This window comes from Symsagittifera roscoffensis, chromosome 4 (genome assembly GCF_963678635.1).
Source record: "Symsagittifera roscoffensis chromosome 4, txSymRosc1.1, whole genome shotgun sequence".
NCBI lineage: Eukaryota > Metazoa > Xenacoelomorpha > Acoela > Convolutidae > Symsagittifera > Symsagittifera roscoffensis.
The window spans coordinates 37,973,378-38,117,556 of NC_087065.1; the positions used below are offsets into that span (position 1 = coordinate 37,973,378).

The following is a 144,179-nucleotide window of genomic DNA, read 5'->3' on the forward strand; positions in this document are numbered from 1 at the left end:
ATGACGGCATTTTACATCGTTTTCAAAATCCTGTTTTTGCAAGCGAAGCCCATCAACTTAGTAAAATCCAAACTCATTCAATCTGTTTTTTGTTTTCAAAGTTTCAAACGTGAATTCTCCTCTTGCTTTTTCTGTTCCTGTTTTACTCAGCCTTAAAATCTCCAAATTTTTCCTCCCAATATTTCATTTTTGGCAGCTAGTTTTTTTTGTTAGAGATAGATTTACTACCAATTTTAGCAACTAAAAAAATGTCATGTAGCTGAAGAAACAATGATAATTTTAACCTCTTCAGCACTATCAGTTGACCAAGGTAACCGGCATCTTTTGTCCTAGTTATCAAAACGGAAACTCTTTTTTGGAATATTTCAGGCACGAAATATGCGATCTTGTGAGCGCAGCATATTGATACCCATAAGTCAAACGGTAGTAGCAAGGATTTGATTAGGCCCAGCTCACACGATGTCTTCTCTTTGTAGAAAACATATTTTTTCGGGATATAGAAAACTTTTTTAGTTTTCTTCAATCTCGTTTCCATGGGAGTTTCGCGGTTTGTTGGGAAGCAACTCTAGGAAAGCATTTTGTTTTTGCTGAGCCAGGCATCAATAAAAATTTAATCGAAATGTACTTAGACTTCAACTTTATTTATTTATTCAAGGTGAGAATCTTAAGGTCATCAGCAAACAAGTAGGGTTTGCTAAAATTTAGTGCAGTCGGCAGGACTTAAGTAAATACAGAAAACCGAAGTGGTTTTAGTAGTTATCCCTATGGGATAACCATGAACCGTTTCAATTAGGCATCCTACTAAGCCTTGTTGACAAAACGTTCTGAGAATTTATCTATGAAACACTTAGCAAACATTTTTGAAAATTTGGTTGAATAGCAATGACATCGTAACATAAACCTTCGTCAAGAGATTTGTGAGTTTTCTTGAAGAAATTTAGCATGTGTAAGACCACTGAGCGTTTCCTGACAAAACCAAGCTGTCTTGAGAATAAATGCTCTGCAAAACGCTTGTACAGCTCACTTTAGATACAATTAAAAAAAAATTTTACTGCCAATATTAAGGGATGATAGAAGTTGGTGGTTCTTTTTTTTACGCTTATCGCCTTTTTTGAACATAAATGGCAGCCCCGCCAGTTTGCACCTGCTTGATAATTTCCTGATGCGTGTTACATTTCTGAAAGTTTTTCAGGGTGACTGCCATTCGCCTACCAATTTTGTGGGAAAAAAAGTTTGGGAGAATTTCAGGACCTCTAAATTTTTTTTTCGAATCCAGTGTTGCGATTAATTTGTGAATATCTCTATGGAGGCACTGGAAATCGACAAGGTTGGGCATTCTATTTTAAAGTTTTCAATGTGAAAATGATTCTTTAGGTGAGAAAACAGAGTGAAAAAAAATCATTCAATGTGTCTGATTTTTCATTTTCATAGCTGCTGATAACTCTGTTCTTAGCTATTACTTTGGGTAAATGATAGAATTTGCTGAAGTTGTTCAGCTAATTTGGTATCAGATTTGTGTCTTTTTGTTCTTTAAAATTTTGCTGATATTTGAGTCTGTCACTTTCGGTAGCTTCAGTTACAGTCGCTCTAAAAGTTTGTTCATGCTCAAAAGGTCTCTTCCTGCAGCTTTTTCGTCTTACGAGAAAAAATTGTTTCGTAGTTTGTAGTCTATTTATTAGGATAGTATTGTATGGAGAAATTCACGAAGGAAACATTTGTTTGATTTCGTTCTTCGTCGAACTTATACGCCGATTAGAACATCAAAATACTGATACAGTTCCTCAATCATTTTATCTATGTTCAGAAACATACAAATTGACACTGACAAAATAGTCCCAAAAAATTGGGTATTTTATTTCGAAACATACATAACCAAAACAAATTAATGCCACAGAAATTTCCTTGGAAAATAATTAAGTTTCTTTTATTTAGGTTTAGAGATTAAAATTACTTTAATCCAATTGCTTATTTTCAGAGGTCAACTGTGATAAGCCATTTTTTTATCAGGATGCTATAGAGACAAAAATATGGTGAAATTTGGTAAATAATATTTGTACATTGGCTTTGAATGGAGTTTATGATGGAGGGTATGCTGATTGTAACCTCGGTTACTATGATACTTCTGACCTTCTATTTATCTATCAAAGAAAACAAAAAAGTTTGATTTTCACCTGAAAAAATTTCTGCTACGGTGTTTTCAGCTTTGTTACTGCAAATTGATTTTTCAACAATGCTCATTTCAGATTCTATTCTCTTGGAGTTGTTGCTTTTAAAACTAGTCATTTTGGTTTTGATAGATCAACTGTTTCGACATTTTCGTTTTTTTTTCCAACTTCTAGATTTTGTAGTGCAAGTGGTGCGAAGCTCAGCTTCGCCTCTGTGTATGACAACTACTTATAAGGAAACTTTTTAGTTTTAGAGATAAGGGAAGCCTAGCTGAAATATTGGATCGACCCGTATCTTCATCACAATATAATAACATTTCTTTTATATCTCGTCTCTTCCGTACCGGTGGTAGGTTCCTCAACCTGGTTGATTTGATTCCAAATCATCTCGCTTTTCCGTCGCTTTAAAATGTTCTTTATATTTCTTTTATTCGAAAAATTCCAAACCTCCAAAAATTGTTATTTCCGGATCGCTATTTTAACAAGTCATTTAATTCGTTTGAAAAAACGTACTCATTGTGCCTAGAGTGAAGCTATTTACCTTTTAACAGAATATCTATCCTTATGTTGCAGGAGGAACACAACAAGGTGACACCGAGGCTTTATCAATTTTTGCTGAAACAAAACAGATGCTGGTAAAAAAAGCTTGAATGTTTAGATGCTAGAAACCTCGCCGACGACCACAAGATAGTGCTTCGAGTGCTTAAAAAGATAATGAAGTTGGAAAAAGGCTTTGGCTCAAGCCTAAACCCAAAAAAAGATAAGGTATGATTTCTAGGTTACGACACAAGTACGCAGTACAATACAATTATGGGCCTATTTCAAAAATCATTTACCTAAAAAATCCAAGAATCAGTTTGTAACCTTGGGCTACGGTATAGACGAACCTTGTCACCAATAACTGCTAAATGAAAAAAATAGTTGAGCTGGAAAAGAATTTGGAAGATATCCATGAGCTGGATGCACATTATGGTTTTTACCTCATTTTTATTTTTCAAAAGTTACTTCAGCCTGAATTTTAAAAGCTTTTTTGGAGGGTAACAAGTGTAAAAAAGATTGATAGCCCGTTTTTGCAAGAAGGTCTCCCGAGAGCCAAAGTTGTTTTGAGTTTTGGCTTCCACTCGCCTTCTAGTTTTACCCGCTATTTTAGCCTCAGCAGTAGGAGCGAAAAAAAACCTTGAGTGGAATTTTGATATGGAGCACGAATATGAAACCTTATCACGATGCATTGAAAATTTGGTTTGACTCAGCAAAGTGTGTTTAGCTCCAGAAAACGAAATCCAGGAAAACTGGACGTAGCTGGACGGCGCCCACTTTTGATAACGAAATTTCTTAAATGACTCTGAAACTAGAACCTATTGATGTGAAGTTCATTGCTCACCAGATTCAGTTCGGATCGCAATGCTCAAATGTCATACCTTGTGAAAGTCTGAGGTTGAAATTGTCAAATCAGCATGACATGGGCTGTAGGTAGGCATCTTAAGCACCTAGTAGAATGAGCGAAGGCTCGGTTTGTAACCCCCGAGCGGCGGCGGTCGAAGCGAAAGATCGAAATCTGACAATTATAGAGATTTAATCAATGATGGATATATTTTCAATTTTCCCTAGCACAGATTTTAATGAATAAGCCCTAAGAATTTGAGCTTTTGTACCGAGGAACCCAGAGCTGGTAGTTTTCTAGAGCAGAGAATCTCCCTCGCAATACAGGGTGCGAACGCTCCCTGTGTACTGGGCACTATTTTTGATAATACTGCTTTCGAAGAAATCTTTTATTTATAAACTTGTTGTTGTGATAAACTTATTAAATAGTTTGCTTTCAGGTTAATGTTTCTCCGGATTAGCCGTGGTTGCTCCGTGTAAATGTATAGACGTTATCATCAATTCAGAACGTCTTCATCTAGAAACCTGCTGATTGCAGACTCTCGAATTTCAACATTTTTTCTCTACCTGGAGCTCGGATTGGCAGTGTGATCGACTTCTTGCCGGAAAAGGGTAAATACGATCTAATTGTACTTTTCATTGGTGGTAACGACGCATACGAACGCAACGTACCATCTTCTGTCTCCGAACAGGACATAGCCAACGAGATTTCAAAATTAGCAGACGAATTATCCCTAGAGCATCCTGAAAAACAAGATTTTGTACACAAAATACTCAGACTCGTGCAATAGAGAAGGTCACCTGGCAACATTTGAGTGTCGATTTCGAAATTGCAACTGCACCTATTAAGTAAGTTTTTCTCGTTGAATAGAAACTGAACTGCTGGTCTCCCCTCTCGGGAACCATAGGTTTACATATCTGTTCCGAGCCTCAGAGTAGAAACAGTAAACCGCAGGACTCCCCTTTCGTGAACCGTAGTTTTACCTATCTATTCTCCCAGTCGTTGTAATGGTCGATAAAGCGAAAGTTGCTTCTCGTTCCCGAGTAACTTCGGCTTCCGATGAAGCCTGCAAAACATGTAAAGGACCAGTGCGTGCACGTGACCCACTTTTCATCTGTATAGCTTGCTCTTGCAAAATTCACCTAACCAAAAAATGTACCAATCTGAGTGCAGCAGCAATAGCTGGAATGACTGAATTGAAAACAAATGTAATGCTATTGTGCAATGACTGTGTGGAGCAAAACAAACGCGATGAAATCATTTCTCTCATTGCAAAAATGGAGGTAAGTGAAACCAATCAAAGGCAAATTACGAATATCGAAAAAGAAATGATTGAACTCAAAAATTCTTTTCTCGAAATCAAAACTGCATTGATCGAAAAATCTGATCAACCTAAAACAACGCAAGTAAATCAACCAGCAGCAACCATTCGCAAAACACCTGAAGTAACAATGGTCCCTGAGGGAATACGAGTGCGAGGAATCAAAGAATCAGACGACAGAGATCCTAGAAAGCGACAGGAACACGACCTTGCAGAAATCCAGCAGGTATTTGCCCACATTGAAGTTAACTGCAACATCAACGATTTACTGAGACTTGGACCACGAAACGATACGAAAACCCGAACAATCCTAGTCAAAGTGTCCAATTCTTGGCAGCGCCGGCTTATTCTTTCCTCGGCAAGCAAACTAAAAACGTACGACAAGTCAGTCTATCTCAGTCGTGAGCTGTCACAAGATAAGGCAGCACAAGAGAATGAGGCGCTACAAAAACGTCGCGAACTTATTAACGAAGAAATTGACAAAAAAGACTTCAGGATCCGCGATGGGAAACTGTTAATACGACAAGACAAAAAATGGGTTGTCTATGAGGACCCAAAGGAGGCTAATGATTGACTAAACCACTACGCAACTGTTCTTTTATTCAATATACGAAGCATCCTAGATTACAACAGAAGAGCTGACCTCTCATATAGTCTACAAGTTAATGATAACTATGATATAGTGTGCTACACGGAAACCTAGCTCACCGAAAATTTAGACAATGCAGCGCTCTTTCTGCCGAAGTTTGATATACATAGAAGTGACCGTCCCAGTAAAAATGGTAATACTAAGCATGGAGGAGTCCTAATTGGAGTGAAAAAGAATATATCCCACACGAGAATCATGTTTGACTCACCAGATTGTGTAATCACTAAACTTCACTTCAAAATTCCCTTGTTTTTCTGCTGCATGTATAGCGCACCGTCAAACAATTCCTACTGGTGCTCAGCAAATAAACTGATGATACTTCTAAACAATATCAGATATGTGCAACAAGAAAACTCAGTTCGAAATGTGATATTATTAGGAGACACTAATTTTGCACTAACTGACTCGTCTACACTGACATCCAGAGCTGAGAATGAACAGGTGGTATTGGATGCTCGCTGCAGCTTGAACTATGAACAAGCGATTAAAATCGACCATAGAAAATACTTACTGGACGTGATCTTATGCAATAATGGGGATATCCTTTCTGACGTTTGCATTAATAACTTTCTGAAAAGCCACTTCGCCAGCGATCACTTGCCTTACAAGGCAAGGATTCAATTTCAGTCTAACGATTCGTTCCGTCGCGACAGACCACATGAAATTGAACTCGACTTTGCAAAGTTTGCTTATACCAAAGCCGACTGGAGAGCCATAAACGATCAAATAGCTGAGGAGCCTTTCATTCCATACTGCTACAGCAATGTCGATGTTATGACTAGACTGTGGTACCAGTGGATTTATAGTATTATAAAAAAGCACATTCCCTTACAAACTAAACATCGGCTGTCCCTGGCGCCTTGGGTAACCCCCTCAACCTCTAATCTTATTAAAATCCGAGCTACATTAACTAATAATTATACTAAAAAGCCGAGCAAAGCTAACCTCAGGAAGTTGGAAAAATCGCAAACAAACTTGGCCTATGCTCTTCTGATGGATCAGCAAAACCATGAGAGAGAACTTTTCAAAGAAGGGCGTTTTGATAAACTTCAAAAACATCTGCGTAACGTTCGGCGTTCTACTACTGTGCCTAGTGAAATGTATCTTGATGGTGAAAACGCTCGCTCCGACCAAGATAAAGCTGAACTTTTCAACCGGTATTTCCATTCCGTCTACAGCAACATTCCATATGATTCAAACCTAGACAGTGATAATGCGACCCTCCTAAATCATTTTCATTTTAATATCATCGAAATAAAGACATTTTAAAAAATCTTAACATAAACAAGTCAAAAGGACCTGATAGATTGGGAAACCTGCTCTTTAAACAGCTCTGGAGCTCCATCTCAAAATCACTAACGTTACTTTTCAATACGATTGCGAACAAGCAGAAATTCCCATCTACTTGGAAAGTAAGTGAAATAGTGCCTATCCACAGGGAAAATAACAAACAGGTAGTCTCCAATTACAGACCAATCAGTCTTCTGAATGCTACATCGAAGGTATTAGAAAAACTGAAGTTTGATAAAATGTACTCGAAGGTGCAAAAACTGCTGCATAACTCACAACATGGTTTCAGAACGAAACGCTCAACCATTACTAACATCATACTCTATCTCCACGAAATCTATCTAATGTACGACAACAAGAGTGTAAATAACCTTTCATCCCTGTATCTTGATTTTGAAAAGGCGTTTGATAAATTCAACCACCTGAAACTAATTGAAAAGCTTTCTCATACCGGCTTCAGTGGCGCGTGCCTTGGTCTACTGAAAAATTTTCTCAGTGATAGATACCAGCAGGTGCGAATCGGGCATTGGATCTCAAAATTACTGCCAATAACAAGTGGGGTTCCGCAGGGATCAATACTTGGCCCACTCATGTTTATTTTGTACATAAATTACCTGCCAACGGTGGCCATGTCCAACTGCTTCGGCTATGCTGACGACTATAAAATTGTCTCAGATAACGCAATAACCCTGAATATCGACTCGAATGAAATTTGGAACTGGTGCTCCAAGAATTTCACGTGTTTGAACCTAAGTAAATGCAAAACCCTTCAGTTTAAAGCGGTATGTCTGTTTGCATGAAAAAAACAGAATATACCAGGAACGGATCTTATGAAAGATCTTGGACTTATAGTCACAAACAACCTGTCTTGGACGGAACACGCTAAAACTAGATCCGCTAAATCGCTAAAAGCTTTCTTCTCTTTAAAAAGAAACCTAGCCAATAGCTCGACCATAAGCACTAAGAAGAATGCATACAGAGGATATGTAGAGCCAATAATCAGCTATGCATCGTCTCTTTGGAAACCATCTAAGTCCGAACTGGCACTCAGTGAGAAGATTCAACATCGAGCAAGTATCTGGATATAAGGCACAAACAAGCTTTCATATAAATCGCTTCTTCAAAGACTTCACTTACTACCACTGTCCTTATATCATGAAATGCATGTAGTTTTACTTTTTGCTAGGATTATCAAATCGAAAACTGACATTGATTGGGAGAAGTATGTACAGATTTTTGATACAGGCATAACAAGATCTCACGCAATACCCTTTTATACCAGCAAATGCTTCCAACTGAAAAAATGCGAATCTGATTTTTGGCAACGAGCATGTTCACGAAACGCTCAACCATTACTAACATCATACTCTATCTCCACGAAATCTATCTAATGTACGACAACAAGAGTGTAAATAACCTTTCATCCCTGTATCGTGATTTTGAAAAGGCGTTTGATAAATTCAACCACCTGAAACTAATTGAAAAGCATTCTCATACCGGCTTCAGTGGCGCGTGCCTTGGTCTGCTGAAAAATTATCTCAGTGATAGATACCAGCAGGTGCGAATCGGGCATTGGATCTCAAAATTACTGCCAATAACAAGTGGGATTCCGCAGGGATCAATACTTGGCCCACTCATGTTTATTTTGTACATAAATTACCTGCCAACGGTGGCCATGTCCAACTGCTTCGGCTATGCTGACGACTATAAAATTGTCTCAGATAACGCAATAACCCTGAATATCGACTCGAATGAAATTTGGAGCTGGTGCTCCAAGAATTTTACGTGTTTGAACCTAAGTAAATGCAAAACCCTTCAGTTTAAAGGCGGTATGTCTGTTTGCATGAAAAAAAAACAGAATATACCAGGAGCGGATCTTATGAAAGATCTTGTACTTATAGTCACAAACAACCTGTCTTGGACGGAACACGCTAAAACTAGATCCGCTAAATCGCTAAAAGCTTTCTTCTCTTTAAAAAGAAACCTAGCCAATAGCTCGACCATAAGCACTAAGAAGAATGCATACAGAGGATATGTAGTGCCAATAATCAGCTATGCATCGTCTCTTTGGAAACCATCTAAGTCTTTGGAAGCCTGGAGATTATGCTGCGACTGCACAAATTGCATCAATACTGAAAAACTGAATTTCTATGAGACTCAATAAACTGAAAGTGACAGGGAAGCAATTCCCCTGGAACTTATCCTAAATCCTTCATTATTATTATGATTATTATTTTGAGAATGCGTTAAAATTGTAAATTCAAACAAACGTTTTCGCACATTTTGTGCATCTTCAGGTTTTAAAAATTCTAAACTATCTGTACAAAATGATCAAAGATCATAAAAAGTGTCACACACATCATTACTTCAAAATTTTAAAAATTCAACCAATCAAAACCTTACAAATATCACTGAAATTATGTAACAACTATTATGTAACATTTTAAAACATTTTGTCACAAATTTCTGAGAGTTTTCTTCATTTTTTTTTCACATTTTCGTTTTGTGGCTAATTTTTATGCTAACATGTAAGTTGTTTCAAAATTTGTTGTTTTAACCAGAATTTTTCGATTCTGGAACTATAGCCTTAGTGTCAGCTCCCTACTTCTAAACTCGTCGCGCGTGTTAATTGCCGGTCTCTCTTTCCTAATGTGCAGCGCCTCTAATGTAAGTAACTTGATGCTGCTGGACGCCTGGTCGATTATTTTCCAATTAAACTCAGACTTACCACGCTCACTACCACACTGCCTTATATGCTGTCCAACTGGGGTATCCTCTTTTCGGTGTTCCTCAATCCTTGTGGTGAGATGTCGAACCGTCTGGCCAACACAGATGGATTTGCACCCACAACATTCAAGTCCGTACACCACTTTTGATTTCAGTTCACTGGAAAAGGAGGATTTTAGAGAGGGCATACAAGTTTTCAATTTCCTCGTCGTGAATATTATCAGCGCATTGGTGATATCGCACACTTTTTTGCTAATGTCTGACTGTGATTCCCCCTATATTGGACCATCAAAATGGGTGGTGAATCACTGCTATAATCACAGGGCTTCTTTTTCTCAGCCATGTTCTTTTTGTTTTTGCCCTCGCTGATGATCTTTTCAAGGGCATGGGATGCAACCCGCGACGACCAACTTTCCGGATATTGGTTATCCAACCACTGCTCACGGTTGATTTTTATGGCTTTATCATATTCTTCCCATGTTGACGTACTGCGGAAAACCCGGTGAACAGTTCCTTCAATCACACTTCTCTTGTACTGAAGGGGGGGCGCAGCTTCTAAAATTGAGTATGGTACCTGTATCTGTTGGTTTTTGATACCACCCACAGCTAATTTTCCGGCTTTTGTCAATACTAATTTGTAAATCCAAAATGCCAAAGTTCCGTTTGTGTTTGGTGTCTCTATTGTGAACTGTAAATTTGGATGTAGTAAGTTTGCAGCCCGTAGCACTTTTTCAGGATCACCCTTCACTGTTCTCACTATATCATCAACGTAACGGAGAAACAATTTAGATTGTTGCCCTGACTTATTTTTCTCCCTTATTGCGATGCTTTTTCTGCAGTACCAGACGGTTTCACTTATATTTCGATACTCATCATCTGATATATCACCGCATTTTACGTGATACCAGTTCAAACAGCATTCACATTCTACACCTTTTGACCTGTACGTGACTTTCTTATTGCACTCGGGACATATTCCGTGAAGATCTTTCTCGGGCAAAAACATTTCGGGAATATCCTTTGATAGTGCAGTTTCGAACTGCTCCAGCCAAAGATTTGCTAAAATAACGGCAAGAGATGCCCCCATTGCCAAACCATCTTTCTGAACGTACCATGTATGTTTCATTGCACTTGAAATGGACTTGACTAATTGCCATGTTCAACAGTCTCTTCATGGTTTTCCTAGCAATTGATGGTGGTTCATCTTGCTCATACAGTTTTCTCAGAGCTATGTCTATCGCTTCTTTCAGTGAAACATTTGTGTACAAACTCTTCACATCTAGAGATATCAAGTTTTCATTGGGCTCAAGATTAGTGCTCTCTAAAATTTCTCTCGCATCTAGTGAGTTGGTTTCGATGTTTGCGCCCTCAATTTTCTCGAAAAATTTAGCAAAAACCTTGTTCAAGTTATAATAAGAGCTAACAGGCAAGGAGAGGACCGGTCTTAATGGGGTATTCACTTTATGCACTTTCGCCAACCCATAAAGCCTGGCGGGCTGCCCCCCAGTAGACCTCATACTTGTGTAGAGACTCTCATTTATTTCATCTTTTTTCCTCATAGCCAACAACTCCTTATTGATGTCTCTTTCTATCTTCAAAGCAATCGCATCACTTGTTCCTTTACTTTTGCTGAATTGATTTGAATCTAATGTTTCCGACAAACTGTTCTCGTAGGTGTCCTTTCTCATTACACAAAAACCCACACCTTTGTCATACGGTACCGCAACTAATCCATTACTCTTCAGATACTTTCGGGCCTTCTCAACGCCTTTGTCAGATGGTGTTTGTTTCACCCTCTTAGCATAGGCTTTTGCCACAGCTTCGATCTCACAAAGGGCCTCCCCGGGGACTTTACAATTTTTGAGATCCGATAGAAAGATGTCAATGTCGGCGAGAAAGTGTGTCTCATTAAATTTATCCTGACGGGATGCTTTGGCCCTAATGCCAACACTTGTTGTACCCAATTTGGTAATTCAACATCATCAAGAGCTCTTACCGAACCCTCACCTTGCTTCCCTAGAGGTCGGTCTTGCCTTTCTGATAGTTTCATTAGCTTCTTCTGATGGGTCTCTTTGACTGTTGTTAATTGTCTTTGTCCCCTAAGACTTAAATATTTAATTACCGAAAGCCAAAACTTCTCATCTACACCCCTCTGTACTTCGCCTCTCGCCCTTTCTAGTTTGACTTCAACGTTTTTCTCATCTGTCCTTGCCTTGTTTATCTCCGTTCTTAGAAGTTTTGTCTGAAAACTGTGTACTGCTTGGTTCGAAAACACCCCATTTTCCGGTACCCTGAACCTCAAAAAATCAGGTATAATGTCGTTTTCTAGACAAACTCTCAAAAATTTAACACGTTGGTGACAGTTGGTAAATTTAACATATATGGACGCATAATCACGGACTAATTTCCAAATGAGTGTGTTTTTCAAAGTCCAAATCAAGAGCGCAACCTTCCGACGAAACACGAATCAGAGAAAAAAGGCCTTAACAGCAAAAAAGTGCTTGAAAGGAGGGTCGAAGTATTCTGAAATTTTCTATTTTTAAAATTTCGATTTTCAAGTTTATATTTCTCAGAAATACGAAAAACGGCCATTTTTACCAAAAAAGCTGAGAAAATAAGAACAACGACAAATATTGTGAAAAACAGTCGTGCAAGAGACGGAGAATACGAAGCTTCTTATCGTGGCAGCAACGCACGATAAGACCCTTATCAGCAGATATTAGTGGAGAAGGAAGCTTCAGTGGGGAAGGAATATTCCACGGAACCCTCCCGGGACGCAAATTAGAAGAGATAAGAGCGTTATCGCAGGAATATTACGGGAGCGGAGGCTTGGGCCCCCAGAGACTGTTTTATGTGAAGGGACTGTATAAAACTGACTGTATAGCTACTTGGATGTCGTGAAACTTTAAATTAACACCGGTGTAACTTGATATTTTAGAATATGAGTAGCTAGAAAGAGGAAAGGGTCAATCCATCTCCAATGGATTTAATATAGAACTGTCACACAAAAACATATTAAAATAGGTTGTTCGAGCCGTGTTTTTAATGACAATCACGTAGTCTGAGGATCCGAGACTCAGCTATGTGGTTGTGTTCGCATGTAAACGAAAGCTGATCAAAAGTCGTTTGACTGATGGCCTAAAAATGGTAACTTTTTACTTTGCCCTAAACAGACCAGAAAATCAACTGGCAAGGTCAAGACGGGGAAAAACGAGTAGGATTAAGGTAACTGACGCCTGCCAGTCGTTAATAGGTACTTTTTCTACGCTCCGTCGCTGTGTAGTATTTGGGCGAATGTTACATAGACGTTTTTATGGCGCTCCTGGGTGGGCCTGTCAAAAGCATAAGACCATCATGATCAGCAAGCGTTTCAGCGACGAACCCTCCGCTCCGGGCGCATGCCCGAGTTAGAGGCCTTAATGACCGTTATTGTACTGGGGGAAAGGTGCGTACCCTCCGTCCAGTACTATTTAGCTTTTTAACTTAGTTAACACCGAAAATTCCGGGGGCCGGAGGGTTAGGTGGGAAGTCATGAACCCGCTTGTCCCGAGGTCCCGGGACCAAAAACAATTAAAGAGAAAGCGTAAAACCAAACAAAAATAGTGTATAACCAAGAAAAAGCCAAAAATAAATTTATTTGAAAACAAAAAAGTACAAAAAACAGTAAAAAATCCAAAAAAGACCAAAAACAGTAAAAAACATAAAGTGACAGTTTATATGTTATTTCCGGACGAGATGTGATCCGACCTTCCTATTTGTTGTTGTTTCAGATTGATTTATATCGTTTCTGATAGAAAGATTGTGTTTTTTGGCGAAGGTTTGGATACCCTCCCTCGAGTGTAATTTGAGTGTTTAAGCACGTTAATGGTGATTTTGCCGGTGACCGGAGGGTAGAGTGGCAAGCTGATCAACGTGTTCCACACTCAACAGGGACATCAGGGACAACATCCGCAACGACTGTTGGGTATCGTTGAAGCAATTTTAGTATCGTTCGGGTACTATTTCATTAAAACTTAAGAGGTGGGGGGCACGATTGGCGCGGTCCGATTGTACCCTCCATCGATTACAAATTTCCGAGTTAAGGGTCTTAATTCGGGTATTTTGGTGCAAAGGAGGGTATAGTACTATTCATTAACGACTACTAATAGGTCATTATCCTTATTACATATTACTTATCTCCTAAATTAGACCCAAAAAACACCCAATTTTGTCGAAAATCATCGATTTTCGATCAAACTGTAGACCCCCAAATTTTTGGATATCCGAGCTTTTCCGAACAACAAAAAGCTTTTATATAGGGAGTAGCTGCGTAGTTCGATCCCCCTAACTAAAGAAACCGCGTGAGAAAAGACTCAGTAGAAGTTGGAAAAAACCAAAATTTTTCGGTCAAAATTTCGATAATTTTCTGAATTTTGTCAATCTGTTTTGGGGATCGAGTTTTTGAGTTTTTAGAGTTAGAGCAATAAAATTTTTTGCGTTAGGAGCGTGCTAGCATAACGTGCTCGGTTACTAGAGAAATTCTTGAGTAACCCTCCGATTGGCTCCTTGGATAAAGCTAACGACTTAAGGATTGGAAAAGGAAGGAACCGGAGGGTCCAAATTTGATAGTTATTGGCCAAATTTTTGTCTCCAAACCAATTTTGATCCGGTTTTTTGCACTATTCCAGTGCCGTACAGGGCTACTACGCTCGTTTCAATTATTTTTAGTCACTTTCGATAGGAATTGCGGAAAAAGTTTCTCAGAACCTATATAGGTACTAAAAAAAGGCCATTTGGACAAACACGTTTTTGGCAATTTCTCAAAGACTAGCCAACCAAACGGGATAATTTTTGTACCATAAGTCGACGTTTTTGACCACTTTTCCGGACAGCAACCGTTTTTGGGTTGATAAATGCGGAAAAGAAAAACTTTTTAGAATTTGTTGGTTCGGAGGGTCCAAAACGTAGGTAACCCTCCGAGCGGCAGAAAATTTTATCAAAACACCTTTTTATCCAACTGGGAAGGTTGACCGTGTCAGCCAACCTAGTTTTAAGTCAGGTGGACCGCTTTTGGAGACTTTATTGCGGTAACATAACCTTTTTTCTTGATTTTTGGGGAACCCTCCGAGGTAACCCTCTGGAGTCAGCTAAGGTCCTTAGCAACCCTCCTTAGTGGAAAATTTCCACGAGGTTATCCAAAGAAGTTGAGACAGCCCTCCCATAGAGAATTAAGCTTGTCTTGACGCTTCCTGAAGTTAATTGAAGGCCTTTCTGAGTGAGGCTCAGAAATTTGAAAATTTTGGAGGTACCCTCCGAAGTAACCCTCCGGAGCATATTAAGCATCTTATTGACCCTCCTTAGTAAATTTAGGGGGACCCTCCGAAGTGACTTGGGTGATTAAGGTACCCTCCGAAGTAGGCTAAGTGTCTTAACAACCCTCCGAAATAACCCTGCGGAGTGTCTTAAACCTTCTAAACAACCTTCCTTGTTAGAAACTTGAGGAAATCTTCCGTGGCGATTTGGGAAACGGAAAATATCCATTTAATCAAAATCAAATTAGGATATTAGGCGCTTATTAGGATCATAAGAGCCCATTTTGACCCGGAAGTTCGTGATCAACTTTGGATTCTAGATCGGGTGTATCAGAAGTACCCGAACAAAAAAATTTTTTTTGATTGTGATTTTGGTTGTGCGGTTGCCTTGAGCTAATTAATAGGAAAGCTCGGGCAATCCGGGAACAAATAACAGAAGACCACGGTGAGTGTTTTAGGCCAATACACACTCACTTGAGAAGAAAAGTTGTTCCCTGCTCTCGTGCACTTGGAGCGTTCCGGGTGTGGGGGAGCTTTTTCATAGACTTTAGAAGTTTTCGATCAGAGGTTGCCTTGAGCCACTTGATAGGACAGCTCGGGCAATCGCGGGGCACCTAAAAGAAGACCTCGGTGGGTGTATTAGGCAAATACACACCCACTTGAGAAGAGTGTGTCCTGGGCTTTGTTCTTTCGGATCGTTCCGATTGGGGGAAGTCTTTTTCTTTAAGACTAAGTTTTATTTATCTATTTCTGAATCATCACTGCTTTTTATCAAAGATTGTTTAATTTTAACAAAGCAGTGACTTGATAAATTGTGTGCCGATAAATTGATACTGACAAAAGGTCGCTGTCACCTGTAGGATATTCTTACCTGATTATCTATTGTGTTTTGTGTGTTGATTATATCTTGTGAAAATCTTGTGATACTGTTATACTATACGACAGGGTTGAGTTAGCATTATATCAATACTGAGCAGGCCCTGTGTGTGTGTGTAACTCTAGCTGAGTCACTAAGATTGTCATTGAGAAACCTAAGAGATTGATACTGACTTTTCGACATACGAATATTGTTTTTTTTGTGTCACAAAGTATGCAGCGCAGGGACTCGTTAGGATCGACTACTAAGATTCCCAGGCTGAGCAAGGGCAGCACGCGAAAATTTAAAACTAGGCGTAGCCAGTCCTCGTTTAGCAGCGCCTCCGACGTGTTTGCTGAAAACGAATCGACTAAAGGTCAACTTGATCTTTCAGTGAGCGGAATGAGATTGAGGAGCGAGAAAAACCTCGATGGCGATCAAAGGCGGAGCGCCGAAGCCGGAACCGCGAGCGAAACGCTTGTGGACCCCTTTGACGAGGGAGAACAGACGCTCATTCGTCCCGACTTTGAGCCGAGCGAGGACCTCGAGCGGGAGGAAGTCGAGAGGACAGAGGAGACCTCGGAGCGTTCCGAGGTCGAGCCGCGAGAGGAGGTATTATTCAAGGGGATGTCCAAATCGGAGACCAAAAGTCACAGGTGGAGGGGAGAATACTCATATTCGGCTAGTACCCACTCATCTCTGGCCAAGCAGAGCAACAGCGCGATGATACAGAGGGGAAAGAAACTTGGCTACGCTTTGCCTCTGAACACAGACTTTCAGAGTGTGGAGAACTTGAAAAAGTTTGATGTAACTAAATGTCCATTGCATGCGAACCAAGAATGTATAATGAGGAGAGTGAATGAATTGAAATCTTCTAGGAAATTGTTTTCAATGAAGTCGGAAACAGTTGATGGGCTGTATAGTTGTTCCAACTTTCCTGAGAGGCCGACGGAAGCAGAGTTAGCAGCGAATAAACCTGTCTTACCTGAGATAGAACATCTGAAGGGTAAAATATCAGACAAGGAACTAGATTCGCTCAGAGCGGAGCTAAATCGGAACGCAGACGTTTTTTCGAAGCATAAGGCCGACATAGGTTGTTGTAATTTTGTAGAACACGAGATTTAGATAGAAGAGAGTTCGGTACCTCATAGGGAAGGGGCGAGAAGAATGACCCCAAACAAGTCAGAAGCGTGTAGGAAGGAGATCGAGATGTTAATGTAGTACGACATGATCGAGCCGTCGAAGTCCCCATGGGCTTGTGGCGTGGTCATGGCGAAAAAGAAAGGGGGACAACTCAGATTTTGTTGTGATTTCCGTTATCTGAACGCAGTGACTATAAAGGACGCATACCCCATTCCCCGCATCGATGAGAGCCTATCCAAGCTGGGAGACGCGAAGTTCTTCACGACGTTGGATTTGGGCTCTGCGTTCTGGCAAGTGCCCCTCAGAAAGCAAGATCGAGAGAAAACAGGCTTCGCGTGTGAGCTGGGATTGTTCCAGTGGAAGAGGATGCCATTCGGGTTGTGCAGCGCGACGGCCACATTCCAGCGACTGATGGCCCAGGCACTCACGAGCGTCACTAAGAAATACGGGAATCTCATCATGTGTTATGTCGATGATGTCGTGATTGCAACACCAACCTTAGAAGACCACATAGAGAGGTTGGAGGAGGTGTTTTCTTGCATGAAGCAGGCGGGTCTGAAATGTAAACCCTCTAAGTGTGAAATCCTCAGGGATTCCATAAAGTATTTGGGCCGCCTGGTTGACAAACATGGAGTGAGACCAGATCCCGAAGCGGTTGAAGCGGTGCTGACCTGGAAGGCACCTAAGACAGATACACAGCTGATGAGTTTTTTGGGATTCGCTAATTTTTATCGAGAGTTCATCAAGGGGTATGCTGACAAAATATACCCCATGCAGAGGTTGATGAGAAACAAGGGCAAAAAGTTCACCTGGACTGATGAGGCGCAAGTTTCATTTGAAAACATCAAACGTGAACTTTGCGAGGCACCGGTCCTCGGCATGCCGACAGAGAAGGGGATGTTCGTGCTGGACACGGATGCATCAGTGGTTGCGACATCGGGCATACTTCACCAGGAGCAGGAGTGGAACGGGAGAACGGTTCTTCGTCCGATAGCCTACGGGAGTAAAGTCCTGAGTGATACTGAAATGAAGTACGCAGCACCAAAAGCGGAGATGTTGGCGGTGATCACTTTCGTGGAAAAATACATGGCCTACTTGGGGAGTGCTCCCTTCAAGTTACGTGTGGGTAATCGTGCCCTTGCCTGGCTGAAAACCTATTCGATGGACCAAAGTTATATTGGTCGTTGGATCGTGCGCCTGGATGGATACCACATGATCATAGAGCACCGTACCCGTGACAAGCATCAGAACGCAGATAGCCTCAGTAAAAAGACAGAATTTTATGAGCGCCTCGAGGATAAACAGGCTAACCAATCAGAGATCAAAGACGGGTTTTCCTTTCTGGACAAAGAAACCTACGACAAACTGCCACTTACTAGGTGGTTGGACATGTCAGGGCATCCTATACCCGGACACCCTGACCTTCCAGTGGAGACAGCCGCGGAGATAAAGCTTTTAGCCAGAGGCGAGCCCGTTCCGTTGGATCTGCTAGTTCGATCCAACTTGGTACAGCAAGAACTTACCAGATTAGGTATAAACAGCATGGCTCTATTGAACAGGACGGTGAACGTGGCGCCGGACGTCATGGGAAAGCTCCGTGACTTGTTGGACAGGGAAGTGGATAGGCATGATCATGAATGGATGGAGACCATGCAGCGGTTGACTGTTACCGAGAGAACAGAGAAGAGGCCAGTGTCCATTCGCAGCCGAGGCGTTGAACGGGATTGCAGGTCAATTGTCAACCAGCTGGTGAGCTCGATGCCGAAGGAGGTCTTGTTGAGAACTTCGTTCACTGAATATGGAACACTGAATCAGAACCAAACTACTGAGGAAGTCAGGATCAGGTCGAAATCTAGCTTCACGAGGAGAGTGCATTTCACGGATGCAAAAGAAGAATACGAGCCGAGCCCAGATTGTTCGTCCGTGGACGAGACAATGTCCGGGGAGTCTGATACCTTCGAGCCAGTCAAGGACGACTCGTCTGAGGAGTCAGACACCTTTGAGCCCGTGCAGGACGACTTGTCCGGGGAGAGGTTGACGAGACCACCTAGGGACAGAGTTTTGTCCGGGGAGTCGAGAAACCTCTCAGACAACTTGGAATATGATGTTGAGGAATCAGTCGACTCAAGTGTTGACTCGAGGCCCCAGTCCTGGGACAACACGTCTGAAACAACTTCTAATTCCGATATGTCAGAGATCGCAATCCACTCCTTATTGGTAGACTGGAAGCAGCGTGGGCTGGACCGAGAAACAGATCAGGACCCAGACAGGGACAGATACACCTCAGATGAAGAGGGCACTGTGGTAGATAATGCCGCAGACGAGCTCGAGCTGATAGCAGTTTCGAAACGCCCAACCAGATTGCTGCCACATGGTACGGTCGTCCGTACCAATCTGGAACCATCTGTGCAGGAAGCGACGCCCTTGAAAAAGATATGGTGTGTCAAGTTGATGGACGATGCTCTTGCTCCGGAGATGATGAGTGGGCAAATGAACGTGGTAAAGACGTATTTGAAAGCCAGGTACAGGCTGTCGGATCTCCTAAGGGCTCAACGAAATGATAGAATGACGAGCAGTCTGAAAAGATGGATCGAGAATGGAGCACCTGACAAGGGAGACTTGGAAGAAGACAGCTACAAGATCTTGAAGCAATTCTACCTGAAGCGAAACGACTTGTTGTACCTGAATAAGGACGGAATCGTTGCCTGCAAGCGAAAAGAGGAGGACAAGGTCCTCTATAAATACAATTCAATAGTGTTACCACAGTTGTACCAGACCGAATTGCTCTTTCGCTCACATGATCAGATGGGCCATCAAGGCGTGGACAAAGTGTATAACAGGATACAGAAACGATTCGAATGGCCGGGATTGAAAAAGGCTTGTGAGAAGTGGATCGCCGCATGCCTGTCATGTCAGCAGGCGAAGGATCCCAGGAAACTAAGGTTCCCCCTACAGTCAATAGAGTCGTCAGGTTTCAACGAAGTGGTGCAAATTGATCATCAGAAAATCTGCATGACAGCAACGGGCTATAATCAGGTGCTGGTAATGATCGACCATTTTACGAAGTATGCGGAAGCAGCACCCTGCATGACAGCATCGGCGGAAGAAACATGTGATCATTTGATAAATGTGTGGATAGCGAGGCATGGCTGCCCCATCACGTTCCAATCGGACAATGGCAAAGCATTCGTGGGTGATCTCACGAAGGAGTTGATGAAAAGGTCACAGGTAGCGCAGGCCCACTCGACCACTTATCACCCGCAAACGAATGGCCTAGTCGAGAGGCAAAACCGCACACTGGTATCCATGCTGAGAGTCTACTGCTCGCGTTACATGGATGACTGGGACAAGCACTTGCCGCAAGTGATGGGTGCTTACAACAGCACGGAACATTCCACCACGGGAATAAGTCCGAACATGATGTTAACGGGTCATGAAAAAGCGCTCCCGTTGACGTTTTTCTACCCTGAATATAAGGGGAAGAGGACAGCACAGCAAAAGTACGTGCGGGATGTTATTAGAAGACAACAGGACCTCAATGACTTATGCAGGAGGAACAGGCGCAAATTAGACAAAAAAAGGAGGTTTGATAAAAGGACAGCCGATGCGAAAGCCTACTCAGTTGGCGACTACGTCTGGGTGTTCCAGGAAGTGGTTCCACCAAAAGGAACCAAGAAATTATTTAAAAAATGGCGTGGTCCATTTCAGATAACAGAAGTGCACCAAGGAGGTCGTTTTTATCGATTGAGCACTGGAAGAGCAGCTCATTATGAAAACATAAAGCCACACAATGCCTCGTCAGAGGATTGGTGCATCCCAGCGGACATGCAAGAGGGAGACTATTTGATAGTGGATCCTGCTTGTGAAGTGAATGAAAGGGGTACTCGCGACAAGAACGACGGGAATGAGGTGGTGGACGAGTGCGATCTACCACTGGATCTCGAGTTGACCGAGCGAGTAGAGGTGGACGATGAAACTCTACCTTATGCCGAAGAAGACTTGGACTGCCCGGAACAAACCGAAATTGACAAAAGAATACAGCCTGACTTTCCTCTCACTATGGAAACACGCCAGAGCAAGAGAGGAAAAAACGAGAAGAAATACAATCCGTACGGCGAGGACTTCGTCGTAGACAGGATAGTTGTAAGTGATGTCATGGACTCGCTAGTGGGACTGGACGAGGTGGCGATGCTAGAAGAAATCGACTTGGTGAATGATATGGATCAAGATTGGATCGACGATCGATCAGAACCGGAAGTAGAGTTCGAACCAGAAGCGGAACAGACTCATGAGCAAGATCTAACGAACTTGCGCGTACTCGAATGGCTCCATGATCTGCCGACAGATCCGAAAGAGACGATCCTGACGATTCAGGACGTCGATAAAGACGGCATCAAATACATCAGTCATGACAATACCGAGTCCAACTGGGTCGCCCCAGATGGTCCTCTACGTGTTCCACAATCCAACCTCGATCTCCTAGACTTTGGGCGATCGACGGGGACGTCGATGGATATTTTTGTCCGGGGAGTGGGGGTAGGACTCACCCACACCGAAAATCTGATAATAAAAAAATTGAAATCGGCAAGAGAAACCGGAGAACTAGAGACAGAGGACGAGAATGCTAAAAAACCACCTTTTGGACGAATCTTTGAATCGTATTTTGATCTACCGAACCATTATTCGAACAATATCGTCATAACGGACAGCGATTTCATACTCACGGAACGCACGTGCGCCATAGCGATAACCGCGGACGTAAGCTTCAACACAGCACTAGCGGCTGACTTCAAAAGAGAGTATAAGAATATCGAGTTTTTATGGAAACAGAGGCCTGGTGTGGGAGGGATGATAGCGCTGCCCCCTGTTGCATCACAGATACCAGGGAAATATTTGTGTTTCCTGGTTACCAAGGCCACTGATGGGCAACACGTAGATCCAAAGAGCTTGGTATTGGCCTTGACTCGACTTAGGGATTTTTTGGTTGAGAGAGGAGTGACCTCTCTCTCGTTGCAGTATACGATCTTAATAGGGGAAAGCTACATCCGAGAGAGTTGTACGCACTTGTACATGTGATATTTTCAGAGACTGACATAGAAGTTTACTTACATAAAAAATACTATCTGAGCATATGCTAAGAATTGCGCTCGGCGATAAGTGGTTTTTATTAAGTTGCTCGATAAGAATTAGAGTCAAGTTTTAGGTTAGGTTTTAGGTACAGTATTAGGGATTAGGTTTTTATATGATAGTATAGGTGTGTGATGTTTATGTGTTTATATTATGTTATTGTTATGATATGTTTTATGTTTGTGTCATCAAGGTGACAGCGCTTATTCGTGCTACTCTGACAAAGATAAAGGTGGACGATCCATCTTGGTGCTGAATTTTAAATCAGAATTGTGAAGAGAATTTCAATGGAGAGTTTTAAAGAATTGATTGATGTTGCATCCAAAAATGATGGTTCTAAGTCGCGACCTGTTTTTTAGATCTTGATTGATCGAAAATTGTTTACTGAACACTGAATCAGAGGAGACAGAAAGAAATTACACGACACGACAACAAGAATCAACACGAAAAGAAATGGGTGACACGAACGAACTCATGGAATTCCTCTCAGCGAGTCTAGGAGCGACTCTAGACGAGATCTATCAGCGGCTGATCGATTGTGATTTTACACGAGAAGACCCGGGGTTGGCGATGTTTGTGGTCGCACTCCTCAATGCACTGGGAAGAGAGGGTCGAGGGAATCGCCCTACAGAAGTCGTGTTGATGTTGGCCTTCGGTGAGTCCGGGACCGCCGAGAGAGGCCGAAACCGATTGATGAGATGGAGGCGCGGAGAGATGTCTGGCCACGACCTGGCTCGTGAGCCAGGACTAGGTGAGCAAAGGGACCACCGGCTAGGTGAGATGCCCTTGCCCGTCCAACCTGCGCAGCCACTCATTGGAGCGAAGAAACAACGTGATGGGCCAGGCCCGTCACACTCTGTCGACTCTCCAACAGCTGCTCCTCCCCTAAAGAGAGTGAGAGTGAGCGAGATAGAGATCCAGACGTCGGAGACGATTGAGACACTGGAGAAGAAGGAGAGAGATCAGAGTGAGCTGTGTGCCAAACTTCAGGAGTACAGGGCCATAGCTCGGGAGAGAGACGAATGGAAAAAGAAATTTGAAGATCTGCAGGTGGCCTACAAGGAGGATGAGATAAAGCACCTGAAGGAGCTGTATATGGCGAAGGTGAGCCAAGTGTCACCGGAAATCCTGGCGAGCATGAGGTCCTCGGAGGGATCTAACGACACACGCCCCAGGACAACAGCGCAGGAGCTGTGCGCATCGAGAGGACCTGAGGTTCTGGATTTGCGTGCATCAAGGGGGCCCGAGGCTCCTCAGCAGACACGACCGTCTGCTTCGAGTCAGAGGTTTACGATACCAGACCCTTCTGACACCTATCTAGCTCCTCAATTTCAGGAATCATTTAACCAAGTGGCCAGAGCCGCGATGGATGAGATCAACAGAGGCACTGAGCGGACACTGGCTAGGATCGTTCCTTCCCAGCGTCGTGATCATTCATCAAATAGCTCGGAGCGAGCAACCCGCACGATAGCGTGTTCTGCGCCTGGTGGAGTCTTTGAGAAGTCTCGCGTGGTAGACATCAGGAAGAATCTGATGGCACGTCATCAGTTCACGCAAGTGCTAGCCGAGCATCCTCGAGCCTGCCTGAATGACATGAGCTGAAACCCCGCCACGAACGACCAAGTAATTCCCCCAGGGAGTCGCCATAAACGTGTGGATAGCAAGGCATGGCTGCCCCATCACGTTCCAATCGGACAATGGCAAAGCATTCGTAGGTGATCTCACAAAAGAGTTAATTAAAAGGTCGCAGGTAGCTCAGGCCCACTCGACCACTTATCACCCGCAAACGAATGGCCTAGTCGAGAGGCAAAACCGCACACTGGTATCCATGCTGAGAGTCTACTGCTCGCGTTACATGGATGACTGGGACAAGCACTTGCCGCAAGTGATGGGTGCTTACAACAGCACGGAGCATTCCACCACGGGAATAAGTCCACATATGATGCTGACGGGTCACGAAAAAGCACTCCCATTAACGTTCTTCTACCCTGAATATGAAGGGAAGAGGACAGCACCGCAAACGTACGTGCGGGACGTTATTAGAAGACAGCAGGACCTTAATGACTTATGCAGGAGGAATACGCAACAGGCGCAAATTAGACAAAAAAGGAGGTTTGATAAAAGAACAGCCGATGCAAAAGCCTACTCAGTTGGCGATTACGTCTGGGTGTTCCAGGAAGTGGTTCCACCAAAAGGAACCAAGAAACTATTAAAGAAATGGCGTGGTCCATTTCAGATAACAGAGGTGCATCAAGGAGGTCGTTTTTATCGGCTGAGCACTGGAAGAGCGGCTCATTACGAGAATATCAAACCGCACAATGCCTCGTCAGAGGATTGGTGCATCCCAGCGGACATGCAAGAGGGAGACTATTTAATTGTGGATCCTGCTTGTGAAGTGAATGAGAGGGGTACTCGCGACAAGAACGACGGGAACGAGGTGGTGGACGATTGCGATCTACCACTGGATCTCGAGTTGACTGAGCGAGTAGAGGTGGACGATGAAACTCTACCCTATGCCGAAGAAGACTGGGATTGCCCGGAACAAACCGAAATTGACAAAGGAATACAGCCTGACTTTCCTCTCACCATGGAAACACGCCAAAGCAAGAAAGGAAAAAACCAGAAGAAATACAATCCGTATGGCGAGGACTTCGTTGTAGACAGGATAGTAGTGAGTGATGTCATAGACTCGCTGGTGGGACTGGACGAAGTGGCGATGATAGGGGAAATCGACCTTGCGAACGATATGGATCAAGATTGGATCGACGATCGATCAGAACCGGAAGTGGAGTTCGAACCAGAAGCGGAACAGACTCATGAGCAAGAACTAACAAACTTGCGCGTGCTCGAATGGCTCCACGATCTGCCGACAGATCCAAAAGAGACGATTCTGACGATTCAGGACGTCGATAGAGACGGCGTCAAATACATCAGTCATGACAATACCGAGTCCAACTGGGTCGCCCCAGATGGTCCTCTACGTGTTCCACAATCCAACCTCGGTCTCCTAGACTTTGGGCGATCGACGGGGACGTCGATGGATATTTTTGTCCGGGGAGTGGGGGTAGGACTCACCCACACCGAAAATCTCATAATAAAAAAATTGAAATCGGCAAGGGAAACCGGAGAACTAGAGACAGAGGGCGAGAATGCTAAGAAACCACCTTTTGGACGAATCTTTGAATCGTATTTTGATCTCCCGAACCACTATTCGAACAATATCGTTATAACGGACAGCGATTTCATACTCACGGAACGCACGTGCGCCATAGCGATAACTGCGGACGTAAGCTTCAAAACAGCACTAGCGGCCGACTTTAAAAGAGAGTACAAGAATATCGAGTTTTTGTGGAAACAGAGGCCGGGTGTAGGAGGAATGATAGCGTTGCCCCCTGTTGCATCACAGATGCCAGGGAAATATTTGTGTTTTTTGGTTACGAAAGCTACTGATAGGCAACACGTGAATCCGGAGAGCTTGGTATTGGCCTTGACTCGACTTAGGGATTTCCTGGTTGAGAGAGGTGTGACCTCTCTCTCGTTGCAGTATACGATCTTAATAGGGGAAAGCTACATCCGAGAGAGTTGTACGCACTTGTACATGTGATATTTTCAGAGACTGACATAGAAGTTTACTTACATAAAAAATACTATCTGAGCATATGCTAAGAATTGCGCTCGGCGATAAGTGGTTTTTATTAAGTTACTCGATAAGAATTAGAGTCAAGTTTTAGATTAGGTTAGGTTTTAGGTACAGTATTAGGGATTATGTTTTTATGTGATAATATAGGCGTGTGATGTTTTTGTGTTTATGTGTTAGGTTTCTGTTATGATATGTTTTATGTTTTGTGTCATAAAAGACCTGGGGTACTCCAGGTCATCAAGGTGACAGCGCTCATTCGTGCTACTCTGACAAAGGTAAAGGTGGACGATCCACCTTGGTGCTAAATTTTTAAATCAAAATTAAGAAGAGAATTTTAATAGAGAGTTTTAAAGAGTTGAATGATGTTGTATCCAAAAATGATGGTTTTAAGTCGCGATTTGTTTTTTAGATCTTGATTGATCAAAAATTGTTTATCGAATCCATTGAATCGAAACGATACAGGAAGACACTACACGACAGCAAGAATCAACACGATAAGAAATGGGTGATACGAACGAACTCATGGAATTCCTCTCAGCGAGTCTAGGAGCGACTCTAGACGAGATCTATCAGCGGCTGATCGGTTGTGATTTCACACGAGAAGACCCGTGGCTGGCGATGTTTGTGGTCGCTCCCTCCTCAATGCATTAGGACGAGAGGGTCGAGGGAATCGCCCTACGGAAGTCGTGTTGATGTTGGCCTTCGGTGAGTCCGTGACCGCCGAGAGAGGCCGAAATCGACTGATGAGATGGAGGCGTGGAGAAATGTCTGGCCACGACCTGGCTCGTGAGCCAGGACTAGGCGAACAGAGGGACCACCGGCTAGGTGAGATGCCCTTACCAGTCCAACCGGCGCAGCCACTCATCGGAGCGAAGAGACAACGTGATGGGCCAGGCCCGTCACATTCGGTCGACTCCCCTACAGCTGCTCCTCCTTCGAAGAAAGTGAGGGTGAGTGAAATAGAGATCCAGACGTCGGAGACGATCGAGACGCTGGAAAAGAAGGAGAAAGATCAGAGCGAGCTGTGTGCCAAACTCCAGGAGTATAGGGCAATAGCTCGAGAAAGAGACGAATGGAAGAAGAAATACGAAGATCTACAGGTGGCTTATAAGGAGGATGAAATAAAGCACCTGAAGGAGCTGTATATTGCGAAGGTGAGCCAAGTGTCACCGGAAGTTCTGGCGAGCATGAGATCCTCGGAGGGATCCAACGACACACGCCCCGGGACAACAGCCCAGGAGCTGTGTGTATCGAGAGGGCCCGAGGTTCTGGATTTACGTGCATCGAGAGAGCCCGAGGCTCCTCAGCAGACACGACTGTCTGCTTCTAGTCAAAGGTTCACGATACCAGACCCTTCTGACACTTACCTCGCTCCTCAGTTCCAAGAATCGTTCAACCAAGTGGCCAGAGCAACGATGGATGAGATCAGCCGAACCACTGGACGGACCTTGGGTAGGATCGTTCCTTCCCAGCGTCGTGATAAGTCATCTAATAGCTCGGAGCGAGCACCCCACACGATAGTGCCCTCGGGGACTGCGCAATGCAGAACCTATCAAAAGTCCCGCGTGGTAGATATTAGGAAGAATCTGATGACACGGCACCAGTTCACGCAAGTAGCTGCGGAGCATCCTCGAGCCTGCCTGAATGACATGAGCTGGAACCCCGCTACGAGCGACCAGGTGATTCCCCCAGGGAGTCGCCACCTGATCATAGGAGACAGTTTGGTGAGGGATCTGAATGAGATCTTCGTCTATGGTCAGACGAACACTTTGTCCTTTGGAGGAGCTTCAGTGGCTCAGGTCATCAAGATGATGGAATTCCAAAGCGAGGATCACCTGGATACGTTGGTGATAATGCTAGGAACTAACGACGTCTCGAGAGCCCCAGTGACTCCCGAGTGCAAGTGGGAGCCTCTGCTGGTATGCCTCCTGATTGAACTGAAGGAGAAGTACAGGCCCAGGTTTGTGGTGCTGTGCACGATACCACAAAACCCGCTGATGGGCACCACAGTGGCAGATTTCATGAACGGCAACGTGACACGGTGGAACGAAATGATCCGTAATCTGGTGAGAAGCAACCCTGGCGAGTTGCGACTTCTGGATCTCGAAAACACGCTGCGCATGATTGATCATATTGCGCTTACCAGAGATGGGATACATTTCAACACCCAACGAGGGAGACACTGGATGAATGATGTATTTCAGACGCAATTGAGGGAAATGGAGCAGGAGTCGAGGGCGACCAGTTCTCTGGCTCGGACCAGCGCAACGACTGGAGGAAGTAGAATAAGGGCAAGCGTGCCCGAATCCCTCGTCGACCGCCTAGGGCCCTTGGCAATGGAGACGGCTGTAGCCGCACCCACCGCTCCGAGCTCAAACGTGAGAGAGAGGCTAGGGACTGCTCCTCCTCCCAGAACACAACCGCTTGAAAGCCGACTCGGCAGATCAGTGGTTCAGAACAGAAATAACTCCCAGACCGTGTCTAGGAGGAACGATCCGCCTACGATCAGCAGCAGGACCGTCTACGAGCGCCGTGCCTGCGGAGGGAGTTGAACCAGGCAGCCTGCTGCTTTGGAACCGATCAGACCCGAGTCATTGGGGACAGTACAAGACAGACATGTCCACGAAATTGAACATGAATACCCTGGCGTGTCGGGAGGACGTGATGAGAATGATTGGCGGAGAAAGTCCCACGGTGTCGCGACTATATCGGATATCAGGCGTGGATGGGCTGCTGGCAGAGCAGGAGCAGTTCAGCTCTACGACTATGCTCCGACATGCAGACTTGAACGGGTTGCCTCAGGACAATACCTTTGGACCCTTGAACACGCAGTCCCTTACGGACGTCCGACAGAGAGCCCGGGAACTGACGCCACCTGCTCGAAGGGGCAAGTTTCAGGTAGAGAACAAGCCCAACAACAAGCATCATAAGATGTACAGGCAGTTCGCTAAACCACCTGGTCAGACGCCTGGTGAGTATTCAAGGGACTACCCCCGAACGACCACGGTAGATGGAGATGACCAGAGATATGGGAAACTGAAGGCCCCAATAGGCGACGGCCTGTTCGCAGCTTACGATCCCTTAGAGATGAAAGCTGCTAAGTATCTGATCGTAGCCAGTTCCGATTATCTCTATACGCCCCGTTCTCTCTTTTGGCCCGACGTGATTTTCTTCACGGCACCTAAATTGGATTGGGGACAGGCAATCGGCATGATGATAAGTGTACGAAGGGTGGTCAGTATGGAGCCGCAGGTGATAGTGGTTGCAGGCTCAAATGATCATCTGCAAAGCAGGGGCTTATTGTCACGTCTGACGGATGGATCGATCCCGAGCAACGAGGTCATAGGGGAGGCGATAATGACATTGCTCTCGGCGATGGCTGAGGTAGAAGCAGCAGCAAAACAACGTTTCACCCATAATGTGGTGAAGGTGGTCTTTGTGTTGTCACCAGGGTACGCTGCATTGCCAGAACCCCTTCAGTTTGTATACACAATGGTCACGACGATAGCAGAGGGGAGGTTGAACGTGATAATTCCGGCCCCGAACAGAGTAGTAGACCCAGACAATTACTACCCGTCCCGATCTGATCTTCCCGCCGTTTGGGCTGATATTTCCAATGCCATACAGGGGCTCAGAGATTGTAGCACAACTCGGTTGGTGCTAGATGAGGTTCTGGGGTTGGAGCTGTCCAACTTTGCCAGATTGCTGAAGTTAAGACCAGGGGTGGATGACGATCATCTGTTAGTACAACAGGTGGCTGATGATCTCTGGTTCAGACAGATGGATCATGCCGAGAATGAGCAGGGCAGGATAGTCAGGAAGAACATGACATCAGCCGAAGAAGATCTCATGGCAATGGCTTTGCGCACGAAGCCGCACAACAACATATGGTTGTACTTGTCACCAAGGCTGTGCACCTTGGGTCAGGACGCGTTCGAGCATGCGCCGGCAGTGATAAAGGAGATACACGTGTATCTGAAAAATTTGTTTGATGCCCGGGAGTTAGCTGGGGGCATGATGTTGAAGCTGATGCAGGACGTAAACACGATGTCACTGGACAAGTTCCAAGCTGACGTGCTAGCCACGAGGGCACAGTACGAACGATCGGATGCTATCTTGGGTGGAATGGGAGTGGGATGGACGCCATCCTTCCTGTCGACGTGCTATCCTAGGGCATCCCGGAACTTGATCGCGAGTTTTGTCAGAGACGTCAGGAAGTTATCTATTGGCCTGGTGTTAGCCTTATATGTGACATTTGGTCACGAAAATTTTGTGAAGGGGCCGGCGAATCTCTTTACCCAAGCGTTGGCAGATTTGAGATTGGATGGACTCCTGACCCTGATTGCCATGACCTACGGTCGACTGGGTGATTTGCTTGTGCTGTTACGTTACCCTGAACAACTACAGGGACCCAGTCGTGAGTTCAATGCACAGTTGGAAACCGCCTCGCTCAAGAAGATGAAAGACTGGAGGACTCTCCTGCTCCAATATCTCTTACAGCAGAACAGAAGCGTCACGGGAGAAGATAGGGTGGCGACGGATGCGAGTGAGTGCAAGCAATACTGTGGCATGCCCTTGCTGACAGATTTGGCAGTCATGATGCGGATCGATCCGTTGGCTGTGATTCACGGACTGCGGGAATTCGTCACGGTGGTGTATGGACCGGTGATGTCTTTCGTGTTCCCGGACGTGCAAGTCAAGGCATACAGGAATTCAGTGTTATACGTCAACCTGGTCTCAGTCGTGGACTGTTCCGTGCTGAACTGGGTAGAACAGAGGGAGTTGAGAGGGCTGGCCAGTGACGATAGGCTGTTCGGAAGAATAGCGGAGCCAGGTTGGTTGTTGATGGGTTTCAACAATCACTTCAAGTGCCGAATGGGCCGTGAGGAACTTTCTCACATCCAGTTCAACCCGAAGCTTTGGAACTTAAGACCAGTAGTGAAGGATACAGGAGCGGCTATGGGAGTGCCACTCTTACCAGAAGCCTATGCACACGCTAAAGAGAACCAGCAAGCGTGGCTTTCCGGGTCCAGGCCGCTGCCGGACCAATGCCCTCGATATCCACCGATAAGGAGGATGTTATTGGGAGTCACATCTCCCATCATAGCCCCTCGCATCGGAGCAGCTCGTGACGCAGAGAAGAGAATGTTGAAGTGGAGTGAAGGGATGGAGCCGCGCTTCATCGGCTGGAATGTTGCAGCCGCGCACACGTTTGACTTCTCATTTCCAGATGCCTGGAGTAGGAAAAAGATCAAGGCGCTACCCTCTAGGAGACCAGAGGTCTCGGCCGAAATGTGGAACGAAGTGTTTTCTCCCACAGATGATTTGTCAAGACTGAAGTGGTCAGGAGAAGTGAAAGTAGTGATGATGGAAGTAGCAAAGGAGAGCAGAGGAGGCTCATATATAACAATAGAGGACCTGGCACCACATGGCGAGGAGTCTGTAGAATTCCTGGTGAATGATGAGTTGTTTTTATCACGCAGGAGACATGACCGTACCGGCTCGGCCGGACTCGGGCATGGACTCACAACAAGGACCTTCCGGACCCAGGCCAAAACCTGATGCAGGTGATGATGAATTGATGGATCAGGACGATGACGACGACGACATCGAGGGAAAGGCGGGAAAACCGGGTGAGACGGATCTGGGAGCGTTACAGAGAGACTTGCTAGAATACCGGTTTAGTGAAGACGACGATGGGGAAGTCGATGGGAGTCTATTGCTAATGACGCCATCGTCTTTCATGTCCCCTACAAAGGAGGCGTCGGCCGACTTATCCCCGATAGACCCAATAAGCCAGGCGAGAGAATGCCGAAGCAGGGATCCGCAGAAATTGCTCCATGAGTCTTCAAAGAGGAGAAAAATCGAAGAATCAATGAGGGTATCCTTCCTGAGTACGCTGCCGGAAGAGGAATTGGAGAGATATCAAAGTGAGTTAGAAGGCAAGACAGGGGCAACCTGGAGCCGAGTGAAATTCATGGAAAGATCATATACGTGATACAACGATATGGGACGCAGTCCATAATGAAGGTGGGATTGAACCAACCCATCATGCGTGAGGTCTTGGAGAAAATAGTGAACTCCATGGAGTCGGATGTTCTGACCGAGTCAGTAACAGAAGACAGTGCCGATGATCAGCAGGTTGCAAAGAAATTACCTGTCAGACGAGCCAGGAAGGGGCTGAAGTGACTAAAAGGGAAAACAGGAAGTCGAGCCATGAACCCGAGAGTGGTGAAGTCGAGAGCCAGCGCAGTGGTGACCTCTCTAACGAGCGCAGGTCGTTCAGGCGAGAGCGGGCAAGGAGATAGTGCAACGCTGACAGGGGGAGAAAAAGAGAATCTGATACCCCCTATGCTCTTGGCAGGTCTGACCACGACTGCCGTAAGATCAAAGAAAACAGCACGAACCCTGGCAGACACTAAATTAGAGATGGAGATCATCAGTCAATGTGGATCTGGAGGACTTGAAGATTACAGGCCCTCGCGGACCAACATAGCCAAGCTGAAGCTGGAAGGACAACTCGACGTGGTCGAGTACAGTCGAGTCACTGTGCCGGAATCAGTCCACATGGGAGATCCAGCAGGAGGTTATGTGGAGATCTTGAAAGCGAGAAACTCAGCGAGAGGGCACCTGATGGCTTGGAGCGAGAAGCGAGCCATGCAGGAATATCTGAAAGAGCTCACGGAGAATTCAAACTTAAATCGACAAGAATACGGCACGGTAATGTCCTCTGAAGCGAACGACATTGGATTGGAAAGGCTACTAGAAATCTCCTGGAGGGCGGCCCTCCAGAGATACTTCGACGAATCGATGCATGCACCTGCTACGGTGGCAGCATACCTGGCTCATCCTTGCATGAGAACTGATCTGCAAGTACGGTTGGCTTGGTGCCTGATGGGCATCAAGAAGGCGGAGTATGAAGCCAGTAATGATTCGAAATCACGGGAACAGGAGCTGGAGTTGATGGAAGCTCTGCGAGCGTTGATTTCAAAAGACGATTCTGCGATAGCATGGGCTAAGCGTAAGGATGTCCTTTGCTATGTCAGGTTCGTGGTGGATCGCATCCCCACTCCTGTTTTGGGAGAATGTATAAAGATCATTCGGCAAAAGGGAGTTGATTGCGAAAGGAACTTCCTTAGGGCACTCCTGGAACTGTATCAGGACATGCCGTTGACTGTACCAAACAAGGAGTCGAATGACATGGAGAGCTATCGCAAGTTGGAAGAAGTGAGAAGATATTCCAACAAAGAATTGAAAGTGAGCCGGGAGTTGATTGAAGCAGTCAAAGGACAAAAAGAGTTTGCAACACTAGGGAAACTGAAGTCGTTCCAATATGTGTCTGGCATACCGGGGATGGCGTATAATCCCTTCGTGAATGAAGAAGCCAGGGAAGCGTACTTCGACTAAACTTCGACTAAGAGCAAGTCATAGTACTCAATTTCTGGGTTGAACGTATTAAAGAAACTGGAATGCTGATGGTGGAACAACCCAAGCTGGGAATTATCTTAGAAGAACGAGTGGTCGAACCCTCGGTTCCCGAGCTAAAGGGGCAAGTGAGTTTTGATTGTGGTTCTTGGGACGGTCCCTTGAAAACCAGTCTAGTGACGATGTGGGAACTCATGAAGCCTTCTTGGTGTCCTCATCCTAACGCCGGTTTAATCTGGGACATGACGGCGGATATCACTTTAGACCTAGATGATGACGCGAGTTTGCATGATCTGGCCATGATGCATCATCTGCTGGCCATGAGGTTGACGAAGCGGAAGAGCAACCCAACCACGGAGCTGTCCGAGGAAGGTCCATCGAGCAATTGGTTGAAGCAAGGCACATGCTTGGCTCAACATAGTGGGATGGAAGGACATGTTTGTAACCTGGGACACTGCCTGGTTACGCTGAGCGAGCAGCATCGGCAACTGGCACGATTGTACGGAAGATTGAGCATGTCGGATAAGAGTGGTACGGAGTTGGTCGCGGACTGTCATGGGGTGACGGATGTGAACTTGATCACAGCCTTTGGATTTTGTAGCATGACGAGTTCAATAGAATCGCTTGAGCACCTGGAGCGTGCCCATGAGCTAGTGACGTCCCTCAGCGTGGAAGTATTCCCTGGAGCATTGCAGACGGAGCAGAAGATCGGAGGCTGGAGAGAAGCTCTGGAGAACGAGATGAATCTGAAAGATAGTGAGGCCTATCATAAACCAACTGGTTCAAAATATCTGGTGGGTTCAAGCTCCGAACCATATTGCAGTAGTAGATATCCTACACACATGGTGGTGATGGATGCAAGGACACAGCAGGTGTTGATTGACCAACTTTTCTTTGTGCCAAAGTGCGTGAGGTTGGCCAGAATGTCGGAGAGGTCACATGATTTATTGGCGAAGATCTTTCGGGCAGTCCCGAAAAGATCTGAAGGCGAGTTGAAAGACGTAGTTGGTGAAGAGTTTCTGAGATTAAACGAAGGCAATGTGAGTGAGTTCCAGAAGCAGAAAGCAAGTGGAGCGTTACCCACTGAATTCCCCACCATAGAAGAGAAAGACGACTTACACAGAATTCTGATGGAGGTGGAACCGTTGCTGGGAGCCTCAGGGTATCGGACCCGAAGGAACATAGTGAGAACCCATGGGGAGTATCCTTGCCACTGCTTGGCGCAGACGTTGTGGTACCCCAAACGCGGGAATCTGATGCTAGTATGGGACATGGAGGAGTTATACTCTACGGGGTTGCCCGATCAGAATCAACGGGTGTCAATCGTGGTGGTTAGTGCCATGCTGGCAGTGAGATGGCTGGAGGCTAACGCGGACACAAGTGAACAGGAGACGGCCGTGCCGACTCCTGAGCAGCTGAGCAACGTGAAGATGAGTCGTGAATTGGATCTTTTCAGAACCACCTGCAAGGTTCTGAGAATACCTAAAGCCATTGAAAGAATATGATCAAGGCAAAGATTGATGCCTTGGTTCCGTGCAGTGATGACCAGCTAGATATAGGACCAGGAGCCTATAAGAGAGCATTCCTGACGCACAGAAACGCGGTCACCACGGCGGTGAAGCGAGTAGCTGGAGCGCCTTGTGTAACTGAAGACGAGAGGAAAGAGGTCTTAAGAGCTGACCTAGAACGAAATGTGAGCCTATGTCTTCACAACAGCTTTTAAGGAACCGGGAGCAAAAGGTTAATGTTGACTTGCTACCTTGTTGCAAACCGAGGCTGTTGGAACAGGAGAGTTGGGGCACGGCCCGCAACTCCATGGACATGCTGGAGAAAGTATTGGAAGACAGCGAAGCTGAAGATCAAGATGGAGAAGTGATAGAATGAAGATGAACAAAGAAGAGAAGAGAAGGAGTGAAAACTTGATTGTCTTTGTGTGCTAAAACTTGAACCAATCAACCAAGTTTTGATTATTGAACTTGTTAAACTTTTTGTTTTGATTTAGTTTGGTCAAACCAAACTTTGAAAGTTGTTACAATTGTTAAATTGTTGAAAAAGAAATTTTAATTATACTATTTATGTATGTATATATAGAACATAGGTGAGTATATTTACCTATTTAGACACGATTGAAGTTTTTAACCTGTGTAAGACACAATTTCACTGTGTGGCGACATGATAAGTTTGAGTAAACTCGCTCGAGAAGGGTGGGTAAGTCAATAACTTTCCTAGCCACTGAGTTTCTTAGTTTTAATATTGAAAGGACCGCATAAATAACTGATTATACTTGGTGAGTGACGATTAAGTTAATTTTAACGGGTGCGTGGCCGTGCCACGTCCCACTTTTTAATCACAAAGAGCGAAAAAAATTTTATGGCAAGACGACGTAAGTAGTCAGAAAAGAAATTTTATCTAGGACACTCCTCATGGTGCAAATTTTGTGAAAATGTTGAAAGGCAGTGAGATGTAGTACAATGCCATTTGTGAACACGTAGTGAGTTGAGGTGGGGTAGATAAATTTCATTTTCTTATGCGATTTGTAAGATTGATTACAGAGAACTGGAACACTACTTGACGATAACCCGGTGTTATGCGATCAATAGGGACATTGATGGGGACTGTCCGGGGAGTATGTGCCATTCTGCCAGATGGCACAGCGCAACCTTCCGACGAAACACGAATCAGAGAGAAAAGGCCTTAACAGCAAAAAAGTGCTTGAAAGGAGGGTCGAAGTATTCTGAAATTTTCTATTTTTAAAATTTCGATTTTCAAGTTGATATTTTTCAGAAATACAAAAAACGGCCATTTTGACCAAAAAAGCTGAGAAAATAAGAACAACGACAAATTTGTGAAAAACAGTCGTGCAAGAGACGGAGAATACGAAGCTTCTTATCGTGGCAGCAACGCACGATAAGACCCTTATCAGCAGATATTAGTGGAGAAGGAAGCTTCAGTGGGGAAGGAATATTCCACGGAACGCTCCCGGGACGCAAATTAGAAGAGATAAGAGCGTTATCGCAGGAATATTACGGGAGCGGAGGCTTGGGCCCCCAGAGACTGTTTTATGTGAAGGGACTGTTTAAAACTGACTGTATAGCTACTTGGATGTCGTGAAACTTTAAATTAACACCGGTGTAACTTGATATTTTAGAATATGAGTAGCTAGAAAGAGGAAAGGGTCAATCCATCTCCAATGGATTTAATATAGAACTGTCACACAAAAACATATTAAAAGAGGTTGTTCGAGCCGTGTTTTTAATGACAATCACGTAGTCTGAGGATCCGAGACTAAGCTATGTGGTTGTGTTCGCATGTAAACGAAAGCTCATCAAAAGTCGTTTGACTGATGGCCTAAAAATGGTAACTTTTCACTTTGCCCTAAACAGACCAGAAAATCAACTGGCAAGGTCGAGACGGTGAAAAACGAGTAGGATTAAGGTAACTGACGCCTGCCAGTCGTTAATAGGTACATTTTCTACGCTCCGTCGCTGTGTAGTATTTGGGCGAATGTTACAAGGCCACGAGGAATAAACCTCACGTGACACAAAGCAACTCAAATAACACAAGTTTACCTCACCCTCTCCGTTGCAGCCTCCTCGTCAGTCCGACCTACAGTTGCTTCGCCTATGTTCACCAGTCTTCTTTTCTCCGCCCTCCTTCTCGATTGAGATATCTTTTTTGTGTTTGAACGAAGCTTGGACAAGACAGCTGGCAGGTTGTCTTGGTGTTCGAACACAATCCTCAAAGACTTTAGCTCCAGCTGGACGTCCTGGTGCAGTGCCTGATATTCGTTGACCAGCTCCGTTCTTCTCTTCCTCTTTGAAATGAGACACTTTGTAATAGGAATGACAAGAATACCCGAGCTGATCAGCTGGTTCCTGATATCCGGTGTACCGTTTCTCTGACAGTATACAATTGCGCTGATATTTGTCAGTGTCTTCAGGAGTTCTGTCAAATCCTCTGCAGTGCAAACTCTGTAATTGTTTGTGCGGTGGCTGTTGATAGAATTATTGATGATGTCGTGCCACACCACCACTTGACGTTTTTCTGCTAGAGGTGCCCTGCAGAGTAGTCTTGCGAGGTTCTTCTGTGGGTTCGTGGTGTTCGGGTTTAAAGAAAGTCCCGGATTAGCCAAAATTTTGGGTAGAAATTGTTCTTTTTCCGGGTTGCTAAGTTGTTCCAGGCTGTGGTAGAGTGAGCTAGCTGCTACAATGTAGACCAGTTCAATTCTAACATGGTAAAATATAAAAAGAATCATAATAATAATAATAATAATAATAATAATAATAATAATTATATTCTAATAATAAAATAAAATTATATAAATATAATTATATAATAATAATAAAATATAAAAAGAATTGTGCCATTCTGCCAGATGACACAGCATAACCTTCCCGCGACAGAAAAAAAAGTGACTAAAGGCCTTATGAACAAAAAAGTGTTGCGACGGAGGGTCAGAATGTTCTAGAATTTTTATTTTTAAAATTTCGATTGGAAGAAGAACATTTCTGAGAAATAGAAAAAAGACGGCCATTTTGAATAAAAAAGACGAAAATCAGAACCACGATATAGATTGTGAAGAACAGTTGTATCAGAGACAGAAAAACACGGAGCTTCTTATCGTGGCAAGAACACACGATAAGGACCTTAGCGACAGATATTTGTGGAGACGGAGGCTTCAGTGGGGGGAAGAGAAATACCACGGAACCCTCCCGGGACACGAAATATAGGAGATAAGAGTGTTATCTCAAGAAAATCACGGGAGCGGAGGCTTGGTCCCCCAGAGACTGTTATATGTGAAGGGACTGTGAAAACTGACTATAACAGCTGCTGTAATGTCCTAGATCTTAATTAACACCGTTATTATTTAATATTTCAGAGCATGAGTAGATAGAAAAAGGAAAGGGTCAATCCATCTCCAATTGATTTAATATAAAACTGTCACACAAAAACATAATAAAATAGGTTGTTCGAGCCGTGTTTTTAATGACAATCACGTAGTCTGAGGATCCGAGACTCAGCTATGTGGTTGTGTTCGCATGCAAACGAAAGCTGATCAAAAGTCGTTTGACTGATGGCCTAAAAATGGTAACTTTTTACTTTGCCCTAAACAGACCAGAAAATCAACTGGCAAGGTCGAGACGGCGAAAAACGAGTAGAATTAAGGTAACTGACGCCTGCCAGTCGTTGATAGGTACTTTTTCTACGCTCCGTCGCTGTGTGATATTTGGGCGAATGTTACATAGACGTTTTTATGGCGCTCCTGGGTGGGCCTGTTAAAGGCATGAAACCATCATGATCAGCAAGCGTTTCAGCGACGTACCCTCCGCTCCGGGCGTATGCCCGAGTTAGAGGCCTTAAGGACCGTTGTTGTACTAGGGGGAAGGTGCGTACCCTCCGTCTAGTACAATTTAGCTTTTTAACTTAGTTAACACCGAAAATTCCGGGGGCCGGAGGGTTAGGTGGGAAGTCATGAACCCGCTTGTCCCGAGGTCCCGGGACCAAAAACAACTAAAGAGAAAGCGTAAAACCAAACAAAAACAGTGTATAACCAAGAAAAAGCCAAAAACATAATTACTTAAAAACAAAAAAGTACAAAAAACAGTAAAAAATCCAAAAAAGACCAAAAACAGTAAAAAACATAAAGTGACAGTTTATATGTTATTTCCGGACGAGATGTGATCTGACCTTCCTATTTGTTGTTGTTTCAGATTGATTTATATCGTTTCTGATAGAAAGATTGTGTGTTTTGGTGAAGGGTTGGATACCCTCCCTCGAGTGTAATTTGAGTGTTTAAGCACGTTAATGGTAATTTTGCCGGTGGCCGGAGGGTAGAGTGGCAAGCTGATCAACGTGTTCCACACTCAACAGGGACATCAAGGACAACATCCGCAACGACTGTTGGGTATCGTTGAAGCAATTTTAGTATCGTTCGGGTACTATTTCATTAAAACTTAAGTGGTGGGGGGCACGATTGGCGCGGTCCGATTGTACCCTCCATCGATTACAAATTTCCGAGTTAAGGGTCTTAATTCGGATATTTTGGTGCAAAGGAGGGTATAGTACTATTCATTAACGACTATTAATAGATTATTATCCTTATTATATATTACTTATCTCCTCAATTAGATCCAAAAAACACCCAATTTTGTCGAAAATCATCGATTTTCGATCAAACTGTAGACCCCCAAATTTTTGGATATCCGAGCTTTTCCGAACAACAAAAAGTTTTTATATAGGGAGTAGCTACGTAGTTCGATCCCCCTAACTGAAGAAACCGCGTGAGAAAAGACTCAGTAGAAGTTGGAAAAAACCAAAATTTTTCGGTCAAAATTTCGATAGTTTTTTGAATTTTTGTCAATCTGTTTTGGGGATCGAGTTTTTGAGTTTTTAGAGTTAGAGCAATAAAATTTTTTGCGTTAGGAGCGTGCTAGCACAACGTGCTCGGTTACTAGAGAAATTTTTGGGTAACCCTCCGAGTAGCTCCGTGGATAGAGCTAACGACTTAAGGTTTGGAAAAGGAAGGAATCGGAGGGTCAAAATTTGATAGTTTTTGGCCAAATTTTTGTTTCTAAACCAATTTTGGTCCAATTTTTTGCATTATTCCAGTGCCGTAAAGGGCTACTACGCTCATTTCAAGTATTTTTAGGCACTTTCGACCGGAATTGCGAAAAAAGTCTTTCAGATCCTATACAGGTGGTGAAAAAGGCCATTTTGACGAACGCGTTTTTGGCGATTTCTCAAAGACTAGTTATCCGATCGGGATAATTTTGGTACCATAAGTCGACGTTTTTGACCACTTTTTCGAATCGCAACCGTTTTTGGGTTGATTATTTCGGAAAAGAAAAATTTTTTAGAATTTGTTGGTTCGGAGGGTCCAAATCACGGGCAACCCTCCGAGCGGCAGAAAATTTTATCAAAACATCTTTTTATTCAACTGGAAAGGTTGACCGTGTCAGCCAACCTAGTTTTAAGTCAGGTAGACCGCTTTCAGAGGCTTTACTGCGGTGATATAACCCTTTTTCTTGATTTTGGGGGAACCCTCCGAGGTGACCCTCCGGAGTCAGCTAAACCCTTTAGCAACCCTCCTTAGTGGAAAATTTCCACGAGATCACCCTAAGAAGTTAAAACAGCTCCCCTTAGAGCTCCTAGCTTGTTTTGACGCTTTTTGAAGCGAGGGGGAGAACCTTCTAAGCGAGATCGAAAAATTTGAAAATTTTGGAGGTACCCTCCGAAGTAACCCTCCGGAGCATATTAAGCATCTTATTGACCCTCCTTAGTAAATTTGGGGGGACCCTCCGAGGTAACTTGGGTGATTAGGGTACCCTCCGAAGTAACTTGGGTGATCAAGCTACCCTCCGAGGTAACCCTCCGGAGCGTCTTAAACCTTCCAACGATCTTCCTTGTTAGAGACTTGAGTAAACTTTCTGTGGCTATTTGGGCAACGGAAAATATCCATTGAATTAGGATCATATTAGGATATTAGGCGTGCTTATCAGGATCATAAGAACCCATTTTGACCCGGAAATTCGTGATCAACTTTGGATTCTACATTGGGTGTATTAGAAGTACCCGAACAAAATTTTTTTGATTGTGATTTTGGTTGTGTGGTTGCCTTGAGCTACTTAATAGGAAAGTTCGGGCAATCCGGGAACAAATAGAGGAAGACCTCGGTGGGTGTATTAGGCAAATACACACCCACTTGAGAAGAAAAATTGTTCCCTACTCTCGTGCACTTGGAGCAGTCCGAGTGTGGGAGAGCTTTTTCATAGACTTTAGAAATTTTCGATCAGAGGTTGCCTTGAGCTACTTAGTAGGACAGCTCGGGCAATCGCAGGACACCTAAAAGAAGACCTCGGTGGGTGTATTAGGCAGACACACACCCACTTGAGAAGACTGTGTCCTGGGCTTCGTTCTTTCGGATCGTTCCGATTGGGGGAAGTCTTTTTCTTTAAGACTAAGTTTTATTTATCTATTTCTGAATCATCACTGCTTTTTATCAAAGATTGTATAATTTTAACAAAGCAGTGACTTGATAAATTGTGTGGCGATAAATTGATACTGACAAAAGGTCGCTGTCACCTGTAGGATATTCTTATCTGATTATCGATTGTGTTTTGTGTGTCGATTATATCTTGTGGAAACTTAGTGATACTGTTATACTATACAACCGGGTTGAGTTAGCATTATATCAATACTGGGTAGACCCTGTGTGTAACTTTAGCTGAGTCACTAATTTAGTCGTGAGAGATCTAAGAGACATTTTGATACTGAAGGAATCGAGTAGGCAGCGTTAAGTGATTTAACTAAATCTTGTTTGTGGTACGTTTGCATTGCCATCAAATTACGAATACTTTCATTTTGATAAAAACTATGCAGCGCAGGGACTCGCTAGGATCGACTACTAAAATTCCCAGGCTAAGCAAGGGAAGCACGCGGAAGTTTAGAACTAGGCGTAGCCAAACCTCGTTTAGCAGCGCTTCCGACGCGTTTGCTGAAGACGAATCGACTAAAGGTCAACCTGATCTTTCAGTGAGCGAAATGAAACTAAGGAGCGAGAAAAACCTCGATGGCAATCAAAGGCGGAGCGCCGAGGCCGAGCCTGCGAGCGAAACGCTGGTGGATCTCTTTGACGAAGGGGAGCGAACGCTCATTCGACCCGACTTTGAGCCAGACGAGGTCCTCGAACGGGAGGAAGCCGAGAGGACAGAGGAGACCTCGGAGCGTCCCGAGGTCGAACCTCGGGAGGAAGAGTTGTACAGGGGAATGTCCAAATCAGAGACTAAGAGCTATAAATGGAGAAAGGAACCTTCACATCTGACAAGTGCACACTCATCTTTGGCCAAACAGAGTAACAACGCGATGATGTCGAGTATGAGTCCGGGTGAAGAGCAGACGTTCTCGAAGGCCAAGAAGAGTTGGAAGTCCTTGTACGACGAACGCATGGCGTCACTACCAACTGTAGGTTTGACTTCCAGTGATGACTACCCGGAGATAACCCATCCGGATGTGAACTTCACACCGTGCCCAAGGAATGATATGAGCAGGAAGGCGTCATCAACCTCGCCGACCAGGCCCATGTCAGATGGGATAACGATGGGAGCGTCGTCAACCTTCGACAGATTAATGACGTCGATGAGCAAGCTAAGAGGCGGTGCGTCATCAAGCACCAGGCTGCAGCCGCCGTTGACCTCATCTTCGCTGGGACTAACCCCGTCATTTGGGGCCACTGGCGACATAAGTGACATGTTCGCTGGCGTAATGAATGGTCTGGATGAACTGAGACGGGACATGACTAAAAGAATAGATCAGGTGGATGAGAGAGCTCACAAGGGTCAAGAGAATCTGAGAGACGAGCTAACGCACGTGAAGTCGCAGGCGAGGTTTGATCAGGCTCAATTGATTCATAACACCGATCAATGCCTGGCTGAGAGCCTGGCACAGGCAAACAAAGAGTCAGAAGAAAGAGAGGCAAGGATGACAAGAGAGATCGAGCGATTATTGAATGATCATGATAATACCTACGCCCAAACGATGACTGGCCTGGAGAAGAGGTTAGACGCCAAATCTGACTTGATGATGCGGAAGCTTGACGCGATCCTGAATGGGAGTAGTTGGCAGGAGCATTCCAACTCAAGGGAGCGCTCAAGCCATGCGAATGTTGGAGATGGTACGGGCAACAGTGCCAGAGCCCAGCAAGGCTCGAGAACGAAATACGAACATAGAAACAAGGAGCGGCCAAGGGCAGCCCCGCAGAGGCCTGGCTGGACGAATCCAGTACCGCCGGAGGCAGATGCCACCCCGGAGACAAGATTGCCAACCGTGCCACAAGTCAGTTCAGTACCAGATATGACTACAGTCTCGCAAGACACAACGATGTATGCCTCGATGTTTGAGCCTCTGAACAGATCTCTTGAAACATTCATCACCAAGCTCTCGAAGTCAACCGAGAGAGGAGAGAGGTCAAGAAGAACACTGAAAAAGCCGAAGTCATATAAAGACGAGTCAGACGGCTGCATTGATACTTGGATAGAGGTGATGAAGTTACACTTTGAGGAAGAGAATCTCTCCAAGAAACAAGAGTGCAGCGCGCTGACGAGCAACCTGGAGGGTACTGCATTAAATTGTGTAATGGCGAAAAGAGCCAATGAGAGAGACAGCGCTCGCAAGATATTCGACATCCTGCTGAATCGTTTCGGCTCTGGAGTACAAGGGCACCAGGCCATGGTGAAGTTCGAGAAGAGGCGTCAGAGAGATGAAGAATCAATAGATAAATTTTTGGACGACCTTGAATTGCTCAGGAGGAGAAGCAACCCGGATGAGAGAATATCCGAGCGAAACTTGGCGATTGCTTCGAAGTTTATGGATGGAGTAAGGAGTGAGGAGCTGAAGACGATGTTGGCCACTCACTTCACCCTGTCGCTTGACCAGGTACCCACGCCCGACGACTTGCGTATGAAGTCACGCGAGTATTTACTCATAAAACCGAGGGCGCAAAACCGTTACAGCAATTATGGCAACTATAGCGGGACAAACACTGGTGCGAATTCCAGTTGGTACAAACCTCGCGATGACATGGACAAGAGGAGGTTGTGCGCGAATTGTGGTTCGATGGACCACCACGTTTCTGCGTGTTCTGCATACAAACAGAACATGAAGGCCATAGGCCACTTTCTTGAGGACGCCGACGCGACCGACGAGGATCATGAGGAGTACGTCAGGGGGCTCATCATGAAATATGGTCCGAGGTGTTTCTTCTGTAATTTGGAGGGACACTTCAAGTCGGATTGTACTCAATTTTGGGACGCAGTAGCGGACGCGAAACATCCCCGCCACGAAGAGGCGCTTTCGGGTGTCAAGGCCAGTCGAGCACGTCTGATGAACGAGGCTGAATCTCGGAGAAAGGAAACGACACCGAGCACCTTTGCGACCAAAAAGGTTAAGACATGGCCTGACGAGGTGGTAGCCTCGAACCTCGAAGCATAGTCGTCTAGTCCACTCAAGGTGGATTACGGCCTGGCGGCAAGGACAGCGCTGCAGAATGTCAAACAGGACCTTGCCACGAAAGAAGTGGAGCAATGGGTAAGGTCGGAGCTGGAAAGCACAGATCTTCGGGAGAGTCTTAATGTCCTCGGTAAAGCGACAAAAGTAGAAGACAAAGAGGAGCCCAAGAAACAGGAACTAAAACTGAACGTTATATCTGGCAAGACTTTCGGCATGACGAAGGCGGGGACCAAAATAATGTCCATCATCTCAGTCGCAGGGCACCAGGTGGTCAAGAACTTGAGTGAACCATCCGAGATTACACTAATCCACCTGGACATCTATGCCGACTACCTGAAGGAGAAGGATCCCAAACTGGACTCCAGGGCAGTGCGAGCGCTGCTCACAACGGGAGGTCCGAGGCTGATGAAAGTGGACGGACATTATATCGATGTCTATGGCCCTTACCCGATTCTGATGAATGTGGATGGCATCAATATCTACACGAAAGCTCACATAACTGATGCGAACGATCAGGTTGGCCGGATATACATTGGTCAAGAGGAGCTGAAGGTCAGACGAATCGGACACAACGCGATGCTCGAACAAGATGCGGTGCATATTGGTTGCGAGCCCGATCTGGCCGCACACGTTCTGGACGTGCAAGGCAGACAACTTTCAGTAAAGGGGCTGCTAGACACGGGAGCAGTGGTTAGTGTCATGCCAGTCAAAACTTGGACCGACATGGGTTTCGAAAGATCGGATCTCATACCGACAAACATCAGGTTGGCAGCTGCCAATCAGGGAGCGATCTCTGTCGCCGGACGAACCCCGATCATCTCACTGCAGCTCGGAGGAAGACATCTTTGGATGAGCTTCCTAGTAGTAGAGAATTTGGATGAATCCGACCAGTTCATCCTAGGAAGGGATTTCGTTCGCAACTTTGACGTCACGATTGATCTCAATGACGGATTGATTAGGATCAAGGATCCTGAAAGAAAGTATGAGAAAAGACCCCTTAATAAGATCTTAATTAATCAGGCCAAGGTGCCGATTTTTCTGGATCGAAAAGTTAGATTAAAACCGAACCAAGCCGTAGTAGCGACGTTTAGGATGAGGAACTTGAATGAACTCAGCAATGACAGACAGGTGTGTCTGGTACCAAATCCAAACAGTAAAAGCTCGGCTATTTTAGGAAGAAGCTTCTCACTCACTCAGAGCGGACTGTGTGTGAGTGTGTTATTGAACACAGAAGCAACAACAGTGACAATACAGAGGGGAAAGAAACTTGGCTACGCTTTGCCTCTGAACACAGACTTTCTGAGTGTGGAGAACTTGAAGAAGTTTGATGTAACTAAATGTCCATTACATGCGAACCAAGAATGTATAATGAAAAGAGTAATTGAATTGAAATCTTCTAGGAAATTGTTTTCAATGAAGTCGGAAACAGATGATGGGCTGTCTAGTTGTTCCAACTTTCCTGAGAGGCCGACGGAAGCAGAGTTAGCAGCGAATAGGCCTGTCCTACCTGAGATAGAACATCTGAAGGGTAAAATATCTGACAAGGAACTAGATTCGCTCAGGGCGGTGCTAGATCGGAACGCAGACGTTTCTTCAAAGCATAAGGCCGATATAGGTTGTTGCAATTTTGTAGAGCACGAGATTGAGATAGAAGAGGGCTCGGTACCTCATAGGGAAGGGGCGAGAAGAATGATCCCAAACAAGTCAGAAGCGTGTAGGAAGGAAATTGAAATGTTAATGGAGTACGACATGATTGAGCCGTCGAAGTCCCCATGGGCTTGTGGCGTGGTCATGGCGAAAAAGAAAGGGGGACAACTCAGATTTTGTTGTGATTTCCGTTATCTGAACGCAGTGACTATAAAGGACGCATACCCGATTCCCCGCATCGATGAGAGCCTATCCAAGCTGGGAGACGCTAAGTTCTTCACGACGTTGGATTTGGGCTCCGCATTCTGGCAAGTGCCACTCAGAAAGCAAGATCGAGAGAAAACAGGTTTCGCGTGTGAGCTGGGACTGTTCCAGTGGAAGAGGATGCCATTCGGATTGTGCAACGCGACGGCCACATTCCAGCGACTGATGGCCCAGGCACTCACGAGCGTCACTAAGAAATACGGGAATCTCATTATGTGTTATGTCGATGATGTCGTGATTGCAACACCAACCTTAGAAGACCACATAGAGAGGTTGGAGGAGGTGTTTTCTTGCATGAAGCAGGCGGGTCTGAAATGCAAACCCTCTAAGTGTGAAATCCTCAGGGATTCCATAAAGTATCTGGGCCGCCTGGTTGACAAACATGGAGTGAGACCAGATCCCGAAGCGGTTGAAGCGGTGCTGACCTGGAAGGCACCTAAAACAGATACACAGCTGATGAGTTTTCTGGGATTCGCAAATTATTATCGAGAGTTCATCAAGGGGTATGCTGACAAGATATACCCCATGCAGAGGCTGATGAGAAACAAGGGCAAAAAGTTCACCTGGACTGAAGAGGCACAAGTCTCATTTGAAAACATCAAACGTGAACTTTGCGAGGCACCGGTCCTCGGCATGCCAACGGAGAAGGGAATGTTCGTGCTGGACACGGATGCATCAGTGGTTGCGATATCGGGCATACTTCACCAGGAGCAGGAGTGGAACGGGAGAACGGTTCTTCGTCCGATAGCCTACGGGAGTAAAGTCCTGAGTGATACTGAAGTGAAGTACGGCGCACCAAAAGCGGAGATGTTGGCGGTGATCACTTTCGTGGAAAAATACAGGGCCTACTTGGGGAGTGCTCCCTTCAAGTTACGTGTGGGTAATCGTGCCCTTGCCTGGCTGAAAACCTATTCGATGGACCAAAGTTATATTGGTCGTTGGATCGTGCGCCTGGATGGATACCACATGATCATAGAGCACCGTACCCGTGACAAGCATCAGAACGCAGATAGCCTCAGTAAAAAGACAGAATTTTATGAGCGCCTCGAGGAGAAGCAGGCTAACCAATCAGAGATCAAAGACGGGTTTTCCTTTCTGGACAAAGAAACCTACGATAAGCTGCCACTTACTAGGTGGTTAGACAAATCAGGACATCCTATACCTGGACACCCTGACCTTCCAGTGGAGACGGCCAGGGAGATAAAGCTTTTAGCCAGAGGCGAACCCGTTCCGTTGGACCTGCTAGTCCGATCCAACTTGGTACAGCAAGAACTGACCAGGCTGGGTATAAACAGCATCGCTTTATTGAATAAGACGGTGAACGTGGCGCCGGACGTCATGGGAAAACTCCGTGACTTGTTGGATAGGGAAGTGAATAGGCATGATCGTGAATGGATGGAGACCATGCAGAGGTTGACTGTCACCGAGAGAACAGAGAAGAGGCCAGTGTCCATTCGCAGCCGAGGCGTTGAACGGGATTGCAGGTCGATCGTCAACCAGCTGGTGACCTCGATGCCGAAAGAAGTATTGTTGAGAACTTCGTTCACTGAATATGGAACATCGAGTCAAAACCAAGCTACTGAGGAAGTCAGGATCAGGTCGAAATCTAGCTTCACGAGGAGAGTGCACTTCACGGATGCAAAAGAGGAATACGAGCCAAGCCCAGATTGTTCGTCCATGGACGAGACAATGTCCGGGGAGTCTGACACCTTCGAGCCAGTCAAGGACGTCTCCTCTGATGAGTCAGACACCTTTGAGCCCGTGCAGGACGACTTGTCCGGGGAGAGGTTGACTAGACCACCTAGGGGCAGAATTTTGTCCGGGGAGTCGGGTTCAAAGCGACCGATGGACAGAGTTTTGTCCGGGGAGTCAAGAAACATCTCAGACAACTTGGAATATGATGTTGAGGAATCAGTCGACTCAAGTGGTGACTCGAGACCCCAGTCCTGGGACAACACGTCTGAAACAACTTCCAATTCCGATGTGTCAGAGATCGCAATCCACTCCTTATTGGTAGACTGGAAGCAGCGTGGGCTGGACCGAGAAACACATCAGGATCCAGACAGGGACAGATACGCCTCAGATGAAGAGGGCACTGTGGTAGATAATGCCGCAGACGAGCTCGAGCTGATAGCAGTTTCAAAACGCCCAACCAGATTGCTGCCACATGGTACGGTCGTCCGTACCAATCTGGAACCATCTGTGCAAGAAGCGACGCCTTTGAAAAGATATGGTGTGTCAAGTTGATGGACGATGCTCATGCTCCGGAGATAATGAGTGGGCAAATGAACGTGGTGAAGACGTATTTGAAAGCCAGGTATAGGCTGTCGGATCTCCTGAGGGCTCAACGAAATGATAGAATGACGAGCAGTCTGAAAAGATGGATCGAGAATGGAGCACCTGACAAGGGAGACTTGGAAGAAGACAGCTACAAAATCCTGAAGCAATTTTACCTGAAGAGGAAAGACTTGTTGTACCTGAATAAGGACGGAATCGTAGCCTGTAAGCGCAAGGAGGAGGACAAGGTCCTTTATAAATACAATTCAATAGTGTTACCACAGTTGTACCAGACCGAATTGCTCTTTCGCTCACATGATCAGATGGGACATCAAGGCGTGGACAAAGTGTATAACAGGATACAAAAACGATTCGAATGGCCGGGATTGAAGAAGGCTTGTGAGAAATGGATAGCCGCATGCCTGTCTTGTCAACAGGCAAAGGATCCCAGGAAACTAAGGTTCCCCCTACAGTCAATAGAATCGTCAGGTTTCAACGAAGTGGTGCAAATTGAACATCAGAAAATCTGCATGACAGCAACGGGCTATAATCAGGTGCTGGTAATGATCGACCATTTTACGAAGTATGCGGAGGCAGCACCCTGCATGACAGCATCGGCAGAAGAAACATGCGATCATTTGATAAACGTGTGGATAGCAAGGCATGGCTGCCCCATCACGTTCCAATCGGACAATGGCAAAGCATTCGTAGGTGATCTCACAAAAGAGTTAATGAAAAGGTCGCAGGTAGCTCAGGCCCACTCGACCACTTATCACCCGCAAACGAATGGGCTAGTCGAGAGGCAGAATCGCACACTGGTATCCATGTTGAGAGTCTACTGCTCACGCTACATGGATGACTGGGACAAGCACTTGCCGCAAGTGATGGGTGCTTACAACAGCACGGAGCATTCCACCACGGGAATAAGTCCACATATGATGCTGACGGGTCACGAAAAAGCACTCCCATTAACGTTCTTCTACCCTGAATATGAAGGGAAGAGGACAGCACCGCAAACGTACGTGCGGGACGTTATTAGAAGACAGCAGGACCTTAATGACTTATGCAGGAGGAATACGCAACAGGCGCAAATTAGACAAAAAAGGAGGTTTGATAAAAGAACAGCCGATGCAAAAGCCTACTCAGTTGGCGATTACGTCTGGGTGTTCCAGGAAGTGGTTCCACCAAAAGGAACCAAGAAACTATTAAAGAAATGGCGTGGTCCATTTCAAATAACAGAGGTGCATCAAGGAGGTCGTTTTTATCGGCTGAGCACTGGAAGAGCGGCTCATTACGAGAATATCAAACCGCACAATGCCTCGTCAGAGGATTGGTGCATCCCAGCGGACATGCAAGAGGGAGACTATTTAATTGTGGATCCTGCTTGTGAAGTGAATGAGAGGGGTACTCGCGACAAGAACGACGGGAACGAGGTGGTGGACGATTGCGATCTACCACTGGATCTCGAGTTGACTGAGCGAGTAGAGGTGGACGATGAAACTCTACCCTATGCCGAAGAAGACTGGGATTGCCCGGAACAAACCGAAATTGACAAAGGAATACAGCCTGACTTTCCTCTCACCATGGAAACACGCCAAAGCAAGAAAGGAAAAAACCAGAAGAAATACAATCCGTATGGCGAGGACTTCGTTGTAGACAGGATAGTAGTGAGTGATGTCATAGACTCGCTGGTGGGACTGGACGAAGTGGCGATGATAGGGGAAATCGACCTTGTGAACGATATGGATCAAGATTGGATCGACGATCGATCAGAACCGGAAGTGGAGTTCGAACCAGAAGCGGAACAGACTTATGAGCAAGAACTAACAAACTTGCGCGTGCTCGAATGGCTCCACGATCTGCCGATAGATCCAAAAGAGACGATTCTGACGATTCAGGACGTCGATAGAGACGGCGTCAAATACATCAGTCATGACAATACCGAGTCCAACTGGGTCGCCCCAGATGGTCCTCTACGTGTTCCACAATCCAACCTCGGTCTCCTAGACTTTGGGCGATCGACGGGGACGTCGATGGATATTTTTGTCCGGGGAGTGGGGGTAGGACTCACCCACACCGAAAATCTCATAATAAAAAAATTGAAATCGGCAAGGGAAACCGGAGAACTAGAGACAGAGGGCGAGAATGCTAAGAAACCACCTTTTGGACGAATCTTTGAATCGTATTTTGATCTCCCGAACCACTATTCGAACAATATCGTTATAACGGACAGCGATTTCATACTCACGGAACGCACGTGCGCCATAGCGATAACTGCGGACGTAAGCTTCAAAACAGCACTAGCGGCCGACTTTAAAAGAGAGTACAAGAATATCGAGTTTTTGTGGAAACAGAGGCCGGGTGTAGGAGGAATGATAGCGTTGCCCCCTGTTGCATCACAGATGCCAGGGAAATATTTGTGTTTTTTGGTTACGAAAGCTACTGATAGGCAACACGTGAATCCGGAGAGCTTGGTATTGGCCTTGACTCGACTTAGGGATTTCCTGGTTGAGAGAGGTGTGACCTCTCTCTCGTTGCCAGTTTATGATCCCAATAGAGGGAAGCTACACCCGAGAGAGTTGTACGCTCTTGTGCATGTGATATTTTCAGAGACTGACATACAGGTTTACTTACATAAAAAATACTATCTGAGCATATGCTAAGAATTGCGCTCGGCGATAAGTGGTTTTTATTAAGTTGCTCGATAAGAATTAGAGTCAAGTTTTAGGTTAGGTTTTAGGTACAGTATTAGGGATTAGGTTTTTATATGATAGTATAGGTGTGTGATGTTTATGTGTTTATGTTATGTTATTGTTATGATATGTTTTATGTTTGTGTCATCAAAGTAACAGCGCTTATTCGTGCTACTCTGACAAAGATAAAGGTGGACGATCCATCTTGGTGCTGAATTTTAAATCAGAATTGTGAAGAGAATTTCAATGGAGAGTTTTAAAGAATTGATTGATGTTGCATCCAAAAATGATGGTTCTAAGTCGCGACCTGTTTTTTAGATCTTGATTGATCGAAAATTGTTTACTGAACACTGAATCAGAGGAGACAGAAAGAAATTACACGACACGACAACAAGAATCAACACGAAAAGAAATGGGTGACACGAACGAACTCATGGAATTCCTCTCAGCGAGTCTAGGAGCGACTCTAGACGAGATCTATCAGCGGCTGATCGATTGTGATTTTACACGAGAAGACCCGGGGTTGGCGATGTTTGTGGTCGCACTCCTCAATGCACTGGGAAGAGAGGGTCGAGGGAATCGCCCTACAGAAGTCGTGTTGATGTTGGCCTTCGGTGAGTCCGGGACCGCCGAGAGAGGCCGAAACCGATTGATGAGATGGAGGCGCGGAGAGATGTCTGGCCACGACCTGGCTCGTGAGCCAGGACTAGGTGAGCAAAGGGACCACCGGCTAGGTGAGATGCCCTTGCCCGTCCAACCTGCGCAGCCACTCATTGGAGCGAAGAGACAACGTGATGGGCCAGGCCCGTCACACTCTGTCGACTCTCCAACAGCTGCTCCTCCCCTAAAGAGAGTGAGAGTGAGCGAGATAGAGATCCAGACGTCAGAGACGATTGAGACACTGGAGAAGAAGGAGAGAGATCAGAGTGAGCTGTGTGCCAAACTTCAGGAGTACAGGGCCATAGCTCGGGAGAGAGACGAATGGAAAAAGAAATTTGAAGATCTGCAGGTGGCCTACAAGGAGGATGAGATAAAGCACCTGAAGGAGCTGTATATGGCGAAGGTGAGCCAAGTGTCACCGGAAATCCTGGCGAGCATGAGGTCCTCGGAGGGATCTAACGACACACGCCCCAGGACAACAGCGCAGGAGCTGTGCGCATCGAGAGGACCTGAGGTTCTGGATTTGCGTGCATCAAGGGGGCCCGAGGCTCCTCAGCAGACACGACCGTCTGCTTCGAGTCAGAGGTTTACGATACCAGACCCTTCTGACACCTATCTAGCTCCTCAATTTCAGGAATCATTTAACCAAGTGGCCAGAGCCGCGATGGATGAGATCAACAGAGGCACTGAGCGGACACTGGCTAGGATCGTTCCTTCCCAGCGTCGTGATCATTCATCAAATAGCTCGGAGCGAGCAACCCGCACGATAGCGTGTTCTGCGCCTGGTGGAGTCTTTGAGAAGTCTCGCGTGGTAGACATCAGGAAGAATCTGATGGCACGTCATCAGTTCACGCAAGTGCCAGCCGAGCATCCTCGAGCCTGCCTGAATGACATGAGCTGGAACCCCGCCACGAACGACCAAGTAATTCCCCCAGGGAGTCGCCATTTGATCATTGGAGACAGTTTGGTGAGAGATCTGAATGAGATCTTCGTCTATGGTCATACTACCATTCTGTCCTTTGGAGGAGCCTCAGTGGCTCAAGTCATTAAAATGATGGAGTTCCAGAGCGAGGATCATTTGGATACATTAATAATAATGCTGGGGACCAATGACGTCTCGAGAGCCCCCGTGACTCCGGAGAACAAGTGGGAACCTCTATTGGTGTCTCTCTTGAACGAATTGAAAGAAAAGTACAGACCCAAACTCGTCATCCTGTGCACGATACCACCAAATCCTTTGGTGGGCACCATAGCTGCAGATTTCATGAATGGCAACGTGACGCGGTGGAATGAAATGACCCGCAGTCTGGTGAGAAACAACCCTGGCGAGTTGCGACTCCTGGATCTCGAAAATATGCTGCGCATGACTGACCACATCGCGCTCACTAAAGATGGAGTGCACTTCAATACCCAACGAGGGAGGCATTGGATTAATGATGTGTTTCAGACGCAATTGAGGGAAGCGGAGCAAGAGTCGAGGGCGACCGGTTCTTTGGCTCGGACCAATTCGACCGGAGGGAGTAGAATAAGGGCAAGCGTGCCCGAATCCCTCGTCGACCGCCTAGGCCCTTGGCAATGGAGACGGCTGTAGCCGCACCCACCGCTCCGAGCTCGAACGTGAGAGACAGGCTAGGGACTGCTCCTCCTCCCAGGCCGCAATCGATTGGAAGCCGACTCGGCAGATCGGTGGAACAGAACAACAGGAATAACTCCCAGACCGCGTCTAGGAGGAACGATTCGCCTGCCACGACAAATCCTGTTTCGACAGCAGGACCGTCTACAAGTACCGTGCCAGCGGAGGGAATCGAATCAGGCAGCAGGCTGCTTTGGAATAGATCAGATCCTAGTCATTGGGGTCAGTATAAGACGGACATGTCGGCGAAGTTGAATATGAATACCTTGACGTGTCGGGAGGATGCGATGAGAATGACTGGCGGTGAAAGTCCCACAGTGTCGCGACTTTGCTGGATACCGGGTGTGGATTGGCTGCTAGCAGAGCAGGAGAAATTCAGCTCCTCGACCTCACTCCGACATGTAGACCTGGATGGAGGACCTCATGGCAATGGCTTTGCGTACGAAGCCACACAACAACATATGGTTGTATCTGTCACCGAGGCTGTGCACCTTGGGTGAGGACGCGTTTGAGCATGCGCCGGCAATAATTAAAGAGATACACGCGTATCTGAAGAATCTACTTAATGCCCGGGAGTTGGCTGGAGGCAAGATGTTGAAACTGATGCAAGACGTAAACACGATGTCGTTGGACAAGTTCCAAGCTGACGTGCTGGCCACGAAGGCACAGTATGAATGATCAGATGCTATCTTGGGTGGAATGGGAGTGGGATGGACGCCATCTTTCCTATCGACGTGCTATCCGAAGGCATCTAGGAACCTGATCGCGAGCTTCGTCAAAGACATCAGGAAGTTGTCGATTGGCCTGGTGCTAGCCTTATACGTGACATTTGGTCATGAAAACTTTGTGAAAGGACCGGCAAACCTCTTTACCCAAGCGTTGGCAGATTTGAGATTGGACGGACTCCTGACTCTGATTGCCATGACCTATGGTCGACTGGGAGATTTGCTTGTGCTATTACGTTACCCTGAACAACTACAGGGACCCAGTCGTGAGTTCAATGCACAGTTGGAAACCGCCTCGCTCAAGAAGATGAAAGACTGGAGGACTCTCCTGCTTCAATACCTCTTGCAACAGAACAGAAGCGTCACAGGAGAGGACAAGGTGGCGACGAACGCAGGCGAATGTAAGCAGTATTGTGGCATGCCCTTACTAACAGACTTAGCTGTCATGATGCGGATTGATCCGTTGGCTCTGGTCCACGGACTGAGGGAATTCGTCACAGTGGTGTATGGACCGGTGATGTCTTTTGCGTTCCCGGATGTGCAAGTTAAAGCGTACAGGAATTCAGTGTTGTACGTCAACCTGGTCTCAGTCGTGGATTGTTCGGTGCTGAATTGGGTAGAACAGAGTGAACTGAGGAAGCTGGCTAGCGACGATAGGCTGTTTGGAAGAATAGCAGAGCCAGGCTGGGTGTTGATGGACTTCAACAACCACTTCAAATGCAGAATGGGCCGTGAGGATCTGTCCCACATCCAGTTTAACCCAAAACTCTGGAATTTGAGACCAGTGGTGAAGGATACAGGAGAAGCTGTGGGTGTACCTCAATTGCCGGGAGCCTATGCCCATGCGAAAGAGAATCAACAAACATGGCTTCCTGGGTCCAGGCCGCTGCCGGACCAATGCCATCGATATCCACCGATAAGGAGGATGTTGTTGGGAGTCACATCTCCCATCACTGCCCCTCGTATTGGAGCAGCTCGTGACGCAGAGAAGAGAATGCTGAAGTGGAGTGGAGGGATGGAGCCGCGCTTCATCAGCTGGAACGTTGCTCCCGCGCATACGTTCGACTTCTCATTCCCCGATGCCTGGAGCAGGAAAAAGATCAAAGCACTACCCTCCAGGAGACCAGAGGTCTCGGCTGAAACGTGGAACGAAGTATATTCTTCCGCGGATGACTTATCGAGACTGAAGTGGTCAGGAGAAGCGAAAGTGGTGATGCTGGAGGTGGCAAGGGAGAGCAGAGGAGGCTCATATATAACGATAGAGGACCTGGCCCCACATGGCGAGGAGTTGGTAGAGTTCCTGGTCGATGATGAATTGTTTTATCATGCAGGAGACATGGCCGTACCGGCTCGGCCGGATTCGGGCACAGACGCGCGACAAGGACTCTCGGGACCTAGGCCGAAACCTGATGCGGACGACGATGATTTGATGGATCAGGACGATAACGATGACGGGACCGGAAGTAAGACGGAGAAACCGGGAGAGACCGATCTAGGAGCGTTGGAAAGGGACTTGCTAGAATACCGGTTCAGTGAAGACGACGATGGGGAAGTCGATGGGAGTTTATTGTTAATGGCACCATCGTCCTTCATGTCTCCTACAAAGGAGGCGTCGGCCGATCTATCTCCGATAGACCCAATAAGCCAGGCTAGAGAGTGCCGAAGCAGGGATCCGCAGAAACTGCTTTATGAATCACCAAGGAGGAGGAAAATCGAAGAGTCAATGAAGATATCGTTCCTCAGCACATTACCAGAAGAAGAATGGGAAAGATATCAAATGGAGTTGGAAGGCAAGACAGGAGCAATCTGGAGCCGAGTAAACTTCATGGAGAAATCTTGGGACGTGATAAGGCGATATGGGACGCATTCCATAATGAAGGTGGGATTGAACCAACCCATCATGCGTGAGGTCCTGGAGAAAATAGTGAGCTCCATGGAGTCGGATGTTCTGACCGAGTCAGTAACAGAAGACAGTGCCGATGATCAGCATGTTGCAAAGAAATTACCTGTCAGACGAGCCAGGAAAGGGCTGAAGCGACTAAAAGGGAAAACAGGAAGTCGAGCCATGAACCCGAGAGTGGTGAAGTCGAGAGCCAGCGCAGTGGTGACCTCTTTAACGAGCGCAGGTCGTTCAGGCGAGAGCGGGCAAGGAGATAGCGCAACGCTGACAGGGGGAGAAAAAGAGAATCTGATACCCCCTATGCTCTTGGCAGTTCTGACCGTAACCGCCACTAGATCGAAGAAGACGGCGCGAACCCTGGCAGACACTAAGTTAGAAATGGAAGTCATCAGTCAATGTGGATCTGGAGGACTTGAAGATTACAGGCCCTCGCGGACCAACATAGCCAAGCTGAAGCTGGAAGGACAACTCGACGTGGTCGAGTACAGTCGAGTCACTGTGCCGGAATCGGTCCACATGGGAGATCCGGCAGGGGGTTATGTGGAGATGTTGAAAGCGAGGAACTCCGCGAGAGGGCACCTGATGGCTTGGAGTGAAAAGCGGGCCATGCAAGAATATCTGAAAGGGCTTACGGAGAACTCTAACTTCAATCGAAGAGAGTATGGCACAGTAATGTCATCAGAAGCGAACGAAATTGGATTGGAAAAACTGCTAGAAATTTCCTGGAGGGCGGCCCTCCAGAAATACTTCGATGAGACGATGAATGCACCTGCTACTGTGGCAGCATACCTGGCTCATCCTTGCGTGAGAACTGATCTGCAAGTACGACTGGCTTGGTGCTTGATGGGCATCAAAAAGGCGGAGTATGAAGCCAGTAATGACTCGAAATCACGAGAACAGGAGCTAGAGTTAATGGAAGCTCTACGAGCATTGATTTCGAAAGACGATTCAGCGATAGCATGGGCTAAGCGTAAGGATGCCCTTTGCTTTGTCAGGTTCGTGGTGGATCGCATCCCCACTCCTGTGTTGGGAGAATGTATAAAGATCATTCGGCAAAAGGGAGTTGATTGCGAAAGGAACTTCCTTAGGGCACTCCTAGAGCTGTATCAGGACATGCCATTGACCGTGCCAAGCAAGGAGTCGAATGATATGGAAAGCTATCGCAAGTTGGAAGAGGTGAGAAGATACTCCAACAAAGAATTGAGAGTGAGCAGAGACTTGATTGAAGCGGCCAGAGGACAAAAGGAGTTTGCAACACTAGGGAAACTGAAGTCGTTCCAATACGTGTCTGGCATACCGGGGATGGCGTATAATCCCTTCGTGAACGAAGAAGCCAGGGAAGCATACTTCGACTACGAGCAAGTCACAGTGCTCAACTTCTGGGTTGAACGGATTAAGGAAATTGGAATGTTGATGGTGGAACAACCCAAGCTTGGAATTATTTTGGAAGAACGAGTAGTCGAGCCCTCGATTCCCGAGCTAAAAGGGCAAGTGAGTTTTGATTGTGGTTCTTGGGACGGTCCGTTGAAAACCAGTCTAGTAGTGATGTGGGAACTCATGAAACCTTCCTGGTGTCCCCATCCTAACGCAGGCTTAATCTGGGACATGACCGCGGATGTCATGTTAGAACGGGATGATGATGCGAGTTTACATGATCTGGCCATGATACATCACCTGCTGGCCATGAGATTGACGAAGAAGAAGAGCAACCCGTCCACGGAGCTGTCCGAGGAAGGTACATCGAGTAATTGGTTGAAGCAAGGCACATGCTTGGCTCAACACAGTGGGATGGAAGGACATGTTTGTAACCTGGGACACTGCCTGATTACGCTAAGCGAGCAGCATCGACAACTGGCACGATTGTACGGAAGATTGAGCATGTCAGATAAGAGTGCCATGGAGTTGGTCGCAGACTGCCATGGGGTGACGGACGTAACCTGATCACAGCCTTGGGATTTTGCAGCAAGACGAGTTCGATAGAATCGCTCGAGCGCTTGGAGCGTACCCATGAGCTAGTGACGTCCCTCAGCGTGGAAATATTCCCTGGAGCATTACAGACAGAGCAAAAGATTGGAGGCTGGCGAGAAGCCCTAGAGAATGAAATGAATCTGAAGGATAGTGAAGCCTATCACAGATCTACTGGTTCAAAATATATGGTGGGTTCAAGCTCAGCGCCGTATTGTAATAGCAAGTATCCTACGCACATGGTGGTGATGGATGCGAGGACGCAACAAGTGTTGGTTGACCAACTTTTCTCTGTGCCAAAGTGCGTGAGGTTGGCCAGAATGTCAGAGAGGTCATATGACTTGTTGGCAAAGATCTTTCGGGCAGTCCCGAAGAGATCCGAAGGCGAGTTGCAAGACGTTGTGGGTGAAGAATTCATGAGACTGAACGAAGGCAACGTGAGTGAGTTCCAGAAACAGAAAGCGAGTGGAGCGTTACCCACTGAATTCCCCACCATAGAAGAGAAAGACGATTTACATAGAATCCTGATGGAAGTGGAACCGTTGCTGGGAGCCTCAGGGTATCGGACCCGAAGGAACATAGTGAGAACCCATGGGGAGTATCCTTGCCACTGCTTGGCGCAGACGTTGTGGTACCCTAAACGCGGGAATCTGATCCTAGTCTGGGACGTGGAGGAGTTGTACTCCACGGGGTTGCCCGATCAGAATCAACAAGTGTCAATCGTGGTGGTTAGCGCCATGCTAGCAGTGAGATGGTTGGAGGCTAACGCGGACACAAGTGAGCAGGAGACGGCCGTGCCGACTCCTGAACAGTTGAGCAACGTTAAAATGAGTCGTGAATTGGATATTTTCAGAACCACCTGCAAGGTTCTGAGAATACCTAAAGCCATTGAAAGAATATGGTCAAGGCAAAGATTGATGCCTTGGTTCCGTGCAGTGATGACATCTTGGATGTATGAACGCGCGAAGCGTCACATGTCAAGGAACACGGAAGCCTATCAATCTTTCCAGCTAGACATAGGACCAGGAGCCTATAAGAGAGCTTTCCTGACGCATAGAAACGCGGTCACCACGGCGGTGAAGCGGGTAGCTGGAGCGCCTTGTGTTACTGAAGATGAGAAGAAAGAGGTCTTAAGAGCTGACCTAGAACGAAACGTGAGCATATGTCTTCACAACAGCTTTTGCAGGAACCGGGAGCAGAAGGTGAATGTGGACTTGCTACCTTGTTGCAAACCGAGGCTGTTGGAACAGGAGGGTTGGGGCACGGCCCGCAACTCTCTGGACATGTTAGAGAAAGTCCTGGAAGACAGTGACGCTGAACATCAGGATGGAGAAATGATGGAGTGAAGATGACCAAAGAAGAGAAGAGAAGGAGAGAAAAACTTGATTGTATTTGTGTGCTAAAACTTGAACAAATCAACCAAGTTTTGATTATTGAACGTGTTAAACTTTTTGTTTTGATCTAGTTTGGTCAGACCAAACTTTGAAAATGTTGCAATTGTTAAAATTGTTGAAATTGTTGATTTTAGTTACTACTATCTATGTATGTATATAAGGAGCATAGGTGAGTATATTTACCTATTTATTCCCGACTGAAGTTTTTAACCTGTGTAAGACACAAATTCACTGTGTGGCGACATGGTAAGTTTGAGTAAACTCGCTCGAGAAGGGTGGGTAACTCAATAACTTTCCTAGCCACAGAGTTTCTTAGTTTTAATATGGAAAGGACCGCATAAATGACTGATTATACTTGGTGAGTGAAGTTAAGTTAATTTTAACGGGTGCGTGGCCGTGCCACGTCCCACTTTTTAATCAGAGGCGAAAAGAAGTTTTATGGCGAGATGACGTAAGTAGTCAGAAAAGAAATTTTATCTAGGACCCTCCTCATGGTGCGAATTTTGTGAAAATGTTGAAAGGCAGTGAGATGTAGTACGATGCCATTTGTGAACACGTAGTGAGTTGAGTTGGAGTAGATAAATTTCAATTTCTTATGCAATTTGTAAGATTGGTTACTGAAAACTGGATAACTACTTGACGATAACCCGGTGTTATGCGATCAATAGGGACATTGATGGAGACTTGTCCGGGGAGTATGTGCCATTCTGCCAGATGACACAGCATAACCTTCCCGCGACAGAAAAAAAAGTGACTAAAGGCCTTATGAACAAAAAAGTGTTGCGACGGAGGGTCAGAATGTTCTAGAATTTTTATTTTTAAAATTTCGATTGGAAGAAGAACATTTCTGAGAAATAGAAAAAAGACGGCCATTTTGAATAAAAAAGACGAAAATCAGAACCACGATATAGATTGTGAGGAACAGTTGTATCAGAGACAGAAAAACACGGAGCCTCTTATCGTGGCAAGAACACACGATAAGGACCTTAGCGACAGAGATTTGTGGAGACAGAGGCTTCAGTGGGGGGAAGAGAAATACCACGCAACCCTCCCGGGACACGAAATATAGGAGATAAGAGTGTTATCTCAAGAAAATCACGGGAGCGGAGGCTTGGTCCCCCAGAGACTGTTATATGTGAAGGGACTGTGAAAACTGACTATAACAGCTGCTGTAATGTCCTAGATCTTAATTAACACCGTTATTATTTAATATTTCAGAGCATGAGTAGATAGAAATGTGACATTCGACCAGAATGGCCAAAATGCAGTCTCTGCAGAATTCAGGATTTTAGCAGTGAACCTTCCGGATTGGCGATTTAGAACGGATAAGGACGTTATTTGAATGATTGGCCAAACGGTGAAGGCTAGAAGATTCTGGAATTCTAAATTTTAAATTTTCGAAGTGATGACGTAACATTTCTGAGAAATGTTAAAACGGCCATTTTGGCTAAAATAGCAGAAAGAAACAGAACAACTTTATCTGCGATTACGAACAGTACGAAAATCGAGACTAAAAAACAACAACGAACTACCAAACAGCAGAGGACGTTCCGAGTTGCAACTATTGTGCTGTTACAATAGTTGCAAGGCCGTTGCGAACAACGGTGAAGGGTAAAAACCAGCCCTCCGAGTTAGCGTGAACCTGAGGTTAAGGAGCTTGATTCGCCGGATTCAAGAATCCGGAAGGGTCTCGGGACGGGAACTTTTATGAACTTGTATTGAATTTTAGCATCCTGTCATGTCCTGACTTGAATTTAACTGATATTTTGATTAGTTTTGACAAGGATGAGGTGCTAGGAGTTGGGGGGAAAGGGTTGATCCATCTTCGATGGAGATGATGATTTTTATCTACTGAACAAAAACAATAGTAATATGATAAGTAGTAGCCCTGTTTTTAGGAGTGACCTCGTGGTCTGGGGATACAGAGACCCAGCCATGAGCTCACTAATTTTGCATGTAATTCAGTTAATTTGAGCGTTCTGGTCGAAGCCGGAGAACAGTAACGTTTTTGTCAGCCTGATGTAAGAAAGACCACCGAAAAGTACTGGCTTGGTAGAGACGGTGAAAAACATGCAAAGCTCTGTTTAGACGCTAGCCAGTCGTCTTAAGACTTAGTTTTGTTATCCGTCGATATGTATCTTCCGGGCGAATGTTACATGTATGTTTTTATGGCGCTCCTGGGTGTTATTCTTTCATAACATCATGACCGGCGGGACCGTTAACGAGCACTCCGCGCCGAGCGGATGCTCACATTAACGCCCTTAATAGGCCTAAACAGCCGGGGCGGAAGGGTAGTTCGGAACGCGGAAGCCTTCCGGATTACCGTGAATAGTTTTTTAACCTAGTTAAGACCGAAAATTCACGAACCAGGAAGGGTGGGGGGAATCATGAATCCCTCATCCCCTGAGTGGTTTGTGACCAAAAACACTTAAAGATATAAGCAAAACCAAACAAAAAGTAGTATAGTACCCAAGAAAAACAAAAAAAACATAAAAAATAACCGGAAAAACCAAAAACAGTAAAAAAGTAAAAAATCAGTAGAAATCATCCCCCCAGACAAGATGTGATTCAACCCCCCCGTTTGTTGTTGATAGATATATTGTTGTTACAGGCATTTATATCAGTCAGGATCGTTACGATCAATTTTGTAGCCCGTTTGTGAGGCTTGTACTGTAAGGTTATTTGAGCATTTAAGCACGTTAATGATAAATTGCGCTCAATCCGGAAGGGTCAGCTGATTTGCGCTCAATTCGGAAGGGTCTTGGGTGAAGACCGATCCGGCAAGCAGTTCAAGGAGCAACAAGAAGGGGCTCAACGACAACAACAATCGACTGTTGGGTATCGTTAACAAGTTTTGTATCCCTTTTGGTACAAAAAGTAAGATAGTAATCTGTGGGGGGCTCGACAGTGCTGCACTGTAGTGACCCTTCACCGAACTGCGAATATCCGAGTTAAGCACCTTAATTTGGATAATAAACAAACCCGGAGGGGTATAGTATTACTAATATTATTATTCATATAGCCTATATTAATAGTCACATATCGTTTTTCAGTGAAAAACAACGAAAACAGACCGGTTTTTAGGGTCAAAATAGCGATATTTTGATCCCCCCACAAGTCGCGATTTTTGAGATATCGATACTTTTTGAAACGGAAAAAAACGCTAAATTAGTGTGTTACATCGTAACTGCACTACTGTAATAAGTAGAACCGGTTAACTTTAGTTCGGAAGTGGTTGGAACTAGTTTGGTACCAAAAACCAAATTTTCCCAATTTTTGATAGTAAGAAACACTAAAAATTTAGAAAATTTTTTGAAATTTTTGAGGTAGGACAGTAAAAATAGTTGTTCGGACAACGTCCACTAGTGAATCTACAAGTCTTAAAATCCGCTACCCGAAAGCCTTCCGGGTTGCAGAGAAATCGAACATAACGTGTTTGATTTGGTGGATTCATCAATCCGGAGGGGTCCAGGTAGCATAGTTTTTCGCAAAATTTTTCTACAATAGCGTTTTGGATCGGGTCTTTTGCATTGAACTAGAAGAGTATAGGCCTTCTGAGCTCGGATCAATAATTTTTAGGTCGAAAGGACCAAATTTGCGGAAAAAGTTAGGCGGAACCTATAAGAGAGAAAATTTTTTGAGTTCGGAAAAAAGACGTTTTGGTTAATAACTTTGGAACTACTGATCATATCGAGTTGATCTTGGTACCAATAGATCAGAAATTAGCTGACCTTACTAATAGGATCAGAAATTTTTCGGAAAAGCGAGCGAGAAAATTTTTTGAGATTGTTTTTAGCAAATTACACAAATCCGGAGGGGTACACCCTTCACGTTTTATAAATTTTTCTGAAAAACCCTTATACCTCTACCAAAAGTTGATAGCGATTGAACTAAGTAACATAGGACAGTTCTAGACAAAAAGGGAAGGCTGAAGGCACAAGACAACCATAATAGAGTCGAAGTTAGGCAAGTGATAAGACCCTTCACCGTTAGTGTGAATTGTCAAATAAGTGCCTTAACTTCAACCCGGAGGGGTCTAGGAAAGGACCCTATACCCTTCCCAGTTAATTCAAACAGCATAATAGCAACGCAGAACGTATCCGGAGGGGTATAAGCTGAAATTAAGAAAACTACAAAAAGCTACTTTGACAGAGCTAAGGGCTCCGAAGTCAGAGGGGTCCGAATCCGGAGGGGTCTTATAGTTGCTAATTCGGAGGGGTCCAAATCCGGAGGGGTCTACTATTAACTAACTCGGAGGGGTCCCAATCCGGAGGGGTCTATATTCTGACAGTCCGGAAGGGTCCTATTTGTGCCAATCCGGAGGGGTATTATTTTATTAAGGACTTAGGTAAACGAAAGAAAGACTAAAAAGCGAGAGTTATTAGGTTATTAATACACAGGCTAGGTATCAGTGACTGCACTGGTAACTTGCCTCTCAAAAAGAACCAGACTAATACAAAACAGGTCCGAACTCGGATATTCGCGACACTAAGTCTAAATTAAAAAGAGCGTGACTCATTGGTGTGGATTGAAACATAATACGTTTTTGGGGAAAGTGACTGCCCTGAGGATTTTAGTAGGTCTAGCTCGGGCAGTCCGAAGGCAGATAGGTAACACAGTACTCGGTGGGTGCAATAGACGCCCACTTGAGAAAATTACTGCCTTCAAAGTTTTGTATGTTTGGTGCAGCACCAAGCAGGGAAAGCTTTTTCTTTAAAAGACAGGTTCGACTATTGTACTGCGACCGACTAAGAGTACAAGACACATACGTTTTTTTTATATATACATTCATATTGTGTCAATATATATATTTTTTTGTTTTTGATTTTAAATCAACCTAAACTGTGCTTGATTGGGTAGTGACTAACTTTTAAATCACTATCTTTTAAATTGACTGATAACATCATATTGTGCTAGTTTCCAGATCTTTGGACCGATAATCGGCTAGTGTGAATAAATTTTATACAAACTGTACTCTGACAACATACAGGGATTCGTGGTCACTATTTAATAGATTCTGGTGAAATTTATTGTGTTGTGTCATTATTTTTGTTAATAAAACTATAAGGTCTCTAGCAATTGAGTCAAGAGTAGGCATAGGAAAGTGACAAATAAAGAATGAGTTTAGACAAGTCGAGGATACCAAAACGAGGTAATAGCTCTAGGAAATTCATACCTGAAAAGCGAAGAAAAACGATGACCGATCCTTTTGTGGATTGGATCAAGCGATCCCGGTCTGACAAAAGGGGGACGGTTTCAGGCAGAATGGTTGAAACGAGAAGTCAGAAGACCTCAGAAGAGCGAAGAGAACTATTAGAAGTGGAGGTCAATACGGACCATACCATGAACGACAACCAGGGAGTAAATGGACTGGAAGGGAGAGGCAGAAGGCTGGCGAGTGAATCTACTCCGGTAGAACAAGGCCATGATTTTGCCACTTCCACCGGGACGTTGGATCGAGAGGAGATGTCGGAACTGTCCGACATCTCAACTGAAGTAACGGCAACTAGAAGATCTCCGACAGACAACACTATGATGGCAAGCGGAACTGGAAAACAAACAACCTCATCATCGTTCTCAGAAAGAATGAAGAACACCTTCGGAAACATCTTTCCATTCAGCATGGGAGGGGGAGCAGGAAACGATGGGGAGTCCCAGGAGGAAGAGGATGAAGAGGAGCAAGGGGACTTTGGATCTCAAGTCAGTCTCAATAGTTCGATCCAGGAGAGTGAGGCACACGTCGGAAGAGAGACTGGAACCATGGACAAATTTGGTGTAGTGACAACGATAAGTAAGGAGGCAAACACACCGGGCCAGTCAAAGGACTTCGCGATTAGGACAAGTTCGGAGCCACAACCTGAAGAGAATAGAACCAGAGGGCTCGGCAATGCGTTAATGGATCCTGAAATAAATAATGAAAAGACGTTGAAGCACAGAGTCAAGGCCCGGATCTCGACAAGCACGAAGTTACCTGGCTCCGACAGGGTTACACCGCCACTAGTGACGCCACTCGTGGATAACGGGGCAGCACTAGAAGAAGCCTTAAACAACATAGTGGGCAGTTTAGGAGAACAAAATGAACAGATGTCGATAAGGATGAGTGAACTAGAAAGAGCAGTTCACATTGAAAGAGAAAGTCTGCGGGAAGAAATAAACCGCAACAGACAAGAAGTTGACAGAAGCGAAAAACGCTTGAAAGAAAGAACGGACGAACATATGACGAGGAACTTGTCGCGAATGACAAGAGAAGCGGAACAGAGGGAGTTACGCTTAAGAGCCGACATGGAGAAGTTAAGAATTCAGCAAGAGCAGTCTCTTGGGTCTCTTGACACAAAGATAGACGCGATGATGGAGAGGCGAACGCAGGCTATCATGGATAGGTTGGACGGGCTACTAAGCAGCAAGAGTGGACCAAAAGAAGGAGAGCCGAACTCGGGAGGTCCCAGCAGGGAACCGAGGGTGAACTTCAATGAACATCAAAGGAGGAAGACAAATGGATCCACTAGAGGCAGGGGCAGTTCATCAGGCTATGCCACAAGGGGTAATACAGCATGGGGCCCGAACAGTAGAGCGAGTTCAACGGGGAACAGACAAACCTCGAACGAACGACCAACGCAAAGCACACATGCGACTGGTAGAAGCGATTCTGGCAACATGGGGCATACAAGCCCGAGGAGGAGTCACATGGGCCAAGCGGGAAACGCTCAAGGTGATTCGGATTGCAGGGATGCACCGCACACAGAGCCTTCGACAAGGTGTGAGGACACTAAAGCGGGACTCTCAAGGGATGCTACGGCAATGGCCACAGCATTTGAACCCCTGAACAGGTCTTTGGAGACATTCCTGACGCGGTTATCTAGAACCAATGAACGCAGTGAAAAGTCCAGAAGAGTCTTTAAGAAACCAAGATGCTACAAAGACGAATCTGATGGCTGTATTGATACCTGGATAGAGGTAATGAAGCTGCATTTCGAGGAAGAAGACTTGTCTGAGAGACAGGAATGCAGCGCGCTCACCAGCAACTTAGAAGGGACAGCCCTGAACTGTGTCATGGCCAAGAAACAGTATCAACGTGACACTGCTGAGAAAATCTTCGAAATCTTATTAAACCGTTTCGGATCAGGGGTGCAGGGGCACCAGGCGATGATGCGCTTCGAGAAACGGAGGCAACGAGAAGATGAAACAATAGACAAGTTTCTCGATGATTTGGAAATGCTGAGAAGACGCAGCCAACCGAATGAGTCAAACCGAAGGATGAACCTGGCCGTAGCCTCAAAATTCATCGATGGTGTGAAAAATGATGAACTTCGAACGATGCTAGCAACGCATTACACACCACTATCAACTAATGCGCCAACACCGGAGGAGTTGAGGCTCAAATCAAAAGAGTATCTTTTGTTGAAACCTCCTTCGAGATCTGGATATTACAAGAACAATTATGGCAATTTTAACAACGGACCAGCTAACCAAGGGAACAATTGGTACAAACCGAGGGATGATATGGACAAGAGACGTTCTTGTGCTAATTGCAGTTCAACAGACCATCATGTGTCAGCATGCCCAGCTTACAAACAAGGCATGAAAGCAATAGGCTTTAGCCTCGAGGACGAAGATGCGTCAGAGTTGGACCATGAGGATTTCATGAGAGGAGTAATTGCGAAATTCGGCCCGAGGTGTTTCTTTTGCAACTTGGAAGGTCATTTTAAATCAGATTGTCCGCAATTCTGGGATGCAGTGGCAGACATCAAGCATCCAAGGCATGAAGAAGCTTTGTCAGGAGTGAAAGCAAGCAAGGCTCGACTCTTGAGCGAAGCAGAGGCACGCAGGAAGGACAAACCTCAAGAGCTGGCGGCAAAGAAAATGCAAGCGGTAACAGAAGAAGCACGTGAACCGGAACCAGCAACTGCGGCCGATGACTTCAAGATCGATTATAAGGCAGCCGCAAAGGATGCTCTAAATAGAGTACAGCAGGAATTGGTGACGAAAGAGATCGAACAAAAAGTGAAACTTGAACTGGAAAATGAAAAGCTTCAGGAGCAACTGAATACCTTCGAGGCAACGGAGTTCGAGGAGACGAAAACACCAAGCAGTTTAGATATGAAACTTAAAGTGATCTCCGGTAAGAGGTTCGGCATGGCGCCGCAAGGAAAGAAGATACAGTCGATAATCTCAGTGGCTGGACACCAGGTAATAAGAAATTTGAGTGAACCATCAGAGTTCACTTTAATGCATTTGGACACATATGCAGATTATCTGAGGCAGGTGGAGCCACGCACTGAGTCGAGAGCTGTGCGAGCACTACTAACGACGGGTGGCCCTCGCATGAAGAAACTTCATGGACGCTACTTGGAGGTCTATGGGCCGTATCAAATAATGCTGAACGTGGATGGAATCAGCATCTACAACAGGACTTACATAACAACAGATGATGACCAAATGGGGCAGATCTATTTGGGTGAAGAGGAACTCAAAGTCCGCAGGATAGGCCATGACGCCATGATGGAACAAGACGCGGTACATATTGGATATGAAGCAGATGTGACAGCACACCTGCTTGACACCAACGGAACAAAAATCGGAGTCACAGGGCTTCTGGACACAGGCGCGGTGGTGAGTGTGATGCCGATAAAAACCTGGGAGAGAATGGGCTTCACGCGGGAAGACTTGATTCCTACGAATCTCCGACTAGCCGCTGCAAATCGAGGAGCTATCTACGTAGCCGGAAGAACACCGGTGACGGTCCTTCACATGGGAGGACGGAACCTTTGGATGAGCTTCTTGGTGGTAGAGAATCTGGACGACGCCGACCAATTCATCTTGGGCAGAGATTTTGTCAGGAACTTTGACGTGATGATTGACTTGAACAACGGTCTAATACGGATTAGAAACCCGGACCGAAAGTATGTTAAGAGACCAATTAATAGGATAATAACAGATGAAAATAAGGTACCAGTTTTTTTGGATAGAAAAGTAAAGTTACAACCAGGACAAGCTGTAGTAGCAATTTTTAGAATGAGAAACTTAAATTCGTTAAGTGATAGCAAACAGGTTTGCTTAGTACCGAATCCAAATAGTCAGAGTTCGGTGATTTTAGGCCGGAGCTTCTCGGTAACGCGAAACGGACTGTGTGTCAGTGTGTTGTTGAACACACTGGACACCACGGTTTCAATCCAGCGTGGAAAGAAGCTTGGTTACGCATTGCCGATGAGGACCGACTATGAAGAGACACAAAACTTGAAGAAATATAGTGTGAAAGACTGTCCTTATCATGCAAATAAAGATAAAATCTTAAAGAGAATTAATGAATTAAAATCTATTCGTAAATTGTTTTCAATGAAATCCGAAACGGACGACGGCTTATCAAGCTGCTCGAATTTTCCGGAACGCCCCTCGTCATATGAACTAGATTCTGACAAACCGGTTTTGCCAGAAATAGAACATTTAAAAGGAAAAATAGGTGAGGGAGATTTTGAAAAATTGCGGGACCTCCTAGATCGGAACGCCGAAGTATTTTCAAAACATAAGGCGGACATCGGTTGCTGTAATTTCGTCGAACACGAAATTGAACTAGAAGAGGGCGCCGTTCCCCATAGGGAAGGCGCAAGGCGAATGACGCCACATAAATCGGAAGCGTGCCGAGCGGAAATAGAAATGTTGCTTGAATACGACATGATAGAACCCTCGAAATCACCATGGGCTTGCGGAGTAGTAATGGCGAAAAAGAAAGGGGGCAGCTTAGATTTTGTTGCGACTTTCGTTACTTGAACGCGGTAACGATTAAAGATGCGTACCCGATACCACGAATAGACGAGAGCCTATCCAAACTTGGTGATGCAAAGTTCTTCACCACATTGGACTTGGGTTCTGCCTTCTGGCAGGTTCCTCTGCGAAAGAAGGACAGGGAGAAAACCGGATTCGCGTGCGAATTGGGGTTGTACCAGTGGAAGAGGATGCCCTTCGGCTTGTGCAATGCAACAGCAACCTTTCAAAGGCTGATGGCTCAGGCTTTGACAGGAGTGACCAAAAAGTACGGGAATCTCTTGATGTGCTACGTGGATGACGTAGTCATAGCGACACCAACCCTGGAGGATCACATTGATCGACTCGATGAGGTCTTCGGATGTATGAAAAGAGCAGGCTTGAAATGCAAACCATCGAAATGTGAAATCCTTAGGGATTCGATCAAGTACCTGGGAAGAATGGTGGACCGGCATGGTGTGAGGCCAGATCCAGAAGCAGTAGAGGCTGTGCTGACATGGAAAGCTCCTAGAACGGACACACAGCTCATGAGCTTCCTAGGGTTTGCCAATTACTACCGAGAATTCATAAAAAGATACGCGGACAAGGTGTACCCGATGCAGAAGCTGATGCGCAACAAAGGGAAAAAGTTCGAATGGAACGATGAGGCACAAGTTGCTTTCGAGAACATAAAGCGGGAACTGTGCGAAGCGCCAGTGCTGGGCATGCCTACAGAAAAGGGCATGTATGTTCTTGACACAGACGCATCGGTGGTGGCCATCTCAGGAATATTGCATCAAGAGCAAGAATGGAACGGAAGAACAGTCCTCCGTCCCATTGCATACGGCAGCAAGGTCTTGAGTGACACAGAGATGAAATATGGCGCACCGAAAGCAGAAATGTTTGCAGTAGTCACCTTCGTGGAAAAGTACCGTGCATACTTGGGGAGCGCTCCCTTCAAGTTACGCGTGGACAACAGAGCGTTATCCTGGTTGAAGACCTACTCGATGGATCAGAGTTATATTGGTAGATGGATAGTCAGATTGGATGGCTACCATATGATAATCGAACATAGGATGCGTGATAAACATCAGAATGCTGACAGTCTCAGCAAGAAAACTGAGTTCTATGAAAGATTGGAGCAGAAGCAGGCCAATCAGGCGGAAGTAAAGGAGGGATTCTCGTTTCTGGACAAAGAAACTTATGAAGCGCTTCCCTTAACGAGATGGTTGGATAAGTCTGGACATCCAATTCCAGGGCATCCTGAGTTACCTGTAGAGAAAGCAGCTGAGATAAAGATCCTGTCCAAGGAGGATCCAGTCCCCTTAGATTTGTTGCTGCGCTCGAACCTGGTCCAGCAAGAACTCTCTCGCATGAATATAAACAGCCTCTCATTATTGGATAAAACGGTGCAAGTCACTCCACAAGTAATGCGGATGCTGGGTGGATTGTTAGAAAGAGAAGTGACCAGAGATGACCCCGAGTGGACAGCAGCAGTGGCATCGCTAACAGTCAGTAAGAAAGTGAAGATCATGCCGTCCAGACAACAGCACGAAGAGAACAAGAGGGATTGTAGGACAATAGTTCAGCAACTAGTATCCTCAATACCCCAAGAGATTTTAACCAGTACTTCTTACGGACGGAAAGAACAGGGGAGCAGCAAGCGAAAGAAAACCGTCACCTTTGTAGACCGGGAAAAAGAGGGTGAAGAGGTAGAACAAAATCTGCTGCAAGACTATTTGTCCGGGGAGAAGGATGAGGAGAAAAACCAGCAATCACAAGATCAACACCCGGGACAAGTGAATTTGTCCGGGGAGTCCGAGATAGACGAGAAAATTCCTGATGAGAAACAGGACCTAGAGAACAAAGTTTTGTCCGGGGAGTTCAGATGGATGCGAAGGAAATACGGACATGATCTGGAGGAGCGTGCAGTCTCCAGCACAACACCTTCGACGGATGATAAGTCAGAAAGCTCGAGAATGAACACCTATTCAGACAGGGATTCGACCTCGGGATCAGAACTGTCAGAACTGGCGATACACACGCTACTAGTGGAAACTCGGGCGAGAAACCTGGACAGAGAGGTGTACCAGGATCCTGACAGTGATCGCTACCTAATACCAAGCGAAAGAGTCTTTGACAACGCAGCGGATGACTTAGAAACGATAGCGGTATCGAAACGTTCGATAAGCCTGTTGCCGCAGAAAGAGGTAGTCAGGACTGATCTTCAGCCGTTTCAACAAGAAACACAACCGTTGGCGAAGATTTGGTGCGTTAAGATGGAAGAAGACACACATCAGCCCAACGAGCTGAACAGTCAGATGAGAGTCATGAAGACGTACTTGAAGGCGAGATACAGACTCTCGGACCTTCTAAGGGCGCAGAGAAATGATCGCATGACAAGCAACCTAAAAAGGTGGATAGAAAACGGTGCACCTGACAAAGGTGACCTGGAAGAAGACAGCTATAGGATCCTGAGACAATACTTCATGCAGAAGGAGGGGAGATTATATCTGAACAAGGACGGGATCGTGGCTTGCAGGAGAAGAGAAGAAGACAAGGTCTTATACAAATATAACGCGATAGTGTTGCCGCAACTCTATCAGACAGAACTATTATTCAGGTCGCATGATCAGATGGGCCATCAAGGGATCGACAAAGTGTATCAGAGGATCCTGAAGCGCTTTGAGTGGCCTGGGATGAAAAAGGCATGCGAGAAATGGGTGACAGCATGTCTGTCATGCCAACAGGTCAAGGATCCTAGGAAGTTGCGATTTCCTTTACAATCAATTGAGTCGTCTGAATTCAACGAGGTGGTGCAGATAGATCACCAGAAGATATGCATGACAGACAGCGGTTACAACCAAGTCTTGGTCATGATAGATCACTTCACGAAGTATGCAGAGGCCGTGCCCTGCATAACTGCCTCGGCGGAAGAGACATGCGACCACCTGATCAATACGTGGATAGCAAGATACGGATGTCCAATGACGTTTCAATCGGACAATGGAACGGCTTTCGTAGGCGAGCTTACGAAAGAGCTTATGAGACGGTCACAAGTCGCTCAGGCTCACTCCACGACATACCACCCTCAGACGAATGGCTTAGTAGAAAGACAGAATAGGACGTTAGTGTCGATGCTGAGGGTATATTGTTCCAGGTACATGACCGATTGGGACAGATACCTTCCACAGGTGATGGGAGCTAATAATAGCACGCAACACTCCACCACTGGAGTCAGTCCACACATGATGCTGACGGGACACGAGAAGTCTTTACCTTTGACATTCTTCTACCCAGAGTATGAGGGAAAGAAAACATCCCCACAGGTCTACGTGAGGGATGTGATCAGACGCCAACAGGAGTTGAACGACTTGTGTAGACGAAACACTCAGCAGGCACAGGCAAGGCAGAGGAAAAGATTCGACAAGAAAGCAGCTGGTGCAAAGGCTTACTCGGTGGGAGACTACGTATGGGTATTTCAGAACGTTATACCACCGAAAGGGACAAAAAAGCTTCTGAAGAAGTGGAGGGGACCCTTCATGATTACAGAGGTGCACCAAGAGGGACGCTTTTATAGACTGAGTACTGGCCGAGCCGCCCACTACGAGAACATCAAGCCACACAATCCATCGACAGAAGACTGGTGTATACCTGCAGACATGGAAGAAGGGGATTATCTAATGATGGATCCTGCTTGTGAGGTCAATGAAAAAGGCACCAGGGAGAAGAACGATGGAAACGAAGTCGTAGAGGAAGGTACGGATACACCATTGGACCTGGATCCAAACGAACAGATCGAAGCGGACGATGAAACCTTGCCCTACGCAGAGGAAGATTGGCAGGATTCCGAACAGACAGAGGTTCCCAAGAACATGGAACCAGATCTTCCGTTCACGATGCAGACTCGTCAGAAAGACGGGACGAGACTAAGAAAGAAATACAATCCTTACGGTGACGACTTTGTAGTGGATAGGATAGATCTAAAGAAAATAGTGGAGGAAGTAGTGGGTTTAGAGGAAATAACAGTGTCACAGGACATTGACATAGTCGATGATCACAACGATGAGTGGGTTGACGACTGGTCGAAACCCGAGGTGGAGTTCGACGATGAGCAACAGCAGTCAAATGAACAAGACCTGACGAACCTGCGTGTCTTAGAGTGGCTGAACGAAATGACATCAGACCCTGAAAAGACCAGCGTTACGATTCAAGACGTAGATCGCGAAAGCGCGAAATACATTAAGACCGAACGAGATGATCCTTCCTGGGCTGCCCAGGAAGGACAACTTCTCATTCCAGCTTCTAATCTTGACTTAATACCCGGTATGCGATCGAAGGGGACGCCGATGGATATTTTTGTCCGGGGAGTGGGGGTAGGACTTACCCACACTGAAAACTTGATAATAAAAAAATTGAGAATAGCAAGAGAAACAGGAAACTTAGAAGCAGAAACAGGTGAAGAACCTAAGAAACCTGACATAGGCAGGGTAGTTGAGTCATATTTTAATTTACCAAATGAATATTCGAGTAACATAGTACTAACAGATAGTGATTTCATACTCACAAACAGAACATGTGCGATAGCAATCACCGCAGACATGAGTTTTAGGACGGCGCTAGCGGCAGATTTTAAGAGGGAATACAAAAACGTGGAATTCCTTTGGAAGCAAAGACCAGGGATAGGGGGCGTAGCAGCCTTACCCCCGGCGGTGTCGCAGATACCGGGAAAGTACTTATGCTTCTTGGTAACGAGGGCGACAGAGAAGCAGCACGTGGACCCAGAAAACCTAGTCTTGTCTTTGACGAGGCTGAGGGACTTCCTTGTGGAAATGGACGTGAAGGAGCTTTCGCTTCCAGTGTACGATCCAAATAGAGGAAGACTGCATCCTCGGGAATTGTACGCGCTTGTACACGTGATATTCTCTGATACGAGCATACAAGTGTATCTACATAAGAAATATTACTTAAGTATAGGCTGAGTGATGTGCGAGAGGGTGTTAGGCCAAAGACCAAGCTGCATGTAATATGTGATATGTGTGTTATGTTACGTTATGTTATGTTATGTGTTAGGTTATTAAGATCATGGGCAAGTAGGGGTTAGTGACCATGAAAAACTAAAAGACGATCTTGGGAATAGATCCAAAGTTTGGACTGTCCAATCTTAGGTCGAATTCCAAAATTTTAGAGACCAATTGATTTTAATAAATTTTAGGATAAATATCTTTTTATCTGAACTGTCTTTAAGCAAATTTTAACGATGTATGTTAAGGTGAAATTGACAAGTGTGACATTCGTGATTTCTTTTCTAGATCCTGATTGATCATTTAATTGCTCACTTGAGTCAAAACTTGAAATCGAAATCAAATCAAACTTGGAAAGAACAGTATGGACAATTTCAACCTGGATGAATTGATGGACCTGGCAGAGGCATATGTAGGACCGATGGTAGATGCGATCTATCGTCGGCTGATCGAACGAGACTTCGCTCTGGAGGACCCAGAGGTGGTCATGTTGCTGACCGCCCTGATTAACATCTTGGGGCACGACAACCGTGGGGACCGCCCCACGGAAGTCCTGTTGATGGCAGCATATGGAGAAAGAGGAGTACTAGACCGCCCGAACATGAGAGTGATGAGGTGGAGAAACGGGGCTCTCTCAGGGAGTGACTTGGCGAATGAGCCTGGGTTGGGAAGTTCTAGGACTTACCAACCAGGTGAGATGCCAATGCCCTCCAAGCCCAAACCTGGGCTGACGAGAATGCATCGGGAGATGAACAGCGAGGCGACCTCGTCTGGTTCACCACTGAGAGCAGCTGTGCCACCAAAAGGGGCGAAAGTAACACAGAAGGTTCAGACGAACCAAACCATACAAGATCTGGACGAGATGAACGATCAGTTGAGAAGTACGAAGAAGGAGTTAAACGATATGACGAAGACCATGCTGGCGATGGAGGAAGACCGGGACATGTGGAGAAAGTTGTTTGAAGACTGCAACAAAAAGCAGGGTCAAGAGATCGAACGCTTAAGGCAGGAATACAAAGAGCGATCGGAGCAGGTGGCGTTGATGACGTCCATTGAGAAAGTGATACCTGCAAGGGATATTCCTCGTGGGCAGTCCCCGATGGAGCTCTTGACACCTCGAGAAATGAGTCAAACAACGGAGACACGGCTTCCAGCAGAGACGAACCGAGTAACAATCCCGGATCCTAGTGACACCTTGGGTGATCCCGTCGTAGAACAGACAGTGAGAAAACTGATAGAGACCGCTGGACGATTGGTCGCTAACAAGAATGCACCAGGTTCCGGGGTGACTGCACCCTATGGAACGATTGACGATACGGGCAGAGTACAACTCTCCCAGACAATAATCAGACAAGGGATAAGTGACGTGACGCCACTTATGGGGAGTTCGAAGATCACAGAGAGAAAAGTAAGGAAGATGCCAGCGAAGAAAGTGTCTCGTGTAATGGACGTGCAGAAGAATAATCAATTAAAGTATAATTTCACGGGAGTTCCGGAGACAGATCCGAGAGCCTGCTTCAATCGAGCTACCTGGAGCCCGGCTGTGAACCTGCAGCAACCACCACTCGGGACATCTCACCTGATATTGGGAGACAGCTTAGTCAGAGTGCTGTCGAATTTGAGGACCTCGTGGGTCACCACGGTGATGGCCTTTGGAGGCGCGACGATTGCCCAATTATATCGCATGGTGGAGCTGATGAATCCAGGGAAGATACCCAATGTGATGATCTTAGTTGGGACGAATGACATCTCCAGAGGATCAGATGAGCAGGAAGCACTGTGGGAAGCAATGATGGTGTGTTTGTTTACTACTCTCTGGCAGAAGTTCAGTTGCGCGGTACTGACCGTTTGCACTGTGCCAATGAACACAAGAAGCCTGACAGTATCAGGAAGAAGGCACAACGAGGGAGTCATGAGATGGAACAACATCTTGAGAAACCTAGCAAATAGAAATGCCGGAAGAATGATCCTCATGGACATTGAACATGAATTGAGAGCCATGGATCAAGCCAGACTGACCACAGATGGCATCCACTTCGACAGTGTCGAAGGACAAGCTTGGTTGAATCGAGTCTTCCAAGAACGGTTGGATGAGCTGGAAGCAGAACTCTTTGACACAGGAGTGCTGAAGGAAGAGGGAACGGTGAGTGATACGGTGATCACCACCTTTGTGCCTCCTAACCTGGAAACACGCTTGGGTACGGTCCCAGCCGCCATAAATTACCGGCAACAAAGCTCCAGTGAACCAGGTCGAAGAACAGATGTACAGGATCGGTTGGGAGAGGCACCGATGAGGAGAACAATTCATCCTAGGAGAAGGATAGGACCTGTCAACCAACCAATCGAAGAAGTAGCCGGCACATCTAGATCGGACACTAGATCGGAGACGACGAGTACCAGTCGAGAGGAAAGACCGAGCAGAGGCTCATTGATGTGGTCGCGATCCATACCGTCTCCTTGGCATATATACAAAGAAGAACTAATGAAGCTGGACCTACAGAGAGTGAGCTTCATCGAAGATGCAAGGAGGATGCTGAATGGAGCGACGCTATCCGTCAGCAGATTGTACTCGATAACCGGCGTAGACTGGTTGATAGCCGCTAGCATAAATTTCAGCTCCACGACGGCCTTGAGATTTGCCGACTTGGAGGGACTGCCCTCCAACAACACAATAGGACCTGTGAATGCAAGACCGTTGCAAGATGTGAGATTGAACCATGATGAGAGGAATCGTGAAGAAAGGCCAGGAAGATTCCTGACGGCGAGAGCGCCGATTGGACAACACGTGAAGATATTTAGGCAATTGACGACACCACCTGGTCATGTGAAGGAGAGAGTGTATCCAAAACTAGTGAACCAAGATGGTGATGCCCAGAGATATGGCGGATTGACAGCGATAAAGAAAGATGAGACCATCTTCGCCGCCTACGACAAAGCAGAGATGAGAAAGGCCAAAATCGTGGTAGTAGCGAATTCAGAGTTCGTGTACACCTCCAAGTCTTTGTTTTGGCCGGACGTCATAATGCTGGCCGCAGTTGACCTAGACCTATTGCAATCAGTGTCATTGGCTATAGGGGTACAGAGGCAGACAGAGATGAACCCGATAACGATTGTGTTTGCTGGCATCAATGACCATCTACACAGTAGAGGTTTTCTGAGCAGGCTCAGAGATCCTGCAACAGCAGAAAACGCAGTATGGCCCGCGATAAAAGACATCCTGGAGTCAATGGGTGAAGTGGTAGACGCGACAAAGGAGGGATCATTCAACAAAGTGACATTGAGAGTAGTATTTGCGTTGTCTCCGGGATATGCATATCTCCCGGATGGACTGAAATTTGTGTATGCAATGGTAGCCTTACTTTCGGAGGGAAAATATGATGTGATCATATCAGCCCCGAATCGCATGATAGAAATGGAGAACTTGAGGCCACTTAAGGCTGAACTGCCGGCAGTATGGTCAGATATCTCAAACGCGATGAGAGGGTTCAAGGACCACGCGTTACACATGTTGGTGTTGGACGAAGTGCTGGGGTTGGAACTGTCCAACTTCAGTCGGCAACTCAAACTGAAACCAGGAATAGATGACGACCATCGAGTGATCACGGCGATGTCCAACGACTTGTGGTTCCGAGCAATGGAAGTGGCGAGTGAAGACACGAGAAGAAAGAATTCACTGGAGACGAGAGCTCATCTGGAAGCGATGGTGCTGAGAACCAAGCCGGAAGCAAACCAGTGGCTACACCTGAATCCGAGAGTAGCGGCATTGGGTGCAGATGCTTTTCAGCAGGGCCCAGTAATGATCACTAAGATATACGCCTACTTGTTGAAGGAGGTGAACCTGGCGGAAAATGCCGGAGAAAAGACAGCTGAGTTCGTGAACAGAATGTGTCAGATTACTCTGGAAACCTTCTGGACCCAGGAAGTGAAAGGACAGGAGGGATTTGAAAGGACAGACAGCATGCTAGAAGGGTTGGGAGCCGGATGGACCGCGTCCTTCTTGGCAAAAGTCTACCCGAAAGTCTCGCACTACTTGATAAAGGAATTCCTCCAAGTGGTAGTGAAAGTATCGATAGTGGAATTAATAGCCCTGTTCGTGACATTTGGAGCGGAGAATTTCGTGAAAGGACCGGTGGATACATGGAGATGTTGGAATACCGGAACTCGGCTAGAGGGTATGTAATGGCCCTGGAAGAGGAAAAAGCCATGGAGGGTTATCTGGAAACAATGTTGCAAGGCACCACCCTCAAGCAGAAGGCGTACGGAACTTTGGCGTCGTCTGACATACAGGCGGAGACGATCGAGCAGTTGGTGAGCCTTCCATGGAAAGCAGTAGTATTGAGGTATTTCGAAGAGGAAATGAGGACTACGCCAAGAATACATGCTCTCGTGGCAGTACCTTACGTAAGGACGGAATTACAACTCAGGCTCGCCTGGTGCATGATGGGACTGACTCGCGAAGAATATGATTCAGAAGAAAGGAAGAGATCAAAGGAGGAAAAAGTTTTCCTTATGACGAATCTGAGGGATCTGATAGTCCAGGAGGGAGCAGCAGTAGCGTGTGCAAAGCGGAGAGACGCTCTCTGTTTCATTCGATTCCTGATAGAGCAGATTTCAGTACCTGCATTAAGCACTTGTGTTAAAATGTTGAAGGAAGGCGATGAGCGAACGAAAGCCATGTTCTTGCTAGCAATGCTGGATATGCAGCAAAGTAAACCGATGAGGGTGAACATGAAAGAACCTGAAGAATTGGAACCCATGAAAAAGATAGACGAGATCAGGAGATTCTCGAACAAGGAGTTGAGGCTCACTAAAGAGTCTATGGGAGCATTGCCAAAATCCAGTGAATACTGTGGACCGATCAAGAAGAAGTCATATAGCTATGTGTCCGGGATTATAGGGATAGCATACAATCCTTTCCTGAGTGAAGACATACGTGATTGCTTCTTTGATTATGAGCAGGCGGTGTTACTAAGATTCTGGACGTCCAGAATTGTGACGACTAAGAGCGTTAACAATCCACAGGCCAAATTGGGATTGGTCTTGGAAGAAGAGGTGACTGCACCTTCAGTACCAAAATTCGACAAGAGAGTGGAATTTGGGTTGGGATTCTCAGATGAATTACTGAGAACGAGCTTGATGGCAGTGTGGGAATTGATGAAGCCATCGTGGTGTCCTAGTCCCAACGCTGACTCAATATTACGGGCGACACAGGACATACAGAGGGAACTGAATGCGGACTGTAACCTGCGTGACCTCAACATCATATATAATGTGATGATAACAGCCTCTAAGAGCAACGGAGAAGATAGAGTGGAGTTGCCTGGCTGGGGACCAGAAGACTGGGTCAAACCTGGTAGCTGTCTGGCGGAAGTCTGTGGACTAGAGGGTCACGTTTGTGGAAGTCTAGACTGTGTGAAAACCCTGGAGAAACAACACAAGCAGTTGACGGTATTGTTTGGAAATGTAGTGATGAAAGCAAGAACGGAAACGGAACTGATAGCAGATTGCCATGGAGGAACCGATGTGAATCTAGTGACAGCACTAGGATTCTACAGCATGTTTGGTTCTTTAGAGTCACTATTGAATCTAGAACAGAAACATGAGATGGTCACAGCCATCAGCGTAGAAGTATTCCCAGGAGTTCTGCAGACTGAGCAGAAGTATATAGGAAAATGGAGGGAAGCAATCGAAACGGAGATGAACATCAGACACAGCGAAACTTATTGTAGACCATCAGGAGCACGATATTTGATGGGTTCAATGTTGGCTCCAATGTGCAAGAGCAAGTATCCTGTACATTTCGTAGCTGTGGATGTGAAGAGTACAAGAACGATTGTGGATCAAGCCTTTTCAGTGCCGAAGTGCGTGAGGTTGGCAAGAATGTCGGAAAAGTCTTACGAGTTACTGTGTAAGATTTTCTCAGCAGTTCCAGAAAGAACCAAAGAGGAGTTGGAGTCAATACTAGGAAAGAAGTTCATGGGATATGTGAGCGGGAACTTCAGTGACTTTGAAAAACAGAAACAGAGAGGATCAACTGTCACAGATTACAATGCAGTAGATGAGAATGATGAGATCCACCGAGTGATGATGGAAGTGGAGCCATTGCTGGAAGCTTCGGGAAAACGGAATTGGAGGAGCATCATGTTGACACATGACGAGTTTCCTTGCCACTGCTTGCTGCAGACCTGGTGGTATCCCAAGCGTAGTAATCTGGTGTTGATCTGGGACTCTGGAGAGCTGCTCTCCATGGGTTTACCAGATTCATCACAGCCCATAACAATAGTGATAGTGGGAGTTATGATGGCGATACGATGGCTGGAAGCTCATGTGAGAGAAAATAATAGACAGGAGGCACCGACGAGAGAACAATTGCAGAAATTAGATTGTCTAAAAGATTTAGATCTTTTTGAGACAATGTGCAAAGTTCTAAACATTCCGATGGAAGTGAAGAAGATATGGGCAAGAAAACGATTGATGCCATGGTTCAGAGCTAACATGACTGCATGGTTGTACGAGTATGCGAAAAAGCATATGTCGAAGCATGGCAGGGTATACAGTGAATATCAACTGGACATTGGGGCAGGAGCTTTCAAGCGAGCTTTCGTGACCCATCGGAATGCAGTGACCACCGCTGTGAAAAGAATTTCCAGGACGAGCGAGCGTAGTGGAAATGAGAAGGCAGAGATGCTGAAAGAAGATTTGGAGAGAAACGTGACGTTGTGTCTCCACAACAGCTTCTGTAGAAACAGAGAATCAAACGTGGATCCCCTACCTTGCTGTAAACAGAGGGTGGAAGAGCAGAAGTGTTGGAGGACGGCTTCCAACAGCGTCAGGATAGTCAATGACGTGCTACAAGACACGGAAACCGAGAGTGCGGAGTCAGTGTCACAGGAGGAGGAAATGGAGCATTGACGAATGGTCGAGAAAACAAGAGGCAGCAAGAAAGAAAATTAGAAGAATTTAGAAGTTTTAGAACTTCTAAACGACGAAAAAAGAAGAGAACAAAGGGATGATGAAGAAAAGTTAAAACTCAGAATTGTTTTATGTGTGTGAAAAACTCAAGTGAGAAACCAAGCAACCAAGTTGTAATTGAAAACTGAAACATTTAAGTTGAGTTTGGAAATTGTTGCATTTATAAATTTGCATTTTGGTTTTAGTTGAAGTGGCTTTAGAGACACTCACTTATTATTTATTTAGAAAGGCTTGAGGGAAGAGTATATTTAAATATTCCAGCCTGCATGATTGTTTTTAATCACTTAGGAAGACTGATAACTTTGTGGTGACATGAAAAACTTGAGTAACTTCTTGAGGAGGGAGGTTGTTGCATTGTTCTTTCTAACCACAAAGTTTCTTAGTTTTAATACTCAGGACAATAGGCAAGCAAGATTTCCGAAGGGAAGGAGCATAGTAGGATAATTTTAGCTTGTTGGTTGGCAGGACTGTCCTGCAAGCCAACACCTTTTAAATCTAGGAGAAAAAGTTTCAATCGGGATATTGACACTGGAAGTCAGAAAATATGTTTTATCTTAAGTCATATCCTCAATGTGCAGATTAATGAAAGAATTTGAAGGCTATAGTGATGTAGTATGATGCCATTTATATTCTGCAGTGAGTCGATGTGACGTAGGTAAAAGTAATTTCGTGCATTTTGTAAATTCTGTTCGATGACACTGTAACCATTTAGAACATTGCGCGATTCAATGAGGACATTGACCGGACTGTCCGGGGAGTATGTGACATTCGACCAGAATGGCCAAAATGCAGTCTCTGCAGAATTCAGGATTTTAGCAGTGAACCTTCCGGATTGGCGATTTAGAACGGATAAGGACGTTATTTGAATGATTGGCCAAACGGTGAAGGCTAGAAGATTCTGGAATTCTAAATTTTAAATTTTCGAAGTGATGACGTAACATTTCTGAGAAATGTTAAAACGGCCATTTTGGCTAAAATAGCAGAAAGAAACAGAACAACTTTATCTGCGATTACGAACAGTACGAAAATCGAGACTAAAAAACAACAACGAACTACCAAACAGCAGAGGACGTTCCGAGTTGCAACTATTGTGCTGTTACAATAGTTGCAAGGCCGTTGCGAACAACGGTGAAGGGTAAAAACCAGCCCTCCGAGTTAGCGTGAACCTGAGGTTAAGGAGCTTGATTCGCCGGATTCAAGAATCCGGAAGGGTCTCGGGACGGGAACTTTTATGAACTTGTATTGAATTTTAGCATCCTGTCATGTCCTGACTTGAATTTAACTGATATTTTGATTAGTTTTGACAAGGATGAGGTGCTAGGAGTTGGGGGGAAAGGGTTGATCCATCTTCGATGGAGATGATGATTTTTATCTACTGAACAAAAACAATAGTAATATGATAAGTAGTAGCCCTGTTTTTAGGAGTGACCTCGTGGTCTGGGGATACAGAGACCCAGCCATGAGCTCACTAATTTTGCATGTAATTCAGTTAATTTGAGCGTTCTGGTCGAAGCCGGAGAACAGTAACGTTTTTTTCAGCCTGATGTAAGAAAGACCACCGAAAAGTACTGGCTTGGTAGAGACGGTGAAAAACATGCAAAGCTCTGTTTAGACGCTAGCCAGTCGTCTTAAGACTTAGTTTTGTTATCCGTCGATATGTATCTTCCGGGCGAATGTTACAAAAAAGGAAAGGGTCAATCCATCTCCAATGGATTTAATATAAAACTGTCACACAAAAACATAATAAAATAGGTTGTTCGAGCCGTGTTTTTAATGACAATCACGTAGTCTGAGGATCCGAGACTCAGCTATGTGGTTGTGTTCGCATGCAAACGAAAGCTGATCAAAAGTCGTTTGACTGATGGCCTAAAAATGGTAACTTTTTACTTTGCCCTAAACAGACCAGAAAATCAACTGGCAAGGTCGAGACGGTGAAAAACGAGTAGAATTAAGGTAACTGACGCCTGCCAGTCGTTGATAGGTACTTTTTCTACGCTCCGTCGCTGTGTGATATTTGGGCGAATGTTACAAATCTATAATAATAATAATTATATTCTTATATAATTATTATTATTATTATAGAGCCAAGGCTTTGTATTGCGCAGCTTTGTACAATAACATGTACAATTACGCAGCTTTGTACAATAACAAGGTAGACCCGTAGCCTCATATCAGTTCAAAATTTTTCGATTCTCTTTCAACTCCGGTTAATTCTGTGCAGTTGTTAGGTTTCTCAATCTGGTTGGCTTGATTTCCAATCAGCTGACTCTTTACTTTATCCACATTAGGGACTCCTGACTGTAACCTCGGTTACTATGATACTTTCAACCTTCTGATTACCACTACAGAGTTTTTTGTTTGGGTGAAATGGTTAAGGACAAGTGTAATAACAAGTGTGGTACGGCCCTATCCAACTTGTGCACGTACCGTCGCATGACGGAAGGGCCCATTTTAATTGACTTTTTTTTCTATCCACATTATACTTTACTCTTCCGTATCTAGAAAATTCCTAGGAATTTGACTGGAATATGTGATGAAGGGACTCCTGACTGTAACCTCGGTTACTATGATACTTTCAACCTTCTGATTACCACTACAGAGTTTTTTGTTTGGGTTAAATGCTGAAGGACAAGTGTAGAAACTTCACCCTTCTGATTTAACTTTTATAGCCATTTTCAGGATTGAATATGCCTAACAAGACCAAAAAGGGAAAGCATAGGAAAGACAAGTTTTATCATCTCGCCAAAGAAACTGGATATCGGGCAAGATCCGCCTTCAAACTTATTCAGTTGGATCGGAAACTGCGATTACTCGAATCCACACGTGTAGCCATTGATCTATGCGCAGCTCCAGGTGGATGGCTGCAGGTTCTTCAAAATTGCATGCCCGTTTCTAGCGTTATCATTGGAGTAGATCTCGTGCCTATTAAACCGATTCCGAATGTCATAACGATAATGGATGACATCACAACTGACAGTTGTGCCTCGGCTATATCAAGACATTTACAGTCATGGAAAGCGGATATAGTTCTCAACGATGGTGCTCCGAATGTAGGACAATCGTGGGCTCAGGATGCTTTTACGCAATCTCAGCTTACTCTGGCAGCTTTCAAGTTAGCAGCTAAATTTCTGGCTAAAGGCGGATGCTTTGTCACCAAAATTTTCCGCTCGAAAGATTATTTGGCTTTGAATTGGGCTTTCAAGCAATTATTTGTAAAAGTGAAAGCTACAAAGCCGCAAGCCTCACGAAATGAGAGTGCTGAAATCTACGTTATTTGCCAAAATTTCAAAGCACCGGATAAAATAGATCCAAAATTTTTCGACATCAAACATGTTTTCAAAGACATGGCAGATCCTGATTCAGCATCTGCTGCACCCGATAAATTGTTGGTTGGACAGCCTATCACCAAGCAAAATAAACCAAAGGCCATGGGTTACGAAGAGAATACTTTGTCGGTATACAAACCTGTTCCAGTGTCCACATTCCTGAAAGAGGAAAATTTCATCCCAATTTTGAACTCGTGCTCTGAGTTGAGATTGGATATGCCTGAAGTAGCTGAGCATGATTTGACAGTTCCTGAGATACAAGAATTTTGTAAAGACGTGCAGTTACTTGGGAAAAAAGACGTAAAAACTCTGCTCAAATGGCGCGCGAAAATGCGAACAGATTTTGCTGTGAAACTGGAAATAACTGGAGAGATAAATAAGGAACCGGTTCATTCTGATCAAGCCCCTCCATTGACTGAAGAAGAAAAAGAGGCACAATTGGAGGAATATCTGGCAAAAGCAGACAAAAAACGGAAGGCAAAACTGCGTGAACAGAAGATTAAACTGCGACAGAAAATGGCACTTGGTGCGACTGCCTTGATTGAAGAGGATGATACATTGTTTTCTCTCGGTCAAATGAAATCTAAAAAGCAATTCGATGCCTATGAAGGAGGAGTAGATGATGATAATACGCCACAGGTCGACCTGGAAGATTTGGAAGTAGAAAAATCTGCCAAAATGTTTGATAGAGCCAAACAAGACCACAGCAAGCGCAATGAATGGATGAAGGATCTCTATTCAGACGACGAAAGTTCCGGTTCCAGTTCTGACTCAGAAATCGACTTAGAGGACGAGGATCAGACAGGAGCAGCAGTCGAGCTGGCACCCCAGCCCAATCCACTCTTGGCAACTGGCAGTCAAACTTTGACAGCAAATGAACGCGCAAAACAGTGGTACGCGAGTCACGAAGTGTTCTCGGAAATGAATTTGAAAGACAATGCTAACTTGGACTTTTCTGACGACGAAATTGATGTAAAAAGTAAAAAGAAGGACAAGACGAACAACAAACAATTAGCCGAAAAGCAAGTGGATCCCGAAAAATTGAAAGCAGAAACTGCTGCAGCGACCAAAAAGGCACGAAGTATTGCTGAATTGGTTTCTGGAAAATCTAACAAAAGAAAACAGGTGTCATTTGAAAGCGAATTATCAGACGATGAGAATGATGATGATATTGGCGATAAAGATGAAAACGCGAGTTCAGATGATTCTTTAACTGAGTCAGAAACGGAAACAGATGTTGGTTCTTTAACTAAGAATCAAATGTTGAAAAGAAAGCTGACGCCTGAACAACTAGCCTTAGGGCATGAAATTGCATTTTCGGCCAAGCGGAGGCGTGAAATAATAGAGAAGGGGTTTCACAGGTTCACTTATCACGACGAAAATGAGTTGCCCAAGTGGTTCAAACACGAGGAAGATAGACACACAAAACCGATAATACCAGTGAGCAAAGAAATAGTTCAGATGTACAAAGAAAGACTGAAAGAGATTAACTCTAGGCCGATCAAAAAAGTGGCAGAAGCGAAGGCGAGGAAAAAAGCGAAAACAATGAAAAAATTAGAGAACATCAAAGGAAAAGCAGAAAAAATAGCGAATACTCAAGGAGCTTCAGAACGAGAGAAATTGTTACAAATCAAAGGTCTTTACAAAAAAGCGAAGGTCGATAAGAAATACAATAAAGAGAAAACGTATATAGTGACGAAAAAGAAGGGAACGAAGGCAGTTAATCCAAGCAAAAAGAAAAGCAAGAAGGGACCAGTTAAGTTCGTAGACAGAAGATTGAAAGCTGACAAATACAACACAAAACAGAAGGCGAAGAATGAGAAGAAAGGAAAGAAAACTAAAAGTGTTAAGCCACAGAAAGTGAACAAAATGCGACATATGAGGAAGAATAAAAAGCACTGATGTCTGCCTTGAATTTATTTTTTGAGCTTATTGCGAACAAACAGTTTTAGTCTTAGAGCTATCAGAGTTTTTGCATATAACCGATGAACGGGGCTTTATAAAAATATAAGTAATGAGCCGCATTTAAAAAAATCTTTTCAGATTACAATTTGGATGTATTCTTTTGATGGTACGTTCAAGTCTGCGCCACAGGTGTCGCTGGGGAACTACCAATCTGCAACTGCGAAAGACATCGTGAGGGCTTCCCGCCAGGCAAGAGAGACGCGAGAAAAATCAAGAAGTGCCGAAAAGGCTATCGTTAAATTACAGAGTTGGGCCAGGTCGTTTATATGCAGAGCACGTTTAGTAAGTGATTTTAGTTGTTGAAAGGTCATGCAATGAGCTTAATAACGAACTGCAATATCATCAAGTGTTTTTGATTAAGATATTCGAAACAAACCATAAATTGGACCTGAGTTTCAATAAAAAGTTAATTCGGACACCATTGATCGCTATATAAGCTTGTCCTCAACAAAGTTATGGCAAATTTTTTGGACTAAGTGTTTCAAGGATGAAGAACGTATCTTCGAGAGGTCTTAGAAACCACTATTACTTGCAGTCTGCTTGATTCAAACGAAAATCTCTTCAATTATTTTTTTTTCGTTCTTTGAAAAGTGATTTTATTCAGAGGAAGCATCGTCGTTCAATCATTGCAGTGAAATTGAAGAACGAGAATCGTGAAGATGAGTGCCAGATGATTTATTTGATTCAGTTTGTGTTCGACCCACAAATCGACACTCCACTTTGGGTAAGTCAACTATAATTTGAGTTAGTGATTGGAGCGAAAATCCCGATTAGAATACCCAGCTTGCTCGAGCCATATTTATTAATTATGTTCCCGCTTGCGGAAGCAAGCGTCTTGTAATCGGGAACTAGTCTTTTTTGTTCTAACAACTTTTCTCACCAATATTGAACCTGTTTTATTATTGAATCTTAATAACTTCGAATCCAGCCAGACCTTGATTTTTCTTTCAGTATGTATGCACTTAAAAAAATCCGGTAGAATTTGATTTGTCGTACTATCGTTTATCTTATCAAGTTCTCTCGGCTTAGTTGCCACATCAGGGATTTTTCTTAGTTGTCAGCAAGTATCATGGTAGTGTTTTTTCATTGTAGTGTTTGCTTCTCGTTCAATTACTTATTTAAAATTCAAATATCTTGCTGGGCATGTTTGAAAACTTTTCTACCGAACGATTTTCAAAAAGAGATAAATAGAAAAACCGCTTACTTCCTTGTGAGCCTGCATACTACCTAGTCTCCCTCTGTCTACGGCCTTCGAAAAAGTCTGTGGCTTTCGAAATTTGACCCATATTTTCGATTTTTTCATTTTCTCAAAAACTACTTTCCCAAAAGTGAGATTTTGGTTTCAATGAAAAAACGGGCTTTGGATAGCTCCCCTGCATTAGCTGCCACCCAGAAACTTTTTTAGACGAAAGTTATTACCCTTGGAAAATTCAAATTTTTTCTTTTTAAAAAATTTTTTTTTTTTTTTTTCAAAAAATGCCCTCCCATATGTCATCTAAGGTTCAAGCCAAAGAATTGCCCTTCTGAATCTCGAGAATTGCCCTCCTAAATCTGAATTTTTTGTACAATCAAAATCACAGGTTGTGTGAATTTCTTCTGCATAAGCGGCTACGATCAATTGTATTTACACAAAAATCTTCTCGGAAATGTCAAAATGTTGAATTTTGACTTTTTTTTGTTTTGTTTTCTCGATAACTATACTGCCAAATCTGTTCTTATACGTTTAATCGAAACAATAGGTTGCTGAAAGGCTACATTTATAATTGGCTACGCACAATTTTAGAAAAAAATGTTATGGCTTCCAAAAAGTCAGTTTTGAAACTTCGTTCGTTGTTTGGAAACTTTTTGACTCAAACGTGCCAAGTCTCAAATTAAATGTTCAATCGAAAAACCCAGTTTTGAGTGTGTTCTCTGCTTAAGCTGCCCTTGCCTGCTTTTTCAGAAAAAATTACGAATTTCGGTAAGTCAAGTTTTCGAACTTTTGACCGTTTCTTAGAAACTGTTTGAAGTTTCGTAAAAACTGCCTTATCAAAACTGAGATAAAAAGTTTTATTAAAAAACCGGTTGCGTTTGATGGAAGTAACCGGTTACGAGAAGCCGTGACTCTTTAATTTTTGTAATAGATTTTGTCAAAAATAATTACAAAATAATTTTGGGTTTTCAAAAATCGTTCAAATTGGTCCATCTCCGATAAAAAACTTTATTTGGAGCCAGAAAATTTGAGCTGATGCCATCTCCGATAAAAGACCTTATTTGGAGCCAGAAAAATTGAATGTCTAAATGCTGTGTTTTTCAGAAAGTTTTCCCCAAAAATTGCGGTTTTTATTGGCGCCTATATATAACAACTATATATTGCCGCCACATCGTAGAACTGTCTTTTTGTAGTTAAATTGTAACTGCTTTTCGTTTTCAGATTTTTTCTGTTTTCTTTTGCTTAAACACTTAATGCTGCCGAAATGATTTTGGTTCATTATTTTAAGAGTAATGAATATAGTGAGTACTCTTTAATAGCTCTTGGTATTTTCTTTGGTTTTTTTTTTCAGGAAATTCTGAAAGTTTGTTCACGTTCAATTTTGATTTTTCGCGGTTTGTCTTGAGATTTTTAAATTCAGTGCATTTCCATTGTTGAAAGGAAGATAAAACTCCAGTAACGAACAGCCAAATTGTTAAGGTCACGAAAAAGTGATCGACTTCTAATTTTGAAAATGGAAATTTTATGAGATTTCCCAGCGAAACAAAAGTTTTACCTATTGACCGTTTTCTCAAATTGGGTTGGTTTTAACAAAGAGTGTCCATCATAAATTGTTCTAAAAATTCAATGAGCTTTAGGGTCATCTATTTTTTTTCTTCGAAATTCAAAAGTTGAAGATTTTTGAAAAAACAAGTCAGTTTTTTTTTCAATTTTCTTGCGATCATTACTCTTTTCAAACTGTCAGTTGGCTATGGTATCGACTTAGTGACCTATTTTTGAGTCGTTTCAATGGGTACATATTTTTTATGCCCACCTCTGGAGCGCACAAAATAAAAAAAAATTTCGGAAATTAGTTTTTTTCATGACCATTGTTTTTGTTTGATGTTTTTTTTCGGCGACTTTCTTATTATTGATTTTTTCCGGCATAATAGGTTTCGGCCTATATTATATCGGATTAGTGGCCTCATGTTGTTTCACTCGACGAGCAAATGAAGTTTTGTGTCTGGGTGTGTTTTGAGGGTGAGAGGACTTATTACCTTTTATTAGTCATATTGATTTTTTTTTTCGGCTTAAGAGTTTCTGCTAAGGTATTTTTAATTTCGTTGCAGCTGTATAATTGTTTTTCCGATGCTAATTGCATATTTTGTTCTCTTGACATGTTTTTATTTCTAAGCTAGTTTCATTTATTTTGATAGATCTAGTTTTTTCGACATTTCCAACTTCGTGGCTTCGTTGTTTTGTATCGCAAGTGGTGCGTAGCTCAGCATCGCCCTTGTGTCATAATTATTCCGTCTCCTTTTTCGAACGTAGTAACAACACACCACCTGAACAACATTTTGAGCCTAGAATTTTTTGAGTTTAAAATGGTTTGAAACATTTTTTTCAGTCTTTTTTGCAATCCATCTATGTTTCGGTATTGCTCCGACATTTTTTACCAGCACGTTACTTAAGTGACGGGAAAGAACTATGAGTTAATTAATATTTTTTATAGTTTTCGCTCATTTTTGCTATTTAGGTTCCTCAAAAAGGTTAGCCAGTGGTTTTAGTTTTCACTCAATTTTGGCATGTAGGTACACCCAGGAAAGCGCAGGGGTCAAGTGTGGTATCATATTAAAGCCCTATTTTTTGTGATTTTGATTCCAAAAAAATAAAGTTGTCTCAGTGTCTTCAATTTTCTGTTTTTCAGACAAGGTGATACGAAATTTAACAAATATCACGATGAAAGTAATTTGTAAATGAATCGTCAATTTAATTTTCCTGCGATTTACTCATTAGCTTAGCTTTTATTTTGAGACAATAGACTAATTTCATTGCCCTTCACTGGAAAAAGGAAGAAAGTGAAAATAATATAAACAAAATGATTTTTTTCTTGTTTTTTGTAATTTTGGCTGGAGTTCATTGTGAAGATTCTGTGATATAGGTACAGCAAAAGATAGGTACTCATAGGTACTCATTAGCTTAGCTTTTATTTTGACGCAATAGACTAATTTCATTGCCCTTCACTGGAAAAAGGAAAAAAGTGAAAATAATAAAAACAAAATGATTTTTTTCTTGTTTTTTGTAATTTTGGCTGGAGTTCATTGTGAAGATTCTGTGATATAGGTACAGCAATAGACTATGTTGTGTCTATGTTAGGATTTTTGTTTTTTTTAGTCATTTTTCTGTCAGAAATTTTAAGTTAGAGCCTCGAACAACTACCGACATTTCGACTGAGAGACGGAGAAGCGTCTTAGTTACTTAATTTGAGTGTTTACCAAATTTTTTGGGTAGAACGCTGTTTTGTGAGATTGAAAATGGGCTGTTTTAAAGTCAGTTTTTGTAACATTGCTTTTTTGGGAGCTTTGAGAGGTTGAAATTATGATTGAACGCTTTTTCAATGCTATAGGACTGAAATGGACGCATTTGGCGTGATACAGCTTTTTTTTTTGCAGGTTGCTTTTTCTCGGCAGCTGGTAACTATGAAACAGAGCCTGTTACCGACACTGAAGACTAGATCTCCACAAGGATGGACTTTCTTCATCAGAAGTATCTTCGAAATATGCAAGAAGTAATTATTTTATTTTTTAGCTTGTCATTTCCGGTAATAAACGCAGTGAGTACTCCTATATAGGTCTTGCTGATTTTTTAAAGGAAAAAGTCTTAAAATTTGTTCACGCTCAGTTTTAATTTTCGCTGTTTGACTTGTAATTTTTTTTTTAAGTTCAGTGCATTTCTGTTGTTAAAAGGAAGGCAAACTCCACTATCGAACAGCAAAAGTGTAAAGGTCACGAAAAACGTGATTGACTTCTGATTTCGAAAATGGAAATTAATTATCAGATTTCTCAGCGAAATAAAAGTTATACGTATTGATCCAGTTTTCTCAAATTGGGTTAATTTTAACAAAAAGGTGTCCATCATAAATTGTTCTACAAATTCAAAGAGTTTTGAGGCCATTCATTTTTTTTCTTCGAAACCCAAAAAATGAAGGCTCTTGAAAAAAAAACAAGTCATTTTTTTTTCCAGTTTCCTTGTCTATTTTTTGTAATGAAGAAAAACGATGTTTTTGATATGACAGGGATCTTGCGTTAGGATGTCCTGACTGTAGCTTTACATATTGACACTGAAGCTGTTTCAGGCACATTGCCTATTGCTCTGAGAGGAATGAAGTGATGACTGCTTCTCTCAGAATGCTGGAGTTTCTGAGTCAGAACACCAATGCTTTGTCAGCCAACTCTGCCGAGAAGCTCTTCTCTATTGGTAAGTGACGTGACGTACTCATTAATCTAACTTTTTTATGCTCATCAGAAAAGCGATCAACATAAAGCTGTTTATAATTACGGCACGCATTTCTTTCACAGGTTATCATGAACGCTTTTTATTTGACGATTCAACAAATTCGCCCTATACGCGACCCGAAGGCTCTTTGGGGAGGCTCTATGACAAGTGGAAGTATCGAATCAGGATGATTATAATCGTAATGTCTTACATTTTTCAGGTTTCTTCACGACTCTTTTAGTCTCGCTTAAAAGCAAACTACCTGTGGCCATCATCGACGACAGTGAGGCATGCAAACGCACCGAGATGTACAAATTCATGCTGCAGATATTCAAAGCAGTCCTATCCGAAAACCCAACACAATCACACACGCGGGAGACAAGGCTGCTCCGAGAATTGTTTCTGTCTGAAAACGACGCAGAATATGCATTGCTGCTCACCTCTGATGTTGCTGTTATGATGAATAAGACCAATTTAGTTAGCTCATTTGAAGTCATGTTGAAATCCGATGTTGATTTAACTTCAACGCAGATTTGCGTATTGCTTAATTTGCTTCTCTCGGCTATAATGGGAGCCTCGGGGTCTAACAGTGACGTCATTAAGAGCGGCCAACTGGCTCTAGATAGTATTGGAGTTGAAAAATTGTGCTTTGCGCTGGCCTTTTTGACCCAGAAGTACGCAGACCTAGTTACTTGTAAAGCAGATGAAAAGCTGAGGTTAATGGATTTGGATTCAGACAGCGAAGACGATGAACAGACACATGAGCAAGTTAGTTAATCAGTAAAAAAATTGTTATTAAGAGTAAAAGAGCGTAGTGATTTTCTTTTATATAGGTCTTGATGATTTTTCTGTTATATTACCTATTGAATTAAGAAATTACCGATTGATCTAATTTTCTCTAAGTGGGATAGTTCTTAGAAGAAATGTCAAGCCAACAATTCTTGAAGAGTTTGTACGTGGTATATTTCTTAAAAGAGTCAAGGAACGTTGTGAACACTCTAATATAATTAGTGATGATTTTTTTTTGAGAATGTCCTAAAATTTATTCAAGCTCAAATTTGATTTTTCCCGGTTTGACTTTTGATTTCTGTCTGTTGGTTCTATGTTGTTTACACTTGCGATTGTAAGTGTCTTATATTCGGGTACAATATTTTTTTCCTGTAAACAATTTTTCGCCTCCTTTTGTCGTTTCTTAAGCGTATTAGAAAACAAATTTTTTTTTGCAGCTTTGCCTCTTTTATCGATTTTCATCAGATACTTTTATTTGCTCGCTTTAATTTGGAACGAGCATAGCTAAATTGTAGGTATCCATATATGTGGCGTTTTGTTTCTTCTGTCCAGTTTTGACGGTTGATCATAGGAACAGCTACATGACTGTTGATGTCCAGTCAATTATTACAATTAATACTGTGGCACGATGTCTCAATTATTTCAATGGCACGATGTCTTTTCAGTCCATGTTCTCTGCGACTGAGGAGCACCTGGTGCACTTGATCTCCTCCTACCTGGAGTCGCAGCTGTTTGTGTCATTCATATCCAGCTTGGCAGACCTTATGTCACCTTCATCCTTGTCATCTTCTAAACCAATGACGTCAGAGAGATCGACTGTGCATTTCTGCTCCTTTGTCTACAACCTCAACAGACTCAACTCAAAGTCAAGGTTAGATGAGATTCTAAGTTCGATTTTTGAGTTATTTATACCTTCTCTCAGACTATGCTATAAGTAAATGTGAGAGTGAATAAACCAACCGAAACTGCACAGAGTTTATAATGAAACCTACAATACAAGACTTTCGTAACTGTTACATGGTTGTAATAAAACTAATATGTAACAGTTAAGTATTTTCGACTGGGTTATACTTTGGCTGGTTCATATGCCATCACTTAATGTAGTGACTAAGATTTGAAAATCGAGATCTGGCCAAATAATTGTCGAAAATGGCAAAATTCTTGGATGCCAGAGTGATCAAATTTAAAGCATTAGGAAGGAAAACCTTTTACCCTCAAAGCTTTGAATAGAATTAATGTACATAGCAGCAAATTTCGTATTATGGAAAAATAGTCCGCGATATGATGTTTGACATGACATTCTGACAAGTTTACGGAAGGTCTATTGAAGCCCTCGGTCTGTATACTTTAGAGCCTTCTTCGCCTTGCCTTCCAAGAAGGGACTCATGAAGCAGATATGGAGGACTCTATCAAACATACAGGGACAGTCTTTGTCTGGGTGAGTTATCCGTATTCATTTTGTGAAATACGAAACTAATCAGGAAGACGAAAAAATGAGGTAAATTGGAGAGATCAGTTAAATCAAGTGGAAGAGCAAATCAAGTAAAGATGAGCTAAATCGGTTAAATTGTGTTTTGTGACGTGCACAGTAATTTTTCTTGGGGGAGCTGCCGGAATTTTGTTGACCTCTTTTTACTTGATCTTCCGCTGTAGCGGAGCGTGTAGTGCTCTACTCAAATTTGGCGCCAATAATTTTTTTAAGGGTTGTTCAACCAAAATAGACAGTGTTAAGTAGTAGCAAATGGGACGGACCGAGTATTCTCTGCTGGAAAAATCGGTCTGCTTAAAGACATAGCACCAGAAATTGAATAGATTTCGTTTAAGAAAGGGACTCTTTGTTTCAGTCAGAAGATTCCGATGTTGTCGCTATTGAAGAGTGGCCACCTCTCTCTGGGAGACAGTCACACGTGTCTTCCACTTCTCGCCTCCTTCTGTCGTTTCTTCAGTCTCCTCCTCATCACCCTCGACGACAAGGTTCCCATAGTACTTTATAATACGGTACAACTATGACAGACATGTCCCCGAAATAACCAGGTTCCTTATGAATATATCCTTATGTCGATTAATTACAAAGCTACCATTCAACAAAATTTAATAGTTCTGTAATGAATCAACCGTGAAAAAATCCTTAAGAAGGAAAAATTTGAAAGTTCCGGCTTAATCTGAGGCAGGTCTAATTTCTGCTCAAATATCAAATGTGCATCTTAATCGCACTTTTGACATGAATGGATTTTGTTAGTTAAATTTACTCAACTAACACTCTTTGATGCGTATTTTTTCTTCGCGATAAGCAAGACTGTTGCAATCGGGTACTGGACCTTTTTTTCGTAAAGAACTTTGTACACAAGACGTTACACGCGATTCAACTTGCTTCATAATAAATTCAAAGTCTATTAAACATCCAGAGCATCTGAAGAAGAAAGAACACTCCTGCTTGACACGACAAAGGCTTGCAGTTCGAAGCCGGTGGGGACTTGTTTTTTTTGCAAAGGAGAAATTTTCATCCTTTTTGGTCTCTTGTCCGTCTGTTATATTTTGTAGGCCTAGTTTCCGTTTATTGGTTGGTCGCGGTAAATGAGTCACAAATTTTTTGTCGAAATTTTAATGCATCTTCTGGATATTTGATTTTTGTTTTTTTTTGTTTGGATCAATTCAAAAAAAGTTTGAACGTTTTTGTAATTTATGGGTGGCTGCTCAATGTGCTGGGAATTTTTACGCCGCCATTTTTATGCTCGCTATTACAAAGAGTTAACAGTTCGGTGCATAGTGCTCTGCATGTAAACAACTTGTCCAACAAGAGCACAGAATTTTTTTTAAATCAAATCTCCGCTTTCGTCAATTAAGAGACATATGTTGAGCACATCTGTATTTCAAACAATGACTCTAATTGATATTGTTTTTTTAACGTGTTAGAATTTATCAATTCCGGTTTGGTATAGTTTCCGTTTTTTCCTTTTCATTTTTTGTTAACTCGCATATAACGAATCGGCCGAGTTGCCTCATTTTACTTCGTTTGATGGGTGAAAAAAGTTTTTTATGCAGGTGAGTCTTTTGAAATGGTACTTTGAAAAAGTAAAAAATGAGTTTTTTTATGAAAAGATTTGGCTCACGGTTTTTTTGGTGTCTACTCATTAATTGACGGCTTTGTTACCGCTTCGTGAGATCTGATCTCATGCAAATTTAGCGTTCGATTTTCTTGCTTGGTATAATTGTTTTAAAAAAGAAACATTCAAGAAAAATTGAGACAAAGATATGGAATTTTCCACAAAGATATGGAACATTCTAAAAAAATCGACTTTGCGATTTTCGTCTCTGTTTTTGTCTGCTAGTTTGTCATGCTATGTTTGTGTTGTATTGCAAGTTGTGCGGAGCTCTGCTTTGCCTCTGTGTTTTATTTTATGCTTTTTGTATTTTTGTTTGAGTTGCTATGGATCTCCTTGAGCCATCTAGAATAATTTGTTCAATAAATTTAGGAAGAGCCGATAGTATTTTGTTTAGGAGCTCTTCGATGGCCTCTCCTTTCCATTCTCAAAGCAGGAGACACTCAGTGTCATCGTACACCTAAAAGACTGTGCACTTGGCCTAATTGAAATCATTCACCCGGAAACGAAGTTCACGGCTCATAAGGGTCTCACAGAGAATATAAAACGGTGCTCGAATGTTCTAAAGGTAGGGAACATGAAAAAGAAAACTAACAACCATTTTTGGTATTAATAAAGAATAGTTTTTCGTGAGTTAAAAAAAGCTAGACCTGATAAAATTGATATGTCTGAACTGATAAGCCGAGAAAGAACTGTTGATGGGCCACAACTTAATTTTAATCATCATTTTAGCTTTTGTGCCAGCTCCTAAAGCAATTACATGAAAGGGACCAGAGAATAGAGTTCTCTCAGAATGAAAGTTTCTGGATCTCCTCCAAGTGTGCGATACCGAAAGCACCCAGCGACATGGCAAGTCTAAGTCACTACAACATTATTTTTCAAATCCGCAATAACGAAAGTTGACAGTTTGACTGGGCATCAATTCTCACAAAAATTGTGTTTTTACATGTAGCTAAAATAGTTTTATGTATTTATGTCACTCCCTTATTTGGACTGGGAAGTTAGCTGACTCAGTGTTTTCAGAAAGTTTCGTTTTTAGACAATTTGCGAGGCACTGAGACGTGGCGTTGATCTAGAACACATCCTATCATCCACTTATGCATCCCTGGACAACAAGAGTGGAATGGCAACAATGAACAAGAACATACCGATGCCCCTCAATGCCATGCATGACCTGGACCAGAGCAACATGCTCTCTGTGGTGTCCATGCGTGACAGGAGACTCTTAGTGGTGCTAACATGTTTGCCGTTCTTCATCTCGTTTCCAGAACGAATCAAGGTAGGCTTTGGAACGACGGAAAATTAGTTTGATAATAAACAAGATAGCAGGAGACCTGAAATTTAGTAGGTCTGGATGAGTTCTTTTGGAAAACAGAACTTTTAGAGTTTGAAAAAGAATGAACATTTAAAAAAAAAATCCTCAATCGTCAACCAAAATTTACAAAAATGGATACCTGATGGTTATATTTTGGTTTCTGCAGCTTTTCCGGAAGATCATTTCTCTGGACAAGTTGGAAGTGCATGAGAGGAGGCTTCCGATGGGAGCAGGCCCAGGTGACATCTCCATCAACATCAGACGCACTCATGTCTACGAGGACGCATTCGAATATCTCTCGCCCCAGAACGGTGAGAGTCGTCTGTTTCTGTTATCAAGTTCTGAGATATGAAATTTTCCATTTCTGCCTTTTTTAAACTTAACCATTGATGACTGGAAGTGAGTTTGAACATGAACGGTTTGAAAAAAAACAACATAATTTTATTAGAATTTAAGCCTTCTGATAGCATCATTTTCTTTCGTTTGTCATTATTCAGTTCGTATTGATTTTTTTCGGTTTTTTCTCAAAGTCTTGAAGTTTCACGCTCAAATTTCACGCTCAAAATTGCGAAACTCATCGCCCCGCCTGGTTTTATAATTCTAGAAGCGGTGACTATCATTTAAACGCTTCATTTTTTCAGAGCCCGACCTCCGAAAAAGAATACGGGTGACATGGCGCAATGTGACTGGCCTGGATGAAGCCGGCATAGATGGGGGAGGGATCACGAGGGACTTCCTGCAGGAACTGATCAAGGCCGCGTTCGACCCCAAGTTCGGTTTCTTCACTGCCACCCCTCAGGGTGCCTTCTACCCCTTCCCTCAAGTCACACAACTGATGGAAGCGTCAATGGCCAAGCAGCATTTCTACTTCATAGGCAGAATGGTCGGAAAGGTAAATAAATATTAGAATGAGAGAAATTATAAACCATAATATGAATGACATGGGTGTAGTTGGATCCCAAGTTTCCAATACGACTACGAGATCATATGTAGTTCAAATGTTTTTTGTTGAAACTAGTTTAAAATCAGGCAGAGGCATGAACAACTTGTTAATATGCGGTTTCATATTGATTGTCTATCTCTAAATTGTCTCAATCTATCATTCATTTCGTACAGTTTGCTCTTGTTCTTATATGGGTTACGAATCGTTTGATTCAAGCTCACAGTAGTTTCGGTTTTGTTTGAAATGACTGTGTTCTATTTCGAACTCACTTCGTAAATTAGTGGCGAGACTCAGATTTGTGGGCTTGCCCGCATTGACTTCATTTGCTTTATCGCAAATCAGTTGTTTTCACAATTAATCATGGTTATCTTTATCTATCTTCTCAGGATGAATCTGTTATGACTAGTTTCTTTCTTGAATTTGTAGGTGTTGTACGAGAATCTGTTGGTAGAGTTGCCTCTCGCCTCGTTCTTCCTTGCCAAGATCCTCTCCGGCCAAGTGGACATCAACTACTTGGCATCCATGGACGAGGAACTGCACCAGTGAGTTATACTATAAATACCAGAACAGTGTTAATGACTAGGTGCATTGTCACTTATTTAGGTCTTGCTTTTTTCACTTTTTTTTCAGGAGCAAAAATCCACTGAACTTTTGCTTGCGCTTAATTCAATACTTAGGTTGTTTGTTAAGAGTCAAGAACAGTGAATACTTTTATATAGGTCTTGGTGATTTTTTTGTTTGTTAAGAGTCGGTGAGCATAGTTGAGACACTTATATTCACTTTTTAGCTGTTTGACTTTTGACTTTTATTTCCTTTGTTGAAAGTTGATGCATTTTTAATTCATTAAGTGAACCGAAGAAAGCTATTTGTTCCAATTAACATAACAATATCAAAATCTCGATTTTAGAAGTATTCTAATTCAATATATCTCGCATTTTTTGAAATGCATAGTTTATACATAATGTAGTTTTATGATTTGCGATTTTTTACATGAAAAATTGTATCTTTTTGGGTTTGATGCTGCATCAAATTAGCAAGTTATTAGCATATGTAGCTTCATTATTGTTGGCTAGTTTTTGGGGATTTTAAGCATCTGTGGCTGAATGGTTAGTGCGTGAGACTTAAATTTGCTCGGTGGCATATTTTTGCTACTTCGAATTCGAGTTTTTGCAAATTCGAGGCTCATTTCTAGTTTTTCTTGTCAGTTGATAGAGCTGCTGTTTGCTCGTGTTCTCACAAGTGTTTGCGAAGCACAGCTTCGCCTCTGTATGAACAGTTACTTGTAAAGTCGGTGTGAAAGCACGAATGGTCTATCTATCCATTTTCGGCTTGGTCGGGGTTGCTTGATGGTTTGATCTACCGATGTGGAAGTTTAACTATAGCTCGTACAAGAAGGCAACGTGGTCAGCAAAAATTAATAACCGCTGCTTCAATCAAGGATCAGTAAAAAATTCAAAGAAGTTCGACCACTTTCAGGTTCATAAACTCTAATAATTTGGTGGTAATCACGGCTGAAAATTAGTATCGCTCGATATATTGGAATATTCGCTCCGTTTGACCGTTCGTAAGGAGAAAGACCACAGTCTATGTTTAGCCAGACCAATGAGACTCACAGGCAAAGTTTCTGCGGTTTTTTCGAGTCGATGAACTTATTATGGTCGTTTGAATGTTGAGTTCTTTCTAAGTTCACTTTATTTCCTTTGTTAAAAGGAAGGTAAACTCCACGATCGAACAGCAAAGTTGTAAATGTCACGGAAAATGTGATATACTTCTATTTCCGATTTTTTAAAATCAATTGTGTGCATTGACTCTTTTTCAACTGTCTGTTGGCTATGTTTCGCAATGTCATTTTTTTCAAAACTTTTTTTTTCTGCCTGCTGCTTTTTCTTGTCCAGTCTCAGCGTTGGCATTTGGTCAAACGTTCTGTGGTTACAACAGTTTCAACGGAAGTTTGTCTGTTTTGCCTTTCACGATGTCAAGTTTTTAGCTCATTTGCATATTAATCGTTTAGTATTAAACAAGTTGAGTTTTTCCAACGAAAGTTGCACTATTTTCTGCGCATTTAATTTTGCAAATATTCCTTTTATGTAAGCAGTATGAGCCGTAGAATTATCTTACTTTAAACACTTTCGCTGTTGTTTAATATTTGTAAAAGCACGAATGGTCTATCTTCGACTTGGTGGCAGTTGCTTGATGGTTTGATCTACCGATGTGGACGTTTTTCAAGACGTATTTTTTTGATGCCAACCATTTTTTCTCTTCTGTGTCAGTATTTATGGAAGTGTTCATTGATGCGTTTCAATGATTTTGGCAACTTTTTTTGGCCGAAAGTCTGTCGATTCAAGAGCTATATATTTTTCAAAAGGTGGGAAGCTGTTTTTCTAATGGTTTTCAATGTTATAGCTGTTTAACATTAAACATGACTGAGTTTTGCTGGAGCAATTTTTGTAGTCGTCTTATGAAAGTTGAGTTTTAAATGATAATAGCTAAATAATTTTGAGTAGCAAAAAGCTGACTGGTTATTCTCGACACCGACAAAACTGCCACTTGTCCGTTTTTTTTTATAAGAATCAGTGATACAAAATTTTACGCTCACTGACAGCAACATCGCATATAAAAGGCATTTGAATTAACGTTTGTAGACTAGTAAACGCAGTAGACTAGTTGTAAACTTTTCATATGTTAATTCTTGATTTGATAGTTGTTTTCAAAATACCATTCCGCAAACATAAGAGACTGTGAACAACAACTCATGGTGACAAATTGATGATATTCCAGGAATTTGCTGTCGCTGAAAGCTTACTCCGGGAATGTAGAAGACCTGACGTTGACCTTTTCGCGAACTCAAAGTGTGCTTGGAGAAGTTCAGGTAAGTTTACCTTTGAAATTGTAGTCACAACTGCGCCTCTCAAAAAATATAATTTCGAATAAAGATCGTACCCAATCCTTTTTGCTTGGTGAGCAAAAGTTTTGGTTTTTAAAAAGAAGAACCGCTTCCACCAAGAATCGGGAAAATTCAAAGAATTTAGACAACTTTCAGGTTCAGGAAATATAAACACTAATAATTTGGTAATCATGGGTGAAAGCAGTAGCGGATTTAGGGGGGGGGAGGACCTAACAAAACTCAAGCAATTTGGTTGACCTAAAAAAAGGTCGACAAAATTTTTATTTTTTTTTGAAAATCCCCCCCCCCCTCGAGAAATTCCTAGATCCGTGCCTGGCTGAAAGTTTGTATCACTCGTTAAAATTGGATTATTCGGTGAGTTAGACCGTTCCGTTCGTTAAGGAGAAAGACTCAAATCTATTTTTTTGTAGTCAGACCAATTAGGCTTGCAGGCAAAGTTTGGAAAGAAAAATGGGTTTAGCTTCGTGATGATTTGATTTTTCGCGGTTTGAATTTTGATTTCTTTTCAAGTTCAGTTCATTTCCTCTGTTGAAAGGATGGCAAACTCCACTTTCGAGCAGCGAAAGTGTAAAGGTCACAATCAACGTGATCGACTCCTAGTTTTGAAAGTGAATTTTAATTTTGCAGCGAATAAAACTTTACCTATTGATCCAGTTTTCTCAAATTGAGTTAATTTTACCTAATAGCTCTTCTCTTGTTGGCTCTTTTTGTAAAAGTTTGACGAATCATCGCGTTTTTCCGGCACAGTTCTCAAAAGTAGTATATTGGCGCTTTTGAACAAGCTGAGGGCTGCTCGACCAAAATTGGAATAATAATTGTAATAGTATCTGGGAGAGTTATCCTTAAATCTGCACCTGCAACAAACTGTTATGACGAAAAACAAGATCAACTGAATTGCTTCTAGCAATAAAATTAGTTCAAAAATTCTAATTTGGAATGGATTATTCAATTATAATATAAATTGGTTAAAAATTACTTTTTCCAGGATGTAGAGTTGATTCCCGGAGGCAAAGAAATTGTGGTGGACCATTCAAACAAGCTCTTCTACATCCATACGGCTGCTGACTTCTGGCTGAACAGACAAATAAAGACCCAATACACCAACTTCGTATCAGGACTGACGGACCTTATTTCGCTCAACTGGCTACGAATGTTCAATGCCACTGAGTTTCAGACTCTAATCTCCGGTGCCTCTATTTCAATCGACATCTCAGACATGCGACAGAATACAGTATACGCTGGTAGTGCCAATGAAGAGCCCTTAAGTGACTCGCACCCGTATGTTGAGAGTTTCTGGGAAGTTGTGTCGTCGTGGGACGATAAACACAAGTCGGATCTTCTGAAGTTTGTCACAAGTTGCAGCCGACCCCCATTGCTAGGTTTCAAAGAAATATTCCCGCCTATCGCGATTCATAGCGCAGGACCTTCCGAGGACCGACTTCCGACTGCAAGTGTGTGTATGAACGTGCTCAAGTTACCAGTGTTTCCTAATAAGGACATTCTTGAAGAGAAGCTTAAAATGGCCGTAGATTCAAAAAGTGGATTTGAACTAAGTTAACTTACTTAACGTTACCTGGACAGATTTAAAGCTATAATAATATGAAATGTATACAATTTAGTAATTAACTTGATGCAAAATATTAGAATTAACATATCAGTTTTTCGTCCCTGTGACGACGAACAAGATGAAGTTTTGCTCATACTTTAAATCAAGATGAAAGCCCGATTTTCTTTCGTACTTTAAATCCCAGAATAACACGGAAAGCTTCCCAATGGGACTAATAACCAGTTCCTGATCAACCATTTTAGGTATTTTCCTTAAAATCTGCCGTGAGCAGTGACACTTTTTCAAACATACTTTGAAACCATTTCTTCTCGACAGTAGAACAACAATCAAATTTTAAATTGGATTGTGAGTAACGACTGAAGAGCTCTAGCATGATCAATCACGCGCGACTCAATTTGATATTTTTATAACATCTTAATGCATCGAAAAAACAGTTTTATCCTCCAAAAGAGTTATCCCAAAACAGATAATTTGATGTAAATGTAGGTTAAATAGGTAGGTAGCAAGGATAAGTGTTCGCGTAAAAAAAAAACAAGTGAACAGTATTTCTAAAAATGTTTTGTTTTCTCTTCATTTACTAACGAATGCTGCTTGGTCATCATACGTGCCGGTAGGTTTTTTAAGTATTAATGAACGAAGAGATCCGACCACTAGTTTTGTTCGTGAAATTTAAGTATAAATGAAGGGACAAGCATTTGGTAATTGAGTCTCTTCAGCAAAGTACAAAAATAATTAACTTGATTAACTGTTAGCAGTTGTAAACTTTTGACTGGTGCAAAACAAAAGCCTTAGAACTTGATATTGGTGATGCGTGCGTCTGAATGTCATGCCATAGATTTTCGCGAGTTTTCGATTATTAAGAGTCAATGAACAAGAAGTTTTTTCACGGAAGTCTTAATAAATTTTGTGCAAGCTCAATTTTATTTTTCGCGGTTTGAATTTTTTTAAGAGTCAATGAACTTGGTGAAGACTCTTATTTAGCTCTGGACAATTTTTTAGCGTCTGACTCAAATTTGAGTTTTCGCGGTTCGAATTTTGATTTTTCTAAAGAGAAGAGTCAATGAACTGAATTTTGAGAAGTCCACCCAGAAATTACACGAATCAAGGTTTAATTTTGCAGTGAAAATAATTCGCTTTTGTAAAGGCAGTAAAAATAACCAAGGAACGCAATTAAACGGAAACAAAATACTGAATTGATTTTCGAACTCCATAAGAGGACGGCCTTGAAGCTCAAAACACTTTACGATTAACACTTTTTGGGATAAAACTAATTTAAGAAATATGATATGGTTCGATAAATAAATTTTATATTTCGCTTGAAAATCTGAAATAAAAATTTCATTTCAACTTCAGCTACGTGTTTTTTTCGTAAACGTTACACTAGCTGTTCACTAGTGGTGTTTGCTTTTCTTTTAACAAAGAAAATGGACTGAAACAAAAAAATGAATGTCAAACAGCTAAAAAAATAAATTGAGCCTGAACAAATTTGAGTTTTTCTAGATCCATATTTCTCAAATTGTGTTAAATTTATCCAAAAAGTGTCAATCATTGAGCGTTCTTGAATTTTACAGAGCTTCAAGGCCGTCTTTTTATGAACTTTGTAAATATTTTTTTTCTGTTTAATTGCGTTCGTTGAATTTTTTAGTCTTTAAAAAAGCAAATTAATTTTCTGCTGTAAAATTGAACCTTGTTAGCGTAATTTTGGGTTGACTTCTCAATATCATTAACTGGTCCAGGAGCAGCGAGATAATCAGGCGCTGAAATCATTTATTTAAATGCGGCAAGCAAAACAATCATTTTTTTGTCAGGAATTGAAGGTTTTTTTTGTGTCAATGAACGTATCAATGAAGTAAAGAAGAAAAGAGACTTATTTAGTCGTGCATTGTTAAATTTTTCAGGAAAAAAAAATTTGACACTCAATTTCTTTTCCGCTTTTGCTTGTGGTTGGAGCATTTTCCAGCTCATGTAGATTCTTGAAAATCAACACCGTCTTATGAACTTTGTAATTAATTAAGTTTTTTTTTCTGTTCCATTGCGTTCGTTGAATTTTTTTTAGTCTTTACAAAAGCAAATTAATTTTCTGCTGTAAAATTGAACCTTGTTAGCGTAATTTTGAGTTGACTTCTCAATATTGTTTACTGGTCCAGGAGCAGCGAGCTAGTCAGGCGCTGAAATCATTTTTTTCAAATGCGACAAGCAAAACAATCTTTTGCTTTGTCAGGAACTGAAGTGTTTTTTGTATCAATGAAGTAAAGAAGTAAAGAGACTTACTTAGTTGTGTATTGTTAAGTTTTTCAGGAAAAGAGAATTTTGACACTCTATTTCTTTTCCGCTTTTGCTTGTGGTTGAGCATTTTCCAGCTCATGTAGATTCTTAAAAATCAACACCGTCTTATGAACTTTGTAAAAAATTCAGTTTTTTTTTCCATTCAATTGCGTTCGTTGATTTTTTTTAGTCTTTACAAAAGCAAGTTAATTTTCTGCTTTAAAATTGAACCTTGTTAGCGTATTTTTGGGTTGACTTCTCAACATCGTTTTCTGGTCCAGGAGCAGCGAGCTAATCAGGCACTGAAATCATTTTTTTTTAAATGCGACAAGCAAAACAATCTTTTTTTTTGTCAGGAATTGAAGTTTTTTTTGTATCAATGAAGTAAAGAAGTAAAGAGACTTACTTAGTCGTGTATTGTTAAGTTTTTCAGGAAAAAAGAGTTTGACACTCTATTTTTTTCCCGCTTTTGCTTGTGGTTGGAGCATTTTCCAGCTCATGTAGATTCTTGAAAATCAACACCGTCTTATGAACTTTGTAAATAATTCAGTATTTTTTTTCTGTTCAATTGCGTTCGTTGATTTTTTTAGTCTTTACAAAAGCAAATTAATTTTCTGCTAAAAAATTGAACCTTGTTAGCGTAATTTTGGGTTGACTTCTCAATATCGTTCACTGGTCCAGGAGCAGCGAGCTAATCAGGCGCTGAAATCATTTATTTAAATGCGACAAGCAAAACAATCATTTTTTTGTCAGGAATTGAAGGTTTTTTTTGTGTCAATGAACCTATCAATGAAGTAAAGAACAAAAGAGACTTATTTAGTCGTGTATTTTTAAATCTTGCAGGAAACAATTTTTTTGACACTCAATTTCTTTTCCGCTTTTGCTTGTGGTTGGAGCATTTTCCAATTCATGTAGATTCTTGAAAATCAACACCGTCTTATGAACTTTGTAAATAATTCAGTATTTTTTTTCTGTTCAATTGCGTTCGTTGATTTTTTTAGTCTTTACAAAAGCAAGTTAACTTTCTGCTTTAAAATTGAACCTTGTTAGCGTAATTTTGGGTTGACTTCTCAACATCGTTTACTGGTCCAGGAGCAGCGAGCTAATCAGGCTCTGAAATCATTTTTTTTAAAAGCGACAAGCAAAACAATCTTTTTTTTGTCAGGAATTGAAATTTTTTTTGTGTCAATGAAGTAAAGAAGTAAAGAGACTTACTTAGTCGTGTATTGTTAAGTTTTTCAGGAAAAAAGAATTTGACACTCTATTTTTTTCCACTTTTGCTTGTGGTTGGAGCATTTTCCAGCTCATCTAGATTCTTGAAAATCAACACCGTCTTTTGAACTTTGTAAATAATTCAGTATTTTTTTTCTGTTCAATTGCGTTCGTTGATTTTTTTAGTCTTTACAAAAGCAAATTAATTTTCTGCTAAAAAATTGAACCTTGTTAGCGTAATTTTGGGTTGACTTCTCAATATCGTTTACTGGTCCAGGAGAAGCGAGCTAATCAGGCACTGAAATCATTTTTTTTAAATGCGACAAGCAAAACAATCTTTTTTTGGTCAGGAATTGAAGTTTTTTTTGTATCAATGAAGTAAAGAAGTAAAGAGACTTACTTAGTCTCGTATTGTTAAGTTTTTCAGGAAAAAAAAATTTGACACTCTATTTTTTTTCCGCTTTTGCTTGTGGTTGGAGCATTTTCCAGCTCATGTAGATTCTTGAAAATCAACACCGTCTTATGAACTTTGTAAATAATTCAGTATTTTTTTTCTGTTCAATTGCGTTCGTTGATTTTTTTAGTCTTTACAAAAGCAAGTTAATTTTCTGCTTTAAAATTGAACCTTGTTAGCGTAATTTTGAGTTGACTTCTCAACATCGTTTACTGGTCCAGGAGCAGCGAGCTAATCAGGCTCTGAAATCATTTTTTTAAAATGCGACAAGCAAAACAATCTTTTTTTTGTCAGGAATTGAAATTTTTTTTGTGTCAATGAAGTAAAGAAGTAAAGAGACTTACTTAGTCGTGTATTGTTAAGTTTTTCAGGAAAAAAGAATTTGACACTCTATTTTTTTTCCACTTTTGCTTGTGGTTGGAGCATTTTCCAGCTCATCTAGATTCTTGAAAATCAACACCGTCTTATGAACTTTGTAAATAATTCAGTATTTTTTTTCTGTTCAATTGCGTTCGTTGATTTTTTTAGTCTTTAGTCTTTACAAAATCAAATTAATTGTCTGCTAAAAAATTGAACCTTGTTAGCGTAATTTTGGGTTGACTTCTCAATATCGTTTACTGGTCCAGGAGCAGCGAGCTAATCAGGCACTGAAATCATTTTTTGTAAATGCGACAAGCAAAACAATCTTTTTTTTTGTCAGGAATTGAAGTTTTTTTTGTATCAATGAAGTAAAGAAGTAAAGAGACTTACTTAGTCTCGTATTGTTAAGTTTTTCAGGAAAAAAGAATTTGACACTCTATTTTTTTCCGCTTTTGCTTGTAGTTGGAGCATTTTCCAGCTCATGTAGATTCTTGAAAATCAACACCGTCTTATGAACTTTGTAAATAATTCAGTATTTTTTTTCTGTTCAATTGCGTTTGTTAATTTTTTTAGTCTTTACAAAAGCAAATTAATTTTCTGCTAAAAAATTGAACCTTGTTAGCGTAATTTTGGGTTGACTTCTCAATATCGTTTACTGGTCCAGGAGCAGCGAGCTAATCAGGCGCTGAAATCATTTATTTAAATGCGACAAGCAAAACAATCATTTTTTTGTCAGGAATTGAAGGGTTTTTTTGTCAATGAACGTATCAATGAAGTAAAGAACAAAAGAGACTTATTTAGTCGTGTATTTTAAAATCTTGCAGGAAACAATTTTTTTGACACTCAATTTCTTTTCCGCTTTTGCTTGTGGTTGGAGCATTTTCCAGCTCATGTAGATTCTTGAAAATCAACACCGTCTTATGAACTTTGTAAATAATTCAGTATTTTTTTTCTGTTCAATTGCGCTCGTTGATTTTTTTTAGTCTTTACAAAAGCAAATTAATTTTCTGCTTTAAAATTGAACCTTGTTAGCGTAATTTTGGGTTGACTTCTCAACATCGCTTACTGGTCCAGGAGCAGCGAGCTAATCAGGCACTGAAATCATTTTTTTTTAAATGCGACAAGCAAAACAATCTTTTTTTTGTCAGGAATTGAAGTTTTTTTTGTATCAATGAAGTAAAGAAGTAAAGAGACTTACTTAGTCGTGTATTGTTAAGTTTTTCAGGAAAAAAGAGTTTGACACTCTATTTTTTTCCCGCTTTTGTTTGTGGTTGGAGCATTTTCCAGCTCATGTAGATTCTTGAAAATCAACACCGTCTTATGAACTTTGTAAATAAATCAGTATTTTTTTTCTGTTCAATTGCGTTCGTTGATTTTTTTAGTCTTTACAAAAGCAAATTAATTTTCTGCTAAAAAATTGAACCTTGTTAGCGTAATTTTGGGTTGACTTCTCAATATCGTTCACTGGTCCAGGAGCAGCGAGCTAATCAGGCGCTGAAATCATTTATTTAAATGCGACAAGCAAAACAATCATTTTTTTGTCAGGAATTGAAGGTTTTTTTTGTGTCAATGAACCTATCAATGAAGTAAAGAACAAAAGAGACTTATTTAGTCGTGTATTTTTAAATCTTGCAGGAAACGATTTTTTTGACACTCAATTTCTTTTCCGCTTTTGCTTGTGGTTGGAGCATTTTCCAGCTCATGTAGATTCTTGAAAATCATTACCGTCTTATGAACTTTGTAAATAATTCAGTATTTTTTTTCTGTTCAATTGCGTTCGTTGATTTTTTTAGTCTTTACAAAAGCAAGTTAATTTTCTGCTTTAAAATTGAACCTTGTTAGCGTAATTTTGGGTTGACTTCTCAACATCGTTTACTGGTCCAGAAGCAGCGAGCTAATCAGGCTCTGAAATCATTTTTTTTAAATGCGACAAGCAAAACAATCTTTTTTTTGTCAGGAATTGAAATTTTTTTTGTATCAATGAAGTAAAGAAGTAAAGAGACTTACTTAGTCGTGTATTGTTAAGTTTTTCAGGAAAAAAGAATTTGACACTCTATTTTTTTTCCACTTTTGCTTGTGGTTGGAGCATTTTCCAGCTCATGTAGATTCTTGAAAATCAACACCGTATTATGAACTTTGTAAATAATTCAGTATTTTTTTTCTGTTCAATTGCGTTCGTTGATTTTTTTAGTCTTTACAAAAGCAAATTAATTTTCTGCTAAAAAATTGAACCTTGTTAGCGTAATTTGGGTTGACTTCTCAATATCGTTTACTGGTCCAGGAGCAGCGAGCTAATCAGGCACTGAAATCATTTTTTTTAAATGCGACAAGCAAAACAATCTTTTTTTTGTCAGGAATTGAAGTTTTTTTTGTATCAATGAAGTGTAGAAGTAAAGAGACTTACTTAGTCTCGTATTGTTAAGTTTTTCAGGAAAAAAGAATTTGACACTCTATTTTTTTCCGCTTTTGCTTGTGGTTGGAGCATTTTCCAGCTCATGTAGATTCTTGAAAATCAACATCGTCTTATGAACTTTGTAAATAATTCAGTATTTTTTTTCTGTTCAATTGCGTTTGTTAATTTTTTTAGTCTTTACAAAAGCAAATTAATTTTTTGCTAAAAAATTGAACCTTGTTAGCGTAATTTTGGGTTGACTTCTCAATATCGTTTACTGGTCCAGGAGCAGCGAGCTAATCAGGCGCTGAAATCATTTATTTAAATGCGACAAGCAAAACAATCATTTTTTTGTCAGGAATTGAAGGGTTTTTTTTGTCAATGAACGTATCAATGAAGTAAAGAACAAAAGAGACTTATTTAGTCGTGTATTTTAAAATCTTGCAGGAAACAATTTTTTTGACACTCAATTTCTTTTCCGCTTTTGCTTGTGGTTGGAGCTTTTTCCAGCTCATGTAGATTCTTGAAAATCAACACCGTCTTATGAACTTTGTAAATAATTCAGTAATTTTTTTCTGTTCAATTGCGCTCGTTGATTTTTTTAGTCTTTACAAAAGCAAATTAATTTTCTGCTTTAAAATTGAACCTTGTTAGCGTAATTTTGGGTTGACTACTCAACATCGTTTACTGGTCCAGGAGCAGCGAGCTAATCAGGCACTGAAATCATTTTTTTTTAAATGCGACAAGCAAAACAATCTTTTTTTTTGTCAGGAATTGAGTTTTTTTTGTATCAATGAAGTAAAGAAGTAAAGAGACTTACTTAGTCGTGTTTTGTTAAGTTTTTCAGGAAAAAAGAATTTGACACTCTATTTTTTTTTCCGCTTTTGCTTGTGGTTGGAGCATTTTCCAGCTCATGTAGATTCTTGAAAATCAACACCGTCTTATGAACGTTGTAAATAGTTCAGTATTTTTTTTCTGTTCAATTGCGTTCGTTGATTTTTTTAGTCTTTACAAAAGCAAATTAATTTTCTGCTAAAAAATTGAACCTTGTTAGCGTAATTTTGGGTTGACTTCTCAATATCGTTTACTGGTCCAGGAGCAGCGAGCTAATCAGGCGCTGAAATCATTTATTTAAATGCGACAAGCAAAACAATCATTTTTTTGTCAGGAATTGAAGGTTTTTTTGTGTCAATGAACCTATCAATGAAGTAAAGAACAAAAGAGACTTATTTAGTCGTGTATTTTTAAATCTTGCAGGAAACAATTTTTTTGACACTCAATTTCTTTTCCGCTTTTGCTTGTGGTTGGAGCATTTTCCAGCTCATGTAGATTCTTGAAAATCAACACTGTCTTATGAACGTTGTAAATAATTCAGTATTTTTTTTCTGTTCAATTGTGTTCGTTGATTTTTTTTGTCTTTACAAAAGCAAATTAATTTTCTGCTAAAAAATTGAACCTTGTTAGCGTTATTTTGGGTTGACTTCTCAATATCGTTTACTGGTCCAGGAGCAGCGAGCTAATCAGGCGCTGAAATCATTTATTTAAATGCGACAAGCAAAACAATCATTTTTTTGTCAGGAATTGAAGGTTTTTTTGTGTCAATGAACCTATCAATGAAGTAAAGAACAAAAGAGACTTATTTAGTCGTGTATTTTTAAATCTTGCAGGAAACAATTTTTTTGACACTCAATTTCTTTTCCGCTTTTGCTTGTGGTTGGAGCATTTTCCAGCTCATGTAGATTCTTGAAAATCAACACCGTCTTATGAACTTTGTAAATAATTCAGTATTTTTTTTCTGTTCAATTGCGTTCGTTGATTTTTTTAGTCTTTACAAAAGCAAATTAATTTTCTGCTTTAAAATTGAACCTTGTTAGCGTAATTTTGGGTTGACTTCTCAATATCGTTTACTGGTCCAGGAGCAGCGAGCTAATCAGGCGCTGAAATTATTTATTTAAATGCGACAAGCAAAACAATCATTTTTTTTGTCAGGAATTGAAGGTTTTTTTGTGTCAATGAACCTATCAATGAAGTAAAGAACAAAAGAGACTTATTTAGTCGTGTATTTTTAAATCTTGCAGGAAACAAATTTTTTGACACTCATTTTCTTTTCCGCTTTTGCTTGTGGTTGGAGCATTTTCCAGCTCATGTAGATTCTTGAAAATCAACACCGTCTTATGAACTTTGTAAATAATTCAGTATTTTTTTTCTGTTCAATTGCGTTCGTTGATTTTTTTAGTCTTTACAAAAGCAAATTAATTTTCTGCTTTAAAATTGAACCTTGTTAGCGTAATTTTGGGTTGACTTCTCAACATCGTTTACTGGTCCAGGAGCAGCGAGCTAATCAGGCACTGAAATCAATTTTTTTAAATGCGACAAGCAAAACAATCTTTTTTTTTGTCAGGAATTGAAGTTTTTTTTGTATCAATGAAGTAAAGAAGTAAAGAGACTTACTTAGTCGTGTATGGTTAAGTTTTTCAGGAAAAAAGAATTTGACACTCTATTTCTTTTCCGCTTTTGCTTGTGGTTGGAGCATTTTCCAGCTCATGTAGATTCTTGAAAATCAACACCGTCTTATGAACTTTGTAAATAATTCAGTAATTTTTTTTTGTTCAATTGCGTTCGTTGATTTTTTTAGTTTTACAAAAGCAAATTAATTATCTGCTAAAAAATTGAACCTTGTTAGCGTAATTTTGGGTTGACTTCTCAATATCGTTTACTGGTCCAGGAGCAGCGAGCTAATCAGGCGCTGAAATCATTTATCTAAATGCGACAAGCAAAACAATCATTTTTTTGTCAGGAATTGAAGGTTTTTTGTGTGTCAATGAACGTATCAATGAAGTAAAGAACAAAAGAGACTTATTTAGTCGTGTATTTTTAAATCTTGCAGGAAACAATTTTTTTGACACTCAATTTCTTTTCCGCTTTTGCTTGTGGTTGGAGCATTTTCCAGCTCATTTAGATTCTTGAAAATCAACACCGTCTTATGAACTTTGTAAATAATTCAGTATTTTTTTTCTGTTCAATTGCGTTCGTTGATTTTTTTAGTCTTTACAAAAGCAAATTAATTTTCTGCTTTAAAATTGAACCTTGTTAGCGTAATTTTGGGTTGACTTCTCAACATCGTTTACTGGTCCAGGAGCAGCGAGCTAATCAGGCGCTGAAATCATTTTTTTAAAATGCGACAAGCAAAACAATCTTTTTTTTGTCAGGAATTGAAGTTTTTTTTTGTATCAATGAAATAAAGAAGTAAAGAGACTTACTTAGTCGTGTATTGTTAAGTTTTTCAGTAAAAAAGAATTTTGACTCTCTATTTCTTTTCCGCTTTTGCTTGTGGTTGGAGCATTTTCCAGCTCATGTAGATTCTTGAAAATCAACACCGTCTTATGAACTTTGTAAATAATTCAGTAATTTTTTTTTGTTCAATTGCGTTCGTTGATTTTTTTAGTTTTTACAAAAGCAAATTAATTATCTGCTAAAAAATTGAACCTTGTTAGCGTAATTTTGGGTTGACTTCTCAATATCGTTTACTGGTCCAGGAGCAGCGAGCTAATCAGGCGCTGAAATCATTTATCTAAATGCGACAAGCAAAACAATCATTTTTTTGTCAGGAATTGAAGGTTTTTTGTGTGTCAATGAACGTATCAATGAAGTAAAGAACAAAAGAGACTTATTTAGTCGTGTATTTTTAAATCTTGCAGGAAACAATTTTTTTGACACTCAATTTCTTTTCCGCTTTTGCTTGTGGTTGGAGCATTTTCCAGCTCATTTAGATTCTTGAAAATCAACACCGTCTTATGAACTTTGTAAATAATTCAGTATTTTTTTTCTGTTCAATTGCGTTCGTTGATTTTTTTAGTCTTTACAAAAGCAAATTAATTTTCTGCTTTAAAATTGAACCTTGTTAGCGTAATTTTGGGTTGACTTCTCAACATCGTTTACTGGTCCAGGAGAAGCGAGCTAATCAGGCGCTGAAATCATTTTTTTAAAGTGCGACAAGCAAAACAATCTTTTTTTTTGTCAGGAATTGAAGTTTTTTTTGTATCAATGAAATAAAGAAGTAAAGAGACTTACTTAGTCGTGTATTGTTAAGTTTTTCAGTAAAAAAGAATTTTGACACTCTATTTTTTTTTTCGCTTAAGCTTGTGGTTGGAGCATTTTCCAGCTCATGTAGATTCTTGAAAATCAACACCGTCTTATAAACTTTGTAAATAATTCAGTGTTTTTTTTCTGTTCATTTCGTTTGTTGCTTTTTTTAGTCTTTACAAAAGCAAATTAATTTTCTGCTGTAAAATTGAACCTTGTTAGCATAATTTTGGGTTGACTTCTCAATATCGTTTACTGGTCCAGGAGCAGCGAGCTAATCAGGCGCTGAAATCATTTTTTGAAAATGCGACAAGCAAAACAATCTTTTTTTTTGTCAGGAATTGAAGTTTTTTTTTGTATCAATGAAGTAAAGAAGTAAAAGACTTACTAAGTCGCGTATTGTTAAGTTTTTCAGGAAAAAAGAATTTTGACACTCTATTTTTTTCCGCTTTTGCTTGTGGTTGGAGCATTTTCCAGCTCATGCAGATTCTTGAAAATTGTCTCTTCTTTTTATATCTCAAACTGTCGGTTTGGTCGGTAGGTTTTCTGTGCAATTTCAGTCAACCTTAAAGGGAAAACAATCGTGATGACTTTTGGAACGCGATTTTTTGAAAAATGATGGCACTACAGAAGGTATTCAAAATAAAAATAGAGATCTTTCGCAAATTCGGACCCAAACTTTGGGTCAAAAACTATTAATATGGCCCAATTTAGTCAATCAATAGTTTTGTTGAAATTTTACTGAGTAATTTGTGCACAGTGAGGCTACAGTTTCCAAGCATGTGTGTAAAACGTTCAAAAAAAATTTTAATAACTAGGTATTAGTCGACTAAGTACTAGAGTTTATCACTGACAGTTTTTTTCAGAGAAGAATCATTTAAAGAAAAACGCAGAAAAGATAAATTACTAATGCATCACCGAAAATTTACACGTACCGCTTATGTAGGTGTAGTACATTTTTTGTTGCTATTACATGCAAGTTCTAATGTTTTTTTTTCGCTGAAAAGATTTTGGATCACTTTCAGCTTATTGGTGACCTTCATTTTGTCGGCGTATTTACCTAATTTTTTTTCTATTAGCTTCCGGCGATTTGTTAAGAGGAAACTGATTTAAGTATTATGAAATATTTGTGAAATCTTAAAACTTATTCAATCTCCGACACTCGAAAAACAAAAAAGTGAAAAGTTTCAAATATTTTTCGCATATTTTTTTCTTGCAGATTAGGATTTGCTCATTTTTTGGTTCGGGACGCTGTTTTAAGTATATATTTTTTTGCTTAAATTAATCGTAGCCATAAAAAGTTTTTGGTATAGGTTTTGGATCTTTTTTATTAGCTTGTTTTATATTGGCTTAGGTGCTCTGTAGCCCATATTTTTTCCAAGAAAAACTGTTCTAGTGATTGATTCGGATTGAAAAAGCCCTAGTTGCTATCAGATCAGAAAAAAACTCCAAAAAATTTCAGAAAAAACTTTTTCCAAAAATTCTAACACACTGTTTTTCTCTCGTTTTTTTATATAATATTTTTTAAATTTTATAATGTTTCATAATGTTTTTTATATCATCTTGAGTAGTTTAAGTATATTTTAGTATAATTAAATTGGTTTAGTTGCCCTATATCATGTTGTGTGAACAGCGAATACAGGATTATATGCGTTTTTTTGTGCTTAGTGGGAGACATAAAACTTGGAATCTCAAAAATTTTAATATCTTCATTTTTTAAACCAGTTCAACGGGCGTTTAACCAAAGTTTGGCTGCCTAATCACCTTTCCATATTTTTTTTCTAAATGCTATTCAATACTAGCAATCTAATAGAGAAAATTTGGGTGATTTATTCCCTTTTTATTTTTGACCGATTGGTGGCTTTCGGCTAGCTCTGTCAATTTATGATTATATTTTATCATAAGTAAGTGATGTGAAGCTCTTTGTTTACTCTATGTAAGATTTTTTTCGATTTTTTCCTCATAATTGCTCTCATTTTTTGTGCTGAATTTCAATGGTGAGTGGTCAGGGGTTTATCCTTTTATAAGTTCATCTGCAATTTAAAAATAGACGATACAAAACTTTTTCCAAACAGCTAAAACAGTAGATTCAGCCAGGAAGAAAAATGCTGTATAATTTGGAGATCCGAGATATGGCAGCACTTAACAATTATACTTTCAAAATTTTTTTAACCTAAAACTGTATTTTCTTCCAGCATTATACAGTGCTGATTTAAATTAACCGGACAAAACGAGCAAAACTTCAAATTTGAAACGCGTTTGTCTCTAATAGGGTTGAGATTAGGTAAAAACTTATGAAGACAAAACTTGCTTAAAATTTTAGCAGGATTATTATGGTGTAATTTCTTTTGCGAAGTTCGGGCCCAAAACTTTACCCCAAAAATGGGTCGTTTTGGCTTTTCTTAGTTCATCAAAAATTACGCCAAAAAATAGCCAGTCGATCACAGACATAATTATATCAAAGTGAGCTCCTTACGTAGCCCAACAAACTTTAAGAAGGGTATATTCTCCAAAAAAATTTGAAAATCGTTTAAAAATTGTTTTAAAATAAATAGTTGGTATTTTTATAATAGAAACGACCTTTTTGTCTATCAAACAAAAATAAATTAAATTATACATTGTTTTGGAGAATATACCCTTCTTAAAGTTTTTTGGGCTACGTAAGGAGCTCACTTTGATATAATTATGTCTGTGATTGACTGGGTATTTTTTGCCGTAACTTTTGATTAACTAAGGAAAGCAAAATGACCCATTTTTGGGGTAAAATTTTGGGCCCGATTTTTGCAAAACCAATTACACCATATTAACTCTGCTAAATTTTTAAGCAAGTGTTGTCTTCATAAGTTTTTACCTAAGCTCAACCCAATTTGAGAAAAACGCGTTTTAAACTTCAAGTTTAAGGCGTTTTGTCCGGTTAATTTCAATCAGCACTGTAGCTCCACTTTCTCACTTGCTTGTCTCCGTTTTGCCACTGTATCATTTTTATTCCTGCTTTCAATACGAAAGTAACGGAATTTTTGTGCTCGGGGTGGGTTTTTTTTTCTTCAGACAAATTTCGACTTTTTAACTAGCCATTTTTGACGGAATTTTTTTATATCATTCAAAAGGTATTGTTGTCCTGAGCTCAAATTTGAAAAGATATTTCACCTGTGATCATTTTTCTTAAAGTTACGGGGGTTTAAAGATTGGCATTTTGGCCAATTTGCGACAATTAACGCGCGATACATTTCGCGCTATTAACGCGTAAGCGAAGAGTTAATCCGTCTTATAAATCGTTCCAAATTGGTTGAACGAAGCTTATTTGCCATAATTGATTTGTTACAAGGAGCAAAATCTATCCTTTTGTGCTTTATATGGCGTGTGGGGGGATGATTTTAGAAAAAAAAATTCATTTTATTTTTATTACATTTTATTTTTATAGGTTATTACTGCTCCATAAACGTTAAAAAGCAGTCGGAACATTCAGGGCTTCGTCCTGATACGAGCAGTCTTGTTACGTTTAAGAGATTGAATATATTGCTTGTTTAGGTTATCACTGCAAAAAAATCTCAAGTTTTTTGCATATTAATTTTGATTTCGCGTACCATTGTCTTGCAAAATTTTGTTTATTTCACAAGCAAGCCTACGATTGCAGTCTTTCATGATCAAATCACGTTTTTGAGCCAGAGTAGCCAGTTTTTTTAAACAATTTAGTTCTAATTTTACGAGGTAACTGCACAGCGATCTAGCTACAATTTTATCTTTTTCTTCTTTGCTTAAATTGTAAAAAGAAGATATGCAAAAAAAGTTCACGAAGTAAAGGCATTATTCAGCTCTACGTGCCCGCGTTCCAATCGTGCAGTACCGAGGTGTTTTTTTGAAGCTGACTATGTTTTTGTTATGCATTTTTATCTTTTTTTTTTATCAGGGGCGGATTTAGGATTGGGGAGGGGATTTTTGATTTTTTTTTCTTTATAGATTTGTTTGCGGCGCAAAATTTTGGCCAACAGAAGAAATAGTTCTGCTCGCATCTCAAGAAACTCTTAGATCAACTCCTGTTTTGCAACTTGGTCTCTATGTTAAAATTTCGTTTATTAGGAGTGCCTCATAACCTTTCTAAGATATTTTTGTGCATAACCAGTTTCTAAATTAAGCCATTCAATTTAAAATAGGCCGAGTTCGATGGAATTTGTTTGGAAGACAAAAACTCATTCAAAAATGGCAGAGTTAATTTGTTTTCAAATATCTAATCGGAGGAAACTGGTTACGGCCTATCTGAAAACGAACAGTTTCCAAATACTGGTTCATTTTGAGATGATTCCATTTTTTCAAATCAGTAATGAACAATGCACGAAAAATTTCATACAAAAACCTGACTCGTGAAATAGCAAAAGATCGATTATTTGTAAAATCTGTTTAAAAATTCGCAGTTAGGTCTCCATAAAAAATAAATGAATACTTCCTATAATGGATAAGTCTAGAATGATATTTTCAGAATACATTCAGGAGTTTCAAGATGTTTTTTGTAATGCTGCTAAAATGGGTCTCAATGTTGACAAAAAAGACAACAAAGAGATTTCGACTTTTTCAGGTATTTTTTACATTTGCTGAGTCAATTTGCTTTTTCTAGCGGCTACCTTTTCCAATGTTAATTTTTGCCGCCAATCAAAATGTTTTGTATGTTCAAATTTAATCAAGCTTTGTTTTGATACAGTTAATTGGGCGTAGATTTGTTTGATTTTTTAAATTGTGCGTTTGCGTGTGTATTTTTTGTATATTCTGTCTATTTTTTTTATAATTTCAATATTACTTCAACTTCAATTTGCGAAATGAAAGTGCGTATAGGCTGTTCAATTGCAAAAATGAAACAAAACTGCTCGATTATCGATGCGAAGCCTTGAATGTTCCGATTGAACTTTAAGGTCAATTACATTTTTTTTAATCGACGAAATTATCAAAAAAATATAATTTTTTCTATTTTTCTTCAATGTATCCCGCAACACGTTTGTGCTTCCGACTGAAAAATATTGAAAAGAAAATGCTATCTGAAATATTTGTTGAACTTGGGCTCAAGTTTAAAAACAAATAATTCACTTGTGATAATTTTTCGCAAAGTTACTGGCGTTTGAAAATTGCTAATATGTGCAATTGAAAATTGTGATATGCGTTGCGATATCGGTTGAAAACAAGTTGTAATTCAATACTGTATTTGGAATATTGAATTTAGGTTTTCTTATTCTTTTGTTTTCTTTTGTTACTGAGAGCTAGATCAGTGTTACGAACTCAGATCTCTCACTGATTCTCAATGTCATCACTCATTATGACCTTGAGCATATCATAAAAGTAATGAGTAAGCACCATAGGTTGGTTGTACATACATAGACAAATACTGCTACTGCAGTAGCGGTATGACACACCCCCTCGGTGGAAGAAATAAATTATACAACGTAAGTAGGATAATTTATTTAAAAAGAGTTCAATATACTCAGTTCATAGGAAATTTTCTTGGTTAATTGACGGTTTAGTTTATGGAATTCTCAGTTTTCTTCCAACTCTATTTCCCAACTCGGGTTCCATTCGACCCCTTCGTCTAGTGTAGCATACCCAAATTTTCGCATGAAGAGGTGTCTTTCGAGTCGTCTCACTTTTGATTCCAATGGTCTATGGCTTCGATCCTTGAAGTCTCTTAGTTGATTTCTGTATTCCTTAAGTGCTTCCTTCAGGAGTCCTCCCCCTGTGAGATTTTCTGATATCTCCTTAATTGAATGTTTTATCGGGTCTCCAAAGCGTTTAGGTTCTTTGTTTTTCGTTTGCCTGGAGCTTCGTCTGATATCCGACTCTTCAGTACCCGACTCGTCCGAAAATCCTTGTGGTGGTTCGAAAGTTGTATCTTTTTCCGAAATTTGTTGGGGATTTTCTCGAATTTCGTCTGCAACTCGCTGAACTCCTCTTTTTAGCAATTGGTCTGCATACTTTTCCCACTCGGACGGCGCTAAATTGCGATTGTGGAATGTGTCGACTATGTCCTCTAGGGGAGTGTGGGTGTCAATACATTTCAATTTCGACCGCTGTTTTGGTTTCGGTGTAGAACTTGACTGATTTTTGGTGTCTACTTTTTCCGGCCTTGATGTCGATTGCTCTTGTTCCGGGTTGACTGCCGTCGCAGTTTGGCTTGTCCCCTGTTGCAGCTTGTTTCGATTTTTCTTTTCTTTCCCGTTCTTTTCCGACTTCTTGGTGTCGTTTTCCTCTACAGATGATTTTGGGCCCGCCAAATTGGGTTTTGCTCTTTTGACTGCCAAGTTCAGACCTCCCCCTGCTTCTGTGTCTTTTGAAGTCACTATTGTTTGGCTCTTTTGAAAACGCTCTATGGGATTCATCGCATCTGCGATCTCCAATTCTTCTTGTAGTTCTTCATCTGATCCCAGCTCCTCGAGTAATTCTGGGGAACTGATCCTCTTAAACTTTTTTGTAGGTTCCACCGATGGAATTTTACTCGTGCTTCGTTGGTTTTCTTGTGTCAGCACCATTTTTGATTGTGCAATATCCGATTTCCTATAAATCGAGCCAGTGGACGTCTTGATTGTTGAGTCTGTTTCAGAAGCGATTTTCCCTTTTAGTTGTCTGGTTAATGCTTGTCCGCTTTTTCTTAGTGGTTCCTTTCTGAGTATTGTTTTAGGTGGTGATTTACATTGATTTTCCACCTTGTCCTCCATAAATCCTTTCTCCCAAGAGTAAATCATCTCCTTTCGAAGATCGGGATTGAGTAGTCCTGTCTCATCCACTAATTTTCTGATATCGTTTTTAGCCGCATCTCTTCTCTCGTTGTTCCATCGGGCGTTCGCCTCCAACAACTCCTTTGGTGCTTTGGCCCTTTCTTTGTCTCTGTCCGATGTTAACTGCTGCTTGTGCAGTGGGCTTGTATCCCTACTGAGTTGTCCCTTGCGTACTATTTTGAGGTTCTCTCTCGACTGATCAATTCTACGTTTCAATTGAGAAGCCGTCAGTGCTGAGCGTTCCAAGTGTTGCTTGTCTAAATAGTCAGAATCATTTAAAAACCTATCCCTCACAATTTTAAATTCCGTTTTTGGTAGTCTGCCAAAATGTGCTTGAAACGGAGATACTTGAATGATTTTCTGCTTGTTCCACCGTAAATCTCTCATTATAGTACTGAGACATAATTTGATTGATTTATTATTTTCTTCGAGCATCATCACCCCCAGTCTTCTTTTTATATTTTAGATTGTACGTTCGACCAAACCACAACCTCTGTGGTCCCCCACCGGACAGAATTTTTGCTCGATATTGAGTTCCGAACAGAATTTTTTTAGCCTTTTCCCCTTAAAACCTGAAAATTGGTCCGAACAAATTGATTCAGGAACTCCATGCGTGTCGATATATAATCTCAAGAATTTTACTGGGCACTTCCCACTTGTAGATTTCGTAACCTTCACTGATGGAAATTTTGAGAATCGATCTATCGCTACTAAAAGTTAGATTTTTTTTTCTTTTTGGTTTTCTATGGGCCCCGCGTAATCTAATTGTACTTCCTGTCCCGGCTGCGTGAGCAGTGGCAGTGGTTTTGACGTATTTTTCGAAATAAGATATTTTACATTCTTACCATATCTGGTACAGCTACGGCACTCCTCTGCCAGATTCACAATGTCCTTATTCATGTGTGGCCACCACAGGTATTGCGCTGCTCCCAGCATAGCCTCTTGGCCTGGATGCCCTTGATGTATTCTTTTTAGAACAGCTTGTCTTAGTTGTACTGGGACTGCTAGCCGGTTATTCACCAAGATGCAGTCGTCCTGAACTGCCATCTGTGACCACAACGGATTTGTATAAGGTCCCATTAATTCAAAGCCTTGTTTGTCCCCTCTTTCTATCACTCGTCTGAGGCGGTCCATCCACGTGTCTTCTGTGGTCAATTCTGCTAGTAAACTTTTGTCGAACAGTTTTTCTAAATTGTCCAGGGTCTCTACTTGTTGCTGCTTTTGCAGTTTTGTTTTTCCCAGTCCCTTCGGCGGTTCTATCGATCACACTGTAGTCGTCAGGTCCATCTCTATTACCTGCACCTCACTGAGTTTCCGTTCCGCCGATGCGATTGGTTTAGTCAACGCTGAACTCGATTCATGTTCCGAGCTGTCCTTGACTTCTTGGGTGTGTGCCACCAGTTCTCTATTTTCCCGTATATTGTCTTCTCCGCCTATTAGTTGCCAGATTGAGAGTAGTCTTTGATCTGCTTCTCTTTGTTGATCCAGTTCAAGCTGCCATTTCACCCGTGATGCGTGTCGTGTTTCACTGTCGGAGCTATCTCTGTTTTTCCGGCCCCCTCTAATTATTTTCCTTGTACGCTGAACTGTCTCTGTGATCTCCTCCTCTTTCGAAAGTTCGTTTGTGTTGGATAGTGAGCGGTTCCACTTTGGATCCATTAGACTCTCTTCGCGTTCCTCATTTCGCCAATCTTGTGGTGAGCCCGACCACCAGTCGTCGTATGATCTGTTTTCTGACATCTCGATCCTTGAGTCTGTCTTTTTTAATTTCTGGTACTGGTTGTTTTACGATTTTGGAATTATTTAAGACTGACTATTTGTTGGGTTGATTTGACGAAAAAGTGATCTGTTTATGTTGAACTGCTGTCTTGTAGTTCTTCATTCGTTTGGCTGCACCAGTAGTTCCGGATTCGTAAGGGTAACCCGACTCAAATATGGATCCATTAGTAAAAATCAAGAATTCCATAGCTTTTGTTGCGCCGGAACAGCCATCACAGCCCCAGCATTGCATATTACAGTCGATCAATTGTTGTTCGCTCAAGTTGATTAAATTGCCTAAATGCAAAAAAAAATGGCTCCTTTCCAGTTTCTTCCCCCCCCCCTTTTAAAACACCGAGTTTTATGTTTGTTTTACGTGTTATTATGGCTAAATGCGTGATGTTACGATGTAAAGTATGAAGAACAAATCTGTTCACAGTTGTCGATTTGTTCACCACGCCAAATTTCATTGCATTATGACAACGTTAATTAAGCTTTTCAAAATTGAATTTGAAGGGGGGGAATGGAAAAGAGCCAAAAAAAAAATTCCTAAATTCAGTAAATTTTGTACATTTTTTAATTGAACCCTAGTGAAATAATGCTATCAACTCTTTATGATCATTTTATCCACGAGGGATAGGACCAACATACGAGCTGTACAGCTCATCACGGCGAACCGCTGTTGTGCCCCTGCTTAAGAACTACATGCAATTTTTTTGGTTATTTTTTTTCTAGTGACTTGCAAAAAAACTGGAAATTGTCTTAAATATTTTTTAGAAGTTTTTCTTTATTCTTCAGAAATTTTTTCTATGATTGGTCCTAATTACGGCCATATAAAGTCTGGTATCAAAACTAATATATTTTTTGTCGAGTAGGGAACTAGGGTAACCAAATAGATTACCTAAATTTCGTTTGGAACAATTACTTCAGCGCAATAGGATTTGGAACAGTTTGATGCAATCAAAAATATTTGACCTGACGGTGCTTGCATTACAGATAAGTGATCAACTTTAGCCTATTCTAGTGCAGTAATTTGGACAATTGTTTTCAATTAATTACCAGTTGAGTTTTAAACTCAAATTCGAAAACTCAGTAATTCAAGTGTGCCAAAAATGAGACACAAAATTTACGCTAATTGACATTTTTCTTTGATTAGCAGTTGCGATGGAACTTTTTGTACCTCGGAAGTATCAAAATCTTGAGCTCGAAATAAAAAAAATGTCGTACCCAATTGTTTACTCAGAAATTTTTGTTTTCTGCTTTCAGAACATTCAAGAAACAACCAAATTTTTAATTAAAATGAAAAAATTGCACCAAATAAACAAAATGTCAAAACATGCAAACTTTAAAACTTGAAAGAGTCTTATGTTCCAACATTTGGAAAAATCCACGTTATTTTTATGCTCGGAGCGGTTTTATATTTTTTTCACTATATGAAAAAGATATTGATGGTTCGAGCTCAAATTAATAATAAAAAGGTCATATCAGGGCAAAGCCTTCTGTGTTTTAATTTCCATTCAATGGCTAAAGAGTATTTAGCGTTTAAAATAATTGATAAAAATTTAAAAAAGCATCAAAATGTTTTTTGAGTTTTTTTTTAAATAATTCCCCACACGCTATGTGAAGTAATAAGTGATATTTTTTTACTCATAGCAAAGTATTAAGTAGACCGACCATATAAAAGGGATTAAATCTCCGCTTACGAGTTCATAACACGAAATATAACGCGCACTAATTGTCCCGAATAAGCCAAGTTTTACTGTCTTTATACATCTATAACCTTACAAAAAAAACTATATGAGAAATGTTTTGTTAAGTTTGGCCAATTAAGCAAAGCAACAGTACGTACTGCTGAATCATGAAAAAATTCTGTCAGAAATTGCTAGTTAAAAGGTCGAAGTTTGTGTGGAGAAAAAACCACTCCGAGTGCAAAAACTCTGTCATTTTCTTCGAAAGTCGGAAAACAATTATCTTTAAAATATGTTCGTAATTTTAGGGGCGATCAGCGTGAACTTCTGTGATTCTTAACTTCTTAACTTGAAACTGTTCAGGCTCAAAATTAATTTAACCAATTTGACCTTTGGTTGTTTCTAAGTTTGTTTCATTTCCTTTTCTATAAGAAATGCAAACTCCACTATCGAACAACAAAAGTGAAAAGATTACAAAAAGCGTCGTTGACTTTTAATTTCGAACCTTGAATTTAATTATCAGATTTACCAGCGAAGTAAACGTTTTATCTATTGATCCACTTTTCTCAAATTGGATTAAATATATTAAAAAAATTGTCAATGACAAATTCTTTTCTTCAACTGATTGTTCAATGTTTTCTTCAAGATCGAAAATTGAAATTTTTAAAAAACGAAAGTCAGTATTTTTTCTAGGTTTATACTTGCGTTCATTTCAAAAAAAAACTGAACCTAAATACAATTTTAAAAATTTGTTTAATACGCTTGCAGTTAGCAAGAGTTATCACACAGTAAAATAGATTTTTCCGAAAGACTAACGACTGCTCTGGGACAGTTACTGAATATTGTGATAGCTTGTTTCATCACCAAATCATATTTTTTATTTTACCTCGCACATAAGACACAAAGCTAACATCCTCCATTCCTGAGATTTGTCTAGACTTTTTGAGATATTCAGACTAAAAAATACCCTATAGATTGATGTTATTCAGCTCGATTTGCTGAACCTTAGATAAATTAAATCAACTTTATTCAGTTTTTGAGAACAATCAAAGTTATAATTGACAAATATTCGTTTTGACTAAATTCTGAGCAATTTTAGTACTTTTGTTCGAATTTCACCCAAAAACACTTTTAGATTTCAGGTTTAAATCCTTTGGTCCAGATTAAAGCTGGAATACAATTTTGCTGCCCTCAACCATTGTAAACATGATTCGTTATTTGTTTCATTCTAAGCTAGAGCACCGTTCAACCTAACGCCCTAACTAATCAACGTACTAAACGTTTTTTCTCTACTTGGTTCGTTTTATCACTATGACCTGTTGCATTCATGTGTTGTCCTTCCAAAACTCCGGTGGTTGAGAAAGCCCAGCAGCTACCGCACTTTCCCTGGTCTTTTACTCCAGTGACGTAGCCCTCTTTTGTCCAATTCACGCTTTCCGGGAGTCCAGTTTTTACGGTAGGATGTTTTTCAGGAACTGCGTCGATCGAAATTTTTAAAGTGTTTCGCTCTGCATTGAATTCGTCGTTGGTCAAGTCTGCAAAATTGTTCACGTCCAGATAAAATGTCTCCATGTCCAAGTTATATCTAGCGTTGTGCAGCATAATCTAAAATCAATGTTCTTGTAGTCGCAACTCGCTGAACTCCTCTTTTTAGCAATTGGTCTGCATACTTTTCCCACTCGGACGGCGCTAAATTGCGATTGTGGAATGTGTCGACTATGTCCTCTAGGGGAGTGTGGGTGTCAATACATTTCAATTTCGACCGCTGTTTTGGTTTCGGTGTAGAACTTGACTGATTTTTGGTGTCTACTTTTTCCGGCCTTGATGTCGATTGCTCTTGTTCCGGGTTGACTGCCGTCGCAGTTTGGCTTGTCCCCTGTTGCAGCTTGTTTCGATTTTTCTTTTCTTTCTCGTTCTTTTCCGACTTCTTGGTGTCGTTTTCCTCTATAGATGATTTTGGGCCCGCCAAATTGGGTTTTGCTCTTTTGACTGCCAAGTTCAGACCTCCCCCTGCTTCTGTGTCTTTTGAAGTCACTATTAATTGGCTCTTTTGAAAACGCTCTATGGGATTCATCGCATCTGCGATCTCCAATTCTTCTTGTAGTTCTTCATCTGATCCCAGCTCCTCGAGTAATTCTGGGGAACTGATCCTCTTAAACTTTTTTGTAGGTTCCACCGATGGACTTTTACTCGTGCTTCGTTGGTTTTCTTGTGTCAGCACCATTTTTGATTGTGCAAAATCCGATTTCCTATAAATCGAGCCAGTGGACGTCTTGATTGTTGAGTCTGTTTCAGAAGCGATTTTCCCTTTTAGTTGTCTGGTTAATGCTTGTCCGCTTTTTCTTAGTGGGTCCTTTCTGAGTATTGTTTTAGGTGGTGATTTACATTGATTTTCCACCTTGTTCTCCATAAATCCTTTCTCCCAAGAGTAAATCATCTCCCTTCGAAGATCGGGATTGAGTAGTCCTGTCTCATCCACTAATTTTCTGATATCGTTTTTAGCCGCATCTCTTCTCTCGTTGTTCCATCGGGCGTTCGCCTCCAACAACTCCTTTGGTGCTTTGGCCCTTTCTTTGTCTCTGTCCGATGTTAACTGCTGCTTGTGCAGTGGGCTTGTATCCCTACTGAGTTGTCCCTTGCGTACTATTTTGAGGTTTTCTCTCGACTGATCAATTCTACGTTTCAATTGAGAAGCCGTCAGTGCTGAGCGTTCCAAGTGTTGTTTGTCTAAATAGTCAGAATCATTTAAAAACCTATCCCTCACAATTTTAAATTCCGTTTTTGGTAGTCTGCCAAAATGTGCTTGAAACGGAGATACTTGAATGATTTTCTGCTTGTTCCACCGTAAATCTCTCATTATAGTACTGAGACATAATTTGATTGATTTATTATTTTCTTCGAGCATCATCACCCCCAGTCTTCTTTTTATAGTTTAGATTGTACGTTCGACCAAACCACAACCTCTGTGGTCCCCCACCGGACAGAATTTTTGCTCGATATTGAGTTCCGAACAGAATTTTTTTAGCCTCTAGGGGAGTGTGGGTGTCAATACATTTCAATTTCGACCGCTGTTTTGGTTTCGGTGTAGAACTTGACTGATTTTTGGTGTCTACTTTTTCCGGCCTTGATGTCGATTGCTCTTGTTCCGGGTTGACTGCCGTCGCAGTTTGGCTTGTCCCCTGTTGCAGCTTGTTTCGATTTTTCTTTTCTTTCCCGTTCTTTTCCGACTTCTTGGTGTCGTTTTCCTCTATAGATGATTTTGGGCCCGCCAAATTGGGTTTTGCTCTTTTGACTGCCAAGTTCAGACCTCCCCCTGCTTCTGTGTCTTTTGAAGTCACTATTGTTTGGCTCTTTTGAAAACGCTCTATGGGATTCATCGCATCTGCGATCTCCAATTCTTCTTGTAGTTCTTCATTCGTTTGGCTGCACCAGTAGTTCCGGATTCGTAAGGGTAACCCGACTCAAATATGGATCCATTAGTAAAAATCAAGAATTCCATAGCTTTTGTTGCGCCGGAACAGCCATCACAGCCCCAGCATTGCATATTACAGTCGATCAATTGTTGTTCGCTCAAGTTGATTAAATTGCCTAAATGCAAAAAAAAATGGCTCCTTTCCAGTTTCTTCCCCCCCCCCCCTTTTAAAACACCGAGTTTTATGTTTGTTTTACGTGTTATTATGGCTAAATGCGTGATGTTACGATGTAAAGTATGAAGAACAAATCTGTTCACAGTTGTCGATTTGTTCACCACGCCAAATTTCATTGCATTATGACAACGTTAATTAAGCTTTTCAAAATTGAATTTGAAGGGGGGGGAATGGAAAAGAGCCAAAAAAAAAATTCCTAAATTCAGTAAATTTTGTACATTTTTTAATTGAACCCTAGTGAAATAATGCTATCAACTCTTTATGATCATTTTATCCACGAGGGATAGGACCAACATACGAGCTGTACAGCTCATCACGGCGAACCGCTGTTGTGCCCCTGCTTAAGAACTACATGCAATTTTTTTGGTTATTTTTTTTCTAGTGACTTGCAAAAAAACTGGAAATTGTCTTAAATATTTTTTAGAAGTTTTTCTTTATTCTTCAGAAATTTTTTCTATGATTGGTCCTAATTACGGCCATATAAAGTCTGGTATCAAAACTAATATATTTTTTGTCGAGTAGGGAACTAGGGTAACCAAATAGATTACCTAAATTTCGTTTGGAACAATTACTTCAGCGCAATAGGATTTGGAACAGTTTGATGCAATCAAAAATATTTGACCTGACGGTGCTTGCATTACAGATAAGTGATCAACTTTAGCCTATTCTAGTGCAGTAATTTGGACAATTGTTTTCAATTAATTACCAGTTGAGTTTTAAACTCAAATTCGAAAACTCAGTAATTCAAGTGTGCCAAAAATGAGACACAAAATTTACGCTAATTGACATTTTTCTTTGATTAGCAGTTGCGATGGAACTTTTTGTACCTCGGAAGTATCAAAATCTTGAGCTCGAAATAAAAACAATGTCGTACCCAATTGTTTACTCAGAAATTTTTGTTTTCTGCTTTCAGAACATTCAAGAAACAACCAAATTTTTAATTAAAATGAAAAAATTGCACCAAATAAACAAAATGTCAAAACATGCAAACTTTAAAACTTGAAAGAGTCTTATGTTCCAACATTTGGAAAAATCCACGTTATTTTTATGCTCGGAGCGGTTTTATATTTTTTTCACTATATGAAAAAGATATTGATGGTTCGAGCTCAAACTAATCATAAAAAGGTCATATCAGGGCAAAGCCTTCTGTGTTTTAACTTCCATTCAATGGCTAAAGAGTATTTAGCGTTTAAAATAATTGATAAAAATTAAAAAAAGCATCAAAATGTTTTTTGAGTTTTTTTTAAATAATTCCCCACACGCTATGTGAAGTAATAAGTGATATTTTTTTACTCATAGCAAAGTATTAAGTAGACCGACCATATAAAAGGGATTAAATCTCCGCTTACGAGTTCATAACACGAAATATAACGCGCACTAATTGTCCCGAATAAGCCAAGTTTTACTGTCTTTATACATCTATAACCTTACAAAAAAAAACTATATGAGAAATGTTTTGTTAAGTTTGGCCAATTAAGCAAAGCAACAGTACGTACTGCTGAATCATGAAAAAATTCTGTCAGAAATTGCTAGTTAAAAGGTCGAAGTTTGTGTGGAGAAAAAACCACTCCGAGTGCAAAAACTCTGTCATTTTCTTCGAAAGTCGGAAAACAATTATCTTTAAAATATGTTCGTAATTTTAGGGGCGATCAGCGTGAACTTCTGTGATTCTTAACTTCTTAACTTGAAACTGTTCAGGCTCAAAATTAATTTACCCAATTTGACCTTTGGTTGTTTCTAAGTTTGTTTCATTTCCTTTTCTATAAGAAATGCAAACTCCACTATCGAACAACAAAAGTGAAAAGATTACAAAAAACGTCGTTGACTTTTAATTTCGAACCTTGAATTTAATTATCAGATTTACCAGCGAAGTAAACGTTTTATCTATTGATCCACTTTTCTCAAATTGGATTAAATATATTAAAAAAATTGTCAATGACAAATTCTTTTCTTCAATTGATTCTTCAATGTTTTCTTCAAGATCGAAAATTGAAATTTTTAAAAAACGAAAGTCAGTATTTTTTCTAGGTTTATACTTGCGTTCATTTCAAAAAAAACTGAACCTAAATACAATTTTAAAAATTTGTTTAATACGCTTGCAGTTAGCAAGAGTTATCACACAGTAAAATAGATTTTTCCGAAAGACTAACGACTGCTCTGGGACAGTTACTGAATATTGTGATAGCTTGTTTCATCACCAAATCATATTTTTTACTTTACCTCGCACATAAGACACAAAGCTAACATCCTCCATTCTTGAGATTTGTCTAGACTTTTTGAGATATTCAGACTAAAAAATACCCTATAGATTGATGTTATTCAGCTCGATTTGCTGAACCTTAGATAAATTAAATCAACTTTATTCAGTTTTTGAGAACAATCAAAGTTATAATTGACAAATATTCGTTTTGACTAAATTCTGAGCAATTTTAGTACTTTTGTTCGAATTTCACCCAAAAACACTTTTAGATTTCAGGTTTAAATCCTTTGGTCCAGATTAAAGCTGGAATACAATTTTGCTGCCCTCAACCATTGTAAACATGATTCGTTATTTGTTTCATTCTAAGCTAGAGCACCGTTCAACCTAACGCCCTAACTAATCAACGTACTAAACGTTTTTTCTCTACTTGGTTCGTTTTATCACTATGACCTGTTGCATTCATGTGTTGTCCTTCCAAAACTCCGGTGGTTGAGAAAGCCCAGCAGCTACCGCACTTTCCCTGGTCTTTTACTCCAGTGACGTAGCCCTCTTTTGTCCAATTCACGCTTTCCGGGAGTCCAGTTTTTACTGTAGGATATTTTTCAGGAATTGCGTCGATCGAAATTTTTAAAGTGTTTCGCTCTGCATTGAATTCGTCGTTGGTCAAGTCTGCAAAATTGTTCACGTCCAGATAAAATGTCTCCATGTCCAAGTTATATCTAGCGTTGTGCAGCATAATCTAAAATCAATGTTCTTGTAGTCGTAAATTCAGGGAACAAGGAATAACTTTGAAAACAAGGCTGCGCTTATTAAGACGCAGCCCTGAATTTTCATTTCAAAAAATCAAATTTTCAAAAAAAAGGTTCCCCACACGTCATACAAAGAACAAAGTTGAAAACAGAATACAGTGCTTCCTGAGCCGGCTTATTTTGTTGCTGAAGCGTTCTATAACGGAATCTATTGCGCATTAATTGTCCCAAATTGGCCAATTTGACATTTTTAAAGCCCCAATAACTTCATCAAAAACGATCGAGGGTGAGCTATGGTTTTAAATTCAAGCTCATGACATCGTTTTTTCAGAACAAAAAAAACTTGGCCAGAAATGGCCAGTTAAAGCTTTTTATTCCGTAATTTGCGAAATTCGGAACAATTTTTTTGAAAAATTTCGCATTGGTGATAAGTATAACCATCCGCTAACTGAGAAAATTGTCAGACCGAGCTTCCATAAATCAAATTTGAGTCAATTGTATCAATTGTTTGCTAGAATCATAGTTTCTTTGAAGTCGTTGCGAAAAAAGGTGCTAACAAAAATGTATAAAACGAATGTTAATTTCAAAACCACGTAAAAAGTGTGTGTACCTACGACTATCCAGTATGCAGTGTGTGTGTGAAAAAAAAATCAAGCTGTATCACGTCCAATCAGTGACTTGTGCGCTGGATTTTTTTCTAGGAGGTGTTACTTTTGAAAATTAAGCCATCTTTTCGGGTCAGCGCGTTCTTTTGAGCTCTGACGAAACCATATAATGATCGTGTTTAACTGATTTTTTTTGCGCTGCTGACGGGTTTGTGAACAAAATTGTTTTTCGAGAAAAAAATGTTTGGAGCCTGCTTCCGCTCATATTTGCTACATCAGAAGTTTTCGTACAGCTGATTTACGGCAAAAGCTGAAACAAAACATCGGTTATCTTTTTATGCAAATTAGTTGTCTTCAAAAAATAGTGTTCTTCGAAAAAATTTTGTGACTTTTTTACCAGAAAGTCAATAATATAATTGAATTGTTAAATTTTGAAACTAAATCCAATTTAAAGAAACTGGCTTTTTCAAGACTTTTTCCCTTTATGGACCAAATTCTAGGACCAATTTTTAATCTATTTGCTCACCCATAAAACCCTGAGCTTCTCCTGTAAAATTAAACGAAGTTTTTTTTCCTTGAACAGCTAAATTTCTTTCAAGCATTGGTTTTCAAATTGAAAATTTCTTTGTTTGGTTGTTTGAGGAAAATTTTCCCTGATATTGAAAAGGTTTTTTTAATTGAGCAAACGAATTTTCAGCTGCTTTACAATAACTTTCGAATAAGTCCTATGAAATGAACGAATATGTCAAAGTCTGTTTCTCCTTATTGGCTTTGGTTTCAAAGTTCAACTAATCAATTACACTGTTGGATTTCCGGTAAAAGTACAAGCTTTTAACTTAAACAGCTCTTCTTAAAAGCGATCCTAAACAAACACTTCAGTGAAAAAAATGACGCACCTGCTGAGTGTTCTCCTTCCAGATATTGAATCTGTCGGATTCTTCTGCAGGAGTTTCGTATGTTTTGTCGTACTTAGTTTTCCATGCGGTGAAAACTTCAAAGAACGAATCGTTTTTATTTGACAATGAAATAGCCAACAAAGCATGTGGCAGAAGCACCGCAACGACAAAAAGAAAAAATGTCATTTTGAAACGAATTGATCAAGAAAATGCTCGCTGGCTGAACAAAAATGATTGTGTGTTTAAAAATTTGGGTTTTATATTGGTATATAAACGGAAGTCCACAAACAGTTCATTTGTTTTATGTCTGGCAATCATCTGATTCAGTTCAAATGAATAAAATGCGACAAAAATATTGTTGTTTGTGGATATGAAGCTGTGGTTGTCCAACTATTATAGCAAACATATAAAACTACGCTTAACTCGTTGGCGACTCAACCAATTTTGAATTATATTTTTTAAAACAATAATTTCACCGCTATTTACAAGGGCTTGATATTATATCAAAATTTGCTCCTAAGAAAGAACTTAAAGAAAGGTTCCCGAGAAAATTGATTTTTTTTGAAAAAAAAAGAGAAAATGCATGCTTCGTAATTAGTTTTTAAAATTTTAAGGGGGTTAATACCTTTGCAACTCGGCTCTAGACTTTTTCCCTGTAAATAACTTCTACCCCAAGACTCATCTCCTAGATCTTGGTCTCGTTTTTTAGCAACGTTTTTGCAACAGGCATGTTTTGAACTTGTGAGCATTTCAAATGACCGGCCTATTCGAAATTTGTTTTTCTACAATGGTTGTAATTTTACCAATTTTTTTATTTTTATTTTTTCTTTTTTTCCGGCTTAACAGGTTTCGGCTAATTTTATTTCGACCTAGTGCTTAGTGACCTTTCATTGCATCGTATGATGACCGAATAAAGTTTTTGTGTGCATGTGTATGTTCTGTGGTGAAAAGGTATGTGAAAAATTTTTAATAGCTCAAAACTTTTTTGAATTGAATTTTTTTTTCGGCACAAAGGGTTTTTGCTCAAGTAATTTTGAATTTAATCCCGCTGCGTGAGTTTTGTTCCGATGCTCACTTTCTAATATGTTCGCTAAATTAAAAAAAAATGTTTGCTTTAAAAAAAATGGGTCTAAATTTTTCGATTTTTTTGACTATTTTGCACAATGACAGAAGTGAGAGAAATATACTTATTAATAAATGATTTGATTTTTTTTATTGCGATTTATTTTCGATTTTTGTCGCTCTGATTTTTTGTTTCATGTTTTTCCTGATAGCAGTTCCAAACCACAAAAAAGGAAAGTATTTTTTTTGGTGTTTGGTTAGTTTTTGTTTCTTTCCCCCGCAAAACAAGACAAGTAAAAGATATTTCAAAAAATCAAACTAACAAGAAGTATGAAAATACGCTTAGTTCATGTTAAGCTGAAAAATTTTAGCGCCTCCTGGGAAAAAATTTTATTAAAAAATCGAAAAAGAATGCTCAGATTTTTACTGTTCTTTTTTTGTGGAAAACTGTGTCTTGTATGCACAATTAAAGAACAGTGTCTGCTCTCGTCCAGATACTATTGCCACACCATGAACAAAAAAATTGTTTCGCCTTGTTTTTGTGATCGGAGCTTTTGATGCTACTTGCTCGGCATCCGGTTAACCTTTTTAACATTCTATTTTCTACCATGTTTTTATTTTGAGGTAACTCTTATGTTTTCAATAGATTTCATTTGAAATCTTTTCTGTAACTTTTGGTTTTAACCTTTGTGTTGTTGCAGACCAAGAAAAATGTTAAATGCCTCAAGCTTTCCTAACTCAAGCTTTACTAGTTTTATTCTTTCCAGGGTAGAAGTGTCAAATTAACGCTTCACAATAGGTTATATAAAAAATTCTACTAACCTTTATTCATTGTTATTTGAAAAAACGCATGATATACATAGTCGGTATCGTTTCAGTTGCTTTTTTCATCGGTTTTTAAGAGTATTAAACACATGCTAACAAAAATTTTTACGAGATCACTTCACAAAATAAGTAGCAAATCATAGTCCAGAAATTTTTAGTATTGGTATAGCATTGTGGTTTTTGTCGCTCGGCATATATTATGGGTTTAAAAACTTCTTGAACTTGTTCACTGGTTACAGCTGCATGGGCTCAATTGAGTGCCCTCTTTCCGAAACTCTTCATCCTGTTTTACAGGTGTTGTGGAGACTCTAGGCCCATAGAGCAGTTAGTAGAGGCGGTAATCATAATGTGAACAAGTTCAAAAACTTTAAATCAACCGGTTACAATGGCATACGACAAGCTATTTTAAGAGCCATAACAAATTTGGTGATGAGTTTTTTTGATAAAAATTCAATTTATAGAGTTTTCATAACTCCTATGATCAGTTTTATTGTAAAAAGTGATTATTACTACTGGTTGGTGTTAACAAATGGTGCTATCAGTAATTTATTTTTGAAACAATAAAAAAATTGAACTTAACGTTTGAAAATAAATCATTTTTTGAACCATCTGACTTTATTTGTGGTAAAAAGACATTAGGGTCACCATCGTGAGGGCGAAGACCTGTGGCTGATCCTAGGAAGAGGTGTTGAAGTTCTTTGAATCTACTTTTTACCGAAAAAAATACGGTTCCAAAAATTTTTTAACCTTTGCGATAGCAAGGGTATTGCAATCGGGTACGAGACTTTTTTCCCGTGGGCAACTTTGTCCGCATAACTTATTGTACTCTTCGAATTGGTGGTTCATTGGATCATAATGAATTCAAATTTTGAAGTGTCTTTTGCATAGCCTGATGGCTAGGAAAACGCCTGGGACGGCAAAGGTTTTGGTTTCGAATCTGACCAAGACCAGTTTTTATTCAAACTGTAATTGTTCCGGTTCAAAAAAGTTTCGGCCTTATATTTGTCTGATTATGTGTTGTCGCCTTAGTTGCCATACCTAGGAACTGTTTATTTTAGCTGTACACAATTTTAATTGCTGTTAATTTTAGCATTTTAAAACTCCGGCTGAATCGAAATTTGATTTTCACATTTGCTTGTTTTTTTACCAGCTCGAATTAATAAAAATTTCTTCTTTTTTTCATTTTTTTGTCTATTTCATCGGCTCAATGAATTTCAGCCTAATTTTATCAACTTAGTGGCTTTTTATAGCGTCGATACGCCCAAAAAAAAAGATTTTTTTGCGCGGTGAGCTCTGAGGGAAAAGGGAATTTTTTATAAGTTAAGATTTTTTGTGAATTTTTTTCAGGACGAAGGGTTTCTGCTCAGGTTTGTGGTTTAGTTATCGTCTGTTAACCATAACTTCAATTCCAATCAACTATCCGGCGCATCTTGCGTAGAGGTAAAACAACTGCTTGAGATGGTAAAGATTTGCAGTTCGAATCCGGTTGGGTCCTTTTTTGCAAACTAGAGTTTTTTCTTCCGATTATCGTCCGTCTGTTTATTTTTGTCGGTTTAGTCGCCGTAGCTTGATGATTCAGCTTTATTCCAAGTTGATTTAACCTCCATGCTTGAAACGACAAAGCCGGGAATTCGCTTCCAGTTGATACCTGTTTTTCTTGCAAACAGAAAATTTTGGCTAACTCAGATTGTCTGTCTGCTTATTTTTGTTTGCTTAGTTCCACAGAAAGCACTATCTTTTGCAAATTTGGCTTCTTTATACCATTCTCAAAGCTCTTTGAAGGGTTTCTAATGGTGCATGCATTAGAAACTTATATTTTGTTCCGGATGTTTTGGGCTTTTGTGCAATTTTCATTGACAAAAACAACTTTTTGATTGTGTTTTTTTTTTCGTTTTATTTTCATTGTCATTCATATTTGTATCGCAAGTGGGGTGAGGCTCAGCTTCGCCTCTGTGTTAAGTTTGTGATTCTGCTCGAAATCATTGTTTTTGTTTCTTAATATAGTACACTGAAAAATTCCAATTTAATGTAGGTTTTCAGAGAACTGAAAGTGAAAAACTCCTAACAAAATCTAGTCAAACATTTCAGCAACAATTTTATAGTAAATTATAATACATTGGTTTTTATTGTGCTTTCCAGAGGTAAAGTATAGTATAATTAAAAATATTATATTAATTCGAAGAAAAAAAGCATGAAACAAATTCTAGAAAAAAGACACGAAATAGGAATTACAGATGAAGCTCTCAAAATCATGATTGTTTTGCATAGAAAACAGAATTTGAACCATTTCAGACCAGCAAACTTTTTTTGTATATTCACATTTTTGAGACTTCAAAACGTTATGTTTACTAACGGCTCGAATGTGAACTGAATTACCGCCTGGTCGTCTCTTAAACAGTTTACAGCTGGGTCGTTTTTCTAAATAATTTAATATAATAGCCGAACTGTGGTCACTACAATTAGTTTCCATTAATGAATTGCTTAGCAAATTTAGTTCATTTTTATGTAAATAAAATGTAGTTTTGTTCATAGAATGCCCGTTCAATCCTTTGCGGCCTGAACGGGCTGGCAGATTTTTAAGTGTTGTTAGAAAAGTATTTGATAATCAAGATTTAAATTTTTGAATTCCGAGAAAATTGACTAAATACCATTTTTAGAGCCAGAGTTCAGATGAAATGTGTCTCCGATAAAACAGGTCTCGTTGTGTATCATCTAGACGATTGGATACATGGCTTCGGTTGCAACTCCGCAGTTGTTGTCCTTGTTCCTTGCCATCATCAAGTACCCGCTCATACCCCAATCTACGCCCCAACTATTTTTGACCAGCCAGTAGTCTTCATTCTGGTCTGTAGTACCATAACCCACAGCCAAAACTGCGTGATCCAGATGTGTGCTACTGCAACGTGCGTTATAGTACACACCACTGCTGTAGAAATGGAACTTCCAAGAGGAAGCGTCGATGCCGATAGATATGGGCCCAATTGTTGCTACTGCCTCTTGAAGAGAGTTTTCATCACCCGAAGCAAGAATAGTGTAATTTTTGACAGTGGCTGCAATTGGTTTTCCGTATTCGGTGCAGAAGTCCGCGAGTCCAGTAGTTCCAGATACGTACGGGTAATCAGCCTCTGATACGGATCCACCGTACTTGACGAGATATTGCATAGCGTTTACTGCTTCGCCCCCGATACAAGCAAAACTAGTCGAGTCACAGTCGACTAGTTGTTGTTCGCTCAAGCTCGTAAGGTTTCCTGAAAGTTAAGAATGTCAATCAAAATACTGTCTAGTTCTTAATTACTGGAAAAATCAGTTAAATATATTTTTTCTAGTCGTAACTAAAAAGGAAGCGGGTGTCACATGCTTAAACCTCAGTTTTTTTCTAATTTCAAGACATCGGAAAGTTTCTTAAGTAGTTTATTTAAACCTTTGCAATTTTTCTTATACTCCATCAGTTTCTTTTCAAGCGATGGTTCTTTTAAGTCTCAACAACGCAAGGAAGAAAACCACTATAAGTTGCATGAAACCGGTGTTGATATCTCTAAAAAGTAAATCGCTTCAACAAATCCCCGCTTATTACAACAATAGATTGCTTTGTTAAACTAAAACATTTTAACCTGTTGCGTTCATGTGTTGTCCTTCCAGAACTCCGGTGGTCGAGAAGGCCCAGCAGCTACCGCATGATCCCTGGTCTTTCACTCCAGTGACGTAGCCTTCTTTTGTCCAGTTCACGCTTTCCGGGAGCCCAGTCGTTACCACAGGAGGATAGTTTCCAGGAACTGGATTGATGGTGCTTTTGAATGTGTTTCTCTGGGCATTGATTTCATCAGTAGTCATGTCTGCGAACTTGTTTATCTCGACATTAAATGTTTCCAGGCCCAACTCGTATCTGACATTGTGCAGCATAATCTGAAACACGCAATAGACACTACATATTCTTTAATTTGCATATTTTGCCTTTTTTGTGAAGAAACGAATCGAAATGTCTAAAATAAAAGCTGATCAGCTCCTCCTTGCTAGTCATAACTACAGTTTATGTTTTGATTGAACTCAAGTGCCGGCATTTTTTTGGAACCTGAACAGTTTTTTGGATATTCTATCAATGTGTGAAATCTCTTCACTGGGATCACTGCATCTTTTATCATTAAAATAGTCCTTTATATCGGTAGAACTTCATTACTTGTACCATTGGATATCCAGTTTTCTTGACCTGCATTAAGTTTTGACCGCATATCTTAGTTTTATTGGATAAGCTTATGAAACCCTGCAGCGTCATGACTAATCAATGTGATAATTATTACCTGCTCGGTGTTGTCCTTCCACGCTTTGAATCTGTTCAACTCCTCGATCGGTGCCTCATATTTTTTATTGTATTTGGTTTTCCACGCGGTGAAAACTTCATAGCTTGGATCGTCCTTGAAAGACAATGGTACGGCGAACAAGTTGAGCGGTAAAAATACCGCTGCGACAATTAAAAAACTCATTTTGGCTATGAACTCAAAAACAGTCCTGATTTTTTGTACACTAGAAAATGATTTGAGGGTCCAAAGTTTGGGTTTTATAGTAAAAAATTTGCGGAAGCCCTGAAACGTGGCCTTTGTTTAATGTATTGTAATCAACTCTCTATATTCATCATCATTGACAAAACATTTGAACAAACATCCGTTAGTAACGTTAAAGATAGCCATCAGTTTAGAACTAAATTATATCTGCTGATGCCAAAGGTTTCATCATTGAATCATGTTTCTATTACTTAATCAGAATAATTTTGAAAACCAAGATTAAAAAAAAATGCACAATTTTTTTTTACTGCAAGCTCTAAATTTTATCTAGATACTCAAATTTTATCACTTTTGCTATCTTCTATCAGGCTATACTCAAATTTTATCATGCTATTATATAACTCAATCATGTCTATTCTTTATTTGAGGCAATGAATTTTGGTATGAAAGAAAATACGCTAATTGGTCGGAACTTTGTTTAATTATTCAGCTCGCATGTTATAAAACCGGAGCGAATGTCAGATTTTATATTAGTTGAGTTTCTTCATTTTCAGTTTGTTTTCATTTTTGAGCAACGAATCTTCGTCACTTATTCAAGTATTTCAGAATGTATAGAAACGTTCATAGATATTTTTATTCGAATTATATTCGCTGATAAAACCGTGAAGCCCCAGTTTTAAAATTAAAACATTATTTCACCTGCAACCAATTTGGGATACGGAAATTATTTGCTGGACCGATACTAACAGGCTTTGCCTGAACTCATCTAGACAAAATTGTTTGGATAAATTCAGATTTTGTAGTGCTTTTTGTACACTTAGCTTGGTGATCACGAATACGACTGGGACGGCAAAGGTCTTGGTTTCGAATCTGACCAGGACCAGTTTTTATTCAAACACTAATTGTTCCGGTTCAAAAAAGTTTCGGCCTAATAATTTTCTGATTCTGTGTCGTCGCCTAATGTGCCATACCTAGGACTTGTTTGTTTCAGCTGCAAAAGATTTTAACTGCAACGAATTTTGACATTTCAAAAATCCGGCTGAATCGAAACTTGCTTTTCACATTTGGTTGTAATTTGGCGAGCGAAATCTTTTTTTAGGCATATCGACACAATAAGAAGCCATTAAGTCAATATTAAATTGGCTAAAATTCATTAAGCCGACAAGAAAAATGAAAACAGAAAAGACATTTTAACTAATTATTCGAGCTGTAATTATTCGAACATTACAGCTCGAATAATTAGTTAAAATTTCTTTTCTTTTTTCATTTTTCTTGTCGGCTTAATGAATTTTAGCCAATTTAATATTGACTTAATGGCTTCTTATTGTGTCGATATGCCTAAAAAAAAAGATTTCGTTCGCGTGTGACGTCTGAGGAAACGGGGACTTTTCTATAAAGTAAGATTTTTTCTACATGAAGGGTTTCTGTTCAGGTTTTTTGGCTTAGTTACCGCCTGGTAACATTTTTTTCAATTCCAACAACTATTTGGCGCATCTCATATAGAGGTAAAAGAACTGCTTGAGATGGCGAAGATTTGCTGTTCGAATTCGGTTGGGCCCTTTTTTGTTCGGATTATCGTCCATCTGTTTGTTTTTGACGGCTTAGTTCCCGTAGTTTGATGATTCAACTTCATTACATTTTGAGTTAACCTCCATGCTTCAGATTGTCTGCTTATTTTTTTGACTTAGTTCCACAGAAAGGACTATTTTGAAAACTTGGCTTCTGTATAGCTTTCTCAAAGCTCTTCGTAGAGTTTTGAATGGTGCAGGCTTCAGAAACTCTAAATTTTGATACGGAAGTTTTGAGCTATTGTGCAATTTTCTTTGACAAAAACAATTTTTGGTTTTTTTTTCGTTTTCTTTTCATAGACATTCATTTTTGTATCGCAAGTGGGGCGAAGCTCAGCTTTGCGATTGTGTTAGGCTTGTGATTCTGCTCGAAATCATTTTTTTTGTTTATTTATAAACTACAGTGAAAAAATCCAATCTAATGTAGATTTTTAGAGAACGAAAAACGAAAAACTCTTAACAAAGTCTAGTCAACCATTTCAGCAACAATTTTACAGAAATTTATAGTACAGTGGTTTTCATTGTGCTTTCCAGAGGTAAAAAATGGTTTTAAAAAACTTTTTCATTGTTTCACATAAAGAATACCATGATACAAATTTTAGACAAAAAAGACCCAAACTGATCGGAAAATAATTACAGGTGAAGCTGCCAAAATGTTAAATGTGTTGTCCGTCCCGAACTCCGGTGGTCGAGAAGTCCCAGCAGCTACCGCATGATGACTGGTCTTTCACTCCAGTGACGTAGCATTCTTTTGTCCAATTCACGCTTTCCGGGATTCCAGTTTTTACGGGAATATGTTTTTCAGGAATTGCGTCGATCGAAACTTTTTGTATTTTTAATGTTTAGTAATTAAATGTCCCTATTAATCATCATTGACAAAATATTTGAACAAGCATCCGTTAGCTAAGTTAGTAATAACCATCAGTTTAGAGTTAAGTTATGCCTGCTGATGCCTAAGGCTTCCTCAATGAATCATGTTTCTATTACTTAATCAGAGTATTTATGAAAACCAAGACTCTTAAAAAATCATCAAAATTATTTACTCAAAACTCTAAATATTAACTAGATAAACAAATTTTATTGTAAAAATTCATTTCAAGCTATACTCAAATTGTATCATGCTATCGTATAACTTAATCATATCTATTCTTTATTTGAGGTAATTGATTTTGGTATGAAAATAAATAAGATAATTGGTCGGAGTTTTTTTTAATATCCAGCTCGCTTGTTATAAAACCGAGGGGAAGGCCAGATTTTATATTAATTAAGTTTCTTTACATTCAGTTTGCTTTCATTTTTTAGCAACGAATCTTGGTTACTTATTCAAGTAATGCAGAATGTAGAGAAATTTTCATAGGTATTTTTATTCGAATTATGTTCGCCAATAAAACCGTGAAGTCCTTTTTTTTAAATAAAACCATATTTTACCTGCAACCAACTTTTGATACGAAAATTATTTGCTGGGCCGATACTAACCGGCTTTGCCTGAGCTCATCTAAAAGCTCAACATCTAAGCAAAATTGTTCGAACCTAGCCGACTAATCCGCACTCAATACTGGAATGTTTGTGGAAAGGCCGCAAAATGTGTTCTTTTCAATTGTTTTTTCCACTTATGAAGACTTTGTTCCAACATAAATTTTCAAGACACCATGTTAAAAAATTAGGGGCTTTACTGTCCCGACTTTTGAAGTAAATAAGCAATATATAAGGAATGTGTTTTGTTTTAATCAGACCTACTTGCAGAAGAATTTTCCCGCCCTTAGATCTTCGTGTTCACAGAATTCTTACGCTTATCACCATACTAACTTGACTTTATATCGCTGTGAAACGAATCTACCTGAACTGCTTGTTGTTCCGACTTTCGATACGAAAGTAACGGAATATTTGTGCTCGGGGTGGGTTTTTTTTCTTCAGACAAATTTCGACTTTTTAACTAGCCATTTTTGACGGAATTTTTTTATATCATTCGAAAGGTATTGTTGTCCTGAGCTTAAATTTGAAAAGAAATTTCACCTGTGATCATTTTTCGTAAAGTTATGAGGGTTTAAAGATTGCCATTTTGGCCATTTTGACCAATTTGGGACAATTAACGCGCGATATAATTCGCGCTATTAACGCGTAAGCGGAGATTTAATCCGTCTTATAAATCGATCCAAATTGGTTGAACAAAGCTTATTTGCCATAATTGATGTGTTACAAGGAACGAAAACTATCTTTTTGTACTTTATATGGCGTGTGGGGGGATGATTTTCTTTAAAAAATTTCAAATTTTAGAAAAAAAAATTTCATTTTATTTTATTTCATATAATGTTTTTATGTTATTACTGCTGCTCCATAAACCTTCAAAAGCAGTCGGAACATTCAGGGCTTCGCCCTGATACGAGCATTCTTGTTTTATACTTTGTGCTGAAAGTGTGACGTGCATTACTTTCGCGTAGATCCACAAAACCTATCTAAATTGAATTAAGACAAGCTAATTGGTCTGATCAAATTCACACACTTAGTCAAATAATAATACTATAAATTTAATTTTATCATCTTAAAACTCAAATCTAGTCAATGGGCCAGTTAATGGGCAGTCCGAAAATTCAGGGATGTGCCCTGATACGAGCAGTCGTGTTACTTTATTTGAACAATGAGCAAGATGGAGTTCAAATCAAGTTTTTGAGAGTTCGACACATAAGTTTCCAAGCCATATAAATACTTTTTAAGGCAAAATCAGGCAAACATAATTTTTCACATCAAAGTTTTCACATCAAAGTTACAATGAAAGATTTGACTGTGAGTAGCACGTCCATCAAGCCACCAAGAGAAGTGAAAAAAGTCTGACCTATAAAATTGAAAACCATATCATAACAAATCGCTTCCCTAAATTGTGAAAATAAATAAGGGTACGGATAGAGACTATTTTATACGAAAACTAAGATACCCTGTTTATATGTTGGATGGTTTCTTTAGAGACTTTATTGAAACTAAAAGCACTCACCATTGGTACCTAAGCTAGGCAAAAAAAGGCTGGCTAGCTGCAGTTTACATCAACACGAATAAAATATATTTATCTACAGAATAAAGCAGTTAAAAAAGTTTGAAACATTTCATAAATGGCTTGTTTTTCTCAAAAACAAAAACTTAATAGGAAAATGAAAAAAGAAATAACTCATGTATCATGCGCTTAGTACTTTTGATAAGGCCGCTTAGGCTCAGACAAAAATCATACTGTTCTGTGAATATGCAACTGAAGTACATACGGCGTCCCAGGTCGCCCATACTACAAAAAATTCTATTTTCAAACTTTTTAGAAAACTTGAAGGAAATTTTCTCCCGCTTGAAAATTTTGTTACAACTTGTGTAATTTTTTTAATGAACGATTGATTTTGGTTTCAGTGAATTACAAAAACAGCTTCAAAATAATTTTTCCGTCACAAAACTATGAGAGTTCAAAAATGAGAAATTTCCTGACACTTTAAACGAGTTTCAAAAAATTGATGATGAGAAATCCATAATTTTGAAAAATTTACTTTTTTCTCAGTTACAATCATGGTAAAACTTTCTGGTTAAGTTTATAATGTATTTGTTCTTTAATGATCGAGTTGTAGTTATTCAGTGGATGAAAATTTTTTGGGGTAATTAAAGCTATACTTTTGATCAGTCGTGTCATACTTTATGGGATGCGTTGTATGTGGCGCTTTGATTGAATTTTTTGGTTGACCCATTTAATAGAATTTAAGTTATATCGTCTAAAGCGCTTTTGATTCTTGTAACACTCTTTGGTAAAGTGGCGAACTTGGTGAACAGTTGTAAGAATCGCATACGAAAAGTTCTGAGATGGTGATTTTTGATTTTTGGTCGTGTCGGGGTAATTCGTTTTACTGATTTGTTAAATTACTGAACGCATCCTAATTAAGCACTGTTTTTTTCGACAGCCCATCGATTCTATGGAACTTTTTTTAAAAACTGACCCTCTCAAATGCTGGAGTATACAATTTTTCTACAAATTAGTGATAACTTGTTTTTTAATGCTTTATCATTTTAATAGTCAACGCTACTTTTGATGAATTATTTTAAACCATCTTTTTTTAAACAAACATTAAAATCGTTAAGGCATTGATTTATCAAGCAAGCCTCACGGAGATAAACATAAGCCAAATAATCAAACAAAATATGACTGAGAACTTCAGTTCCTTGGCAGCAACTTAGCTTAATTAGCAATTATTTAAGCTAGAAATTCAAAGGCTTGATGAACGCTCAACGCAAAGTCATGTTTCATTTTTTCAATATAAATAAATCCATGCTGCGATTCTTCAGCGATTTCTTTTATTTAAAAAGTAAAGCTATCATGTTTTGTCAAAACGTAGAGCAAAGTTGATGGCGACGATAAATTTTTACTTCAAGCGACTGATTGGCTTTAAGTTATTCTCTGAGCTACACGTCAGTTCTTCATTGTAGTGTAAGGTAGCAGCGCTTTTTTTCAATTTGTTCAATATATGAATAAAATTGAAAAAATGAGGCCATTAATAGCCAGCAAAGCGACCATGTGTTGTATCACAATGGTTGTCGTCCTTGCCTTGGCCGTAGAAAATGTCGGAGCTGCGAACAAAGCGCGAACTCTCTTCGATCCAGAGGATCCGAAAGATGGCGAGGAGCCGCAAATGTCGGCCGAGGAGAGAGTGCAGAAGCTACGTGAGTACCGCATTAAGGAACGAGAGCGACGCCAGAAACTTCCGAGGCCCCCTCCTAGGGAGTTTAACTCCCCCCGACTTGAGAACATCTGGAAAGCGGCCAAGGACAGATATGATAACGTAACAGAAGCGGACACGCTGAAAAAAATCAAAAACGACTTAAACGATATTGTCAAATTGGAAAAGACAGTTCGTAAAGATGAAGAGCTGGACGAAAACT

The 144,179-nt window shown here is 41.2% G+C and overlaps 5 protein-coding genes across 5 annotated transcripts in view; 3 read left to right on the forward strand and 2 right to left on the reverse strand.

Annotated features, from left to right (window-relative positions):
• The first annotated feature begins 3,951 nt into the window (after positions 1–3,951).
• Positions 3,952–102,371, forward strand: LOC134843549 (ubiquitin-protein ligase E3C-like). Its single transcript, XM_063859659.1, has 17 exons — positions 3,952–3,972; positions 86,279–86,484; positions 86,807–86,926; positions 90,826–90,941; positions 91,509–91,630; positions 91,869–92,416; positions 93,103–93,308; positions 93,789–93,875; positions 94,282–94,411; positions 95,936–96,106; positions 96,271–96,387; positions 96,578–96,817; positions 97,020–97,164; positions 97,495–97,745; positions 98,223–98,338; positions 100,575–100,665; positions 101,687–102,371. The coding sequence occupies exons 2-17, from the start codon at positions 86,293–86,295 to the stop codon at positions 102,257–102,259; spliced, it is 3,225 nt and encodes a 1,074-aa protein (XP_063715729.1). The 5' UTR covers positions 3,952–3,972; positions 86,279–86,292; the 3' UTR covers positions 102,260–102,371.
• Positions 8,859–11,221, reverse strand: LOC134844870 (uncharacterized). The gene is made up of 2 exons (XM_063861687.1): positions 10,688–11,221; positions 8,859–8,918 (listed from the first exon to the last, which is right to left on the reverse strand). The coding sequence occupies exons 1-2, from the start codon at positions 11,219–11,221 to the stop codon at positions 8,859–8,861; spliced, it is 594 nt and encodes a 197-aa protein (XP_063717757.1).
• Positions 83,583–86,169, forward strand: LOC134844474 (pre-rRNA 2'-O-ribose RNA methyltransferase FTSJ3-like). The gene has a single exon (XM_063861176.1). It carries the CDS (start codon positions 83,599–83,601, stop codon positions 86,137–86,139), a length of 2,541 nt encoding a protein of 846 aa, XP_063717246.1. The 5' UTR covers positions 83,583–83,598; the 3' UTR covers positions 86,140–86,169.
• A 33,557-nt stretch (positions 102,372–135,928) lies between the features above and the next one.
• LOC134844871 (procathepsin L-like) lies at positions 135,929–137,694 on the reverse strand. The gene is made up of 3 exons (XM_063861688.1): positions 137,512–137,694; positions 136,828–137,119; positions 135,929–136,464 (listed from the first exon to the last, which is right to left on the reverse strand). The coding sequence occupies exons 1-3, from the start codon at positions 137,692–137,694 to the stop codon at positions 135,929–135,931; spliced, it is 1,011 nt and encodes a 336-aa protein (XP_063717758.1).
• A 5,907-nt stretch (positions 137,695–143,601) lies between these two features.
• The window catches only part of LOC134845063 (alpha-2-macroglobulin receptor-associated protein-like), a 7,793-nt gene continuing 7,215 nt past the window's right edge, over positions 143,602–144,179 (forward strand). Inside the window, exon 1 of the mRNA XM_063861906.1 lies at positions 143,602–144,179. This exon is cut by the window's right edge and continues 430 nt beyond it. Within this exon, the coding sequence (XP_063717976.1) occupies positions 143,765–144,179 (415 nt within the window). The 5' untranslated portion in view covers positions 143,602–143,764.

Coding starts and splice junctions, on each gene's coding strand:
- LOC134844870 (XM_063861687.1), bottom strand. CDS start 11,221: ATGAGAAAGGACACCTACGAGAACAGTTTGTCGGAAACATTAGATTCA. Junction 8,919..10,687: donor TGAAGAGACTGTTGAACATG/GCAATTAGTCAA, acceptor CAATTTGTGCAG/TCGCAGCATAATCTCCAGGC.
- LOC134844474 (XM_063861176.1), top strand. CDS start 83,599: ATGCCTAACAAGACCAAAAAGGGAAAGCATAGGAAAGACAAGTTTTAT.
- LOC134843549 (XM_063859659.1), top strand. CDS start 86,293: ATGTATTCTTTTGATGGTACGTTCAAGTCTGCGCCACAGGTGTCGCTG. Junction 96,388..96,577: donor CGAAAGCACCCAGCGACATG/GCAAGTCTAAGT, acceptor TTTCGTTTTTAG/ACAATTTGCGAGGCACTGAG. Junction 96,818..97,019: donor CGTTTCCAGAACGAATCAAG/GTAGGCTTTGGA, acceptor TGGTTTCTGCAG/CTTTTCCGGAAGATCATTTC.
- LOC134844871 (XM_063861688.1), bottom strand. CDS start 137,694: ATGAGTTTTTTAATTGTCGCAGCGGTATTTTTACCGCTCAACTTGTTC. Junction 137,120..137,511: donor GGAAGGACAACACCGAGCAG/GTAATAATTATC, acceptor TGCGTGTTTCAG/ATTATGCTGCACAATGTCAG. Junction 136,465..136,827: donor ACAACACATGAACGCAACAG/GTTAAAATGTTT, acceptor CTTAACTTTCAG/GAAACCTTACGAGCTTGAGC.